Here is a 118,182-nt window from a genome sequence, read left to right as displayed (position 1 = left end):
GGGGACAGTCACATCTTCTAGACGAAGTGGATGGATGATTATATAAACCCACAAATGTTCGCAACTGTTGCGGTTAGCTTCGCGCAACAGTTAACAAGAGCTTTTTAGTGGTCTATACGTACACGCGCAAAAAAACAAGAAGTTCTTGATTCTTTCAACGTTTTGAAACTTGAAGGGGGGGCCCATAAGCAATTGTCCTAATTGATCGATGACAGTTCAGCTAGACCTTCCACGAACGGAAATGCAAGAATCTTCACGAGCTCCATTGCCTCGTGTCTTCCAACCTTGAATTATTCACCTTCTCTCTCCCTTTCCTTTCCTTTCACCCTCTCCTCGAGCTTCTCTTCTTTTCTCTCTCTCTCTCTCCTCCCACGCCTTTTTTTTTACTTCTATCGAAAACGTGAGATACGATGGAACAGCGACAATCTAGCTCTCGCCGCTCCAGTGACGCGGGTCACTACGTCCATTTCACGCATCATGGCCTCGCCGCAGGCCACGGTACCAATACTGCGCCTAGTAGCGGACGCAACAGTATGTACGATTACCCTGCCACGAGCACCAACATGTCCGGTTTTGCAACCGCGGCAGGGACAACAGCTACACCTGGTGGAGGTTCGCCATGGTCTGGTTTTCCTCCCCAAATCAAACGATACGCATTGATGCCCACCAAGGGGAAAGATTGGGCAAAAACCAAGAAGGACATGCGATGGGATGAGAAATTTTGTGGGCCGAATAAGAGGGTTAGGAGGTTGTTGATGGTTGAGTATTGTAAAACCGAGGAGGTGGAGCCGGATGGGAAGCGGTTTATTAAGATGGAGGCGAAGGCTCTGGAGTGTAGTGATATGGAATCTCTTGAGACTTTGTGTAAAATGGAAAGAGGCGATGATGTTATCCTACGAGTATTGTAAGAGACTTCATACCTTATCCCCCCTGTGAAATCCTTTGATATCGTTACTGACGGCATGATATATATGATTACCTTAAAGCCACGTCCAAAACTTCCCACAGGCAACCGAGTTCTTCGTCGCAAAGTATCGAATGCACGACAGGAAGAATATCGAAGGATGGGATAACCTGAAAGAATGGGTGTACCATTTCCGTCCTACCCGTCGAGCAGGGAAGGCAGTGCCTATGGCGAAGACATTCAAGAAACGACAAATGCCTGGTTTGGCTAAAGTTGCTTGGGGAATGGATTGCCTCAAGGTCATGAGGGTGGGCTATAGACCCGATGATAATAAAGAAAGACACCCTGATACGAAAGTTGCAGAGTTGAAGGGGTTTTTGGATGACGATGAAGCGACGGATGAAGACTCTGGAAAGCCGGGGCTGTTGAGGCCAGAAGATCCCTGGGAGTCGGAGGATGACGAGAGGTCGCCGTCACCGCATTGGATTGATACAGACCCAAATAATCCTAGGCGTAAGTTGTACTTAGAAATATCTTATTGGTGAATTCAACGCTAACTTTACTTTTGATGTAGTCGCTCACCATACGCATGACATTTACTCCCAACGTTTATCGGTCTACCTTCAGTGGGTTACAAGCGAGGCTCACAAACCCCGCCCCCATCACTCAGACGACCCAGAGCGCAAAGCAGTGGACGTCTACGATGGTGGCTCCACCGTCATTGTCTTTGATAACTCTGAATCTCTATCGATTGATGACACTATTGTCCCTGCTCACGGCGAGATCGAAAGAATCTGGCGTGGTCCCGGCACTAGTTACTACGAAATAGTCACCGACGAAGATGGACAAGATATCAATGGCTCGGGGAACGAAAAATTCTCCCGCGATTTCGTCCAGCGTGTCGTCGAAACGATCTACAACAGCGTGGCGGACTGCTGGGAAGCCGTGCTTGATGTCGCCTGGGATCATGAATCCATTCTTCAGGATAGTATCTACGAACATCCTGCAGATGAATCGCGAGCACCTGAGTTGTTTAAAAACTCGGAGACGTGGTTGAAGTTTTCGAAGTTGATGTCGTATCATTTGGAATGTATTGGGGATGTGCAGGAGTATATTGGTGATTTTAGGGATGAAGATGAATCTAACGACTCAGATACGGCGGTGTTTACTTGGTTGAGAAGTGTGGAGCAGACATTCCTGAGGTGTAAGTTTCAACCAACATTCCCTTTTTATACATACCTATAAGTATCTAGAGCTTTGCTGACCTTTGGTAATAGTGAATGGATACATTGAAGAAGATCTGATTAAACAGACAGACAAATTAACTGATTTGATGTATAAGACGGTGGGCATTCGAGATTCTCAAGATTCGCTGAGATTGGGAACGAGTATGTGGCGGTTGTCTTGGGTGACATTCGTATTCTTGCCACTTTCATTCATTACCAGTTTCTTCGGAATGAACGTGGATGCATTTGAAGATAACCCTCCAATCAAGTGGTACTTCATTGCATCTGTGCCATTTGTGAGTTCCCTTTTAATAATATTCATTCGAAATGATCTTAGTTCGGGTTCGCTAACGCTGGGTAGATGACTCTCGTCTTAATTTCTGTTTTCGTGCTGAAATGGTTTATTGACCGACACCGACGTCCAATATATGAGCGTGGAGTATACGAACGTCTATTCAATGACCTACAGCAACAAAATGCAGATCTTTGGTCTTCACACGGTCCTCGTGAGATCAAACCCATCGGCGTCATTTCTCACATCAAATGGTGGGTACTCTACCATTTCACAAAGGGACGATCGAGCTTCAAAGGTACCAATATCGAATACGATTCTTTTTGGTCACGATTCAAGCAATATTTGGTCTGGAGATGGAGCCCCGATATCGTTTTCCAACCCCAGGACACCTGGACGGATAAGGAAAGTGGAGAGGGTATTTCTAGAGGCAGGCAGAATAGTTTACAAAGACCACCACCAAGTCCTAGAGTGCTGCCTTCAGGAACGATCGGACCGGGACCGGGACCGAAGAGAGTTTTGTCAGGACCAGGCCGCCCAGCACTCCGCCGTGGACAGAGCGTCAGCTTTTCGCAGAGGAGCGCGAGGAGCGAAAAGAGTGCTGTGAGGGTGGAGAAGTCACAGCCATTCGAGTATAAAGGTACTCTAACGCCGCCACCAGCGACACATACGCCTCCACCTCCGCCACGAGGGGCGCTTGCTCCGACGGTCTCGATAGAAAGAGCATCATCTTCACCGCCGCGTCAAGGTTAATGATATGTCTAAATGATGGGAACGACCATCATGAAATTCTTATGATTCTTACGACAGCGAAACTATTGTTTTGTCGCATCTTTTTGTTGCATTTTGAGCGACTTGTGTGTTGTTTGCCACTGTTATGATCGACAGGGTCGACGACATTGCGTTGTTACTCAACACTTCATGTGCACCCGCCGGCCTGAGGCTTGTTAGCCCAGAAAATTGTGCCTCAAGGCCTCCTCCCTTGTTTTCAGATATTTCCAAATTCCGACGTTGAAACTTCCTAAACAATAATTTACGAAAAGGAATCCTTTCCGTCGTTGCTCTTGTTATCCTTATTTTTTTATTTTTCCTAGCTCTCCCGTCGAAAATCGCGCAATGACAGATTTTGCGAACGCTGCCAATTCTGCACCCAGGTTTCGGAAAGACCAATCTAAAAGCGTATTCAAGAGACCCCGCCGGGCAGCGACAAAAAAGGGCGCAATATATTTTAACGGGCAGCCCTGACAGGTAAAAAACGTGGACCTGGTTGCGTGGGATGATTCGACCAAACCGTTTTTGTAGATCCTCCACCTGTTTTTGTAATTGTTTTTGTAAACTAAGCAGGTATTTTGTTGAGAGAGTAACTTATAAGGCAGAGAGACAGAGTCCTTTTTTTTTTTTTTCCCGGACGGGGGTTTGAGGCATATTATAATGGGTTTTTATAACAGCCTTCGGAACGACATTGCATTCAGCGATGGGGTCGACGGATTGGATTTTTCTCTTGATGGTTGATTTGGATCTGACTAGCGGTTTCAGACTTCCCACAATCTTGGCGATTGGGTGATTGAAGTGGATATAGCCAGCAATCATATCAGTGTATTAACTAGTGTAATATGATAATTTAAAGAGTTCAGAGTTAAGTAATCACGAATCGTGGAAACAATGGATACTACAGATGTGATATCGGGAGACGGATATAAATGAACTGTGATTCGACGGCTGCAGGTGCCAACGGAGAGGCGGCCGCAGCTATATGTGAAAATGCAATGCAGGTCAGGCCTGCATTCCGCATGGCCTGATTCGAACTATTCGATAGTTCTTTTTTTTTTTTTTTTTTTTTCCTTTGACAGATTGAAGGGAATTAATTGGTCTCGAACAGCACAGCAAAGTACAGCACAGCACAGCATGGCATAGCACAATTCGACATGTGAAGAGTGTGAAGTTGAAATGATTAGCTAGAGAGACTTGATTTGATCAATTGGGGTTTGTATTAGATAACGATGTAATTGGAACATCAGCGTATACCTGGAGGCCGGTATATACAAACTCTCAGAGCTCTTCATTGGATTCATACGCATAGTTGGCGCTGGCGGGTAGGTACTTATAATCTATCTTACTTTAGGTACCCACATAGATGCTGCAGAGGAATTAATACTGGGGAATGTGAGCCCGATCAATTTGCATTCTCCGACAAGTCGTTCTAGTCCGAACTTGAACTATCACAGGTTCGGATGATAAGATAGAAGAGACTGCGGGGCCATGCCATGTCAATTCCGGCCGGGTCTAACCAGTGTAGACCACTCGAGTATGTACTTTTCTCTTTTCTTCTTCTTTGTCTCCTTCGAAATGGGCAAGCCCATACGGCGGGACAAAAAAAAGGACTCCAAAAAAGCCCTCAGATTTCTCATGTTGGACTGGGGTGAGGGGTCTATCTGCTTGCAAGTCGACCCCTCCACTGCATGGGTCTATCCGTCCCTCACTTCGATAATGAAAAAAATAAATAAAAATAAAAATAAAAAAATGAGAATAATCCGAATTAGAGTCCGACGATTGAAAGTAGATGCCCCATAGGCCGGGAGGGGTTCGGAGGAAGTAGACAGGCACAGCAAAAGAAGAAAAGTACGAGGGACTAAAATTTTCAAGGGTTCTCGTTCTGTTCAATTGAATCTGTATAAATGTTCGTAGTTTTCTCCCACGCGGCGGCCGTGGAAAATGCTGCTTTCCAATTGGGCTCAAATACAGTCGTCGACTCAGGATTAATAAGTAATTAGCACAGACTGGACTCCGGCGTCGCTCCATTCGCTAGCTATCGAGGCTAGTTAGTACCGGAGCTATCGATATAAGCTTATAGCTTAATCTTTTCTTCTTCGGCCGTTTCCCTTTTTTTTTTCCTGCCCCGGTTTGGCTTAGTTTTGGGGCTTTCGTCATAGCTCCGCGCCGACGAACTGTACAGTACAGCAAAATAACCACCACCGCCAGCTGCCAGTCCAAAGCACCTAACCTCCACCACCAAAACAACACTCCGCCAAAAACCCTCTCTCTCTCGCTCTCTCTTTCTTTCTCTTCTCACAAGGCTGGATTGATATTACACTTTTTAAACTTCTAACTTTCGGATATCAAAATAGAGTTGGAATAGAGCAAAGAAGGAAGAGGAAGAAGAAAACAAAAGAAAGCTTAAGCTTACCCGAAGAAAAAAAAAGAAAGAAAAAAAGATTAATTAAGCTTCTCGTTTCTTTTCAGACATCATGACCTCAGACGGAACTCAGCAGGTTCAGGTGTCGGGGTCTGGTCCTCATCCTATAGACATCATGGCTGGCGTCGACGGAACCGATCCATCTAAGGCGCCCGAGAAGCTGGGCTTATCTGGCACCGTTATCATTGCTACGGCGATTATGCCGTACAAGTTCTCGTTCGGAAACGGTGAATGGGTGGGTTTTATCCTGTTCTACTCAATCGATTCAATGTTCCCAAGTTGGTGCCAATGGAGATAGGAGGGACATCGAAGGCTAACCGGGTTCATCAATGGAATAGGAAATCAGCCAACGAAGGGGCAACTCCGCGTTAAATTCGTCGTTCAGCCACCTCGCCTCCGGTACCTCCTGGAATACCGTCATAGTAGGCTGGCCTGGGGAAGTGAGTCAGTCAATCGGGAAACGGGACGTGCAGAAGGAACATCAGCAAGCTGAGGGTGGAGCTTCCACAGCGCCTGTTCAAGCTGTGACTGCTTCGAGCTATCAGCAGCATTCGGCAGAATTGGAGCAAGATGTCGTGCTGTCGAAGCAAGACCGGGTGAATTTGGAGGAGCAACTCTCGCATGAAGGAAATGAACTGGGAAAGAAAATTGTTCCTGTCTGGGTGGTCGGCGAGAAGGATGGAGATATTAAGAATGGGGATGTCGTTTTGAAGGACCAGAATCGATGGGTCGACTTTGCTCAGAGAGGTACTGGAGCTCCATTTCCCTTCACGAGTATTGAAACAAAAAGCTGACTAGGGAGGATAGAAATCTGGCCGACTTTCCACTACCTACTACGAGAACCCACAGATGGGCGAAAAGAAAGAACATGGTGGGCTGACTATATCAAGTTTAACCAGGCTTTCTCAGACAAGATTTTCGAAGTCTACAAGCCGGGTGATATCGTCTGGATTCATGATTATCAGTTACTGTTGGTGCCTAGCATGCTCCGTCAGAAACTATCTAGCGCATATATTGCCTTCTTCCTGCACAGCCCATTCCCAAGCTCTGAGTTCTTCAGGTGCATGACAAGTAAGATGACCCAAATAGCTGCAATATCATCATAACGGCGCTAATACGTACATGAATTACAGAGAGAAAGGAGCTTCTAGCAGGAGTTCTCGGCGCTAATCAATTGGGCTTCCAATCTTATGCTTATGCGAAGCACTTCATCTCCTCGTGCACTCGTGTCCTTGGTTTCGAATCATCCGGCAATGGTGTGGATGCTTATGGTGCCCACGTCGCTGTCGATGTTTTCCCCATCGGAATCGACGCCGCCAAGGTCGACAAGGACTCCCATAACGCCAATATTGACGAGAAAATGCAGGCAATCCGCGAACTTGCCGGCGGCAAGAAAATAATTGTTGGACGTGACCGCCTCGACTCTGTCCGCGGAGTTGTTCAGAAGCTCCGAGCCTTCGAAATGTTCTTAGAACTCTATCCAGAATGGAGAGATAAAGTAATCTTGATCCAGGTTACATCTCCCAGCGTATCTGAAGGTCCTAAAGTTGAGCACCAAGTTTCTGAGTTGGTTGCGCATATCAATGGAACTTACGGCTCGATTCACTTCTCCCCTGTTCAACATTTCCCTCAATACCTCAGCCAGGATGAATACTATGCTCTTCTCAGAGTTGCAGATCTTGGTCTTATTACCTCTGTCAGAGACGGTATGAATACTACATCCCTCGAATACGTCGTCTGTCAAAAGGAAACCCACGGCCCTGTTATTCTCTCCGAATTCACTGGTACAGCTGGCAGTCTCTGCGACGCTTTCCAGGTAAACCCATGGGATTACCGTGGTGTCGCAGAGGCCATTAACACATGCCTCAGCCTTCCAGCCGAAACAAAGGAAGAGCTTCACTCGAAGCTCTACGAACATGTCAGCACCCACAACGTCCAAAACTGGACAAATACTTTCCTTAAGGGTCTTCTCACAAACCTTGCTAGCCATGATCAAAGCCAGGCCACACCACCACTCGATCGTCAAGCTCTTCTTGATCAATACAACAAATCCACCCGTCGCCTCTTCATGTTCGACTACGATGGAACCCTTACACCGATCGTTAAGGACCCTCAGGCTGCCATCCCCACGGACAAGATCATCCGCACCATTAAGACGCTCGCTTCAGATCCTCAGAATAACGTCTGGATTGTATCTGGGCGTGACCAAGCGTTCTTGGAGCAGTGGATGGGCGACATTGCAGAATTAGGATTCAGTGCCGAACACGGAAGCTTCGTAAGACGGCCGCGTGATTCAGAATGGGTCAATCTTACGGAGAAATTTGATATGAGCTGGCAAAAAGATGTTTTGGATATCTTCCAGTACTATACTGAGAGAACACAAGGTATGACTTCCCGGTTTTATCCACTTATTGTGACAGTACGTCCGAGAGACTAATATTGTGAGGGCAGGATCTTTCATCGAACGCAAACGTTGCGCCCTAACCTGGCATTACCGTAGAGCCGATCCAGACTATGGTGCCTTCCAAGCTCGCGAGTGCCAATCCCATCTCGAAAACACAGTTATGCAAAAATATGACGTTGAAGTCATGACGGGCAAGGCCAATCTTGAGGTCCGCCCTACATTTGTGAATAAGGGTGAAATTGCAAAGAAGTTGGTGGCAGAGTATCCTGATGATGCTAAGCCAGACTTTGTACTTTGCTTGGGTGATGATACTACCGATGAGGGTGAGTGCGAGAATACCACCGTATAGTTTTGGGTCTATGGAAGAGACTAATGAGTTTTATTAGACATGTTCCGTGCTCTCCGACGATCTACGCTCCCAACGGAGCATGTTTTCGCTGTTACTATCGGCGCGAGCACCAAGATGACGTTGGCAAGCTGGCATTTGCAGGAACCGGCTGACGTGATTGATTCCGTCAGGTTGTTGATCGGAGATGTTGATGAGGTTCCTGCTGCGCCTTCGGGCGAAGCTGAGGGCAAGGAAGTCACTGAGGAAAGTAAATTATAAGTACCAAGCTTTTGAAGGGAAAAGAATAAAATAAAATAAAATAAGGAAAGGCCAATTCGGTCGTTGGGCGTAGCTAGAGGTAGGATTTTAGGGTGCAGCAGGCCTTTTTGTCCTTTTTCTTCTTCTTCTTTTTCTTCTTTTTGGTTGTATGTTGAGTTTGCTTCTTTTAGTATACTCTCGTTCGATCGTTCTGTCTTTCCCTTCCCTTTTTGTAACACCTTTGTAGTCAGCGAGTAGTAGCGAATAGCTTGGGAATAAAAGCGTTCGTTTTGGAATTTGGTTTTAATGAATCGGCGATAGAGATCCAAATGCAAGAATATATCGAGATCATGCGCGCGGCTGTGATGTTGTATTTTGAACGGTACCGTGTTGTTTCGTAGGTTCTCATTTTTAGAACTTACTTATCTTGTAACGGTAAATAGGTAGTATAAATTTAAATAGATTTGTATATTCGTGGCAGTCGCATTAGTCATTAAAGTATACATGTACAGTACAAAAGGTATTCCCTATATATATATAAATGGGATTTCTTCACATCATTCGTTTATACATTCCCTCCCCGGAACTCCTTCGTCGCATCGATCCAAAATGCAATCCTAATTATGTAGCAACTTTAACATCTTAATTCTCCTCACCTTCTCTCTTTCCGCCCTTGCCCCACTTCTTCTGTTTCAAGATCTTAGGTCCAGACAGCTTGAAGCAGTTTGCATAGTAGGTGATCGTAGAGCTCCAATCGCTGAAGATACCAGCGATTTTAATCTTCTTGACTAACACGTCAAGAACTTCGTACATTTGTCCGTCGGTTTTCATGACATCTGCGATACTGCCGTAGTAGTATTCGCCTCTAGCTTTGACTGTACCCAAGGGACCGGAACGTTCGAATGTCCAGGGGATGATGACGAATCCTTCTTTCTTTGCGACTTTGGCGTATTCAGATGGAACTACCTTTTGTGTCTTTGGGTCAATTGTGAGGAGGTAGTTTAATGGTGGAGAAAGGACGTTTACGCCTTTCTTTCTGATAGCTGGGAGTTGTGCGGCTGCGGCGGTGGGGTTACTTGGTGGATCACCTGATTCGTCGAGGAAGACGGCTTGTTGACCGAATGTTGTTGGGTATTCTTTGATCCATTGGTAGACGTCGGCGGGGAGGAAAGATTGTGGCCATACGCGAGATGGGTCGATGTCCTTTTTGATGAAAGTCTCGATCATATCGCGGGCGTATTGTTCTTGGGTGTAAGGACCCTTTGTGGTTTGAAAGGGCATGGGGACTTGTGAAGGGGGGGTTTTGAGTTCTGGAGTGAATTTCCTGTTTCCGGGGATGGAGTCGACGAGGTCGATGTAGGATTCTAGAGACATGACTTTTCCGCATGTTTCGTAGAGTTGGGTGCGCCAGGTTGGTGGGGAGCCTTGGTATTCTAGTGGGGTGGTGGCTTTGGAGTTTGATGCGTCCATTTTGGAGCATAGGGACATATACTCTTCGAGAGTGATATCGCTTGTACAGCACAATGCTGTGGCGGATGAACCCCCACTGGCGGGTTTGAAAGGTACGGTGCATTTTTTGGCAAGTTCGGGACGAAGTAGGATGTCAGTGGTAGTATGTAAATCGCACTGAGAATGACGACAGACGAGTTCACGATCCTTTGTGAAAGCTACGTCGCATTCTAGAACACCGGCGCCCATTCGGGCTCCTGCGATTGTGTTTTCGACGGTTTCTTCTGGGATTTGAAGGGTTGCACCGCCGCGGTGGCCGATTGAGAAGTCGGTTATACTGAAGGGACCATTTTGACAGCGGTTTAGGGCGGATTTTAGGTGGGAGTCTGTCATGTTGTTGACGAGGTAGAAGGGACGCGGGTCGAGGGAGACTTTGTAGTCTCGGTTGAGGGTTCGTGGTGATAGAGTGGCTGGGGCGCTGAGGGCGCTGTCGGCCATTATGGCGGCGGTGAGCGCCACTGTGGTGAAGGAGTACTTCATTGTGGATGAGAGGGTGGGATATATGTCCTGTGGATATGTAGAATGAAGGTAGGGGCTAGCTATAGATAAGTTGTTGTTTTAAAGAATGTAGGGTACCTCTACTTAAAGGGTAGCCTAAGTAGCTGGTAAGTATATACTTGTAGGGATATAGTTACTTGTATATAGAGCTAACCATGAAGTCGAAGAACCAGGCCTTTCGAAAGGTGGTATGCTATAGGTTTTATACTTCTACTGAAAGGAGGAGGTTCAACTGCTGTTGGGACCCCCAATATGCAAGTCCGAATGCAATGCATGGCATGGTCTGCGATAACGCTTTCCACCCTTTTGCTTTTTTTAAAATCCGGTTATCCATTAATATTTTCATATGAGATCGAAAGGCAGGAACCCGATTGATCCGTGGGAGCCGTCGTCCAATCCAGGGTTCGGAAAGCTACCAGGTGCGCAGACGGTGCCCCGATATCGTCGTGGCTGTCCGTCGTAGTTACATGGTGCACCGCATGGCTAGCTATCGCATCAAGAGTATACGTACCGTCCGGTTCCAGTGTGACAAGAATTCCTGGGCATTGTGGGAAAAAAGCTTGGGATCAAAGGAACCGTCGCCGCTTGGAGAATATACTCAAGGTTTGCGGTTGTAGTAGACCGCACCTTCCCGATATCAGGACCTTTTGGCTGTTTTTCGCTCGTCCGCCCATCTAACGCCCCCTGTTGAGTTTATCGGTTGGTTGTCGAACAAGGGTATCTCGGACTTCCTGCCTGACGAGTGAAAGCCAGGGGGCGGTCTTAAGTTCTACTTGCTCACCCCACGTGTTGCGAAAGAGCATGATTCTTGGAGAAATGATCGGAGTGCATGTGCATTGGAATTTCTCTTTCCGTTGCATTCTTTGCATCTATTGATCTTCGCATTCATTCCAAGGATATTTAGGGTCGCAAGTCGTTAAAGCTAGCTAGGTAGCTGAGCTTTCCCACAATTTAATATAATATACGTTGTGGAGCATTGTCGTGCATCAATGCATATGCCGACATGACATGTTTTATGCGGGGGATGAGCGGCGCCCCCGTCCCACAAGGCCAAAGCAGCAAACGAGATTCGATAAAAATGGGTCTTTCCCGAGTTCGTAGATAGAGATGTATTCAGGTTCGCGCAGGTTTGAGAACCGTACTATCTGGTTGAGCAAAAATAGGCGGCCATCCGATCGAAGGTCTTACTTCGTCATCTCTGAAAAGCCAAAAAGGCTCCACCATCGGCGACGCAATTGGGCGAATAAGACATCGTTCCCGTCGAACGTGTCGCTTGTGGTTCGGACGTTCCTTGCATTAAGGGAACGAAAAGGTGATCCATCTGGAGCGTACAAGATGGAAAAGGCGATGCATCTTTTGTTTTCTACACAGGGTGGAACCGGGGTCAGGGATCAGAGCCAGCCGGCCCATGACGTCTATTCGAAAAGAAGAAGGTGGGGAAGCCGGTGGTTACCTAGAACGTTAACTATAACGATATGGGTATATTATTGGATTCATATGCTTCAATGTCAGCTCTTGCCGTTGGAGCTGTATAAATGAAACGAGTCGAATCCTTTGTAATAAAAAAGCATTTTGGCATTCTGTAATGATTAGTATTCCATAAATTGCTAAAAAACTTGAGGTCTTGGGCATAAACTGATGAAACGAAGTTACGAAACATCTAGCTGTATACATGTAGTTAAAAGATAGCGTAGGACTCTCGAACGGTCGCTATCCTATGGGGATTTGGTCTGTAGTATCACACAGCGTATCAAGAACCTCGAAGAGGCTGCCAAGACGTCGAGGTCTTCGAAAGCGCAACACGTTTTTTCCAACAACTCTCCGAAGATTTATCTCCAACTTCGCCGCCACGATATAATTCTTGAAGACCTTATTGGAGTTAAGATATTCCAATTATTTTTACAAACCATGATTCCAATATCATACCATTCAAGCTTTTATCAAGAAATTACCCCACGTCTACCTAATCACATTAACTTGCATCCTGCATCCGTATCTGCACCCGGGCTGCATACCCCGGTCCGCAGAAGCGAAAATGTGTAAGACAAAAGGTTTGGAAGTTTAACCAGCTTGCTAGCTAACTAGTAATCTTTAATCCGTGTATTATGCGTACCGGGAGGACAAAAAGAGTATTAAACCGCCGTCGCCAATAATCTCTCCCTCGTGGCTGTGCCTGATTGATGTAAATGGGTCGGTTACTCCGGGCTCTCAAGAAATTTACCCCAAAAGGAAATTTAAACCCGAATACTAGCTGTCTAAAATCAAAAACGATCCTTGTAGGAAAACCAATCTTTGGAGAAATAGCCCTTTTATTCTAGAATTTCCGGAGTCCCAGGCACCCGGATGTAACCATGTCATGTATCGATAGCGATATCGCAGAGACATGGATTCCGACCCGGTAGACGGTTCATCGGAGCTGCCCGATTTCTGCAGTCCGAATAATATTTTTTTTGCATGTGAGACTAATATTAATGTGGTGCAGCTTGTAATAGTGATCGAGATCATATTTTACTATGAAGATTCAAAAACGAAGGTGCATTCATTACAAGTATAATCGATGTTCCCCGGAATTCTAAAAAAAACTGAATGCTCGCAATGCAGGCCAATCTGTGTGTATAACCCAAAAAGTATAATATAACGAACCCTTCCATTAAACAGCCAAATGAACCCAAACCCACAGATCCCATCTATCATCCAACCTTAGGTAATCCCACGCACCTTGCACATCAACCGTAATCTCGCCGTATTGTTTCCCTCGTCCAATAGTCCAAAACCTTTCGGGTACGTCTTGTCCACCAATTGTAACTTGTCTGATCTTACCGTACCTACTCGGGTCCGAGTAATTTGCGTAGATGCCTATAATATAACATCGTCAGCATACACGTTTCCCATAATTAACCCCTATATATTCTCACGACTTACCAAAGATTCCTAGCGCCTTCAACTCAGCTCCAACCCTAACGGTAGAGTTTCCGCCCGCAATCTTAACCTCGCTCATACCCGCAGCTCCAGAGATTTGTTCCAGCAGCCCGAATACACCAACACTTACTTCTCCTCTCCCACCGTCGATTCTAACTGGCACAATAGGACAAACAGCGACGACATCCCATCCACCTTTTACTACATTCATTTTGACAAAGCCCGAGCTCTTTACTATTTGTACTTTCTTCGTATGGTGCGAGAATACACCAAACTCTTTAACAACTTGCGTCTCGCCGCCAAGCGTGGTAATAACTTCGTCCCCAACAATCTCCCTTACTGGGATCATATCCGTCCTCTCCCTCCCACCGTCGAGGTCAAAGGTTCCCAGGAGCCCGATATCGTACCCTGAAATACTAGCAGTATTAGTAACCCTTAATGGCCTCTTTTCCCCAAATCCTATAAAGAACTCAGCGCTTCTCGCTTTCCCATTGGGCCTAAGTGTCACCATAGCCCCGGTCTTAGATCTTGCCGTAACCTTCTTAACGATGCTGATATCATGGCTTCCGACATCATCGGTGATGTAAACCGGTCCGCCAGAGATACACCGTGCTGCGGCATGATACCCTGCCCACTCATGACGTGTTTGGAACATATCCCAATCAGGAGTGACGTTTAATCTTGCAGTCAAGACCGCATTATGCGCGTTTGCGAAAATATGCCATGGATGACTGTTTGGTGTATGTGGGAAGAAATCGTCTGAGTTCCTCAAAGTGAATTTTGGAAGTGAAGGGGAAAGGTGGTTTGTGAATAAGATCTGTGGGACAAGTGACATGCAAGAGATCGCACGAGTTCCGAAGTACTTTGATGCGGCGTTACGCCAAGCTGAGAGATATGCGGGGAATAATTCTCCCTTATCGGCGGATGGAAGTCTTTCGTCGAGAAGACATTGAGTGTCGGCTTTGACGGCGGTGATACCCTGGTTTGAAAGGAATTTGTAAAAGTCATCGTAGAATCGGCCGATGTCCGATTTATCAACGACATAGATACTCTCGTTTCCTACGTTCCTTAGTTTGTAATTTCTTGAGATCCAACCGTTAGGACTGACACCGTTCCAATAGCCTAGTATTCCATGCCAAACTGCAACGTGCTTTACCCCTCTATTGCTTCGCTTGATATCTTCCACTAAACCCTTAAGTCCTTTTGGAAAGGCGATTTTGTCAGCCTCGAAATCTGTCCACCGATGACCGAAGGAGTCTCTGCCGTTATTATCGAGTGATTGCCAATTATCATCAATAATAACTGTTTGAACCTCAATCTTAGAGTCATACAGATCGTTAACAGCGTTAACGATACGTTTGTCCGTAAGTTCTCTTCCCAAGGAATTCCAAGTACAATACTTCAACGAGTCGCTCCATGGATCATCCCCGCCGCCTAGCTCTGCTTCTTCCTCGATATCCATGATCCTTCCATCTTCTCCTATTCTTTTCGCCCAATAAAATGCCTCTTCGACAGCTTCTTCTACGTCTCTAGCAACAACAACCACAACCTTCCCGTCTACTTTTGAAAACCCATCATTCCGGCCAACACCGATAATCACATCCTCCTTAGCATTCTGCGACCCCTTCAAATATACTGTTTTTTCACCATTACTCAACGGTAAGAAGAGTACGACATCACCTTGGTAAGTCATAAACGCCGTCATAATAGCTTCACGGGGCGGATGAAAACCCTCGTAGTCCCTAAGACCGCGAAAAGACGAGTGGTGAGGTTGTACCCATGCTGTACCGTGTTTTATAGTTGCGAAATATGAGATTGTAGTGCCTTGCACGGGAATTGCAAGGGCAGCTTCAGCGTACCCTGGATCTCGAGAGGTGCGAGAAGTGGGGATTGAAAATGTGTATACCCATGTTCGGGGATCTGTGGCTACTGTATTCCCCATGGATTTGTGGAGTTGTTCGATTGTGACGGGGTTTACTGAGCCGTCTTGTGGGGGCGGTATGGTAAAGTATTTTTCGATAGCGCGGTGGTCTGGCATACCAATTAAGAAGTTGTTGTTCATATCTGGGATAGGTATTTCGGGACGGAATATTATGATTCCGTCTCTAGTTTGGTATTCGAAGTTTACCCATTTTTTGGTTGGATCGCCGGGGTAGAGATAGTTTATGGTGAAGGATATTGGTTGGCCGGATGTAGGGCGGTATAGAGTGTGCTTGAAGTATAGAGAGGAGGAACTGACGGTTGAGAACTATTTGGATATTTTACACATTTTAGCTGAAATGATAGATGGTAAAATAGAAAATAAGGAACATAGGAAATAAAACAGTGCATGATGTATAAGTCACCACGACGCTACAAAGTCGGTGGGTTATTCATGCGTGCTGCTAAGTACCACATGGAGAACCAGACTCGCGCAAATGGTATCGACGTAGATACTTTCGTAACTAAATCGTCGTGAATACTAGAAAGGAATAACACCTCTACAACCTACTATGTAGAAGTAATCAAAGAAATATACTTACGACGCTGAGTTCTTCATCTTCCAAGCATGGCACCATTACATCCTCCCTCCATCCATCCGACGTTCCATTATCATGCCAGACGGCACAAACTATGCCTGACCTACTAGAAGATAGGCCTTTGGCTTCCAGGTCTTCGAGGTCAATACAAACTATAACATCAACCTAGTCCGTAGAATGAAACTTGTGAGCCAGCTATTTCGTATACTTAGGATTTGTCTTGGCTACATCATATGTGTTGTAAATGTGGTATTTTATCCTACCTCATCTCCGTCCATGACGGTTGTTCCCGAAAGTGGTGGATATGATGATAGTTTCATGGTGATTAATATCTGTATTTAATAAGTATTCGTCTAGAAGAGAATGTATGCTTGAGTAATAGCTTGAAGAATAATAATACAGTTCCGTACTTCCAGTTCGGGTCGAGTCGACTTGTGGATGGATTCGGATTATGTGTTGTTGATTGTCGATGGATTAACCAATCTGATCGTCAGCTGCACCTGCATGAACGAACCGGATATGGATATCTAAGTAGTACTTATTACTGCGGGCTTTGTGAATGAAAACTTCTTAGTTTCAAGGAATTTAAAATATTTATCCGGGAGTTTCGCCAGGAGAAATGGGTCCGCTTTTAAATAGCAAGGCCCTTCAGCTCCGTTACAACGCGTAGCATATATTGCTTTCCCCGCGTTCAAGGTGGTGGGTGGATATGTGTCAGTCCGATTATCGAATCGGATCACAAGGTCTCCGCCACGAGATCCCAACCCGCTGCCCATCCCAAAGAGCTACACCCCTGTCGATGGCTACTGGAACGATTTAGAAGAAAATTTATTAGGTAGAGGACTATATTAGTCCGGATAACCTGGTATTAGATGCCTTGGGGTAAGTTCCAAGACAGGTCTGAGCTAGCTGTAAAGTACGTAAAGCCGCCCAATTCTATAAACTAGAACAAACCAATGCAAAACCCAAACCTAAATCTTGGAGTGATAGACCTTGTGTCAGGTATATGTCTATGATCTAACACAAATCCGTTAAGGGAACGCCACAAAGTTCAGCCAAAATATTCACGAGGTTCTACCTCTTCTTCTCCTTACTCGCATTTCCAAACGCCACACTTTCCCCCATTTCATCGTCCGCCTCCGCGCCGTTCTCCGGCTCTTCCGCTTCAGCACTACCAGAAACGCCATTTGCACCATCAACTTCCATCACTTCCCCTTCCTGAGCGCCCTCGTCTACCGCTTCGTTACCATTGTTTTTGTCGTTATCAGAGTCACTAATATATTCTGCCGATTTGTATTGCTTCTTTGGTGATTTCTTTGGAGCCCTTGCTGATGCAGCTTTCCCCCTCGTTCGGGGCCCAGAGGGTGGGGCTGCTTCTTTATCGTTGCTCGGTTGTTTGGCGAATGGATTCCCGGGCGAGTGACTCGGCTTCTCTGCTCTGTTCAACCTCCGAGGCGGGGAGCCGTGGTGCGAAGAATTGCCGGATCTAGCCTCCGCCTCGGCGGGTGATCCGGGTTGCTGGACTTGCGCTGCGTCTTGCTTCTTCCGTCGTCTATTCTTCTTTGCCGTAGGCGGAGCGGCCGCAACCGCTGGGCTGGTAGCCCCGGCTGGTGGTCTATATCTCTTATTTCTTATCATTCCTGGCAGCTCCGACAAATCACCTAATTGTTCAGCTACAAAGCTTCTCAAATCCTTTTTTCGAGGATTGTGATCCTTCATATAGCTGTGAAACCCAGCCTTGAACTGTTCTGGGGTGAAATGTTTCACAGTGTCAATTTCGGTGAGCTTGTTCCAGTCGATAGAGGCGAGGCAGTCGTAACCCTGGACTGAGATTCTAAAGTAATTGTAAATTCGGGTTAGTATAGCTTAGTAGGCTGGACGTGGTTATTGTTAACCGTACCTCTGTAGAACGTAGAGATAATCCCCTGGTAACATATTCTTTGCCTCTTTGAGGGCGGGCAAGGGGATCTCTTCGGCATCCCCCCCGTCCTCGACTGCCCGCTTTCCCTTTCTTCCTTTCTTCGCTCTCGATTTCTTTGTCCTCCTACTCCCGACGTCTAGACCATCGTCGATTTTTGCCCACAAGTCTTTGCCCTTGGCCAAACACTGCATCCGGCTTCTCGTATGTCCCATCCGCTCGCTCACAATCATCCAATCAACTTCCTCACGGTGACAGAATTTTTCGTTTTCTAGCCGTGCGGCCCTCCCCTCCTCACTCTCTCCTTTAGGGACCGGCAACGCAAGAGTGCCATTTTCCTCATGGCGTGCGACTAAGATATCCAGCATATCGTCGATAATCTCTAGCATTTTTTCTATTTCTTGTTCATCCCAAAAGTTTGTACGTCGGTTCTCGCCGCAGACCACATAGTTCTTCCAGCGGTCGCGGCAGTCCTCAGGCATACGATCGAGGAGGCCACCAATAAAAATCCACTTAGTACCTTTCTGAGCAACGAGATCACGCAGTTCATCGTCCTGCTCCTTTGTCCACTTTCCACGGTCTTCAAAGTCGTTGTACATTCGCCTAACATGGGCGTGTAGACTCTGCCTCGTTCGAAGAGGGAGGTTTGTCATGAGGACGTTCCAAAAATCGGTTTTGTGGCGATCGTTATTCCAAACGATGTTCAAAAAGCCGGCACGGTTGAGGCGGGGTACTTGTAGTTGGCAGTAACGGTTGATAACATTTTGAATTAAGGCATCTTCTGTAGGTGTGAACGGTCCCCTGTCATATGCTGCGGGGGGAGGTGGTGGACCGACTCCTTTAGAGTTGCCGAAGGAATGATCGGTAGCAGATGGAATGATAACTTGGGGTGGGTTTACACCTTCTGCATCTCGTGGGTAAGTGCGGCGACGGCTGGGCTCTTCGGAGGTATCTTTGGTATTTTTGCTACTTCTACGTTCTTTGGTAGCTGGTTCAGGTTCAGAGTCAGCTCCGGTCTCAGGTTCAGGTTGCTTGCGACTTTTTCTTCGTTTGCTCTTTTGTCTTTTTGAAGTATCCTTTCCTGGTGCTTCTTTGACTTCAGCTGGCTCTGGCTCTGGCTCTGGCTCTGGCTCTGGTTGGGGTTCTGGTCCCGCCTCTGGCCCTGGTTCTGCTTCTGGTTCATGAGACTCCACTTCTAACTCAGGTGCTGGTTCGTGGTTCTTGGACTTTTTGCTGTGCTCCCTTTGATTTTTTCGGCTCCCTTCGTTGTCCTTGTCATCTCGGTCCGTTTCTTCAATAGTCTCAGGTTCTTGCCCCTCTAATTCGGGTTCCGGCTCATTCTCCATCTGGCTTGCTTTCTCCATACGGCGTGCTTTCTGCGCTTTCATCCGCTTTTTAATGGCTGCAACCTGGGAGATATCAGCCTCCACCCACTTTCCTTCAAAGAAGACCCCAGCAACATCCCCGAACCATCGAACTCCAGGAATACGCGGGTGGTCGTCATCATCGTCATCGCCCTCAACCCCGGCTTCTTCACCTTCAATATCGGCTGCTTCATCATCATCATCATCCCCAGCTTCTTCAGCAGGCAGGGATCCGTTAATGGCAGTCCAAGTTCCCTCTCCTGCACTTTTCTTATGCTTCCTTGACCTCTTCGCTTTCTTCTCGCTTAACTCAAGATCACTCTTTCTCCGCTTCCTCTTTGCACTGGCTTCAGCGTTTGAAACATCAGCCATAGCTCCATCTTCTTCTCCTTCGTCTTCTTCGAGCCTCTCTTCTTCAAGTTGCTCAGCAGTCGCCGGAACTTCGACGATTGATACCGGACTTGATTTAACCTTCTTCTTATGTCTCTTCCGCTTAGAGTTCGGGCTGTGAGCTATCTTGTCGTCATTCCCATCGTGCCCAGCAGGGCTACTTTGGTGAACAGGAGTGCCAGGCATTTCTAATTGTTGTTCGGATTGTCTGGTACTAGGTGTAGGGGAACCTTCTAAGTCTGCTTCAAAGTTTTGTTGGGACTGTGATGATTTCTGAGGTGTAGAGGCAACAAAACTCCAAAAGCTTCGTAGCATGACAGAATGGACAAGGAAATAGAATGGATATGTGGTAGGGGGGGGAAACGTCGAAAAGGAATAAGATATATATGCCTGATCGACTAAATTCCAAAAGTAGACATATGAAAAACAGGAAAAATGTTGTATTTTTCGTGTTGTCGGTTAGGAAGGAGCGGAATTGTTGAAATGGTTGCTTGCAATATTATCGAATCGCTTGCGACGCGTGTTTGTTGCCTGTTTGCAGTCGCGAAATCACGGTGGATACAAAAAGGAAAGAAAGAATATAGATAGATGGAACGGTGTTCGGAGAACTAAAAACCCTGATGGGTATTTTTCGGGGTCTTTAATTCATGAAGATGAGGTCGATGAGATTGTGGGGAGGGGTTTTCGAAGTGGAGATGGAGCAGGAAGAGGGTAAGTCAGAGTTTTCTCGCTGAGATAGGTTTTTTTTTTTTTTTCACCCGACAACACAGGCTAATCTAAATTAACACAAATGGTAAACAGCCTCTCCCTGCACTTCGAGGCTTGCCCTCTCATTCTAGATTTCCGAAAAGGCACAAAATGTATTTAAATTTGCCTGCTGATAGTTCGAGGCTTTAATGGGGTGTGATAAGGCAAGTGAAGTTGAGTGGTAGGCATGGCTTGGTACCGAGAGAAAGCCGACGGCAGTCAGTATTCGAACATCCCGGTTTTAGTATATAAAGCCTCCAACACAGAACGATTTACGAGATAAAGAACGATGGTGTAAAGTAGCCTGGAGCCCTAAATAGAACATTATTGAATATCTTCAGCTCAAGCAGCGATCTCCACTTTCTGTGCTATCAATCAAAGGTTACGAAACCGAGCTGACTAGTTATAACTATTTAAAAGGTCTTAGAGAAAGTGCGGAAGTGTCATCGATTACACATTCGGAAAACTTTTCGAAGCTTCGATGCTTACATTCCTTGAAGCTCGTATCAACGTTGAGGAAACGTATTCTGCGTACTTTAATGTATTCCATGAATCTTATAATGCTATTGCTAATCTTCTAACTGCTTCCAACGTCGGCATGTTGTAGCTACCAAAGGAGGAAATAAACATTAGTGTTTAGGAGTCTTATCAATACATTGATATGATCGACAGATTGTGACTAGTTTAGAAACTAGTCTTATGTTTAGATTTCTCCCAAACTTCCAATTTTAATCCTACAGTCTTACATATCGTTTATAGACCTGGCCTTAGCCATGATAGGAAATGTCTCGACCGCTCTTAGCCACCTAAATCGATCACTAACCCTTTCCAATGATAAAACTTTGTCGTTTCAATCCAAACCTTTCAATGGATTCACAAATTTGAATCCATGGAGAGGGATTTATATCAGGTATGAGAGTTTGAGCAGCGAAGTAATGTTACACGGTATGCTAAATAACATTTATAAAACCTTTTTATTAGTATTATGCAAAAAGTGTTATGCAATTATGCACTATGACATATGACAGCCGGGTTCTAGACTAATAAGTTAGAAGGCACAGCCGTGCATACCGGCCACTTCTTCCTCGGTATAACTGTACCCTCTGAAATCAAATATACCCCAAAAGTATACAAACCCCCAAATAATACTTTAGAATCCCCCTTTGACGCAAAAGCATACGATGCGGATATCATTCTCCTCGTATACTACATCTCTACATACATAGTACAATGGTATCATAGCTATAGGATTCCAACCTCCAAACCCAAAACCATCCGTCGAAACTCGGAGACTCTCCCAAACGGATCGCCCGAAACAAGTATACCAACCCAAAAGAAGTCAAGCGTCAGGAACAGGTCTTGCTTAAAGTGTCCATAATAGGAAATCTAAGCCTTTCCAAGCGAAATACAGCCTCAGGATTAACCAATCATCGATGCATTTCCTACTCCAGAGGACCCTGCATGGACGTTTCGTCTCTGAAATCGAAACAACACTTCATATTTCAGATTTTTATTTTTTTTATCGATCTCTGTTGCTGTGATTGTATGCGAATGTTCTGTTTCGAAACTTCAGGTTGGCGGTGGTGAAAAGTCTGGGCCGGAGGTTTAGCTAGGGGTTAATTAAAATAGAAACTGTATGGGTTCAAGAGGTTGTGATTCCTTATAGCGGTTTTGGGCGGAGCCGCCACAGTTTATGGCTGGTATGGGCTGTCTTTGGCGGATATGGCAAGTGCTTCCTGAACTATTACAATTCCTACGAGCGTTCAATATTATATTTGTGAGGAAAGACTTGTATTGCTGAACTGTATATAAACCGATGTATCCCATAGTCTCCACTTCTTCTTTTTCTTTCCTCTCCAGCGATCAGGTCATCGACTCTTAGCCTTCCCAGTTCTTTCACTTCTCAAAACCTCTGTGAGGTCTTCTATATCTCTCTTTACCACTTATATTTTTCAATCTTTTTTCACGATATTGCTTCTTACGGACTGGTTCCCATAGTTTTTCTTTGCTTACGATATTACCTCCAATTCTTCAAAGCTCTTCCTTTTACCGTTATTTCTATAATACCATATTAGTCTTTATATTCCTCCTCAAAAATGCATTATTCAACCCTCAGATCTCTCTTCCTAATCTCCACAGCCGTCTCCCTCACATCCGCCGCAACAATCCCAATCGGCAGTGACATCTCAGCACTAGCCGTCGACAAGCTCAATGACGCTCAATTCCGCGAATCCCACCAAAGGGATGCAGCCGCTACTCGAGCCTTCGATTCCATCTCCATTAAATCCTCAGCCGGGAAATGTCTTTCAATCGACCCACTTGCCGGTGACGCCCGCGGTAATAACTTACCAGTCCAACTAAAGGATTGTGATAACAGTTCGAACCAGAAGTTCGATATTATCACTGCGGGGAAACATAATGATAAGCCGGGGAATATGTTGATTGTTAGCGCTTTGGTAAGTCACCCCTCCCTTCCAACATTCTAAGATAGGTTACTTAATACTAATCCTTTGGTGTGCATAATAGACACAAGGCTGCCTCACCATCAACGGCCGTCAAACCGTTCTATTCTCTTGCGGCGGTGCAGCAAACGGTTCCGGAAAAGTAGCCAATAACCAATTATTCACCTACACCGATCCAACTGCCACCGGCCCATTGGAACTTGAAACCCGCGGTGAAGTTGGTTTCTGCGTTACTGCCGAAGATGCCGGCGAGAGACTCGATAAGTCCCTTTGCATCCAGAACAACCAGATCCAAACATTTACCTTCGTGACCGGCGATGCTCGAGTCGTTGCTGGAGGAAATGCTGGAGGAAATGGAGGCAGTCTTGGAGGTGACAATGGGAATAACAATGGAGGCGGAAATGGAGGTAATTTTGGAGGTGATAATGGGAATAATAACGGGGGTAACTTTGGAGGAAATAATGGAAATAATAATGGAGGAAATGGAGGAAATGTAGGAAATAATAACGGCAACAACGGTGGAAATAACGGACTCAACGGTGGTAATAACGGCGGCAATAATGGAGGAAACAATGGAGGAAACGTCGGCAATAACGGTGGCAACAACGGTGGAAACAACGGTGGAAACAACGGTGGAAACAACGGTATCAATAATGGGAACAACGGTGGGAACAATGGAATAAACAACGGCAACAATGGCAATAAAAACGGCAATAACGGCAACATCAACAATGGAAACAACAATAATCGAAATGGAAATATTGGAAATGGAAATAACGGGAACAATGGAAACAACAATGGAAACAATGGGATTGGGAACAATAGGAACGGTAACGTTGGGAATGGGAATAACGGAGTCAATAACGGGAACAACAGGAATGGGAATAACCAGAATGGTGGAAACAATCAAAACGGAGGAAACCGCAATGGTAACAACCAAAATGGTGGTAATAACCAGAACGGTGGAAACAACAGAAATGGAGGAAACAACCAGAACGGAGGAAACAATCAGAACGGAGGAAACAATCAGAACGGGGGGAACAACCAGAATGGGGGAAACAACCAGAACGGAGGCAATAACAATAACAGGAATGGAAATATTAACAATGGAAATATTAACAATGGAAACAACGGCAATGGAAACAACGGCAACGGGAACAACGGCAACGGGAACAGGAACGGAAACAACGGTAACAACAATGGGACCCCCACTTTCAATTTCGGAGAAGGGTTCCGAACAATCGTAGTACGAGCAGCTGCTCCAACAGCTTAAGCAGATTCATTTTCGCAACTTTTATAAGATAGTTTTTTTTGTAGTAGCCGAATAAAGGCTTTTAGCGTAGCATAGCTAGTTTTATTTCTTGAATTCAAACTTTTATAACCAACATGACTTCACTGAGGAAAACATACAGTTACCCCGAGATCCTAGCCTTATTATCCTTAAAATACTCATGCACCTACAAATAGTTCTCGTATTTCAGGCTGCGTATTAAGTTAATCCGCTGAATTTGGTATCCAAAAACTCTGCAAAGATCCTAACCCCGGAAAATGTCAAGCCCCGGGTATTTCACCAAATCAAGCTTCAACCCAATATGATTCGCAAGTATTTGCAAACACCGGTATCTACCCACATTCGTCTCCTTATTCGGAGCCGCCTCGAATAGGAATGATCCCGAAGAACCGGTATCCGGCGGTATCGAGACAGAATCTCCAAGGTCATTCAATCCGTAGAACTCAAGAAGATATTTGACGTCGCTTCCTAGAGAAAGAAGAAGATTGACGATAAGATATTGCATCACTCATTCTTAGGGGGAAAAAAGAAGCCTGACGTGTATTATAGACAAGGGAGTTTTTCTTACCCGTCATTTCGACAAATTTCGCGACCGATTTGGGGAATATGTCAGGATGTAATATTCCGACCGCCTCGCTATAACTGGAAGGGTAGCAAGGGTGATGAGGTTTTAGAAGCGGGTATAATATGTGATAGGCTTCTCTCGCTTCCTTGTTTCTCTTGTAGTTTAATTGACTCAGTGCGGCGGCGTTGAGCGCCATTTGGACGTCTACGTTGGACCGGATAGTTGACTCCATGTGGAACTGAGACTCATAATAGCTATGAAGTTTTGGCGTTGGCATCATCTTGAGTTTTATTGTACGTAAGAACGAAAGTTTTGTAGGTTATATGGGTCGAGGGCAAATTTGAGTTAAGTATTTTATTCTGAGAGGACGGTCGATGGTTGATGATCGAAAGGCGGTTGATAACTAGAAGCTAAACGAGGGCCAGGCGGTGGTTTGCAACGAAAGATGCGGGGAATGTATATGCACGAAATAGGCGATGCCATATGGCTGAGAGAATACAAATGCAAGTACAATCTAAGAAGTACGGCCTAAGTCAGTACTATTAGTAAGTAAATACGTACCACGAACGAGGTGGTCTCGTATCGAGTCGAGAGACTCAACACAGTTCTAAATGGGAATCAAGAGACCTCGAGAAGGCATACAATAGATACGGTAGGGAATTACTCGTAGCCGATTGCTACGATATAGTCTTGTATATAAAAAGGTAAATTTCCCACCACTTGATCTTGAATTAATAAGAATTAAATTAACAAAAGAATCCTAATTTTCTTGTTTTAACAGAACCACAGATTGATTTATGGATCCAGAGCAGAGTGTCTAGTCTTTAAATTTAATCCAAATTGATTAGGCAACTTTTCTTCATTGTTTGCTATTTACGGGTGCTTTATTCTACGGTGTATAGGTATCTACTTTCTGCTAAACTAAATACCTAAGTACCTATCTCCACTTAATCCTCCACAATTCTTAAGTATTTTAGGTACTTGAATGGTACTCCGGAAATGTATACATATTAAATATGATATTTTGAGAGCCTAAAATATCACTCGAAAAATTCCATAAACCTCTACTATAGACCACCCCCGCTATATCTCGTCACTGGTAGACCTCGGCTTCTTAACAAAAAAAATCCTTCCCAATAACAAGTTCGCCATCTGGGTTTCTCTCAATATAACAACGACGCATATTCTCAGTACCAGCCCTAAAATCTCTTAACCTTGGGAAGAATATTAAGCTCTCGTCGAGGAGATCACGAAACCACTTATTATCCCCACTTTTGTTCCAGTATTCTATCGTTGGGTTTGCTTTAACTGCTCCTCTAGTATTTAATTTGAAGATTTCGACGTTCGGGAAAGGTGCTGGCGAAGTTGGGGATTCTGAGAAAAACCTTTTTAACTATATTGAAGGTCAGAGGAAGAACGAAATAATTATTAGAAAGAGGTCTAAATAGCAGTATGTAAAAGGAAAAGAGATGGTTAAAACGAACCTCATCCCTCCAGATAAACCAGTTCGAAAGCGAAACCTCCAACCACCTCAACTTTTCAAAACAACCACCATCCACAAATATCAGATCCGGTACCAAATATAACCCTTCACAGTCCGTATACTTAAGTCTTCGTAGATTATTAACCCTCCAGTCTTCCTCAAAGTTGTGGCCATTCTCTTCATTTAGTTTCAAATATTTCAAATTCCCAGTCTGACGACGATGACGACGCACTGCACCAGTATCTTCAAGATATAAATCTACCTCAGATACCAACCCCGCAGCCTCCATCCCAAAAGTTTCGACGATATTCCCAAATATTTCGTGAATGTGATGTCCATCAGACTGAAACACATCTAATGAAATTTTAATCTCTTTGAGACTCCCGGTTCTCTTTCCCGCAGTGAAACTATTCGTTGGGTTCGACCTTACCGGGGGTGCCCCAGGACCGGAATTCCCCCTTACAACTCTGGAAATAGTTAAACACTGAAGTTGTGGGAATAATGATTCGGTGAGCCCGAGGAACGTCCAAAATCTCTTGAGGGATACGTTCGAGCCACTGCCTTTGCAAGTAAGTGATGTGATGTTCTTGAAAGGTGACGTTCGTTTTATTAACTGCGTTAAGTTGGGGGTATCAATCGTTCCGGATCCATGCACATCATCGAACTCTATAGCGAGATCCCTATCCGTATTTATTTTCAATCAATCGGCCCACTCTAATCATCCATCTAATAATATGTATATGATGTCAAATATACATTTAAAGGATAAGAGTCACACACCTCACAAACCCCGCACATCTCAAAAACAACCCCTCATGGAAAAGATGAGGACGAAGGTCATCATGGTTTTTAGAAACACTGGTTTTCCAAGGATCATCAACGTCGTCATCCTCGCCGTCATTCTCGTCTTCTAAATCCAATAGGCAGAAGTTGAGGTATAATCGTGCGTATAACAGTGGCTCAACAGCATCCTTCCACCGTTTGCAGACTCTCATTGTTTTGGAAAGTGTATTCAAGCGGCAGCGATCTGTATCCAAGTGGCCGAACACCTTGAGAATGACCTCGGTGGGGAGGTTTTCGATAGTTGTAGCGGTGGCCATTTTTGAGTTAATAACGTTCGGGGAGGTTTTGATAGATCTATCGGATAGATACTTAGTACTTGAGTATTCATGGTTGGAAATTCTTCCAGCGCACCAGCTTCGCTTATCAGTCCCCAGTTTTTCCGATTGATGTGTTGGAAATATCCGGGAATGCCTACATTGTCAGATTGCCCAAATGGTCAAAAATGATACATCATGAGAACAGTGTCTTCCCTTTCCAGCTTGCATATCCTTTACTTTCTGTCCGAGCTACTTGTACACTGTGTTTTTGAGAGCAGTACACGGTTAATCGATGAATCGAAAATCGCCTTAAACTTCAAGCAACAATCTTTACGCCAAGAATTTGCCAACTGCGGAAAGATCTTCTAGGATATAATATATAAAATACAACAAATAAGACAACCTTACTAAATTAAAAGATCCTAAATATTTTACAAATTAACTGTAAGAAATAGTATAGAACTAGTCGATGCATCGGGGTCACACGCAAATATTACAAAGTAGAACTAAGGTTCTGGTCTCTGCGTGGATTAATACTTAAATTGCTAATTGGTTTCTAAATACATGATAGCGAATACATATAGTTAAATGGGAAATTACAAAGGAAACGGCATAGATGAAACCGACAGGGGATAAGTCTGTGAACCGGATGTTCAGACATAGACAGCCGAACTAGACGATATGTGCTAATGTGCAGCTATCCCGCCTATACAACTGGCTAATCTACACAGGATGCGTGCTCAAATAGACCTTATAACTCTTAAAGCAAAATAATAAAGGCTACAGAACTGGGTGCAGTTTTATTCTAGGCAGGTTTCTTTGCATTTGTTTTGTTCTTGTGACTTTCATCCAAGAGTATAACACGGACTGCCATTCCCTAGCCCTACTATTGCGTAAATCATATGTCAACAGCACGAAACTTTTAACAAATTTATTCGTCCAGTAACGTATAACGCATATTCGCATAGTTGAGGCCTTGATAATGGCCCAATCTGTGTACTTTTGCTAGTTTAACTTTTATCGAAGATTATTTAATACAAATCCTGCTCGTAACTTTGAATTTTTGAACTAATAACTTGCCTAATATATTAAGCCAGTTTTAAGCAGTGCCCCACGAGCTTGTTTGTGAGCATATATATATTGGATACTAAGCCATCGAAAACTTTCTCTATTGTACATATGACTCAGAGGTAGCACATCCAGGCTTCCAGTTGCGAATAAAATCCGAAATGTGTACATGCCCAAGCATTTTGGAACTTCGCCTTTTCACCGCCCCCAAGGCAGCTTCATAGCAATCTGGATGAACTTCTAACAATAGGGATACCATATCTATACGGTTACTAATGAATGCATATTCAACTGCACTCCCCGTACCGCCACAAGAGACGTAGATGTTTCCACCTTGATGAAGGATGTATGTGGCGAGATCTAGATCTCCGTTCTCGATTGCAATAAACAAGGGAGTAATATCTGGAATGCATGATTTCTTACTACTTAGAAAGACGCCACTATCGACATCGAAACCATTTTCAATCAGAAGCTTGAAGGCGTTTAAGTTGCTATTATATGCCGCATGAACAAGCAAACTAGCACATCTTTCCTTTATCATATGAGATATGTATCCCGTTTCGTTAAGAATACCAAATTTTAGTAGAAGTTCCAGGAGCAAGAGAGCAGTATGATCAATTGCCCCCCGTAGACACTTTAAGTATATACCTCGATGGCGGTTGTGTGTACTATCCCAAAATCCTGGTTCAGAGCTAAAGCTAATACCTTTTTCAAAGAGCAATTGCAGTAGTGTCTGACAATTGTTAGTTAGTGGAATGCCCGGGCTGGCTTCGCTTGCGATTTCTCCTAATCGTAGGACGATATCGAGAAGTTTTGAATGATCTTTGCATTGAACTATTAGTTCCTCAAAGGTTCCTAGATCACCTGAATGAAGGGCATGAATAGCTTTGTCGATGGGTGTTAAAATCTGGATTCGTGTATTCCAATACGCCTCAAGAAGTTTAGCATCTTGATTATGTAAGGCTTCAATGAACCCGGGAAGTACACTGGGATATCTTGATGCTATCCAATTATGGATTTTATCTGTATTCTCTGACTTCGTTATTAAGAGGCAGAATATCCAACACGTTTCCAATGAAAAAGCAATCTCGAGGGGCGTTTCTGCATGGTCCATGGCGGCAAAGAACTCTCTTTTTTCGCTCGTTTTCCACTCTGGAAAGTTGATTCTCGATAGCCTACGAGCGCCCCGGGCCCAGATATCTAGATCTACCTCTCTGTCGACTCTAGCTCCTGCATTTAAAAAAAGTTGTAGGATATGGAGGATATGCGTCATCTTCTGAGAACGCGTCGAACTAGAAATATTATCGCTTTCAATTCCGTCGAGTTCAAAAATATTTTTCCACAGTGTAGTTTGCCAGTACTTGGTTTGGTTTGGATCAGGTCCGTATTGCAGCAATATTTCCAGTACCGATTCTTCTGGAATTAAAGGACCCGTTTCAATGCCCATAAAATCGGAATATTCTAACCGCCAGCCTGTTTTCAGTAAATCGATAGCCATCTGGGCAACCTTTTCTGCCGGTAGATTATGTTTCCATTGAAGGACTTCAATGATATACTTCGTTATACCAGGCTCCATAAAAGTTAAACAAACGAGGAATCCATCTTCGGGGCTCTGCGCATGCTTGCCGAGTGCATAGTCGCATACTATGGGATTGCAACAGTCGAGGGTCTGGAACTCAGACACCACTTTTTTAACAATTCCGTAAAACGTTGCGTAGTCTAGCAGCCGCCAAGTAAATTGGGGCCTAGAACCTGCCGAAATGGGCGCAATCTCACCAAACCCTAGACCCATCTGTTTGCATAGATATTGTGTGGCATCGGTTTGGTTGAGTAGAATTGCTCGTAGGAGTATCGAAAACACTCGGTAGGTGAACCCGGACTCCCATAGCAACTGCAGATGGCTTGCATGGTCCGTAAATAATGGCACGTAATTACTAAAATCAATATTTAATTCAGCCTCGGACTCGAGACGCCAAACTGGTAGGATATCCTTATTCCATAGCTTAAAGAATACTGAAAGGTCTCCTCTAATTTTGCATGCCCGTAGCAGAGAATTAGCTTCTCGGGCATTTCTTGGCTGAAGATTCCCGGCAGAGATATTAGCTAAAATGTCTTGGAGACTTCTCCCTATTCCTGTCTTTACAACAGGATCGTGAGTTACTTCATCCAATAGTTGGTAAAGCTGAAATTTAAGTTGGTGAAAGGTGCAGACCGCCTCAAATAACTCATCGTCCTTCCGTAAGTAGAAGTATGGGACGAGGACCTCACATGTAGCCACTATAGAAGGAGTATGATTAAGAAGTACCTTCAGAAGAAGTTTTCTAAGTCTGAACTTGTCCACTTCGCCTAAAAGTGAATGAATCCCTTCTCGTTCTCTTGCTAGATTGAAGGGGTCGAAATATAGGTGGTTTGATATCCGATAAACTATGTTCCGTAGAAGGGAGAGATGAGGGTGCGCTGAGTAAGCGACTGCAGAGTTGGCATTGACTTGGAGGAGGACATATCGTCTAACAAACTCATCAAGATATTTGGTGGCTTGCCATATCGGGAGCGCGTGTAGTACGGAAATTGGAATATGTCTCTTTGAAGTTATTACTAGGGTAGTATCGGAGTTTGCCGGCGGGGTGCAAACTTGTACGCAAAAAGGGGATTGACTGGAGGGCAAAGAATCAAGATCCATATCATCAATAGCATTTTCTGCTTAAATTTGTCAGCTTCAGAGCATTCACCGAAGGATAAATTTGCATAGACGGAGGCATATATCTACCATTCGAATTTAATAGCATCCGATCAGTAAATGAGATATTGCGTGATGCCCATTTCTGGAGACTATTATCGGGAATTCCCACAATACCGCTTAGCAGTATATCTGACTCTTTACCTGCCCTTTTCCGAACATTCACCCTCTTGTGAACAAATTGGTATTCCCGATGGGTCAGCCGTTTTCTACAACCCCATTTCCGCAGTCGATCTCGGTATTGTGATTTTCTATGCCCATAGTTCGTCAGTAAGCTTTGGATAGTTTTATAATCCAGCCTCTTAACTTAGTTCTACGAGGCTCAAGACTTACGTTGCATTTAAACCATGTCCCTTATTAACCTCCTTCACAATATCTTCCAAATTCAAGCCACGAACGATATATAGAACCTCAATCTCCATCCGGATTTGAGGGTTATCGAGCTCGTTACACCGTGGCGCACGCAATCGTGTTTTGCGGGGCGGTATTGATACCTCCATTGCTGCAGTAGACTACTGAACCTCGAGGGGTTCGTCAAATATTTCCAATTAACCGAAGAAGTGTAGATATAAGTTATTAGAGCAGATAATTATTAATTAATAGATTAAGTCGGGTTGGACGCTTGCGAGTGGACTTGTTCTAGTAGATTAATGTAGTTGAAGAGTCGAAGTCTAGCTCTGCCGACCGCTCATCTTATATAGACAAATTTCTACCCACGTATGTGTTCGGGAAATCATTCATGCCCGACGTAACAGCCTCGAGTTAACCCATATAATGCAGGATTATTTCTGATTGGTCAATTTCACTTGTCGTTAAACTCTCAAGGTATGCAGCTACGCCAAGGTACCCATGTATATCCAGGTGGCACGGAGAGTCAAGAGTGAGGCTATCGGATTTAGAGGACGAACCAGCTCGAATTCGTGACCTCGCATGATATTACCACGGCCACTTTATGCATTTTTGGAATTCTTGCTTACCCTCTGCAATATCCCTGCAAGCACAGCGTTGTATTCGAAATTCCGTCGGCCGCCTCAGCTGTCCATCAAACGTATTCTCTAGCTCTCAACAACGAATCGACCGCTATCAGCACCATATCTTCGAGACTGCAAATAAACTTCGTGTAGTTGCAACTTTAATAATGCAACACCATTAGTCTGGGGGACGCTCACCTCTGCCTTGGCAACACCATCATATTCACCACATCCTACCTCGGCCTAGCCTTGGTCGGCCGTACCTGTTAACTACCGGGTTTATATATCGATATACCCTTGGCGTTGGTTACAACACAAACGCTGAAGCTGACTCATATTCAGAGAGCTCGAGCTCAAGTTCTTGACAATCACTTAAGTAACAGGTAACTGCGTATGCGTATGAATTTGCATACCCGACTTAAGTTTATAGGCGCCGGGTAGCTAGCGGGATGGATGTAAGCTATACCTAGCCCGCGAAATAAACCTTTTTGTATTAAATTCAGGGATCTCAGTTAAATTCATTGCCTACTTTTCTACTTTTGTCTCTGGTACCTGCTCTATAGAGATCTCGAGAAGGTAATTTCACAGCTATTTAGTTCGCTTAATACCGAGCCAACGGTTTAAGGACGATTGCAAAACTTCACTCGTAGTTTATAAATTTATAAAATGCTAGTACCCTGGACTTGTTTGTATACAACTACTTCTTACGTACTATATATTGGGAATCTTATTTAGGAATTGGATTTCCGTAAGTACACCTTGTGGATGTGGTTGAATCGCAAGATTTATATATTATACAATACCCAGCCTATTTAATAGCGTATGCTGGCTTTCCTGCAGATCTTCTTGACTTTTCTGTGCATATTATGCTATCCTGCTTGTATAGTTAAGCTGCACTTAGGTATGGGGGAACTTCTAGTCTAAAGGTATACCTATTTACGGCTTCAATTCCCATTTAATATTACCCGTATTCACCGTAAAATTGATAAGACGAGATCGGGGTCCATAGTCTGGATCAGCACCTCTAAAATCCCATAGCCAACAACCGCTACTAGTTAACTGCCGAATCAATTGCAACCCAGCAAATCGGCATCTAACCGAACCGCATCGTTACACAACCCACCACAACCACAACCACAAAAAAACGTCATCCGTCCCCTCCATCCCATCCTCCGCCGATCAATCGACCCATATAAACCCCTCCCCGCAGCCCACCCCTCCAACCCACCCGCACACTCCGTCGCTATTCAAACATAGTAAACAAAAATGGTCCCCCCAGTCCTCCTCCTAAAAACCAAATCCACGCCAACGGACCCCTACGCCACGCTCCTCTCCTCGAACGGTTACAACCCAATCTTCGTCCCCGTGTTACACCACACCGCCATCAACGCCGATATAGTCAGACAATACATCCTCAATGGCGCCATAACACCTAATACCGCCGCAGACGATAATAATAATAATACTACTACTAATAGTAATACCCAACCCGCCAAGAAATTCGCAGCAATAATAATAACCTCCCAACGAGCCGTCGAATCCCTCTCCACAATCCTCGACGATCTAAACTGTACCAACCCCCCTCCCCCAGTTACCCCCCCATAAAAAAACACCCCCAATACTAACTAACTTCATATAGCAACCAACCCCTCAACAATCTCCAACTTCCTCCTCCAAACCATAATCTACGTCGTCGGCCCCGCAACCGCAAACTCCCTAATAACCCTCGGTTTCCCCCCAAAAAACATCCTAGGCCAATCCTCAGGCAACGGCGCCGTCCTATCAGATTTCATAGTAGACCACTATACAACACACAACCTCTCCGGTGATTTACTATTCTTAACCGGGGAGACGCATAGTACCATTTTACCTACTAGGGTGCCGGAAAGACTTAAGGAGCTATTGGAGATAGATGTAAATGTTGAAGAAGTAGTTGTTTATAAAACTGGGGTGGTGAGTGGGTTTGAAAGTGATCTTAGGCAGTGTTTGGATCGATTGGAAGGAGAAGAAGATGGAAATATAGAAGAGGAGGAACCGGTATGGTTGATTTTCTTCTCACCAACGGGGACGGACGCTGCACTTCGAGTTCTTGAAGCTAGAGAATCTAGTTCTACAACAACAACGACAACAACGGCGACGAAGAAGAAGAGGAGATATAAATGCTGCTCGATAGGTCCTACAACCAAGGACTTTATGTTCCAGGGATTCGGAAGGAAAGCAGATGCTATGGCAAAGGTTCCAAGTCCTGAGGGCGTTTTGGAGGCTATAATTAGTCCAAGCAGGGTGGTTGAGGAGTTGGTTATTTAAACCATTCACGATGCATGCTTAACAATATTAAGTATATCACTGATATTAAAGGAAGGGGGGTGTAGGATTATGAATTGTCATCAAGTGTAAATGTACCTATATTATCATATATCATAGCGACTAGCAAGCTACTTGAAGAATAAATACTTATGTAAATGAAGATAATTCTTATTAAGGTTCTATCTACTATTCCCACCCATCTTCCAACCTATGATAATACCCCAAAAAAGAAAAAAGTTTTATATTACCCCATCTCGCACCAATGCGATACAAATGATGATGCCTTTAAGAAAAAAGAAAAAAATTAAACAGGTCCAAGCGAAGTTTTAAGGAAGCAAGTATGGTAATAATTTTAACCAGAGCACATCACACAAGCATCCTTATTCTCAATGCTGCACTGCAACACCTTTTGTGCATAAATATCCCCTTCTCGGTCTTCACTCTCCTCATCTACATCCTCCAACTGCAAAGCCGCAAGCTTCTTTGCCCCCAACTCTTCATCACCATGGGGTCCAACCGGAGGGCTAGTAGTCAACAGCTTCGGCGACTCCCCTTCATCTTGATCTGCCTTGAACGGTTCCTTCATCTTGGTTTGTGTGGGGTTGATTAGTCCTGTTCCGGAAGAAGAAGAAGTAGCGGCTTCGATGGTTCCGGGTGCTGGTGCGATTCCTGCGCCGTTAACGGAAGTTTTACTTTCCATCATCGGTCTGGGAACACCTGCTCTTGCTGAACTGCTGCCACCGCTGTTGCTTCCATTAATTGGGCCTTGGTACAATCCCAAATTCCTCTTAGTGGTTCTCTGTGTTGCCACAGTTGTATCCTCAATCTTCAATGCCTCCTGATCGACTGTAAACTGGATAGCTGCCGACGCAGCCATGGTTCTCAGATAATACATGCCGGTCTTCAACCCCTTCTTCCATCCGTAAAAATGCATGCTGGTGAGTTTGCCCATCGTCGGGTCTTTGATATGGATATTCAAACTCTGGCTCTGGTCGATAAATGCGGAACGATCGGCGGCAAGGTCGATAACAACCTTTTGGGAAATCTCCCAAACAGTCTTGTACAGGGATTTGATGTCGGCGGGGATGTTTGGGACATTCTGAATACTGCCACCATCAGCGATGATACGGTTCTTCATGTTGTCACTCCACAAGCCCATGTCGACTAGATCACGAAGGAGCCATGGGTTGACGACTTGAAATTCGCCAGCCAAAACACGGCGGGAATAGATATTCCTATTACCTATTAGTATATCGTCTCCAAGCTAAAGAGGGGTGTTTGGGGGGGACATACGATGTATATGGTTCGAAGCACTCATTGAAACCAAGAATCTGACTTGTGGAGGCAGTGGGCATAGGGGCGACGAGCAAACTGTTCCTCATCCCGTGCTTTGCAATCTTGGCCTTGAGTTCGTCCCAATCCCAGAGATCGGTTGGAGTGACATTCCACATGTCATACTGGAGTTGCCCTTGGCTAGCCGGAGATCCCTCATAAGATTCATAAGGTCCTTGTTCGGCGGCCAACTCTGCGGAAGCCTCTGCGGCACCGTGGTAAATGGTTTCGAAGATTTGCTTATTGAGGTGGCGAGCCTCGGGGGACTCGAATGGCATGCGGAGGGCGAGGAAGGCATCCGCGAGACCTTGGACGCCCACGGCAATGGGTCGATGGCGGAAATTGGAGCGTTTAGCTTCCTCGACAGGGTAGTAATTGACGTCAATGATCTTGTTGAGATTCCTAGTGATAACCTTGGTGACCTCGTGCAATTTCTGGAAGTCGTATTCGTTGCGAACAACATCGACGAAAGTTGGCAGCGCAATAGATGCCAAATTACAGACGGCAACTTCATCGGGAGAGCTGTACTCCACAATTTCAGTGCACAAGTTGGAGCTCTTGATGATACCTAGATTCTTCTGGTTGCTCTTCTTGTTGCAGGCATCCTTGTACAGCATGAAAGGATTGCCTGTTTCGGTCTGAGCTTCGAGAATGGCATACCACAGCTTCTGAGCCTTGATGGTCTTGCGGGCAAGATTCTCAGTCTTTTCATATTTCTCGTAGAGAGCCTCGAATTCCTCGCCGTAGCAGTCTGCTAGACCGGTAGCCTCGTTGGGGCAGAAGAGGGACCAGTCAAGGTTGGCTTCAACACGCTTCATGAACAAATCCGGAATCCATAGGGCATAGAAGAGATCTCGGGCACGGACCTCTTCCTTGCCGTGGTTTTTCCTCAAATCCAAGAAGTCAAAGACATCGGCGTGCCAAGGTTCCAGGTAGATGGCAAAAGCACCGGGACGCTTGTTACCACCTTGGTCGACATATCTGGCGGTGTTGTTGAAAACACGGAGCATGGGGATCAAGCCATTGGAAGTACCATTGGTGCCGGCAATGTATGAGCCAGTAGCTCTGATATTGTGTACGTGTAAACCAATACCGCCAGCGGTCTTGGAAATCAAGGCGCACGTTTTCAATGTGTCATAAATACCCTCGATACTGTCGTCTTTCATCGCCACAAGAAAGCAGGAACTAAGCTGCGCTTGTGGGGTACCGGCGTTAAAGAGGGTAGGCGAGGCGTGAGTGAAGTACTTGCTGCTCATGAGATTGTAGGTTTCAATGGCTTTTTCGATGTTTTCGCCGTGAATTCCGACGGAGACACGCATGATCATGTGCTGGGGGCGTTCAGCGACCTTGCCATCGAGACGGAGAAGGTAGGAACGCTCGAGTGTTTTAAATCCAAAATAGTTGTAGTTGAAGTCTTTATCATAGACAATCGCGGAGTTGAGCTCGTCAGCGTGGCGCATGACGGTTTCATAAGTGCTCTTGGAAATCATGGGAGACGGGCGTTTATTCCTCTACGCCATTGTTAGTTTTCTGTCGATTTACACGGTCATGAAGGAGGACATACAGGATTGACATAGTGGTAGAGGTCAGAGACCACTTGGGAGAATTGTTTCTTAGTCTGCTTGTGGAGATTGGAGACGGCGATACGGGCAGCGAGAATAGCGTAGTCCGGGTGGGTAACGGTCATGTAGGCAGCGGTTTCGGCAGCCTTTTTTCTCAATTAGCTTTTGTCCGTCTTTTATATCCTAAGAATCGAGTTTACATACCAAATTGTCGAGTTCGACGGTAGTGACACCCTGGTAGACACCAGCAATGACCTGAACTAATATTAGCGGGCAATCTATAAATATATATATCGAAGGATGGTAGTACCTTCTGGGTGATGGTGGCGGCGTCGACATGTTCAGCATCCAGGCCGTAGCACAGTCTCGAAACTCTGGCAGTGATCTATCCGGGTCAGTCAGCACCGTTTACCGTATTATTGAATGGAAAGTATTGGGGGTATTGTACTTTATCGAACTGGACACGCTCTTTGCGTCCGTCTATATTTGCAGAGATTAGTAGGGAGATAAGATAAGATAGGGTCCAAGCAAGATTGACATACCTCTCTTATAGACATACATGATTTGTGAGTCAGTATGTTATATGTGAGCTGTGGGGAAGAAGGTATCGAAGTCAGAGAGTGCTTTTGGTGAAGTGCTGAGCTGAGGTGGGTGTTGAAGGTGAAGGCAAAGCTGAAGAAGGAAGAGGATAAAAGTTTAACCAACAAACGGACAACAACCGACGAACCTTGACTGGCCGATAACGCAAATATGAACTAATTGAATGAACTACAAGCCGATCCTTAAGTAGGTAGGTATTATTATGGTGAAGATGAAAGAATGGATGGAGATGGAGGAAGGAGTGGTGAGGAGAGTGTAGAGAGGAGGAAGAGGAGGAAGAGGAGAACAGAAGAAGAGAATTCAGGGTGCTTATGAATCTACGATGGAGACAGAGACACAGTCAGGAAGCTAGCCAGCGAACTCTGCACTCTGTAGCTAAGCAAGCTAACTAACATTCTTTCAATTGAAAAAAGAGACAGGGATCACGCGTCTGCACCATATTTACCAACATCTGGCCTGTCTACACAGCTACAGGCATCTCAGCCAATCAGAGGGGCAAAACAACCACTGTACGCGTGGGAACGGAACTTCCACCTGTTTGTTGTCGACCCCACGTTTCCACGACAAGAATCAAATTAAGATTAGATTTTGATCAGATTAGATAAAATAGAGTCTTGCTTGGTAAGCATTCCGCTATCTCGGCCTGCCCAGCCCCGATAATATACTCCAACACTCCATACTACTATCAATCGGTCAATCTACCCAGCATTGAGGCTGTCGAGGGGAAGGAGAGAAAAGGTGGGATGCCGCATTGACGACTGCCTCTGCCTCAAATGTGTTGCCGATGCCGCATTCAACACAAAATCCACCACATTCCATTCTACTGGCAACACTTTCTATTCACTTCCTTCCTTCCTTCCTTCCTTTCCATATCTTCCTTTTCTTCCTTTCCTTTCTTTTACTTCTTTCCTTCTTTCTCTCTACCTACTTTCTCTCCCTTCCATTTCAATTTCACCTCCCTTCTCTTCCATCCCTACCTCCCCTCGCCCCCTAACAGCTAGATACCTCCCCATCATCATCTCTCCTTAATAGCTTCAACTTCTCCTTTTACAATAGACGTCTAGCGTCTCTATCCTGTCCTATCTGCCCACCTGCTCGTCTACCACTTATTTTTATCTATGTACCTGTACAACACCAATAGATAAAATATGCTGAGGGCGTGCAAGATCCACTCTACAACCTACGCACCTACCTACATACCTGCCTGATTGATAACTATTACGTGGCCTGTGCTGTCGAAACCACCACCCAGAAATCATTCGGCAACTGCAGGACCACCAACGTCCAACATATATCTAGTATTCTGTCCTATATCATACTTCAGCATTGATCCGTCCCTAAGGACGATGTGCATTCGAATAGGTAATCCCTTACATAACTCCATTTTGACCTTTAAAATCCTCACCTTCTTACGTTCATATCAATTTCACTTTTACTAGATGACATCACCTAGCGAGTATGGCGCGACACCTTTACAAGTACCCCAAAATGTATTTGTAAAGAGTAGTACATTAGCACTAAGGGCGTGACACTTTGAGGGTCCCATCGTCGTTAACTTAGGATACATCAAATCAATCAAACCGCCGCTAAGGGTTCAATAGTCCTCAAGACTTTAACGTTTTGTGGTTGGATGAAATAGGCCGAACCAAACATCGGCACCAAATAGAGGAAAGAGCTAGGCTATCGATAAGCATTTACTTAGGTACCTATCGGGTTTGAGATTACCCACCTGAAACTATTCTAGGACCAGAAATGGGGCCCCCCACAAATCATCAAACCCAGCTGCAGCCTCAATATATATCTCTAGGGAGCTACTGTGCTTCGCAACCAACATTCCGTCTAGCCTCACCCAGTTACCTATTAACACTCGTACAACAAGAACTTCACTAAATATAAACCACTATAAAGGCTTGGGGCATCAAAGAAGAAGAGGAAAGACAGGGAAATAAACGCACGCAGAATTGGTTCACTAGAAACCCGTTCAGCATAAAGGGTTTAAAATTATACCTCGATTGTCTCCAACATATATCTTTTAGAAACATTTCGAAAAAGACTAAATTCAGAAAGAACCTTGGAGAACCGATTATTTTCAGGGTCACCTGAATTCACCTTTTATTCCTCCATGGATGGGCTCTACAAGAGAACTACCTACAGCGCCACTAAAAGCTTCCCAAGGGGCTCCAGTCATGCCTCGAAAGAGCCCGACTTTTTTATGTGTCCGTCACAGATGACCACAGGACGAAATCATAATCTATCAAATATGAATACTAAATACTGCTAAAATACAAATTAGCTGTCTCGAAAACGAGCCGATATCCAACTATCACGGAGGAATAATCCAACAACCCTCTGCGATAAATGAATATTCTAATTGGCTGTCATCGCCTAACAACCCTCTTCTGTCGACCTTTATAATCTGTCAACTTTAACCTCATTCTACAGTATATAGTACCTTTATCATCACCTAACTTGGATTTCTAGCTAATATAAGGGCATGTAGTAAACCAACTCATCCCTTCTATAAAATTAAAGGGAGGCGAAGAGTTGGAAAAATTACATGACAGAGTTCAAAAAAAGACTAGTGGTCCGAGAGTCCAACGGAAAGGGTGAGATGGAGCAAAATCACGCCTAAAATTCATGAAAATATGGAATCTGGTCTAAGGTTCGGAAACCATATCGCGGACCATTCGCACGCCTAATAAGTGGCACCAAGGTGCCTTCCATATGGTTCGGCGAGATAGCAGAATAGACCGATGGTACTGCAGAGGGCATGGGCCAAAAATGCCAAATGGTTGATATACAATCGTTTACGGGATAAGCCCGAAACCTATAAAATCCGGGCAACGAAGACGAGGGAGAGCAAATGTGGAATTGCTACGGGTAGTATATCTATCAATTCCGACGACACACTCGCACTGTTATGGAAAGAAAATACTCCTGCCTATACCCTATCTTCAAAAGATATTTTCCAATTTACGAAAGGCCCTCCGTGTATACCATTTCGGTGACCCGGATACCCCTAATGAGTGCAGAGACTGCAAAAGGCGTTTCTCCCCAAGAAACAAACTAAAGAGGCATGTCACCCTGGGGCACATAGGCGCGTACACTATTTTTGTGGAAGACAAGACAAGACAGCGACCGGTTACTAGGACTATCACAGTCCGGCAACCAGATAAGACCAAGGGTCTCGCCTATATTCCCTACCACTTTGCGAAAGCGAAGGGGCGCCTACACGGGTCTGCAAAACAAAATTGATATGGTGCCCCTTGAGTATGCATGTGGGTTAATTTTTCGGGGATCTCGATGGTCATTACTCCCAGATCTTCGAACACAGGGAGGGACCAATAGTCTAGGTCAAATTGATAGCTTCTGGGAGTGTCAACTATAAATATTATATCAACTTGGCGCCAGCTCAACACCGTCTCGATGTACATCGTAGATACATATATACTGGATTGATACATGTTGAGCACATATACCCACAAAAATGAGCCGGAGCTGGCACAGATGAGAAAGGACAAAAGGACGGTATGTCGTCATAAGTGTTCGCACAGCCTTCCCATCCCACCTCTTCCATCAAATCCTTGAATCGGCGACAAAAAGGTTGGAATAGATATTGCCGAATCTGTCTAAAATCTATGGGGAGATAGCGGTAGGTCGAGCTTAAGGGATGCCATACCCCCCAGATGTTTCTGTTGAGGTCAGAGTCAAGAAATATAGATGAATTTTTGAGTGCGCAACGAAAGAAGCGCTAAGATACAAATCGCACATGAATCACCCGGCTAGATTCTAGTCGGAGATGGATTATGTATCTCTTACGAATACAGTATACCATCGAGCTCTACCCTATATATCATCTCGGGATTTAAAGAAGGGTCATGTCACCCGAACCTTTCTTTATTTTCTTCTTTTCTCTTATACCTCAACCACCAGCACTATAATACCAGGGCAGATATCCTCAGGCTCAAAAATGGTATTAGTGGATCAATGGACCTGGCGCCCATTGCTAGTCCGAATGTTCGGGCCCATGAGAATACACCTCACAAAGTCCCGCGGAATTATCGTTTTATATATTAATTAAATGATCGAAGCGGTAGCAAATTGCCCGACGAACTCTAAACAGAATGAGACAGAAAAGAAAGAGAAAGAGAAAGAAAAAGAGTTGAAAACAGCAACAAAAAGAAAAGAGAGAAACCCATCAAAAATATAAGGCTTGATTAAGGCTCTAAATATTGAGATCTTCGACAAGTTTCTGATACAAGTCTGGAAGTGCTCGGATATAAATGCAGCCCGGACATAACTACTGATTATGGCCGGTCCAAATAAGAGGACTTATAAAAGCTTTGGATCTAAAAATTACAGGCCGATTTGAGGTAGAGCTCAGGTGGCTGGTTTTATTAAAGAAATGGCGTCCGTCCTAGGGCCGCATGCGAAGACCCCACTTAGACTTCTTACGGAGGATGAATTCGAAAGGATTTCTCGGGAACGACAGGTTCTTCCAGCTGTGGATGAATACAAGGTGAAATATCTTCGTTGGGCCCTCTTTATACCCAAGATCGAAGAACAAATTATATGCGATCGCTAAGATTAGAACTGAAGAACGAACCGGCACTTCGAGGAGACACATAGTATGTGCAAAGTACTACTCCGGAGCGACTAAACTCTTAAGATACAAACTTGGGTGGTCGGAGAGGCAGAATGGTTATCGCTCCTATGTCTCGCTCGCCCACATACTCATGATATTAATGAGATAACAGGCTCAAAATCAGAGTATCGAACAACCGGCAAGACTCCTCAGTATGGAACAACAATATTTCCAACAGCTTGTCTATTTCGCAGTAGAGAAAAGATAGCTTCAGAGCTTAATGAGTTAGACTAATAGACGGGGGTCATCATAATATCTCGATCAAAACTCGAGAGGATTGAGATCCGCACCGTTGCGTTTCTCGAGTTGATGGACCAAATCAGTTTCCCCTGATCCCCCCATGCAGCTTGTGGATCGTATTTAATATGAGAAGGCGTCCAGTTCTTCCTTTCACACTTAGAGGATGCATCAAAGTACCGACGCCCCAAAAATCCTCAAATATGAGTCATTGGACTAGCTTGAAGAGAAAGGTGAAGTTTTACGTAGGGTACTATTATATATACAAATTATAAAGACATTTCGGAGTCGGGGGATAGAGGGTGATATTTATAGTAGAGATGGAATAGTTCCACCACAAAGTTACGAACTAGTCAAGCCGACTATCGACGCCTTCCCCCTACTCCTAAGCTTTCGCTTGTCCATACTCGAAAGCATATTGGATTGGCAATCCCAATGGGTTTCAAGCCCCAAGTTCCATTGAACGTCATGACCGTCAATGTGCTTATGCCCACCGAATTGAGCAAACTCCGTACCTTAGGCCGGAACTCATTGGATTCCTATGGGCCGACCTATCTGCTGGAGACAAGTACCCCAACAGCGAGTTTTTCCAGTCAGGAAAAGAACCTATCGATAGGAATCCATACCGCAGCTGTGCAGGTACATTTTTCTCTATCCTCCACATATATACAGTCCTCTTGAGGAGCAGTAGGGGATGAAAAATGTCCAACAAAGGAATCGCAGGAACATATGGATTTAGCGCTGGGAATACCGAGAACCCTTCTGAAACGCAGTAGTATCGCTTGCGGTGCTTGGTTTCTGGAGAGGAGACAAGCTGAGCGCTGTCTCTGTACTGCTTCCCAATTTGCGTGCGGCGAAGCCTGTCAACTACTCAACGCCTCCCACATTAAACCCACATCGAACACACTAACTACATCCAGCCTTCACCAACATCGTCACATCTCTCCCACCGCCCCTTCATCATTCAATCAAAACCTTTATCCAATTACACCTACATCATACCCACGACAATAGCCATAACCTTAAATGGTGCGGTTTACGTGCGTCTAGCCACATCTGTTAACATGGTTAATTACTAGAAGAGCAATGGCCTGATAAACCTACCAAGTAGTAAAGCCAAGGCGAACTGCATAATTTAACTACACCAGCTCCAAACCATCAAGCTATAATACGTAACCTCATTACATTTTCACGATACCTATATGCATCCACCATTATGAATGTTTCATGCATCACGACGACCATATGATCATAAAATATTTACAGTACTAGTCTCAGGCTATAATACGTAAGAAAAACCTTAAGCCTCCAAATTATGTGGGAGGAACAAAAAATGGGATGTTGAATCTGACGGTGTGCCAATGGTTAGAAGAGTTTAATCTTTCCAAAGATTCCACAACAGATTTCACGACACATCTGCATGAATCGCCTTGAACAAGGGGCTACTCCTAGACCCCAAAGTATTCAGCAGAAATTTAGAAAAATTATTCTTGGTCCATGAAAATAGATTTCCTTACGACACGAAGGCATCATGTTGATGCAACATGTGTCGATATATATATTATATTTTAAACATAATTTTCGGAGAAAGCACAATGTAGTGCATCCAGTTTCAGTGGCTATAGAACTGGTGTAATTCAGGGAATTCGCAACAATGGTCTATATTCATATCGTTGCTCCGATACACATATCTTTACGACCCAGCAACGAAAAATCCTTCGATCGTTGGAGGGTGTTCCAACGTTCCTGGCAGTTCTACCGTCCGAGGGGGCGATTCAAAGATCACTAGTCGGACATATAAAATGGACCTCTCTTACTTCAATCTCGGCTGTTAGGATTCTTCTAGCTCGGTGGTCGTCAATTTGACGCAGATGCTGAAATGATTTTTCACCATACGGATGCACAGCTCCCATATGCGGACGAAAAATAAGGGGCGACTTAGATGGAGAAAGGGCCCTACAAATGACCAGATTAGCCTGTTCTCGTTCCCTGAATCAGTCTCATATGCTATATTCACGCTGGATGTATATATGCTCAACTACATCCATCGATAACCGAAATATTCTGTAGAGCCCCCATTATATAGTTCAAGCATGGAATACTGATTTTGAAAGAACTTTTCACGAAAATTTGGATATTCTAATTTCCTATATCTACCATCCCGGCTTTTGGCCTCGGGACAACCAATACCTGATGAAAGATAATAACAAACCATGGAAGTCCCTAGTATATATACAGCACCCACTTTGAATGGGAAAGACAAGCCGGGACCGACATACGCAGAACCCAGTACTTCTCACTATTTTCTCAATTCCCAAATTTAAGGAAACACGTCCTCAACTGGAATAAATTCGATCATGAATGAATGGTTCAAATGAATAGAATCATTCGAGCTATTGACATGTTCTTTATCTAACTTCCAATTGGGAAATCCATCCCATGACATCCGTCTCGTCGGGAGATACAACGGTAATCCTAAGGATCTACGATTCTAGATTTCAAGATTTTTCACCATAAACCTTTGGTAGCAATATGCTTATTTCGTTTTACTTATTTTATCATGGTTAAGACGGGGAATAGGCCTTACGAGGTTGTGTTCAAACTATCAGATATTTTCCTATTTCTAGATTAGACCTCTGGCACAATATCATCCGATTATGAATCATTACCGGAAATATATATTTGACGGACGACGATCGCTTCACTCAAAACCTTCCATTGCCAGATCCTGCGGGAATTACACAGATACACAGTCACAGCGTCTGGATATGTTATTGGTCGGAATAGAGCACATCAGCCTTGTCGCATTTGTTTGCGATAGCACATGTATCTCTAGGCAGGGGTGTACGAATATTGATTAAAGCTTCACGGTACAGGGCTCCAGATCGCATCAGAGATGGCCACCACGGCATGATAAATAATTGCAAACTAGAACTTGAGATTGTTGTTTGAATCCAAGACCCTGGGAAGAAACCCGAAATTGGAGTTACCTGGCGCGCGTATTATATCGAACCAATCTTAAAGTTCCCGAGCGCAGATTCGGAGACTAGCCAACTTTTTTCGACTTTACTAGATGAGACTTCGGTTGAAGTGAGTTCAAAATATATAATTGGATTGTAAATTTAGTCCGAGTACGCAGATCTTGTAATGGTTTCCTCAGGGCTTCTCTATTATTCGGGGCGGCTGCACATGGAGAATGGCCGCCTGCGCAATAATATATCCCGACAGAAACGCAATAACTATTTTGCATTGCATGACTGGTAGTATTTAAAACCTCTGAGTTCGTCGTATCATGAAGATAGTACGAGTAGATCAAGTTTAGGATGCACGAGTACAGCCCTGCCGAGATAATGATGTGGCTGCAGCCAAGAAACGAACCAACAGACATGTAATCCGAGGGATATAATAACTAGGGCTTTGCGTTTTACGGACCGGACGGTCAATACAAAGTTTCGAAACAATTGTTCTAGTCGGATCTAGCCGTTGAAGCGGGTATGGGATGAGCAGCCTACGTTCTTAGTGACTCGCGCGCGCGTATGGGATGTAATTGAATAGACATCAATAAATATAGTGAAGTACTCAAGTACTAAGGCTCTTCCTATGAAACTTAAATTTCTTCCAGCCGGACAATACTCCACCCTCCGCACCCGAACATCGGACCCAGCATCATAGGAAAACTCAACGAGCACCAATGCTAAGATCAGTTGCTGGAGATTTCGTATCAATTGCAATGGCGCCCATGCCAATATTTAAGTTAATTTGACCGATAATACATGCACGATTCGCGACTTGATGTTATAATGTTATAGTCTTGAGATTCGCACAAAAATAATCTCAAGACCCCCGCATCTACACAAAAAGCCCTCGAACAAGGCTTTCCGCCGTTTTCATGGGAAGTATACATATAAATATTATAAAATACAGGTTTGATAGGGCCAAAAATGAGTACACCGGGAACTAGAAGATTCACCCATTGCTCGAACTTTCAGCTTCAAATAAAGTTGAGATCCAGAAAGATCATATTCAATGACCCATACCAAAGCAACCAAGACAACTATGATCATATGACGCCTCCTTCTCTCTGGCTTATAATAGCATAAAAATCTCTAGGCTCCGGGATGAAACCTGTCAAAAAACAGAACAAGGATTTCTCAGACTCACGGCGGTTGACCACCGGCCGTTCTCATTCGATACGCCTGAACGTCGCCGTGCCACATATAGTGAGGTCTCTCTTCCAAGAATAGATGGGAGAGAAGAAGAAAACGAAAGGATCTGGAATTTTTTCGATTACTTGAAGGAAGTCACGTTTAATTTTCAGCGATCAAATGGTAACACATAGCACAATAATTTACAAAGCTCAAGCGTCCTTAAGCTCTTTCATTCACCCGTCACATTATTGCAAACCTTCATACACAAGGAGAGTACAATGCGATGAATTCAACCCAGGCCCAGCTTCGCGATATTCCTGAATCTGTAGCATTATTCTGGGCCCAAGCCAAATATCGTCGCTCCTATCATGGAGAATTCTAAAAATGGTGGCTATACAGCGGACGAATAACTTGCAGTCTCGGCGTAAAACAACGAGTTCCTATCTTTTCCTGAATCTTATACGAATTTTGTGGAGGGATCAGCGATAGGTATATATAATAGTAAAATCTAAGTATGGTCGTTAGTATTGATTAATAGGTCTGATAATAGGAGAAGTGACATGGTTCAAGATACTTTCAAATCTAAATCACAATGATATCATGATCCGCCGCGCCGACTAACTACGTATATGTAGGGAAACTTTATATAGTCTTAAGACCCTGTGCCTAATTACAATTCAATGGTTATTACCGTAGCTGTCAGTTTCATGGCTACTAGAACTTAACAACCAAGCTAGAAATTGACTGCTGGGTATATAAAAGGCTTTAGCAAATATAATAATTATATAATCGTTTGCCTGTTATCAAAAGATATATTTGTGATCTCTCTCTATTCAGTAACCTATATCAATTAAATTACTTGGCTCGAGCATCCCTTTCAACGTTGAGCTATGGTTACTTAGGTACCTAGGTACTATGATAATACAATAAAAGGAGCTAGAACATTCGCGGCGATTTTGCTGGGATATCAGGGATTAGGAACACCTAAAAGTCGCATCTAGTGTTATTTCATATTATGGTTTACCTTTGTAGAGTGATAAAATATGCTGAGAAGATAAAGCAAAGCTTCATATAGCCTTTTATAGTCTAGTAACAGGTTTTAAAGAAACACAGAAACGTTAAACGATATACATATTTGAAGTTAACCTAGTAGTGCTGAGTTTTCAAAATTCCATCGCCTTCACCTCTTATCCTAGCGGGCACACTTGCATAGAGCCCTCGAGATATACAGGTGACATTTTAGCTTTCGGTGTATGTATATTTATTGCGGACCTGCATGCGGCAGTACATCGTGCTATCAAAAAAATGCGAAGCCGGGATGAACAAGTCATATTCTACAAATCAGGTGTAAAATCTCATTTATAGGGAATGGAGTACCGAATTCAACGGTTGTCTATAAATTCTTAAATTTAAAATGAGGTATGGGTATTCATGGCCGGCGCTAGATAGGCCACACTAAGTCTAAAAATGCCGTGGTTGATCATTTAGCTGGGTCGATTTACGAAAACGGAAATACCCCAAGTAACCGATTCAATAGGAAAGGCTCCTCAAGGGCATGAGATAGGCCCATGGTTTGTCTCGTACTCAGACCTGGCTAGCTGAAAGCCCATGAGCCAAATAAAAATTTTTACTCAGACTACCTTCGAAGCTTCCAAGACAATATTATAGTATTATACAGCCCGACGTTCATACCTAACCGCAACTTCGATATCAGCATTGGTGATAGATCGATATCCCGAGGAATAATCTTCATTTCTGCCCCAAGGAGGAGCTACAAAGTTAAATGTATCAGAAGGGGTAAATTATATATGTAGACTAGCTCTATTCTCAAAAAAAATATACGCAACATATTTTACTTAGTCTATCTGCAAAGCAGAACTTCAAGACAAAGCTCACTATACGAGTGTCGTTGTATCGTCCCATTCTTAACCAGCTATGATGTATATATGCTCAAAGCCAATGTAAAATTATGATAACTTGGAAAAATATCCGTAGGAAAAACTGAAGGTTTTCCAGGACAAAATTTAAAACTTCCGCCTTAAGTCCACTCCTGGAACGATTAAGACTACTTAATTACTGGATAAAGCAACTTAAAATTTTACAAAAAATCCCAAAACCCCACCAAAACTCCCTACAGTATTCATTTATCCTGTAAAAGCTTTCGAGACCACTACAGCACACTCCAACAAGTAGCTGTAGTGTTCCTGTACATTCCCACGCTAAACAAAAATGCCAACAGTAGTTGATCAAAAGCGTATTATGCTTGGTAACTTTTCATACATTAAGTAGTAGCTCATCCCTTGTTCTATTTACATTCGTCTGTCAACTGACTCTCAAGTGAACCTGCGTAATTAATGCATATGGCAGAGACCTAATATCCGCCATCATCGACATTCATGAATTCTCTCCAATTAATCAGCACAAACAGAGTAACATATAAACAAGTCAGTCCGACCTATCAAACCTTGTCAGATCTGACATCCAATGGGCTAAGGAGACGAGTACTCCTAACAGTCATGCTGTAACGCTCCGCAGTAGAATGATTAATGAACCAAAAAAGCAAATATTTGATGTCATTGAGGCATGATTATAAAATTTAATCATGAAGTGCGTGGAGCTCCAGAGCCCAGCTAGCACCCGCAATTTTATGTAGAGGTTTAGTGACATTCTAACAAAGTTCCACCCACGGTTTAGGATATCGGATCGTCTCATTTCAGATAACGGGTGTAGTCACCCATTCCCGATGTACAAAAATGAACGGCGTCATAATAGAGGAGTAGGGTTGTATTTATAGCCATGTTTTCGTGCATCTAGCCAAATGCTTGTTTACGGCGTCTACCGTACAGAGCCAAAATTCCCGCTGCTCTAAGTTCAACGTCTTCTCGGGGCCTCACTTTTTGTACGTTGAAAACTAAAGGATATAAAATGGCGGTTTCATTTGAGGTATTGACATCTTTCGAATTCGGGAAGCTGGAAAATAACTTTATTCTTCGATCGGATTCTCCGTAGCCAATTTCTTTTGATCATGAAGAGTTGGAGAATGCTCGAAGCTATCGAGAGGTATACCTAAGGATGTTTTGTTGCTGTCGGAGTAGATTTGCAAGTTAGTATACCATCCTTTGAAGGCCTCCGTTCAATACGTTGATCATTATTTCCCTTGCCATCTCAATGCAATAGCCCCACAAAGATCGTCAATTTTTGTAATTGTTCTGGACTATTTTGGGGATATGGAATCCACGTGGACTTTCGTATTGGCTGCGTATTAGGTCAAATAATTAGGACGTATGCCATGTCAAAAGACAGATGAGTTAATAATAGTCCCATTCGAGGAAACTTACGTAGTGGGTATGATCCCGAACGTGGTTAGTTGCGATAACTAGCTCATGCAATATTATATATAATACCGTCGCCAATTTCCTAAGTATAATTAGTAACTTTAAGCTCAAAGATAACATTTTAATAGCACAACACAAGAAGTTTAGTTCTAAGTTCAGATCTAACTCCAAAAACCTCAACAAGCGATCATTGCATCGATCAAGCAATCCATCATCACCAACCATCTACCCTGCATAAACTGGGCTACGACATCGGCTTCAATACTCCCGACATATCCAGCTCGCTCTCTTAATCCCTTTACCTCTCTATTGCCTTTTTAATCGTACTATTGCCTCGCCGTTGATTCCTAAATATGAGTTCGATTACCTCAATCAATAGAGTTTCATTATGGAGCATCCAAATTCACAGCAACGCTTCAACTAAACTGGAACCGTCGCGAAACGACGTCAAAGCCGGTTTTGTATGCTGCGACGGACTTGGTATCTCTACAAACACTATCTTTGAAGACTTGAAAATCATATATCCAAGTTTGCATTATTGTCCCGATGAGTTCAAGTTAGCTTTGTGGCAAGAACGCGATGACGGATCTGCGGAATTTACGAGCGCCGCCGATGGTAACAAAGAATTCAGGATGGCGACAGATAGCCCGAAGCTTATTCTGGGCCTTATTTTTCACAATAAAAGCCATCCCCTATGCACCGTGCTGACTGATAGTGCCACCATCACTCATCATATTAATGGTAACCCGCATAACATTTTCTACACAATCTAGATGAATCTGCTGACGTGAGATTTACAATTAGCGGGGTGCGCTGTGGTACCAAATCTCAACTTTGATCCCCAGGAGAATGGGCACCTACCAGATACCCAAAATTATTTCATCCCAAGTGCTCGTTCATCGAGGCCCTCTACACCGTCGCAGAAACGTAAATTCGCAGAAGACTCTACCTCCGGCCAATCAACGCCAGCCTCTCTAGAATCGCCACGGAAACAAGACCAAGACTCCCGAATGTTTATCGAGAGTCTTGGTGTCGACACGAGATCTTTCGAGAAAAGTGTCAAAGGAAGCTATAGCAAATGTGTGATTACTAACACAGATAGCAAATGGGGTACACTCATATGCGGTCCTGGGTATGTCGCTGTCCATATCGTACCGCAAAAATTTTGGTTTTCCTACCCGGATTGGCGCCCTAGCCCCGATTACGAGAACTATCCTTTCAAAGTGACCCCTTCATACAACACCCATGAAAATGGTTTGCGGCAAAGAATGCAGTCGACTTGGGAACCAGCCAACGGTTTACTCCTAAGAGCCGACATTCATGATATGTTCGACCGGCGAATGATTGCAATCCACCCTGTAAACCTAGCAACAGCCTCAAAAAATAAAAAAGCCGCTACTGACCGTTTCTTCTAGATCACCTTCCAAATCCGATTATTCGCACCGATGTCTGTTGCTATGGAGTATCATGGGAAAGTAATTGAATGGGAGACAATTCCAGACAGAGCAGCGTTGGCCTATCATTACAGTCAATGCGTGATCGAGAATGTGGCTGCAGGGTTGGTTTCTGCCTCGAAATTTGTGGTTCCAGAAAATTGGAAGCAGGCAATCAATATGATCTCGCAGTTAGGTATGCTAGATGTCTCTAATCCAAAACTTCTGTTTGAGGCTATACCACTAATATTCAAGCCTTTCAGCTTTAAATCGAAGGTTGCAAGAGTTGAGAGACCAAGTTGGGGACGGTTCTGCGGATGATGCCACTTACTATCTAGAGGATGGGCTGACCAAGGGGCGGGAGGAAGAAATTGAGTCATGGCTCGAACGGTATAATAATACTTGAGAACGGAACTTTCATTACTGTTGTCCAAGCTCGGAGAAAGTATGTTAGCGATTATCAATAGCTCAACAAGTCAAACAGAACCCATCAAGTATCGCTTTACTAGAACGGTATTTGATCTCAAACGAAGTTGTCGAACTGGTATTCAACACTCCCAATGAGAATCTATTATTAGGAGCATAGAAATCAAAATCTACCCTCCCAGACGATAGTGTCAATTCACTTGATAGCTAAGGCAATTAGTCCCGTTCCAAGGTCTCGGATGAGCCCAGGACCCTTTCTTCTGCATTCAAATAGAATATTTCGAGCGGCTCCGAGACTAATGTAGAGCTATAGAGTGAATAGTATCTCTTGACTTTGGGGAAAAAATCGAATGCTGAATGTTGCGTTGTGTAGTGTTGTGGTCTTGGCAATTGACTGTCCCAAGAAAAGCTATCAGATTGACTGTTACACTGTGTATTGGAGTCTCGGCGCGCCCCTGCACCTAACCAAGATAATTATAAAACCATTGCCGAATTCACGTGAATTCAAGGTATTATTTCAAAAAGAGGGATAGGCCTAAAAAGGATGGTTTTGGCCCAGGTCAAGTATCAAGTTAACTAACTACAGGTTGCACATGGAGCTCCACACCATCAGACTAAAGTTAGAATATAGGGACATATATACATGAGGGACAATTCCTTTATAATTTATCGTCAGTCTCATCGAAACCCGCCTCGATTAGCGAACGCCGGATTAGGATTCGGGTTCTGCGACCAGGGGTTCGCCGGCTGAAGCCTGAAACATTTGCGTTTTTGGTTCCGTCGCGCTGGTTAGCCCTGAAGAGGAATAGCCATAACGTTCTGAACGAAATTTCGGGATAGTTGCTTTGCATTTTGGCACTTATCTAGCCCTTTCATTGGCCACAGACAAGCAGAACTCCTTTCCCGTTGGTTCTCTTTGTCAATTTGTCAGGGGCAGTTCTTCCAGCGGTGCTATTGTGTGTAACTAACAATTTAATCTCCTTAAAATTATCAAAATGATAAATTTCCTCTCTCGCAGTGGACTTGATCTTGCACCACTCTCGCTTCTTCTCTTGGAATTTCGATCATACTTATATCGATAAACCGCCAGATTTATATATATCTAACTTAATAGCTTCAATGAAGAGAGTATCGCGAGATATTGCCGTTCCGGCGCTATGGTTTTGGCTATGGAACGGCTACGCTATGGCACAAACCTCGTCGAGGGTTATGTCTCTCTCGTTACAAGGCCAACTTCCACCGCTCACATTACCGGCCGACTGCTTAACCACAAGTGTCTACAGAGCAGAAACTGAAATTAACGGTATTAACGACGAGATTTACTATACGAGTTCTACACTTGTTCAAGGTTGTATGACGGATGATCCGCGTTCGACGTGCTGTCCGAATTACGAGTCTGCTGGAAGTTATGGTGTATACTACTCACCTGGTGTCTGCCCAGACGGGTATACGACTCTGGACTTGAATATTATTGTTCAGGCCTATTCATATTCCAGCTTTGATGAGATAAAACTGGGGTTAAAGACTGGAAAGGCTTGCTGCCCAAGGTTTGTTTAATATCTTTTGAATTGTCTAAATCAATCTAAATGTCAAAATTTACTGACAAACTGTTCCCCGTTGATAGCGTTGGAACACCTGTTACATATGATCTTTACTCATACGGTCCTTCATGTCTTTATTCAGAGACAACCTCCTATTCGACTAGCGACGCAGTTGGTCCCAAAGTAATATCCACGTCGAGGTACTGGTCCGCCTCCGCCTACATAATTATTCCAGGCACCGATTTCACAACCACCTTCGCATCACCCACTGCGGCTCCAGAATCAGATGAACCAGAATCAACCTCAGCAGAACCCGGTCAAACCGTTCCCACCCAAAGGGCTACAACATCGGCTGCTGGGACCGGAGGAGGCGCGACCTCAACAGGGCCGAGGAACACATCAAGTCCCACCAACACATCTGAACCAGCGCCCCAAACTTCTACTGGGATGCCGATAGGCGCTATTGCAGGAATTTCGGTTGGCGCAGTAGCAGCTTTAGTCGGGCTTGTTTTTGCAGCTTATCGACTTGGAAGGCGGAAGGGAGGTGCTAACTCTCAAGTCCCTGGTGACTTTCCCTCTACAAGACCGCCGCAAAATCCACATGGTATGGGATTCTCAGAAATTGGTGGAGAAAGTATCCCTCTTGGAAAAGTGGGAGGTGCGGGGCCGGCCCCTGCTTACAGTGGCGTACCAGAAATCGATGGAAGCCAATACAAAGGATACGCCCAGCCCGCATATCCAGAGATGCCGGCAAACCCCTATCAAGGATATGTTCCAAACAAGTACCCAGAACTTGATGGAAACGTATACCAAGCTCAGGGACCGGATAGGAATAGATATCAAGAACTTGATGGGGCTGGCAGATAGTTCGTCTTTTTCTCAGGGGTTACAAAAGTCACAATCTAGAAGTTCTACGCTGTCACCCGCATCATATACATTGCATCGAGTTTATTTTCAAGCACATCTTGGTTTCCAGGTTCCATATTAGCAGCGCTATAAGGAGTTTAGCAAACTGGTCTATTTTCTAGATCCTAAATTATTTTTTCTGTACATAATAAAAGCCCATGCCTCCCGTCGCGTCGGGGTTTCAACGAGTCTAATGTCATTTAATTAATTCAGCCGCACGAATATTCACGCGCTAACGTTATCTCGCGACGTTGGTGTTGCACACAAATGTATTGCGGCCGGCCGACTGCATTCATGAAACAATTGTAACTTCCCGAATCGGCATATATTTTTGGAAGATACCCGTCGATTTATATATCAAGTTATAATCTGTCGAATCTAGATTTAAGCCTACTAGAATCACAGTATTGTGCAGGTCGACAAATAATACACCTCGCTACCAAACCCCAAAGAACATTTATACAAGCCAAGGCTACGAGCTGATACCAAGACCAAAAGCTTAGGAAGCTTAAACACCAACACGCGATATATAGCCTCCCAGTCAAACTATCAACGACGCCCGAAAATTTGAATGAATTAATTACGTAAAATACGTTTAATTAGAAATAGTATAAAAATGTAATCCAATCTAGCGATTGACTTAAAATCCGGGTCAATTTTCGCTTGGAGTGCCCTCAAAATCTAGCCCGTGTACACAGGTTATGCGCACCCTTAGTTCTAAACCGAGACCATCCAGATCAAAATCAAGAAGATGGCCTTGCAGCTTTATTCATACATCGTAATTATATCCATCGCTACCATAACATGGATGTCCTTTACCCTTAACCTCCATAAATGCTAACCCGCCGCCCCGGGGCGTCTCAACAACAGTCATTCCCATCAACTTCTCATAAAATGGAACCGATCGCTCCCAATCCGCCGTGAAAAGCATGGTCCGTCGTAGATACGGCATCTGGTTGGTAGCTTCCTGCACACACTGGATCAACCAGGTCCCCAGTCCTTTCCCTTGGTAAGCGGAATCAATCCATACATCAGTGAGGTATGAGAAGGTGACATAGTCGGTGATAAGACGTGCAATGCCGATAAATTTAGATTCTGGTGTCGAATCTGTTGAGTTTTCTGGGATAGTTTGTTCGTATACTCCGAATGAGAGAGAACTTTTGAGCATCTCTTCCATTGCCTCTACCGGCACCGGTTTCGCCCAGTAAAAGTCTCTTGAATCGAAAACTTCAATGACTCGTTTTAGAGGAAATAGACTGGGGTCTGTTGAGATCAAAAACTGGTCCTTCCGCCAGGAACGATTCTTTAGATTTTCTTGAATGGACGCCATTGATACGATGAAATAACTTCAATTCCAAATGCTGAAAGGCTTAGAAGTTTTGAAATTGGACCTGAAGATAACTAGAATTGTATTCTTGATAACGTTCGAATTCGCAGAAGCCTTGCTTATAAATACCACACATGACTCAAGGCGGCCACAATATATACCCAACAATCCCGGTACACTTTTGTGTTGTATCTCCCTAGTCTCTTTTTTTTCCAAGCTAGCTTGGACTTCTTATCTTCGAATAATATTGCATAACGGTCGGTGAGCTCCGCTCTGGGCCCTTCAGTTGCGCAATGGAGCTCAAAACTAGCTATTACGAACTAGTAACGTTGGCCCGCGCTGGCCAGCCGAATTTCGGAGCCACCACCGTGTGGTATTTCCACAACCGAGGCGCCAATGCAGCGCGCGGTGTATGCGATATATGCTCAGACTCATCGGAGCTATCCCGTGGGGTGCATATATTGGTCAATTAAAGTCTAGCATTTATTTTAGGCTATCGATGGATCTTACTGCTAGGTCCGGAGTAATTTTCGGGACAATGGCTTAGGTATAACGTTACTCACCCATATACCACCCCATCACTCCAAATGTGTGCATTTAAATATTTATGCGTGTTAGTGAATTAGGAGCCACGAGATAAAGGAGCGACCGAAAGGTTTCCAGTCCAGGCTTTATAGATAATTTTCTGAGCAATCCGTATACCTATAGCTACCTAGGAAATTTTGTGAGGTAGCCAAGGTCCAGCTAAGACCCCACGGCGGAAGTAGCCCCCGAGCACAAACTAAAACTTCCGTACTTTTGGTCAGCTACTCAATTTCACGTCATGAAATCTACCCCGAAAATGTATGTTAAAGATACATTTCGTTCCTCTTTTGAGCTCCCAGAGATCCAGCTGCTTTACAATTTGAGTAAATTTTATAACATAGTGTATTAATGTCTAAATTATAAAGGGTAGAATATCTAACCTGTAGAAAGCGATGGCCTCTTGCTCTCCTTAGTGATATATTACCTGTTTTCTGGAATATATGTGTAAAATATCTTCAATTGTATAATTGCACCATGACCCCCATAAATCTTCTTGCGGCGTCTGATTCGAGACAAGAAACAGCTATCCTACAGCTTCAAATCCCCGGGCCCCCCCTGACAATTTTCTTAATTTTCTGTCCAGTTAACAGTAATATTTTGAAAGAACTGGTTGGCTTTCCTCGCATTTTTGAGGGGAAAGTAGCCGCGGGTTGTGGGGCACCGAGTCCGAGGCTTGGTGATTTACCAGAAGGGCGGAAAATAGTTCGCTTTACGTTCAGGTGGGAAGCTAGATAACTATTCCATAACTTTGATACCATTTGATATTGCTTGGCTTAGGTTCCATGTTCATACTTCGAAGTCATGCATTTCAGCCAGTGGTCACTACCACCCGAGTTAATTTTTCAAGGGCCCAATATTCATATATTCAAGCATCTTTCCCAAAGTCAAAGTTGTGACGAAACGTAGGAGGTGAATGTAAAAGTGCGTAGGTTAACCCAACTCAAAACTCGTGATCAGGACTTCGAAATTGTAGCTAGGCGGCCATTTTTTAAAACAACAAGGCACTTTCCCTTCATCCGAAATAGCAGATCGATATCGAAGAAATATATATTTCTAAACAGGGCCCGGATTATGCGGAGAGAGCCGTGACTGGGATCTAACAGGTCTTTAAATCATTAAATTAACCTGAGACATATAGATTACCACGTCCACGGCCCCAATGATCCGAGAAGGTATGAACATTATATGTAGTAACGCAGAAGTTTGGTATAGTAGTACGTAGTATGGTAGTGCTATATCATCCTTCTAACCGCACAAATACATTGAAGATTTGCTGGCAAATTGCAAAGGGGCCCAGAGATGCGAGAATTGCAGATGTTCAGCACATGCAACCACTAGACCTGCATTCAAAATCTTGCCTGCCGTTCCCTGCGTCTGATCTCGGGGCTAGTCGACCCCTTGGGCCTTACAAGCTCGGATATGCATGATCCAGCACTATATCTTTCATGTTCAATATGCCAGGCACAGAAAAATACCCAATATTGATTCAAGGGAATTAATTCAACATGGATCCTATTGACAAAGCCAATCAACAGAAGGATCGTTCCTAGGGCTCTACCTACAGGCTCTGCCTAGATGCATGGCGCAGCAAGAAAGCTTGGTGGGGGGGGGTCCTTAGTCATGCCACTGCAACGTTGGTTATTGCCTATATTTTAGCTGACAGCATACGTACACTTATTAATTTCTTTCTTTCTGTAGCCCTGAGACATGCTGGTCTTACACTTGAGCATGAGCCATCTGATATTTACCGAACTCGAAATCCACATGCGCAGTTGCATTAGCCCCAGTCATTTTATACGTAAATGGAGGTTACTATTGCCACTGGGCTCATGAGTTTTCAATTCTAAGAAGTTTCACCAGCTCAAAATCTGACTTGTAGGATATCTTGCATTATTTGGGCTATGCTACGATCCCGGACCTATTCGAATATCCAGCAGCAAAGAATTTCACTTTTCTGAGGCTGCACTGTGGGAACCATTGAATTGAAAAACACACCAGATCTAGAGGCTATCTAAATTCTTGAAATATATAGACCATATCTACAAAATTATAGGTTCAGGGGGGATATCAGTAGCTAGTAGACAAACGTCTCGAGGCTAGCTGAGTTTACCCACTGATGTATTTCAGGATGCATGCATGCTATTGCATTTTCAAGCTATCTCTCTAGAATTCTCATAAATTGCTGAGATTATACACGAGTGATGACATAGGAGTGCCACGGAGAATACCAATTGCAAACCGAATTAAGGAATATTACAACGATGCGCGTAGGTTTCCCACTAGGCAAGAAACAGTGGGCTAGGGAGCAATTTTTGAAATTTTTAAACTGGTCGTTTTAGCACTAATTCACCCTAGTCACTAAATCAAGATCTATAAATGCTCCTCGCAGAGACCGGGCAGGCTGGTTTACAAGAAAATACCCCTCGAGAAATCCTAAAAGCCTAGCTATAGATATGAAAGCCTCTTTTACATTCGATGCATGCGCAGGCATGCTAGGCATGCTAGGCAGATTATTCAATTATCTATATAGTTAGATCTAATGTATTTATCAAGGACCATGGCTTAGCCTCACACTAACCCCAAATATCCTCTTGAAACATCCCTGAAATATGTGCCTACAGGAAATTTTGTAGACATCGATGCATTTGCCCATGTGAAAATGGTGACAGACATCGCATGCACATCTTGATCTCTTGTGTTGCAGTCGTTTACTTCAAAGTAACCTATTCCGTCCCGAGTTTGAAGAAGCTACAGGTTGCCGAGCCGTATTATCTCAGATGGCGGCAGGAATACCCGGCAATTGTGAGGCTTTTGCTTGGCTAATATATCTCATATTAATACGCGGAAGCTAGTGCAATTAGTACACCACCAGCCAGTAAAATATATAATCCGAGCCAACAATGTCCGTGCGATGGCCCCGCGAGTGGTATTCGTTTGTATACGACTATTCTATAAACGGATGATTTCCCCTTGCATATACGATCTTGATCTGAAATTTCCATGTGAGACTATCCGAAGCCACTGATACAATTTAGGTGGTCGGTAGTGTCTCCCGGGAATCAATTAGGCCTCCCAGTACCGGTACCTGATTCATGATAATAGGTTGAAACCAGACTGGAGCCTCATAAGAATCACGGATTTATATTGATTTGAACATTATTGTATATTGCGGCACGAATAATTTCTGACTAGAATGGTGAAACATACTTTTAATATAATTACTCTAAAAAACAAATTTCGCTTCTAGTTAGGCTTCAAAGGGTGTTCGTCTTATCGAGCCCGCTTTGTCTGCGACTAGAACAACAAGCTTAAGGCTCACAATCCCCACATTTCGCCACGAGTTCTGCTCCTTGTGTGTGATATTTTGTACTCCATGGATCTAGGATCATTGGTTTCATGGGTTCAAAGAAGCATCTACCCAAAAATGGCCAAGATGCAACACTACCATTGTATTAACGAATCGAATCGTGCTGAAATGTATTACCGAAATCTTTGCCGCTCCCAAACTTAAAAAAAAATAAGAATTATTAATTGCTTTACGGAAGATGCCGGTACACTGATCTATGCGAAAGCGGGGCTATCAATATCTTGGCATATGAAAGAAAAGATTCTTGTCAAGATAATGGGACGAAGACCCTAGATCCATAACGCCATTACCATCCGATGCTATCTCGGGCGAACGGTAGAGCTACAAAAGACTCTGCATACTTCAGGAAAAGGAAAGAAGTAAAGAAAAATAGGTAGCAGAGTTTAACTAAATGTCACAGATTGACCAATAGTTTAGCAGCTTTAGTCTGGTTTTTTTCTGTTCCTGCATCAATGTTCCCCTCTTGAAGAGGCTTTCGACTGATAGCAGAAACGTCATAAATGACCTTTCAAATATCGTCCTTTCCGCTTTCAATACAGTCGATACTAGTGGTAGACGGTGGATAGTCAAACTCCCTGGTTCGGAGGGCTTGTGACCAAAGACGGCACAAAATACCACGACGATCGCCTGAGCTCTGAACTTTTCCTTAACCCGCATAGCTATGCATGGTTCTTTATCACATGTATCTTACAATGCGACGATATCTCCGTACGTACGAATTATTGCGGTTAAGATTGCAGTGACTGTAGTTGCAGAATTCACATGCTACCGTATTCCAGCGGTGGTGTGGAGCGTCGACTGCGGAAGCGCAATCGACTCGAAAGGTGTGATTGACTCTATAGATCTTTTCTGGATACAGGTTCTCAAAAATCTGCTTGGAAGAGTGTTTCAACTCAGTGGGGAAACAAAGATCGAGGGCGGGGTAGGAGGAATCCCGGGCCGGATAAATCTAGACTCCTAAGGAATACACTACCATGGAGGGAAATCAGGGAAGCGCGCTAGCTCCAAACAAAAATTAGTCGTTCGGTTTTCCAACGAACCGGTTGGCCCCAACCTTCACAATTTTTGCCGTTTCCATGGCCATATGATATACGCAATTACTAAGTTCGGTTGGTCCTGATCCTGAAATACCACGGCTCAAATGATTATTGCGCAAGGACCCCTGGCGGCACTCGCGTAGTCTGGTAAGCGACCGACTTTCCCCACGATGCCAAGGTTGGGGGAACGGGGGGCGGCATGGCCTAACTAAATAAGGAAAAAGGCCCGGACAGGACCTCACTAAAAGAACTGCACGAGACTTGCAGATAGCATGCATTACATGCATTTGCTGCCCATGCTTCAATAGACGCTCCCCGCAAACGACAGCGCAATTTGTGGGGTCGCTATAATTTTGCGGAGCTCGAGAAGAAGATCGAATTGACAATGCAATCCTAAACCGAGGCCAGAATGGAGACAATAGATGTTCATTTCTTTCCATGTGAAGCTTCAGGCTTCAAGACTTCAACCACTAATTTAATGTCAAACAAACTAGATGGAATCTATGGCTAGGTATCGCGCATTTAAGAAGGGCTGTCGTCGCCGTCGAAGGGATGTTATTTTTCAGTATCAATCAGGCAGTGCGGACTCGTCGATCACTTTGAAGTCTTACAATATCAGATAGATCGCCAAGATGAAGGTTCTTTTTACTCTTTCCAGTCTCTTGGGACTTGGTCTCGCTATGCCAGCTCCGGTTATAGAGGAACGTGCAGCAGCAGCACCCACGGTCACAATTAGCTACCCAAAAGCTACGATCATTGGTAAAGGCGGCGACGTGGAAATTTTCCCCGGGATCCCTTTTGCGAAACCTCCAGTGGGTGAGCTTAGACTAAGACCACCCCAGCCATTGACGGATCCCCTCGGCACTATTTACGCCACAGAAAACGGGAAGGCATGCCCACAATTCACTTTCAGCACCGCTATAAACGATGATATCCCAACTTCCGCTCTCGGTCTCCTTATCAATACACCATTCTTCCAGAAAACCCTCAATGCTGGTGAAGATTGCCTTTTCATTAATGTCCACCGACCTAAAGGAACGAAAGCAGATGCAAAGCTACCGGTCCTCTTTTGGATCTTCGGTGGTGGCTTTCAGATTGGTTGGAATTTTATGTATGATGGTGGTCCATGGGTTTCATCAGGTGTTGCACGAGGACAACCAATTATCATGGTTACTGTCAACTACCGAGTTGGAGGATTCGGATTTCTACCTGGAAAGGAAGTTCTAGCTGATGGGGCCTCAAATCTTGGTCTTCTCGATCAGCGCTTGGGTTTGCAATGGGTTGCCGACAATATCGCTGCTTTCGGTGGAGACCCGAGCAAGGTTACTATTTGGGGTGAATCCGCAGGCGCCATCTCAGTTTTCGACCAAATGGCTTTGTACAACGGTGACCATACTTACAAAGGGAAACCTTTGTTCCGTGGCGCCATCATGAACTCTGGTAGCATCGTTCCATCCGACCCAGTGGATTGCCCCAAAGGTCAAAAGGTCTACGACACTGTTGTTTCTGTTGCCGGGTGCTCCAAGGCCTATGATACCCTTGCCTGCCTTCGAGCAGCTCCATATGAAATCTTACTTAATGCCACAACTTCAGTTCCCAGTCTTCTCAGCTATTCATCGATTTCTCTCTCCTACTTGCCTCGCCCAGACGGCGTAGTTCTCACCCAATCCCCAGATCTGTCTGTATTGAGTGGAAAGTTTGCCAAGGTTCCATTCATCATTGGTAGCCAGGAAGACGAAGGTACTCTCTTTGCACTCTTCCAATCCACCATTAAGACAATTCCCCAATTGGTCACCTATTTGAAAACCTACTTCTTCCACGGCGCAACTACAGCCCAAATCCAGGGGTTGGTCGATACTTATCCCGACACCACTACCGACGGATCTCCTTTCCGTACCGGAATTTTCAACAACTGGTATCCTCAGTTCAAGCGATTGGCAGCCATCCTTGGTGACCTTACTTTCACAATTACCCGCCGAGCATTCCTCGATATCGCCAACGCCGTCCATCCCGATGTTCCTTCTTGGTCATACATATCTTCATATGATTACTTGACCCCTGTCCTAGGCACATTCCACGGTAGCGATCTCCTACAAGTTTTCTTTGGTGTTCTTCCAAACTACGCCTCTGTCTCTTTCCGCTCCTATTATCTCAATTTTATTTACAATCTCGACCCAAATAATGGCAACCTTGTTGTCAATTGGCCCCGCTGGAGCGTTAAGAAGAAGTTGATGAACATGTATGCGTGGTATCAGACACAAATCGATGATAACTTCAGAGATGATACTTACCAGTATCTTCTTAAGAACATCGGCAACATGCATATCTAAGACATTGACAGTCTGTAGATAAGGATAAGTTTACTTCAGAGGATCGTATTCGGGTACCTGAGCTCGGGAATCCGGTTTGTTGGATTTCCTGTGTTGGCCGGCCATAGGACCTTCGATGTGATTGCATCGAAGGTCTCATCCTGATGGCATTTCTTTAATAAAAATAGCATTGCATTGGTCGATGGCTAATATTTTGTCTGGCGGGGCTTTTGCGGGGTGTCCGCAATGAGGCCTATATATATACCCTGTAGTATTAATTTTTACCATTACTTTTCATTCTTGTATGTTTGCATTTCTTCAAAAACAGGAGCATTGGCGCTGTCTTCAAGAATTGAACTAGTTCAGATACATTTTCAAAAATACGGTATGAGTGCACATAATCTTTAAATTTTCATATTAGTTCCACATGAGATCATTTACCGGTACCCTAAAGGGTTCCACACAAAGTGTGGACCGCGTCTGCAATACGATATTACCCTAAAGGTGGCCCAAACCCGAGGCTACGGCTATAAAACAGTGGAGAGTCACCGGTAACACTTGCAGAAAGCTTGGTTTCCTACTAAGGGTAAGTGATATCGTGCTTTCAACCATACTTCAAAACTATAAATACATTTATCAAATAGGACTAAATTATAATAAGATCATACACCCTGCCCCTGTGTGACTATTCAAGTCTAATATGCTTCTCGGTCTATTAGAAACAAGCATAACAGCCTTTTTATCAAAACCATAGTACCAATCACTAGCACTGGGCATAGGCTATTGATCCTACAATATTAGCGCCGCAGGTGTTGTCATAATAGCTTAGAGCATGACTATAACTTCTTGATTTTTAGCTAATCTGATCAGAGTAGCACTGATGTAGTCAGGGTACGTAAAAGCCCTGTTAGCTTCATAAATTTAGCTGCTCTGCTAGGATCATCCCAGGCACTCAATGCAGGATAATAGCCCAAAAAATATTAATATACTACATTATAAACATTCGAAACAAAGCACTAGACTCCAGGATAGTGTTTGGTTCACGAGAAAAGCTGGCATAGTACGACGCAATAGTCGCTATAATCGAGCCGATAACACTAACACCAGTACGCGCAAAGTTTACATCGAACAAAGCAGTATATAATAGCCCATTCCCGTAGACATGTTCCGCTGAGGGCTTACAGGACACGCGGCACGTAGGGCCGGAATACGGATACCTACTGATTATCTTCGATTGACATATTCTAGAGTTGAGGTCTTAGTTATTTCGTATTACACTTTTTATACATGATTAAATTCGGTTGCTCATTTCCCATGGTATTTTTAATATAGCAGATAGTTTTCATTCCACATGTTGGCCAAAACTGTAAACGGGATGCTCCCGAAAGCTTGGTTTGTGAGGGTTTAGTGTTGACGCTGTTGCGATTTCGAAAGTGGAAGGATCAAGCGGCATCCGATGCGGCAATGACGTCGCCCGATCCCCTTGCTTCAGCAACTAAGAACCCTTGGACTCTCCCAACGTTTCACCCATTTCAGCCAATTCTTCCCCTCACTATCCGTTAACTTCTCTTAAACAACCTCTCTTCCATCAATTATTCTTCCAAACCTATCAATTGACCTTCTAAAATAACCAAAATGAGTTTCCTCCGCACTACCCTCCGCCAATCCAGCCGTGGAATCCGCCAATTCCACTCTACGCCAGCTAGGTTCATTGCTGTCGGTGATGCTATCCCAGCCGTTGAATTGAAGGAGGATTCACCAGGCAATGTGGTTGATATCGCTTCTGAGGTTGCGGGGTTGAAGAAGGCGGTTATTGTTGGAGTGCCAGCTGCTTTTAGTACGTTTCTCTTAGCTCCAACTTTATCTACTGTTTTCAAGTGAAGAGAGTCTACGAAAGGGTAGATATCTAGATCTGAGACAATATGGAATGAGGATTAATCGCGATTTTTTTTTGTTTGTGGGGACAGGCCCTGCTTGTTCGGCGACACATGTACCCGGATATATCGCACACAAGGACATCAAGAGCACACCGACATACGTTATCGCCGTGAATGATCCGTTTGTTATGAAGGTACAAATAAAACACCACCACCCCATCAATTCATTTTTTGATATCATAAAGGCTAATCGAAACATTTATCACAACAGGCATGGAAGGAATCTATTCCCGGAGCTAAAGAATCTGGTGTACGTCACCACCTATGCACTATTACTTAATTCTCACATTATCACCGAGTCACTAACGCAGATTACATCAGATCCGCTTCTTGGCCGACGGTACCGGTGACTTTGCAAAGAAAATGGGTATGACTTTTGAAAAGTCTGTTGGAATTTTTGGGAATTTGAGGAATAAGAGATATGCGGTTGTGGTTGAGAATGGGAAGGTGAGCAAGGTGTTTGAGGAGGGTGATAATACTGGGGTTAATGGTGAGTTATATATTTCCTGCCTTCTGACTTTTTTTTTTCCCTTCCAGAGATAAATCAAATTGAACTAAGTGCTAATCTTAATAATGTCTTTAGATACTGTCGCAGAGAAGGTATTGTAAATATATCCTGCCGCAAGGCGGTGAAGCATGTGTGGAAATGTTGTAGATATGGGTCGAAAAAAAAAAAGTCGGGCAAACACCGTCGCCCAGACTTCAGTTGACTAAGCACGACAGTTCCAGGCCTTGATCCGTTTGGTCCCAGCTTGTGATCACCATGATGAGACTGATACCACCTAACTCTGCCCTAAATTGAAGGACAAGAAGAACAAGGACAAGACAAAAATGCGAGTCATGGGTCGGATATTTAGCAAAGAGCTCTATTTTGTTTGCAACGTTTGTCGTCCCAGTTTGCATCTGATAAACGCTATTATACCACGGCTCCGGTCGGCGAGAAGGAGGGCACCGGCTGTTTGCCCGCCAGTCGGTTTTAAGGATGGAAGTTTGTTCACAAGACTGAGCTAATCCTGGAAAAAGGAGGTTCCAACCGGGCCGATGGGATGAGAAGTCTGCTGCAGGCTGATGACAAGGAAATGATCAAGCCGAGTGGCTCCGAGGATAAAAGATTGATTATCTAGATAATCTCTTCACCCTCGCCGCCGCGCTATTGCTGTGAAATAGCGTTCGATTCCCCACGACATTATATCATAGGATCGTGACGTCGCCAGATAACTTTTTCTCCGTCTCTCATCAAAGAACTACAAATAGTATTTGGCTCAGGGATCTTATCGCCACGTGCGGATTTCCCTTATCTCATCCAAAAATAAAATAATAAAATTCCAAAGAAAAATTACGGCCACTGTGAAAACTAGGCAGTAGAGAAGGGTGGCCAGGTTGTATTTTCCGTGGAGATACCCTTAGCATACTCCCATCTACCGGTCTCAGCAAAACAGCTGCATGAAATTGAGCGCTTGGAAAGACACCGTCCTTCTCTTGTGCCTCCCGCGCTATTCCACAGTTAGCTAGAACCCTGGTCTTCAATTAAATTCTTCCTGGTCTGCAATTAATTATTTTTTTGCCATATCCACCTGCTCAACTACTGTCCAGCAGCATCTCTTCATCATCCTCTTCATCGTCATCTCCATCTCCATCTTGGTGCGGTTGACATTTTGTTTGCACACAAACCCGTTCATTATTGCATACTCCAGGTAGTGTAGCTAGTGCGGTGGTAGCCTGGTTCCGTTACCGATCTCGCCTTTCTCTTCTCTTTCATCCTCCCATCCCACAACAACCGCCACCACCCCATCTTTCCCCCTTCAAACCGTCAAACTGGCTGCCTTGGACGCAAAGCTGGATCGGATGGCCAACATTGAGCCTCCGGAGGAGTACGAATATGAGGTATGTTGCCTATCCTTCATTATCACGACTTATACGTCTACACGAGCCGGCATCATATTATAGTGTCTGGAGTGTAGAGCAAATTATAAGCTTCTAAGACAGAAAGCTCCATCGGGCGATGGCGATGATAGAACGTGTTTCGCTAACTGCTATACCAATCTTGTTCTCTCTTTCTCTTCCTCGCCTCGGTCGCCGACGATACCCCATCAATTGGACGTACTCCCGGCTGACGTGAGAGGCTGAGGGCCGGAGAGAGAGAGAAAACATTGGTAAAAATGATATATTACAGGCTCTACCCCCGAACACATCGTTGCTCTCCAACCTCCTGGCCGGCGCTTTCGCCGGTATCATGGAGCATACCGTCATGTACCCGGTAGATGCGATTAAGGTAACTACTCATATACCTTGAATTCCCCTCGATACGTGTCGCAGGAGGATTACTGCGATATCGGAACCCTTATGTGGGGGTGTGTCCCACGAATCGGGTGTAGACACCTCAAACGGCGATAGTGTTCAAACGGAGTGCTGACGATATCTATCACACACAAAATGTAGACAAGAATGCAAATCGTGCATCCGGTTGGGTCAGCTACAGCATACACCGGCATTGCGAATGCTGTATCTCAGATCTCTGCGACAGAAGGCGCGCGGACGCTATGGCGGGGGATTAGTAGTGTGGTTGTCGGGGCTGGTACGTTTCCCCCTCCATATCACTATCTATCACTTCCTGCTTCTACCCCCCAAAATACGCATTTTAAACGATGTTTTTGCGAACATGAGACTAATCGGAATGACGAATAGGCCCCGCGCACGCCGTATATTTTGCCACGTACGAGTTTGTGAAGCACAACCTAGGCGGGAACGTGGGGAACGACCATCATCCAATTGCCGTCGGTACGTTCGTTCCGCGTGGAGGATAAAAACAGGGTGTGCAAGATTTATGAGACCGAAATGCTGACAGAGGATAATTAGCTACTGCCGGTGCATGTGCTACAATCGCCAGTGATGCTCTAATGAACCCCTTCGACGGTAAACATCTCCTTCTCCCGCTCATTGTTCCCCCACGTTTCGCAGAATTTCAAAAAAACAACAGGAGAAAAAAAAAACCGAATGCGCGGCTGATTTTGGATATGACGTTGGATAATAGTGATCAAACAACGCATGCAAATGCACAACTCAACATATGGCTCGGTCTTCGACTGTGCTCGCACAGTTTACCGTCATGAAGGCCTTAGGGCTTTCTACGTCTCATATCCGACAACTCTGGCTATGACTATACCATTTACTGCAATTCAATTTACTGCTTACGAATCCCTTTCCAAAGTCCTCAACCCACAGAAGAAGTACGATCCATTAACACATTGTGTTAGCGGTGGTCTGGCTGGTGCCGTTGCAGCGGGTCTAACGACACCGTTGGATGTTATCAAGACTCTTCTACAAACAAGAGGAAATAGCCAGGACCCGAGAATAAGGACTTGCAGCAGCCTGTTTGATGCCGCAAAGATCATCAATGAAAGGGAGGGCATGCGCGGGTTTATGAGGGGATGGAAACCTAGAATCGTTAACGCGATGCCTAGCACAGCCATCTGCTGGACCAGCTACGAAATGGCGAAGTATGTTCAATTGTTGAATTCGGTTTGAGTTTAATTTGTGCTAACCCTTGATAGATACTACTTCTACACTCGTGAAAAGGAGAGGGCTATCTAAGGTTCCAGGGGCGGAGATAACCAATATCGCATCTTTTAAGATGAAGAATGAAGAAAGGCTCCTTCGTCTCCATATAGAGTCGAAAAGCAAACTGAAGCCAGGGCCCCGTCGATTGTTCTTGAGCCCTATACAACAGCCAAATATGATACTATCTACGTCTACCCCACCCCCGCCGCCACAAGCATGCTACTAGCAGGGATGAAAAGGCGCCGTTAGTTCCCCATACATCGGAAACCGCATTTTCTACCTCTTTTATCATTACCTCCGCATAATACCCCGGAGGGGCGTTCGTCTCTACCTTTTTATCTATTCATCAACATCATCCTTTCCGCAGCATTTGTCCTTTCGTTTTTCTATGTTGTTTTTCTTTCTTCTATGGGCATGATGAAACGAGATGAATTAAATCTGTTTTCTCCCTTTCCTCGGAACAATGGTCTTTCTCCTTCCTCTTTGTTTTTTTCCCCCTTTATTTACGGAGGTACCCTTAATTCTTCCCTTCCTCCCCATCTCGAGTATATACTACTTCTTTTCCCTCTAACTCTTCTTCTTCCTCACTTACTTTTTTGTTTTTTTTATGAGAGTCATATATATAAAAGCTAGCAAGGTTGATACACTAGGGGTAACGGGTTGAATGATACTGCATTAAACTATCACTACTAACCGTCCACCCACCCATTCATCCGTAGCTTCTTTACTTCACTTCATTAAAACCACCCCCCACAAACCGTAACCACCCACCCAACAAAATCCACGACAAATAAAGTAGTAAGCTACATATGTCCACACCTTACTGGCCACCCAAAAATAAGCTTAAATTCCTCCTCCTCCCACACCCCCCAAGTCATTTTTCAGCCGTACGTAACACTTATTGTGTACGTACATACATATGTACATACATATGCCGAACGGGATTAATTTAATTATAAGCTTAAAAACCAAAAAAGTTTAACACGTTACGCATGATGTAAGCTGTACATGTAGGTAGGTAGGGGTGTGTTTAAGCTGTAGTGTGATGAGAAGTAGTGATCGTGCATTACATATACGTACATTACATATGCATCGCATAAGAAAAAAATTAAAAAAATATGAAATCAGATTTAATTAAGACACTACACCCCTTTTTTTTTTTTAAGGGCGACACCATCGCATCGGGTTATCGGCAGGTTGCAGGTGGGACGTGGCTTGCAGATACTTTAGTGTAATATGTACCTATTTATTTATTTCCCCCCGGTGGGTTAGTAAGTTAAGGGTCCGTTTTATGCATACTAAGTAGATATAACTGGACGGAATTGAAGTACTGATAGTGATATTGATATTTAGAGTGAGACATCGGCAGATAAGTAACTATTAGTTAGGTAAAATCCATGATATTAGCTAGATGCATCTACTGCAATGATGCATCGAATGTTTCTGAATTGTACCCGAAAAGGCAGTCTCTGTTTTCTGCACACCAGAAAAAATACCACATAGAGGAACTCTTTTTTTTCTTACGGGTCGTGAGAGAGAAACGTGTTTGGTCGTCAGTCAGTTTTGATATACAAATTTCTATATATACGTAGTCGATTGATGCCGGCCGGCCGGCCGGATGTCTGGTTAGTTTGATATGTATAAGTTTATAAATGGTAATTCAAGGAACTTGCCGGGCTTTTAGGATACAGTGTACTATCAATCTCAAGACTTCGTGGGGGGGGGGGGTTCATGACAAGTGGCTATAACGTTAAAGTTGGGGTTTGAGCCTCGCTATGGGTAGTTATGTTTAACTTAATCTATGTGCAGCCAGCTAGTTGCGTATGAAGGTGGTCTAGAATGGGCCTAAATATGCTAGTTAATTAATTTCCGTAGCCAATGATGGCAATTGAACCTCCATCCTAAATCTTGATAGAATCTTAGAAAGTTGGGAAAACTAAAAATCTTTTTTTTTCCAAACGAAGTATAGTATATACATGTATGCAAAAGGTAAATGAAGTATAAGCGACTAGGTTATATGCAAAATATCGAAGGAATTTTTAAATTGATTACATTCAAAGTTTAAAATATGAAAGAAAAAGAATTAGAAGACTTTGAGATGTATAGCTGGGTTCCGTTTCATATAAAAATTGTATGCCAAGGGACCGATATCGAAGGTGCGAGTGAAATCTGCGGGCAGGAATGCAAAAATTGGTGTTAGAAAGTACCCTTATGTCTGCGGGCCTCAGTCTAACCACCCTTTATGGTGAAATTTCGAAAACTAGAAAACGAATGAAGGGCACCATAATGAATGTTTTTTTTTTTTTGAGAAAAAAAAAAAAAAATGAGGGGAAGATGCCCTAGGTAAACGGATGTAAGAAAAGCCCCTTGAGAACAAATACTACCTATATGGTGAATGATTCTTTCATAAGTCAAATTCTTTCATTTTCTCCTAGAAAAAACGCGGTAACGCCTTAACACTTTGGATGCTGGTTTATGAGACCAGTAACGCCGGTAAAATGTAGTTTTTTTTGGTGAGAGAACTGCGGTGGAAAAGACGAAGGGAGGGTATATGCGACGATGGTGATGATGGCGTAAATTCTGTGATGCTGAGAAATTAGGTATTTTGGGTATCGAATGATATATTCAATCTGCAAAGTTATAAGCGTCTGGGTAGGGCGTTAAGCTGTCGCCTCTGTTCTAGTAAATGGGGCTTTCATGTTGACTAAATCCCACTGCTGTCGTTGACTTTCTTCGGGCTGAAGATTCCACCAAACCACCCTTGAACAACTGCTATAAACCACCCTACCCAGGCCACGATTCAATTCGAATTGCCCACTACACCTGCCCCAGGAGCAGATGTTGGGCCTGATGAGTTCGGAGTTGGTACCCTCCCCGACCTTAAACAGTCTGAGAGTACTTCATATAATTCCTCTTTCTTTGCGGGTTTCGATAAGAAGCGAGACATCCCCACTTTTATACAATGCGCCCTCTCTTCATCAGTAGTGGCAGCGGACATAGCGACCACCGGTAAATTCCGTATATCGGCTGATGGATGAGTTCGCACTTTTGTTGTGAATTTGTAGCCATCCTAACAAAAAGTTAGCATTTCAACGTTGTCCAGTGTCGTATGAACATTGCCTTACCATAACCGGCATTCGGCAATCAGTCAGTACTAAATGGGGGAGACAATCACTCTTCGCCATTTCTTCAAGAACCTCGAGTCCCTTTTGGCCGTTATTTGCTGTCTTAACTTTACACCCGGCTCCTTCTAGGTGCCGTACGAACACTAGGCGAACAACTTCGTCGTCATCGATGACCAGCACTCTAGGAGGATCGCCTCGACGGCCAACTGTGGTCGAGTTCACAGCCCGGGATGTCGAAGCTGGGTGCTCAGGTGGTGGCATTAATGTTGCCGAGACTCGCGGGACACCCGAGTTCGAGGGTATCGCAGGTACGAGGGGGGAGTTATGTAGCTGTGCAGCCCTAGCGCGAGGGGAAGGAGCGGGGCTGATAGATCCTACGGATGAAACCTCTTCATCTCGTTTCATCGCACGCTCCATCTCGAAGCGAAAACGGTTCATTGCACCGTTGCTCTCGCTATCTCGAACCGGGTCGATGGTTTTGCGGCCGTCATACCGTTGAAACGGAATCGTAAACCAGGCTACACAGCCGGGGCTGCCTTTACTTCTCTCCAGGGCGATCTCGCCTTGCATTAGCTCGACTAACTAAATTGTCAGTTAGAATATGATGTTCAATATATTCCCTTTGATGATAAGAGGATCTAACCTCTTTAGATATTGAAAGTCCCAAGCCCGTACCCCCAAATCTCGCGCTTGTAGTATGATCAGCTTGACTGAAGGGTACAAATATCTTCTTCAAAGCTTCATCCGATATTCCCACACCGCTATCTTCGACGGTAAATCGTATTCGTACCCTCTCCGGGTCCGGTTGCTCTCTATCTCTCATTGTGATCATTCGAATGAACCCATCCGATGTGAATTTAAAAGCCTTCAAACATATAATATATCAGTTATGTCGCATTCTGAAATAATTCGCCAGAGATATAACTAACATTCCCCATGAGATTTGTTAAAATCTGTCGGACTCTCCCTTGGTCTCCAACTACCAAGTAGTCTGATTCATCCAGTATACTGATATGGTCGAAAGTAAGCCCCTTTTGACTCGTTGTGACTTTGAACATGTCGATAATCTCGATGAGAAGTAGATTTAAATCAAAGGCGCTATTTGTGATGGTCATCTTCTTGGCTTCGATTTTAGACAAGTCGAGAATATCGGAGATGATCGCTTTCAGAGCATTTGCACTTCGATTGATATTGGTCGTATACTCCCTTTGTTGGTCCTCTACAGATAGTCAGAATTAATCGTCGCCAGGAATAAATAAGCTTCTACGAACCAAGGTGCGTATCCAGTAAAACCTCAGACATTCCAATGATTTGGGATATGGGCCTATATATCACTTGTCAGAACGATACTCCAATTCAGCAAAACCTAGGAAACGTACGTTCGAATCTCATGCGACGCATTTGCTAAGAATGTGCTCTTTAGTTGGGACTCTTTAACAGCTGCTGACTCCCTCTCTTCAAGTTGCATCTTCTCTTTGTCGGCTATATATCTTGCTGTAACGTCCGCTGCAACAAGCGTGACTGCATCAACCGGCCCCCCCTTCGTCGGTGAGGTACTTTCCGGCTTTCCAGCCGCGGGTACACTCCTCGGTCCGGTAGGAGTAAAGCGACACCGAAACCATTTCCCTTTCATTTCGATTTCCGCTGTGATATCAGGCCCGATAAGTTCACCCTGCTTGGTCAAAAGTCGCTCAAGGGGCTCAGTAAAGGCATCGTATCCTTTGAATGCTTCCAGAAAATTAGCGCCGAGAGCAAGTTTGTCGCCTACGGGAAATATCATCCTTCCGTGTAGAGCGGATATTCGTCTATCCGGAGTATTTTCGATTGTCATAACGCATAGCTGGCTGCTATGGATTATCTGAGAAAGTTGATTTTGAAGCCTGCATTGTTCTTCCACGGCTTCTATTTCTATGTTCGGAGGGGGTAAGTATGTCTCCGACACGCCATACTGAGGCTCACAAGCACGGTGCGACTTACGCTCGTTGACGTCTGTTAAGGTTCCGTACCTAGAGTCCGTTAGAGAGCCATTCAGAACCTGGAAGCTTGTAAAACCTACCATTTTGTTACATTCCCCTGTTCATCGGTGTGGCAGTTCGCCTTGTATGCTCGTCCGTCAGACTACTACTCTCTAAGTTCGAGAAGCATATAAACTTACCCGACAAAGCATCCAACGGTAAAGCTGAGCTGAGCTTTTACATCTAAACTGGACCTGAACCGTGCTTCGTGATGTGACGCCATTCTTCCATGCATTTTCCACAGCGAGTTGGTCCTCCTATAATTTATCCCACCACCCAGATGTAAGACAGTTGAAGGTTAAATTAAACGACGAAGGGTAGTCTCACAGGATGGCAAATACTCCAAAAGGGATTATTATATCTACTCCGTATTTCGTCCACGGATTTTAATCCAGTGTATTCGTACCAGCGTTGATTAAAGTATTCGGGTTGAATATCCGGCGTAAGGGCAAACATCTGCAAGAAATTAGCGAAAGGGAAACCAGAGGATGATTCAGATCGCCATACCATTTGTGGAATAGAATTACAAATCCTCCTAAATTCCTCTTCGCCCTTTTTATGCCAGCTAGTTTCATCCTTTAACCAGACAACTATCTCTCTGTTAGCCCCTGTTGGAGACAACGCAAAACGGGGAGACCAAAAATTTCGCAATTTGAAGGAGCCAGAATCTGAAAAGAACGCACTTCCGGCTACTAGATTCCCATCATCATCTTTGATAGGCTCCCCTCCCAGCTCTATGACCTTGCGTGCGCCAGTCGGATCGAAATACCCAATGGTTTGCCTTACAATCCTTCCTTCGGTGAGCAAAGGATAAATACCCCATTTCTCAAACGGAATTTCTGCAGAAAAGTCGGGTTCGTACACCTTCCACCTTTCCTTCAACCAGTCGATACCCTTTCCAACCTCAGGCGTGCTATCACCAAGGAGTGCCTCCGCTGCTTTGTTGGTTACAAGAAGATTTCCGTCGATGGAAAGACAGAATATCACAAGCTCATGCAAATGGTCGAGAATCTTGTCTTTCATATGCATCAGCTTGGGGACCACCGCTGTGGTGGATTTCTCGGCCTCTATGTCTGTTTCCGAAGGTATTAGACATAGACTGCTATAAATTCTCCCCGAAGAAGTCTGTATTAAAGATGACTCTATCCGGACAGGCGTTTTTGGTTTGGCATGGATGCCACTCGTAGCTGCCTCCACACAATTATGGGAGTCATCACCACGCTTGAGTTCCTCTCGAACATTTGCGAGAACTTGGTCTAGTTTGATCCATCTGTTAAGGTTTAAAGGCATTAGAACAAATTGATGGTTGACTCGAGGTGTAAATTTGGAAGGAAGTCTGCGAAAGCTGAAAGGCCATTGTCGTGATACACCGCGCGTTAGGACAGGCAGTGGCTTGATACTTACCTTCGAGCATTTTCGTCCAGAATGACTAATGGTAAATCCTTCAACTTCGAAGGCAACTCATTGATTGTTGCAGGTGTCGATGGCGATGGCGAAGGGAATAGAAACTTTCTGGCAGCGTTGTTAATCCCTAAGATATTGTCGTTGGGGTCTACAATGAGTAACCGTGCAGGACTTTGTGTGAAAGATAATGATTGAAGTCCTAGTTCCAAAAGGTCGTTCATATATTCCCCTGATGTAGCCATGGCGGTTGAATTCCCCTGTAGGTGGGCAGAGAATTTGCCACCGGACGAAAGAGAGGCCGTAATGGAAGCTTTATTCAAGATGGGTGCTCAAATTCAGGGTCGCGATCCGAAAAGTCAAACGGACATGACCGCTACTGTATTGTGGGGAACGACGTGGAAAGGGGAGTACACTTGCGAGCGGATCGAAATCGGGCAATCGAATGAACTGGCGACAAGTCAACTGCTTTCGTATCTTTCTGCATGTAAGCAGAGTAGTCTGCAGTAGTTTGACAGGCTGTTCTGCTTCGTCGTCGTCAGAGGGCCGTTTCGAAAATGTGATATAACTAACAAGAAGGTCGAGTATGTTGTCTTTTCAGGTGTCCGTGTTCGTCTCTTGTCGGTCTACGACGATGGATCAAAAAGAAAGAAAGTTCCTATGAGGGGTAGTTCGACGCAATTAACGAGAGAACGGAGGACCAGAACGAAAACGAGTGTCAACTGATATCGCCACCGACAAGCTCAGCTCGCGGAGGACAAAAATGGATATATAGTGATAGACGGAGAAATTTGCGGAAGTGCCAAGTTGGAAGGTAAAAACAGCAGAGCCAAAGAGTGCCTTTGTCCAGCACAGAGGTCGAGAGTGAAGGTATGGAAAAGCGAGGCTCGCCACAGCCCTATCAGAATAAACCTAGACCAAAGGGAATACCGCAAATGACGACTTCCAGAAAGACGGTATTTCGTTCTTTGTTGGTTAGAAGTTGTTAGGTACCTCGACTAAGCTTAGTTATAAACTTTTACTATAATTTTTTCCCTTGCACACGGAATACTCGGGATGAGCCTGGCGGGTTGGTTAACTGGATGAATCTTGGTCCTCAGTCTTAGCTTTTTTGGCAGCCAGGACAATTATGGACCTCCAAGTAACCGAGCAGCATACCCCAGTAATGGGTACAGACTAGGGTCGAGGGAGCAGGCAGTGGGCTTGAGCAAGTAGGTAAGTAGTTGCTCTTATCTAACGACTTGTACAACGACCGCCCTGAATTGTAAAACTTCTCTTACAAAGTTCTAAAATAGATATTGGGATGAAGTAGACCGAAAAACCTTCCCCCCAATTGACACAAATGAAGATGGTCAAGACAGGAAACGATCTTCCTCGCCGAAAGATTCCAAGGGGCGTGGGCAGAGGGGAGAGGGGTGCAGGGTTGCCTTCGGCTTCGTTGGTTTTTCCTCTCTCTTTTCCTCTCACTCTCTCTTTTTTTTTTTTTTTTTTTTGCCTTGTTGGCGTGGTGCCCGCTATAGCCACGAGAAAGGGCGGGTTAGAACCTACAGGAAGATGTATATATATGCAGACCCCCTAGCTGGGAAGAACAATGTATGATGATGATGCAAAACAGCCGTCTTGCGTCAACGGCGTCCAACAGCTGAGGTTAGGTGGTGTGTGACAGTCGACAGTGGTTTTGTGGCTTTCGGATACTATTATCAAAAGCCTATTAGACGAGAGGGGTTGGGGACGAAGAACGACAACAGAAAAGAATCGAGGGTATATTGAACAGTAGCTAAGCTAAGCTTAACCAGGCCCAGGAGGACACTATACCATGTAGGTAAAATCTCTGCTCGGAGTGGAGAACCTCTGGTCAGGTCTTTCCGGGGAGCGGCCTGTCCTGGCCTGTCCTGACGTTGTCGGTCAGAACTTGTGCTTGGGGAGCGTCACCGAGGGTTCTGGACAGCTCAATGGAAAGCGTCGGTTGATAGTTCCTGTCAAAGAATCCGCACGTAGGCACTTATGTATATATGTATGTGAATTATAACAGAGAACAGGGGGGCTATCGAGCAGAAGTGAAAAGGTTAGTGCATGGAGCGCTTGTCTGGGACCAGGAATGCATCTTGCAGCAAGCAGGCGGGCGTATCAAACCTGTTATCAAGGGTTAATGAGAGCTACCAACAGACGGTGAAGTGTCTTCTTTTTTTCTTTGCTTTTTGAAGGTAATATCGACTGACAAGTCACTGCAGCCAGAGCCACTAAAGCTTAGAGTTCCTTTGCTGGACTCCGATGAGGGTATTTCGATGGGGGGGAGGAATTCGAAGGGCGGATATGCCCTTGTGCACAATGTCCACCAGACCAGAACTGTGGGATCTCGTTAGTGGGGAAAAAACGTGGAGAAATCGGGTGAAGCGAGTCAAATTGAATTTGACCACAGCCAAGTCTGCTAGCAGGCATGCACATGTATGTATCAACCAACTTCCGCTTACCTACCTACTAGTAAGTACCTCACCGACGCTGCACCGCATTACACTAATTAATATAAATTAAACAGCTAACACTGACGGAGGATATGTAGGTATGGATGTATAAGATGCGCTGCTGCACAGACAATCAGGTTGGAGGTAGATTCATGGATTTAAAAGCAGGCTATATTTCCCCGAACCGGGTAATCCGTTTTCTACGTAACCTGAATCTGTTCACCCACCCACCTTTAGGCCGGCTCCTGTGATGACAAGGAACACCAAGACCTCCGTTTGGATCGAGAAAGTGAAAAAAAAAGATCTGGTAGGATTGGATGATAAGTGGGGAGCTAACAAATAGGTTCTCAAATCATCGAACAAAAAAAAAAAAAAGTTACAACAGCCCATACCAGGTTAAGTCGCATGCAGTTACTGGGACCTCACAAACAATTTACAATTTAAAATTGTGAACAAGACCATTCATTATCCCAGATGCGATATACTCGACTAACAATAGGACGGGTTGATCGAAAGCTAAGAATATCCAACCTCGAAAATAAGATTACTTCGAGAGATGTTCTGCTGATGATGTCGTTGGCGACTCAAACATCGGCAGCTCAGGGTCCGCACATCATGCTGCTGCCCAGGGGGCGGAAATCATTTTAATTTCGGGGACAGTCAAGACATTTAACGTCAACGGGAAGCTCTCCAAAGAATGACAACCCTGCAATGCAAGGCCCCGACGGGGACCACGGCACAAAAATACGGCTTCCACTCTGGTCATCACACCAGAGAATCTTTTGGCTATTTTTATTTTATTTTTTTGAGGGTAATCTTCTTCTTGGAATTACGAAATTTCGGCATCGACATTGACAATGCGTGGCGGGTGGATCACGAATATCTTTCCCGGAAATTATGGAATGCCCTGCGCCTAAGAGTAGAGTCCTCTCCGGCCGCGGTTCCACAGAATTGGAAATGAACATTCAAATCTCCGGGGCTGCAAGACCTGCGGTTAACTGCACATTCCACCAAGGTATATATGTAAGCATGTCTACCCCCAAAAAAACGTTTTTACTGACCTCAGTTCCAGGGTTTGCGCGGACACCCAGTGACCAAATTTAAAATTGCAAAGCTCTTGCCCCAGTTATGGGCTATGGTGGTGGGGATTGCCAACTAACCGGCCGTGCTCTCTCGAGAGTTAACTCGCCGGGCCTTCTGCTCCGCACGTGTGCATGTTTAACCTCACGGAAGAACAAGAACACGAAGAAGGAGCTGCACCTTAAGATTTGGATGCGTCTAATTGCCCGCAATTAGGTTTTCAGCCAGCCACCAGCGTAACCGGACAGCACATGTCTTCCCCACCCCGTCTCTCTGATAGGTATCGATTAAGTTGACCCCTGCACGCCCATGACGTCCAGGTCCACTTTCGGGCGGCAGCGTTGCTTGGATGAAAAAAAAGCAACCGGCACAATACCTGTCATTTTGGTGGAATCGAGATTCCTAATAAAACCCCAATTTAAGAGCGGCATTCAGACCTGTGAAGACAACATGTTCTTCCTCGTGTGCTCGTACCAAACGGGCAAGTTCATCAACTTTAATTGATGCGATATGGAGTCGATGGATCCAAGCCATGGAGCTAATCGCACTGGCATCAGCGAACCAGAAACCGCCGGATGTTGACAATTTTCGAGGCTTGCATTGGAGGATATCAAAAAAGAAACCGGCTTTGGTTACCGGGTCCACCGTGCCGGGAGGAATAAGACTTGGAATAAGATGTCTATTATCAGGCAATCTGAGCCTGCTACTATGTCTCTTTTTTCGCGAGCTCCACCACAACCACCCTCATCTATGAGCTGTTCAGAGACACCCATATATTAACCATGATGAAGAATTAATTCTCTCTCGTCTTTGCCTTCCTAACTAATGCTGAGATCCCGCAAAAGCGACCAGATCGAGAGACCAGATTTTAATTCAAATAACGATCTCAGTGGCGCTCGGAACTAGCCTCTATTCAGCTAAACAGTGCAAGAAACTCCAATGAGAAATTCTCCTCGCTTTGACCCTTCCCTACAGCGACAACGAAAGCGCCACATATATCATCGTGTTGACCTCCACGCAACACAAACCTAATCTCCACCTCGCTTTGGTCGCCTCTACGATACGATACGATAACCGGAGCTGCCAATTTGCTTCTAGAATGGAGATTCAGTGCTATAAGATCGCTATTAATCCTACCCGATGGATCCATATTCGCCTTCCCTTATTTTTTGCTTCTGCTCTACATCGTTATTGTAAATGCCAAAATTGGTTCTACCTCCTGACGCCGAATAAACATATATTTGACATGCAGAACGGCCTTAACTATGGGCCTTTCACGAAAGAGCCTCTTCCACGGTTCGAAGTCCAGCGGCCCCGCTGATAGCGCTGACGATCGATATAGCCAAGCTGAAAAGCAACGAACGGTTTGCTAATCTAATTTAGCACCCTTGCACAGAAGTCGATGGAAGAATTTTGAGGACGTTGGATGGAAGAGTTTCCATCCATGACGCAGGGACCTAATAACCTGCTAGTCACACAAACCACCAGGACCTAGGAATTAATACATCAAAGAGCGTCCCCCAGACTATTTTACAGCATCGTTTGCACTTGTCCTTTGCAGAAAGGTAAGTTAGGCAAGGCTGATTGATCAACGGAAGCTACATTTTGCGACCAACCCCATCTCCCCTTCTTTCCACACTGACTCCTTATTATGATTCGCCAGCATACTACGTAGAATTTCATTTTCCCGTCCCCGGCGCAGAAGTATTCCAACTGCCCCCGTTACTGTCACCGGGAAGCTAGTCCAAGGCTGTTGCATTCTCGCTAACCACTTTAAGCAATAGATCCTGTCGATCACCGCTTGAATCTTGATATTGGACAAGCTGTTTATAATGATTAATAGTTGGCCATGTACCGGCGCTCACCTGGCCCTGTGCAAAGCTCGAGCCGCCTCCAATGCGCTCATTAATCTACTATTCCTGTGTGCGCAACAATGGGAAAATTTCTTGATATTTCATCAAGCCACCCCGTCCATATCGGTGTCTTATGGCGAGAAAGTTAACAAACGGCGTCTGCAAGGCCCTACATTACATATATTTCGTTTGCGCCTTTTCAGCTATCTGTCTTAGATTATTCTCAGACTTTCGAATTCACCTTTTGTCGTTTGTCTCACCTTTCTATAATTCTGAAAGAGGTCAGGAGGGCAGGTTTACTCCCGAGTCCCTCGCACCGCAATATCCCCGAATCAACGTAGCCGCCAACTTTCCAGTTTTCCAGCTTTTCAGCTTTTGGGTACAAAATCGCAGATCGCTCCTGTGAATCTTGGAACGTTCGGAGGAACCCACTTCTGTAAAAAGGAGGCCATTGTTTAAATTTTGAAATGTCCATTCGGCTGTCAATCCCCGGCGAAAATCCCGTTCCTTTCCCGCCTGCCATATTTTATAAGTTATGGATGTCAATAGCATCTAATATGTGAAAACTGATTCTGTAATGATCAATGCTACATGAAATTCGGATAAGGGAATGACCATGTTCATAAACTGCTGCCGCAGACTATCAATTATGCACTTCTACACCAGATATCTAAATTAGGCAAATCCGAAATTCTATTCCAGAAGCTCTGCAGATCGTGGAGTTCTGGATTCGACTGTGGCCCCCATACTCGCAATCATTGTTCCTGACCTGCAGCAGATTGTTACGTTTTACATATGCACGCCTTGTATTCCAAGTGCTGATAGAAACAAAGAGAGAGTGTGAGGAAGACAGACATGATTTTTTACGTCCAAGGGGATTTCCCTCGCCTCGACTTCAATACTAGGCTCACTTATAGTTCCCCTGACGAGGCGAGCGAACGCCTTCTTAATATTTCCAAGACATATCATATAACGAACGGCGCAAATCCGACAACCCGAGCCCCCCCGGTCGATGACGTCGTAAGTCAATTCCAATGACACAAAGAGCTAGCCATGGGATCCCTTTTATTGTCTTATCTCGTCCTTCTCATGCTACCTCCTGACATCGAGAAAGGGTTGCCCCCAGATATCTGGACTATCTAAGTAATCTTGTGTAGCATCGTGTACGTACGACTGTCTTACCATCCTTTTTTCCACTCCCCGGGCCAAAAAGATTTGGTAGCTGCAGTGAGACCAGGAGTTCAAATTGGACTATTCTCCCCCCGTGGAGTCCTATTTGTCCGATAAAGTCCGGAGTCCTTTCTTTTAAGTTTTTCTGGCGCTTACTGAACAGGGCAAAGATGTGCTCCGTCAAGATCTTTTATGTTTCCACGGCCCACGTGATATCCCGCGATTCCCAGCCAATCGTTCGGAGTTCGGACATTCTCTTAAACTTCCTGATTCGGAAGCCTAATTAGACGTGTCCTTGTGTTTCCGTGGACAACGCGTTTTCTAATCACAACGCGTTTGTTTGGACGGGAAGTTGTAGAGCCTCAGCTATCTGCAGTCCAACCTCGAGCTTGAACTCTATCATTTATCACCTTATCAACGGATAGCCGGCGAGACACCCCCTCTGTTACTTGAAGATACAGATGTCCTCCTCTATATCTCGGATACGGAAACGACCGGTTGTCACTTATTCTAAGAAATCACGAACGTACCTCGGTTCTAGCAACTCTATAGACGATATAAACGACTATCCCGAGCACGACTTTAAACGAGTGCGAATATCTGAACCCGAATATGAAGATGAGGATACAACTTCTATCAAAAGTGATAACAGCGGATCATTAGAGATTACAGAACCTGGATCAGGAGCAGAAGCTACAGAGGACGAGCAGGGAGACAGTGACCTAGACGTTGACAAGAAGTCAATGCCTTCGGTATCTTCGTCGCAGGCGGACTCTGAAGCTCAGGTATCGAAAGGGGATACTACATCTTCCTCGACTACGAGAATAACAGGCTTCACTATATCTACCCGTCGAAAACCCCTTTTTAAACGACACATTACAAAGAAGACGTCGGATACACAATCGTCTTGTTCATCGCTCTCATCGACACCGTCTTCCACGCAATCATCTATTTCTATAATATCATCAACAACAGCCAAACCTCAAAAGCAAAAGCTAGTACAGATGCAAATCGACTTGGATGGTATAGGAGCCCCGAAGATATCATGCAAGGAGTGTGGAATGCAGTACGTACCATCTGCGGATGAAGATGCGAAGCTGCATAAGCGGTATCATGCACAAGTTGTCGAAGGGTTAGAATTTGGAAACACCAGGGGCAAAGTCGTTTGGGAGGGTAAAATGGAGAATAGGGGCACCAAGAAGAGACGTGATTCTTCTAGCGGAAAGAAGGACGCAGGAAAGGTCGGATCAACTACCACTGGAACCACAACAGGGGAGAAGGAGAATCTGATACCGATCACACGGTTCTTCGCTTCGGGGAGAGGGGATAAAACGGCTACTGGGAAGAAGGTGGTACCGTTGGTGGAAAGAGGACCTGTACCTTCAACCACTTCAGCTACTTGTCATGTAGTCGAAATTTCACGGCGGAGTACACCGACCGAAAAGAAGAAGGCCATGGAATTCCTTCGATTCGCAAATAGGGAGCTATCCGCGCAAGAGGTGGCGGACAGTGTACTGTGGGGTTCTTCGGCTCCCGGAGATGGGGAAATAGAAAAGGGAGAACAATATAAGATATATTTGTATCTGGAAGGTACAAAGTGTGTGGGGTTATGTCTTGCAGAGAAGATTAAAGAGGCACAGTGGGCTACGACTAAGGAGGGAGGTGCGTCGATAAGCTGTTCGCTAGATATCAGGTGTGTATACCGGTTCTTTGACCCCCAATGAAGGTATTACTAATAGCGTCAATAATTAGTGAGACAAAACGCCCAGCACTACTAGGTATCTCCCGGATATGGACTTGCCCAAAGCATAGAAGGAATGGGGTTGCTTCCAGGCTTGTTAGCTCTGCAGTTGAGAGCTTTGTGTACGGAATGAAGGTCGAAGCTGGAATGGTTGCGTTTAGCCAGCCGACGGATTCCGGGGCATGGTTTGCGCTCGGGTGGGTAGCCGGACAGATGCCTGTGGAAAATGCTTCCGGGGAAGATGCTACAGAAAAGGGTTTTCTGGTTTACTTGGACGGTGTTTGAGGATCAAGATGATTATAACGGTAACGGTTTGGCCTTGAGATACCCCTAGATTTCAAATTATATACCAGCTGGTGTAGCGATAACACCAAAGAATTTCATATAGCATAGCCTTGAACTAAAGGCCACTGATTTATATAGACCTATTTTCTTATATAGACGATTAATTAGACATAATATACCGCTGGTCTCGTATTGCAGACGCGGTCCACACTTTACTATACCACTTTACCTAAAAACATGTGTTCAAAATACAGTATAAGGTCCAGAAACCTATATCGCCACATCTGCAAGGAATACCCGCGTTCGGCACCCCGACATGTCTACTAACCCTAGCTACTAGCCATAGCTAGAACACCTATATTCTACAAAAAAACAGAAGGAGTGTCCGAACTTAAGACCCATCTGTAATTGATACTAGTTGTTGCACTTTATATCGAGGACAAGCGCCTCGAAGCTAGCTAACAGGGCTAAGTATCTGCTTCATGCATGCATAATCAATAAGATTTAAATTCGCCACTCTGATTTAGTTTAGGGTCACGTCACTTAAGCTGGTTTAAACTTTTGATACCACCCGAGAAGTTGACCAATTATGAAAACCTGTCTGATCGTAAGAATATTCAATGCTCTTTTACAATAGTCATGTTCGGTGAACCCCATGCTTAAGTTTTGAGTATATATATACAATCGGTCGTATGCATTGGGGTATTTATATTTAACATTCAAGTAGTGAATTAGCCTATATAAGTACCTAGTATTTTCTAAATCCATCGTCTATGGCTAGTCTAGTTGTTAGGTCTATAGCTATCTTTACAGATTGATCTAAACATATATCTATACCAGCAAGTTCGATATGAGGCCCTTAAGTTATGGGGAGGACATTAAGTCCAGATCTCGTACCCATCGCCACCTAGAGCCCTTAGATATATATCCGGCGAATTATCGATCGTCTTAGATTCAAACGTTAAACCAGCCCAAAAGTAAGAGTTCAGTTTGATATTGATAGTTGATTATAGACCGCGCTATGTAGCTAGCTACGCATGTTCTTGCCGAGTCGATGGTGTCAGCCCTTTATCAGTTAGCCAATTCTAGTTAACTAATATATATATTCTATAGGCCAGATTATCAAAAAAAATGAGGCCACGGAAGAGAGGTGATTATCAACCGAATATCAAGAAGCGCTAGATCGAGGTTTCACTCAGTCAATTTATGAAAAATATATATATTGAAATGTCGAGCTAAACAGGAATTCGAAATGCGATAGTGGTGACAATTAACCAATCCTATAACGACTACAACCTTTTAGTCGAGTACTCAAGTCTCGAGTCTTTTAGCTTTGAATACTGACGAGTTACCTTGCTGCTATATAATATATATGAAGCTATAATTCTGTCCAGATCCCCGAAGCCACCTCCGTCCTGTACCGTACGAGGGTTTTCCAGATCGGAACTGAAGCGTATAAGTTTGTTGGATTTTATTAGCCTTGGCAGCTAGCTCTCGCACATATGCGTCGGAATAGCTGAAGTTACGTTGCATCGTAACCCTACAGTCAATCCATAGTAAATGTTATACTAAATTAGCTGCGTGTTATCTGCTCGAAATAGGTATTAAATATTGTAGCTATCCCATATATACCGGGGTTGATTTTCTTAGCCAAAGGCGTCTTGCTGAGATATCTATACTAGGTACCCGAATTCGAAGGCTGGTCCTATAGCTAGATAATATAAGCATTCCAATAACTACAAAATCTACCCAATCACTTGATACTACACGGTAATACTAGACTGGTATATTAACGACTTAAGTAGCTTTTCTATTTGTATATATACACATAGGGTTATTAGAGTGAATAGCGCAAGTGACAGTGACTAATAATCAAGTGCTTGTGATATTACGCTCTGAACTGATATTTCCTGCGTCTATATAGTTGTTTCGCAGGCTTTGCAGTCATATATTTATGTTCTCGACGATATGTATACATTGGCGCGGGCATATCATCGAACCTCGAGATTAAAAAGAATAAAGAACAAAATAAAGACTAGCAGCGCTACTTCCAAAAACTCTTGATAGCCCCATTTCGATCGTTATTCACTAAAGTAAGAGGGTTAGTTCTATTCCATAGTATATATATACCCCAAGAAGCATAGAAATTTCACCCCATACTAAACACAGAAATTGTGCCGTTGAGATATTGGTAAATATATTAGTGATCGTGAGGAAATGAAAGTTTCTCTTGACTTGATGGAAGGAAATAATGCATCATTATGTGGATTCGGAGAAGATTGCATGAGGAGTCAGATTTTGTGTAGGCACCGTTGGGTTTATATAAAACCGTTAACGCATGGAGAGTTAGCTGGTAGAAAAGTTGGTTTCGTATTGCGGATGGTGTCCACACCGGTTAGCGGAACAGTAGACAATGGAAACTTGGTAGGTATGTACTCTAGAAGCTGGGATTTAAGACTACGGCTTAACTCAGCCACATGGCTTTGTCGGTATCAAACACCTGCTATGTAAGTACCTATTTGCTTAGGTGCATGATGTAGTACGGACCCACGAGCTATTTCAGAAGGTGGGCCACGTGCACCACGGGTTCTAGTGCACCCGCCGTACATACGAACGTGAATCTATCCCTAAAAACTACTCCACAAGGCGATAGATGTCTATACTTCTTTGGGCTACTACGTTTAAACTCGTTCTAGCTCGTGGATTTTGGGATTCTCAAGTTTAAGTATAATTTTTGGGTGAGTGTGTTTTTGTATATGTATAAATATTATTATTCGTATCATTAAAATACACCAGAATATAGAAAATAGCAATAGCATCCAGGACGCCAGTATGAACCCCTAGAACGTAACTTCATAAATACAAAAAGGATTGTCTTATTACATGATATCTTATACCGGTACTATATCAAACGTAAGTGGTCCAACCTCATCGGAAAGCATAGTTGAGTCAAGATGCATCCTAAAGAAGGGTGTACCAGTAGGATTCGAACCATCCACACGGACAGCACCCAGCCACATATAAGTGGGAGGGAACCACAAAAGGATATTCGTTGAAGGTAAATCGGCCCTGAGATGATGAATCCGACGTGTCGAATCATACCCCCCTATTAAAAATGGTGTTGGATTGCCCGAGTTCGGGGGAGTTGCTGCGGAGAAAGGAGCATTGTTCGGTCCGAATATATTGCCGTTTACCGGATCGACTGTGAAGATGGTAGCATCACCGATTGATTGGAAGAAACGGATACGCGGGAAAGGTTGACTTTGTTGGTCTTCCTGTCCCATGTACCAGCCTGAATATATACCGTTGTTTCCATTACGAGACCGGATAACAGCGCTTATGGCGGCTGGCGGCGCAAGGCCTTGGAAGTGGGGAGGTACAGCTGCAAGAATTAGAGGCCCGACGCAACCCTGTGGGATGAGGTTGTTAAGATATGAATAGGCGCGGAGTTTGTGACCGTCGTTAGGGTCTGATGCCAGGAAGGTGGGTGGGCTGTTGCACGAAACCAGCCTATTCTCGTCGATTTTGCAGGTATAGTCTATCCAGCCCGCTAAAGAGGCGGATTCTTGCCAAATGCCAGGCCCGGTCGCGGTGTCGTCGCGGGCAAAACCAAAATTGCCCGTTTCTGTAGATATAACGCCAGAGCCGTCAGTTTTATATAGTGTGGCTTCTTCGACGTTCTGAGTAAACATTAAGCGTTTTCGGTTGCCCTTAGTTGGGTCAGCTTCTGATTTTAGGAAATATCCTTTAGAGCCACCGTTGACAGTGTCTTGTGTAAGTTGAATGACGAATGATGTGTAAAGCGGCTGGATAACTTCTTCAGTCGCTGTTTTCTCGAGAGTTGAAGTTTCCGTCGCGTCGGCAAAGTCTCCGACTTCGGTGGTAACGATGGTTTCAGTTACAGCGGCGGTTTCAGTAGAAGCAATGGTCTCTGTGATCGTAGTCGTGACTGTAGGGACCTGCGTCCATCGTGTCCCCTCGGCTGAGACACCGATGCATGTGCAGGCCGAAGAGTAGCCAGCGGAGCCTCCGCAGAGAGCAGCAGAGGCAGGAATAGATTTTGCCTGACGCTTCCTTCGACGGCGGCGGAGAGGAGCCTTTACGGTTGTAGTGAGATCTCCAGTGAAAGATCCAGCTCCAGTTGTAGTAGTTAGGGTCTCCGTGACTGTGGCTGTGATTACTTCTAGGGTTGTCGTTCCTTCCGTAACGGTATTGATTTCAGTCTCAGATACGGTCTCTGTAACGACACCATTCGTAACAATATTTGTGACGGTTAATGTTCTACGCAGAATGGTCAGTTCATGGTTTTCGTATACTGGTATGTTGCTGGTGTAGAACATACGATGAGCCCCAGGTACTATGTTCCCAAAGGAAATCTCTGCAGTCTTCGATACTAGGCTGCTTCATAAATGGAAGGTTGCCAGCCAAAACTATTACAATTAAACCGCATAAGCTACTTTTTTTTCTTTATTTCGTGATATCACACTTAAAGACTTGATTCAACCTTACCTTCAAAGCAAGAGTCAATTTCACATTGACATGTGCCATCGCATTGTGCCAATACGCCGCCAGATAGCGCCAAAAGCGCGAAGACTCCAATCGCAAAACGCATAATTGATGAGCTTGTGAAAGGTGGGAACGTAAGACTTTTGGTCGGAATTCCCGTGATGTTGAAAAGGAACGTTGAAATCCACGTTGACGTTCAAAGGGTCCGACTGAAAGCGACATCTTCGGGGCCCGGCTGGCTTTATAATGGGCCGTCCGATTTCCTTCTTCTTACCAGCCATTTACAGAAATTATTACGGGAATCCGCGCTTTGTGCGAGCCTGCGCTATCAATGCGGGCACCCACATCGTGTACGGTGGGTCGTCGTGGGTTCTGGCATGCATAGCTGTTGGAATTTTTGGACGCCTGCGTGTTGACATCTCCACATCTGTGAAACTCTAATACAGTCGCTTTTTATATACCAAATACGGCATAGTGTTAAGCTATTGCTCCGTGTAATGGAGGAGAGTTTAAAGGCTGAGATGCATGGCATGGTCGGTAAACAGGCTAGATGTTCACTAGACCGGGTTTGTCAATGCTGTCCAGCCCTGGTTCTCTCCGTCTTGGCAAGGAAGTCAGGTACGAAATCATCGGTCGACATGGTCTGTTGACATTGAGGGAAGGCTGATAGTTAGGCTATAGAACGAGAAGTATAGAAAACGTGTGAGTATCACAAATTTTGACTTATCATATCGTGATATCATAGAATTGTACCCCCGCCCTCGTGTATCAGCTCACATGGCGATCCCAATCTGGTGGGCTGGAGGGTGGTACTGATGCACAGACTTTTGGGATGTGGCTTGATGCCATGTCCAATGAACATCGGTGAAGGCTGGTTAGCGTGAACAGGGAAGGGTAAAAGGAAGTAAAAGATTGACATTTGAAAACTTGAAGCTCGATCGTGAACGAAGCTGCCTGGCCTGAAATCTAAATCAGGAACATCTTGCTCGAAGCTACATGTATGAAAGTACTGGCTTACAGATGTAGCCGTATGCATGTACCAAGTCGGTAAAACCGGAAGATGAAACATTCGCCTTCGTTTAGAAAGAAACCCTCGACTTGATTCGCTAAATCGGATGACTTTTTCCCTTACCGGGGATGTCTGATGTTGTGACTTGACTTAAAAATATCAAAAACTCGGAGGGGATCGATGCCTAGCAGATTAACGAAGGTGGGCGCACATCATGTTAGGTAATATAATACTCCGTACATGATCACCGAAGCTAGGGCCTCAAACTTAAACAAGAAGGGAACGTTCGAACCAGTTCACGCGTGCACACCGAAGAACGCAGTTAGGTACATGTACGTACTTCTCGGAGAAATTCTTGAAAATGCGGCGGGAGATGTGTCGATTCGGGCCAGAACAGCAATCTGCCTGCATAGATATGCATATAAATATAAATATATCCGATGGGTTAAGAGGTCGTGGTCATAAAGTGATCCTAGAATTCGGAATCCAAGGCTCTGGTTTAGAGGAGTTCTTCGACAAGCCCAAGCCACCCGTGCGGTCCCTGTTTTTTGGGCAAATGCAGGCGATGCAGCACACAGTATATTGCAACATTCATGCTTTAGTTTGAAGATCGAGAGGGCCAGAAGGGAGATTGTGGCTTCAAGGAGGGGGGCTTGCATAAGATCCCAAACAGAAGCGGTCGCCCAGATCCGACTATTAATAATATAAGTACGATAGACACCAAAATGATCAATTTACCCAGGATTGCAACTAGCTTGAGATTACTTAGTAGTTATAGTGTGCGGGATAGAATCCTAACTACCATGCACTTATCCTGTCAAGCTAGATTCTGTTCTAGACTCAAATTTGTCCACCGTAATTACTAAGTACTTACTTACCTGCCTGCTCTGGCGGGACTATGTAAATTGCTACCCGAAAATGAAGGTGAATTCAAAGTGAAAATGTGTTGATTGTGTTGAGGTTGTGGTTTCAAACCGATGATGCTCAACACATTGCTCAACACATTTCTTTCTGAGGCTCAACAGCTGCAGCTTCTTTTCTCTTGAACCAGGTCCATTCATTCCAATTCCAATCCATCTCAACTACCACCGCCTCTTTTTATCAACGACTTCAAGTCCTAGATACCAGAGACTAGCTTGAAAACTAGAACCCAAAGTACCTATCGGTTTTCCCTACCTATACCCAAGTACTTATATCGTAGCGATATCGATAAGGTCCGATACTGGCCCTGTGGCGATTTTGAGGCTCTTTGGCGACTCTGGATCCGGTTAGCCGGCCCTCTGCGTGACAGCGCATCGATGCCCTCTGCTGAATTCCGCCCAACCAAATTTTCAGACGAAAGCTCGCGTTCAACATCATTGACATAAACCCTTCTGACATACATATCAGGTTTTACCCAGCTTCATCCGGCTCCACCTTGTCGTCAAATATCGAATTCGAATGGCTGTTGTAATCTAGGCCTTGTTTGGTTTTCGTCATTCGCAACGGCTTCCTCCCGCACTGCGCTGCAATTTCTTGTGCTGTGCGAAAGAATCCTTCGAGTTCCCACACGGCAACCTGCAGCAGCATTCGCTCTTCCTGCCAGATCCTTCCCATCCCGAAATCTTGGTTCGTTTAGCTGGCCCGGCCAGTATAGTTCCGACCGACTCAGAGGGAGCCTTAGTTTCATCTCGGTTTGTCGGTCCTAATCCTTTCCGCTTGGTCTATGTAGTCATTCTGCCTGGTCTCGTTGATTCTGCCTATGTCTTGTGATTATTTCCATCCGCTCATGTTTTGTGATATCAATCTCAGTGTCAGAACTCAATCTTATTCCGTGCCCCTCCTTTTTAGTTCTGCTTTTGAAGAGTGGGACACCAGACCATTCCTTCTATTCCTTCGCTGTTAATTCATGCTGTGTGCTGACTCACAAGGCTCAGTGTTCTTGAAACGCCCAGTCACGTTAGAACGCTTAACGCCAAACCACGCCTTCAACTGATCCACCTTCACGTAACTCTCCCATCCCACCCAACAACGAACGTAGACGCTATTTATATCCTAGAAAACAACATAAAGCGTTAATTCATCCCGGTTGCCACTTACCCTCCTTCGAACTTCGTCAACTTACGTGATAACCCCCCTCGATACACGCTATCTACGAGAATGGACGGCACCGGTGGCACCGGCCCTCACGGTCTTTCCAATGGAGCCGGGACCAACGGTGACACGCCCCACCAATCTACTCCATCCGTTCAACAGATCATTGCAGCTCTTGAGGTCATCCATTCACCCCAATCCTCCAATGCCCATCGAAAATCTGCCGGCGAGTTCCTCGAAACCGCGAAGGCCGATTCAAAGGCGCCGCTACACGGTTATACCCTTGCTAGCGATGCGTCGCAGGTCCCTGCGGTCCGACATTTTGGGCTAGGTTTGCTGGGACACGGCATTCGATACAATTGGTTGGATTATGGTAGTGAGGAAAGCGTAGCTATTCGCGAATGGGTCGTGCTGCTTGCCAAGCATGTTGCACCGACAGACCCGAGCTACCTACGTAACAAAGTTGCCCAGTTATGGGTCGAAGTTGCGAAGAAGAGCTGGCCTGGCGACTGGAGGAACATGGACTATAATCTTGTTGAGTTATGGAATATGGACCTCCTAAGACGGGAGCTCGCTATGTATATTCTGGAGTCCTTGATAGATGAGATTTTCAACAGGGAGGAGTATACAACGGCGGCTGTAGGTGGCATAGCCGGAGAGCCAAAGACTTCAAACTTACATAAAGCCTGCGTGGATGTGGTTACACCTTACCGAGTTCTAGCTGAGAGCTACCCACAAAGGGAGAATAAAGTAGAAATACGCTGCGGGGAAGAGGGTTGGTTGGGAAGGCTGGTTGGACAGTTAGTAGAATGCTTAAACGGAGGAATAGTAGACGCCAAAGTCGAAGGATTTGCAGTGCAAGTTCTCTCGACTTTGAGAAGTTGCATGGCATGGGCAATTCCAAAGTGGGTGGACATCAAGTCGGATCTGTGGATTGGGGACTGACATGGGAATTAGGGCTATTATACAAGCCGGAGTTGTGGATTCTCTTGGAAGAGCTATGATGTGTGGGAATGCACAATTGCGAGTTGTGAGTACATCCGCGAAAGCTATGGGGGAGGGTACTGAGTGTTTAGATTGCGATAGAAGCTCTGAATATGTTGTTCCAAAGAGAGTTCCTGGATGACGACGACTTTAGAGCAATCGTCGGGCCTCTCTACCGAACAGCCACAATTCGAGAGTTGAGAAATATTCTGGCAGGGATAAAGGTTGATGCTGATGGCCCCGATGAGGACGTCTATCTTTTCCTTAAGCGATTTGCAGAGGTAAGTCAACTTCCCCCCATGACTTGGCAGACTGTTCGATCCTAATCATTACTTAGATGGTATCTCATCTTGGGACCACGGTCGAGGAAAGGTATAGCAGCATGCCACCAGATGCTGACCTTTCTGAGTTTCTTCTACTGCTTTTCGAATTTGCGAAGCAGGAGAGCTTGACGGTATCTCAGCATAATGTCAACGCATTTGCGAGGATACTAAGGAAAGAAGGAATTCGAGACCATCAGACGATCCACGCCTTGGCTCCTCAGTTAGTCCAGTTTTGTGACGAACGCCTGATACGAGTAAGAGGTTTCATAAAGATCCGACGGGGTTCTTTGCTAACGAGTAGCTAGTACGAATCGCTTCCAACTGACTCTCAAAATCCATCTTACCTTTTCCTTTTTGAAGACTTTGAAACGATGCCTGAGCGCCACGCCTTTCTTGGAAATTATAGACGATATATTTCGAGTATTATTGACTCCTTGGTTCGCCGTCGACCATTTGAAGTTTTCCCATTTATTCTTCAGAATCTAGACGCAGCTATCAGCCAGATGCTTAAGGATATGCCGTCTATAACACCTGAAAACTACATCAAGAATTCGGATTTTTTCCTAAAAACAGATGCCAAGTTTACTGTTGTTGACGCAGCATTGAAAGGATACATCAGGTGGTTCACGACATTACCTCAAGAAAGCATTCGCGAGACCCAAGAGCCACAGGCGGCTTTTGAAAGTAACCTCGGTCAGTGGTGTGAACGATTACTTACGATCGACTTCCAGGATCCCCTCATCAAGAAGAAGGTTGTCCAATTGGTTGTAGCGCTGTCGACTACTGCGTTGGAAACCCAATCTGGGCTGATGCTTAAGGCGTTGGAATATGTGCTACTCACGCGATTACCCGAGAACACGCAAAACGGATCATACAATGAGGCAGTGAAAGATTTACAAGGCACTTGCATTAGCGAGCTGCAGAGGTTGGCACTGAAGATGCCAGATAACTTGATTCAAGTCTACGGACAGCTTCAGATGAAGATAGATGAGATTATGACAACACAGCAACTGGATGATAGACACCGATTGGCGTACCGAACGTTCCTTTATAGTATTATTCTACGAACCAAGCATATTGAAGATGCGCCGAGGATCCAGACCCTGGAGGGCCATTTGGCACCGGTGGTACAGGTATGGTGCCAACAGGAGTTGACAGAAATGCTGTCGTCGTTCGAAGGATTCTGCAAGATGATGATGTTGGATCAAGTCGAACAATACCTCCACAGCCGGAAGGCACATCTCATCAGAGACTGGAGTTCACACGAGTTGGATCAGGAAGGGCAAGCATTACAGGCGCAACTGACGGAGAAGTACAACGTACTCCCTCTGAGGGCTACAAAGGGTTATCTGGCGATTACGGCGGATAAGATCAGGAAGCCCAGCGCGACGTATGAGATTGCCTGCCATGTTTGGCGGGATAAAATTAACTTGATATTACCGAATTTGCTTAAATTCCTGGGTCACGCGCACGCCTTCCACAACCCCAAGAACTGGGGGAATTTACCGGTTGAGCTGCATCCCGTGATGCAAAGGGTGTTGACGGATAGGTTCTGGCAAAGTGGGATTTCTTCGGGAAGTCGAGATGAGTTTTATGAAAATGTTTCGAAGACAAGGTTGACGATGGAAGGGTTTGCAAGTAGTATTCGAGGGACGGTTAGGACGGTTCGAGAGACTTGCTATTCGATCCTTTGGGCGCTGGGGAAGTTGGATATCGGGTTTTATGATTATGCGGAACTTCCGGGACCTCTTACCATTGCTATGTTTGGAGATGCGGATTCGCTGAGCAGTCATCAGATGACGACGTTGATTAACATTAGTAGGGTGATATTGGACGAGTGTCCGGGACAATATCGACAACACTTCTTGACACCTTTCTTGTCTAGTTTGTTTTTACAAGTCGATAAGAAGGTTATCGGGGAATGGACGAGGTTGGTGAATGCCGGGTTGATTGCGACTACGGAGGAGGATAAATTGGCGGTTGAGATGAAGGAGGAGAGTGTGTTGAGGCAGTTGACTTATACTGCGGTTTTGGTCGTTGCGCAGCTTTTGGATCCGGGGAGGTTGGGTATGTATTGTCAGGGCGACTTTAATAAACTTTCTACATGAAAGGGGGGTTGTATATGCTAACAGATGGGGGTTTGACAGAACCCGGAGCGAATGAATCACAGGATGCCTCGCAGGCGTCGGTGAATGCGAAAAAGGAAGGACAGATGCGAGAATTTATACTGTCGAGCAATGTGATTCTGGAGCCATTGATACTGTTTTGCACGCACGTTCTCGGGACGAGGGATTCTCGATGCTGCGGAATAATCATCCGAGTTTTCAGATCTATTATCGATGAATTCGTGCAGAGGCCGGAACTTAGGGAGTTCATATGTCGGGAGGTGTTTATGGCGGCTATTAACGTTGGTGTTCCCCCCCCCCTCTACTCTACTCTACACTTACAATATAATAACTTTTGAATTGGGTGTTTATAGTCTTTCAATGACGACTATTTTGTGGAAGTACAGAAGGATCTAGCGGGGTTGATCGTTCAGATTTATACGCTATACTCGCCGTATACGGATCATCCACGACATTTACTATTGAAGATCCCGGGGGTTACGGAAAGGAAGGTTGAGACGTTCCATAGGAGGTTGATGTCATCATCGAACATTCGGGTTCAGAGAACGCTCATGTTGGATCTTTTGAGTGATGTCAGAGGGGTGGCGATCAGCGAGAAGGGGAAAGTGGTTATTCCCAAGGCGAAGGAGAAGGCGGAGAGGGAGAGGGAACGGGAGAAGGAGAAGGAGAGGGAGAGACGACTTGTTGCGGAGAGGGAGGCGATGCAAGGTGGGAGGACGCCGGAGTATGGAGGGTTGGCGGATATGTTTTCGTGAAGCCCTTTTGTCTCTTTTCTTGATCAATTAATTATTCTCCCCCTTCCCAATTGGCTATTCCTTGGACTTTGGCTATTGTGATTTACAATATTCACGAGCGAGCCTTTTTCTTGCGTTCTCTTTTATATTATATTATTTACTAAGTATTTATTTATTGGAGGCGGAACGGCTTGGGGGGATAGCATATAGAATTGGCATTGGTCTTTCTCTCTCTCGATATACTTATTGGATGTGAGATGTGTTGGTGTGTGTGGTAAAATGGAGGGGGACTCGTATGGGAAGAAAGAAGGCAGCCTTTCTGTCACCCACATGACTGGCTGACTGGAAAAAAAGAGAGGGAGATTGAGCCGACCAATTAACTCATATCATATGGATGACCACATCCCCTCCCGGATTTCACGCCGTATTAAAATAAAATCATCCCTACTGCAGTAGCTACTACTTAAGTAAGTACTTAGTTATACCAAATGGTAGTTTTAGAGAATGGAGAAGAGGATGTTTGACAGCCGGGACGAGAGGAACAAACAAGCAAGCAAGTGTGATTTTTTCTTTGCCTGTCATGTTTTTCCTTCTGCCCCCGCGACCGAAAGGTAAATTCAACGACATGCGGTCAAACATCTTTAAATTTGTAAGATTTGCCAATGAATGACCCAAACTAGAATTTCTTAGTACTGACAGGACGACCCCGTACAAATGTTTTTTGTGTTTCTTTTTTTGTTGGAAAGATTGGAAGAAAAGAAGATGTGAGAGAATCGGGGGAACCTTTTTCTGGCGTGATTTAGCGACAAGGCGGGGCAGCTTTTTGTTATTATTAATATTTTTTTTTTTTTGTTCTCTTAGGCGAAAAAGCAAAAGTCATCTTCTTTTTTTATTTTTTTATTTTTTTTTGGACTGTGTATGGATGGATGTGTATGGATGGGATGGTTTTGATTTCTTCCGCCAGCCTTCCCATTATGTTGTATTGTAGTATTCTATAAAGGTACTGTTTGGTCGGGTATAATATTGTGGTTGGTTGTAGTAATGGTGGTGGTGGTGGTGATGATGGTGATGATGATGATAGAGAATGGCAACGAGATGATATACTGTGTATCCATATGCTGCTTATCTAATCTAATCTATCCATCTATCTGCTATCAGAGAGAGTATCTACTGTAAGAGAGTATATACATTATTAGAAGACAGAGATAGTCTCGAGGGCCATTTTATGTGAATTTATTGTGTTGCCGGGTTAGTTAACGTTCCCCTCTTTTTTTTCCTTTCTTTCTTTCTTTTCTTTCTTTCTTTCTTCTTTCTCGCTACTCTTTTTCTTTTTTCTTTTCTTTTTCCTTTTTCTTTCTCCTCTTTTCTCTCTTTTCTCTTTCTTCTCGCTTTCATCTCTTTCATCATCATCATCTTCTTCCTCTTCATCATCACCGTCTTCTTCTTCTTCCTCTTGGGTGAATCAAGTAATTTGTTTTTTTTCTCCCAATCGCCAATCTATCAAATATTCAAACTATTGGCGGTTTTTTTGGCCTGCTGCAGTCTAAAAGTCCATCCCCCCTCCCCCTTCTCATCTCGCAGTCAAACCTACCCCTTCTTCTTCTTCCTCTTCTTCCTCTTCTTCTTCTTCTTCCTCTTGTCCTTCCCTCTTCCTCTTCTCTCTAACCGTTTTCTTTTTGTGTTTTTTACCGGGTTTGAACGGGCGCCTGTTCAAATCGCTTTCGAATCAAACGGCCTGTTTGCTGCCGCCGCTGCTGCCTTGTTAACTAATACTACGGCTACTGTTGCTGCTGTTTGCTGTTTGACAGCTGCACACCCGCTATCCTTCCCATCACACACACACACAGATACTCCATTGAATGTTCATTCACCCGCCACTATTATACCACCAACCACTGTCCGTGTGAGTACTTACTTCCCCCCTCCTCTCTCTCTCTCGACCAATCTATCGCTGTCGCTGTCGCTTTCATGTCGGTCGCTATTGGTCTCTCATATTCCCTCTGTGTCTAACTCCGACTCTTTTCTGTATTTCATCGTACTAATTTAAATTAAACTGGTTTCTGAACCACCTAGTAAACTGGCGAAAGGACAATCAATAATCTACCTACGATAGTGGTACCGCTGCTTGCTTGCTTGCTTGCTTGCTTGCTTCTCATCCCATCCGGTACGCGAAATAGGTCAAACGTTCTACCTATCTACCTACTATCTATCTATCCATACCTACTATACATTCGACTACTACTCGTCATTAGTAGTAGTATTATTATCCTTTCGTCGACTTGTTCGTGTGTCTGTGTGTCTGTCTGTCGGCTTTTCGTTTTCTGTTTGGCTGCTGTGGCTGGCTGGCTTGTCTTGTCTTGTCTTGTCCTGTCTAGTCTGGTCTGGTCTTGTCCCTGTTCGTCGCTGTTTTGGCCGACTAACCGGCCAACCTGCCCACCCGCCCGCTCTGCTCTCTGCTCTGCTCTGTTCTGCCCGCCCTTCTCATCGGCGACAAACATCTTCAAAAAGCAACCCTGACTTAAATTACCCTTCATTACTCTACTCGACAATCCTACGGAAGATACACACGACAAGAACCTCTCTTACTCCTCCTCCTCCTCCTCCTCCTCCTCCTCCTCCTTCTCCATCTTTTTTTCTTCCCTCTCTCTTTTCCTTTGTTCTTTTCCTTTTTTGTTTTTGCTTTTCTTTTTCTTTTCGTTTAAAAAACAAAAAAAAGCAGTTTGCATTAATCGCCCATCATCACACAAAGGATTATCGCATACCCCACCAACCAAAGATGGCCTTCTTGGGTTCCCCTCCGCAGACCTACTGGCCATCCCAGTTTGTCACCGATCCTGCTTTCGATCCGGAACTAGTAACTGACCCTTCCGCCATACACGACTCCCAGCAAACTTCCTTAGCTCACGCCATCCAACCTACCGACAATGCTCACCATATCCTCGATCCTGCTCTCTCCGACGAGATGCCCCCCCAGGGTCATACTCCGATCATCTTCCACCAAACATCCCCCCATTCCTACGCTCCTCCTCCTCCGTTTGAGACCGGTCTACCTCCTCCACCTCCCGATCAACTATACTCGCCCGGTCGCATGAGACCTCCATCCGCCAAGGAGATGCAAAGCCAACATAGCGGCGAAGTAGTCATGGATGACGGTCACGGAGCTGCCTACATCGCGCCGGCTCAACATCCATTCCTAGGAAACGGCATGCACCATCCCGATATGCACCAACCTTTAGGACAACCCCCACAGATCAAATTCAGAGCTACTCCCAATAACCCTTCGGGCGGTGGAGGCCACGGTCGGCGTCCCAAGATGACAAAGGAAGAACAGATGGCCAGACGGAGGCTGAGAACCGACACTGACGAGTATCGTACCCAAGAACGCGAACGAATGAGACGGCGACGTGCACGAGAGAAAGAAGAACGGGAGAGACAGAAGAGGGAACAGGAGGAACAATTACGGGCTGAGGGTAAGGAAAGCTGGATCGCTCCCGCTACCACCACTACACCGAAGCGAAAGACCGTCAAGATGGTGAAGAAGAAGGCACCTGTTGCGGCGAATAGCGGACTGGGTACGGCAGGATAGTTTCCTTTTTTTGGTTTCTTTTTTTTTTTTTTTTTTTTTTTGGTTTGAAGAAGAAAAAGAAAGAAAGAAGAAACGAAAAGATAAAAGAAGAAGTTTATTTTGACTAACTGATGATATGAATGGTGGTTTTTTTTGGGCCATTAGATGCCACGATTGAAGAAGACGATTCACGAGAAGCGAAACGACAGGCCAAGGTTGATAATAGGGCAATTTCTCACGAAGACGAAGATGAAGACGAAGACGCTCTGGAAGCTATGGAGGATGAAGGAGATGAAGATGATGAAGATGATGATGAAGAAGGGGCCTTCCAGGAGCCGAAAGGGGATGGTGATGATACTCTTGGGGAACAAACACTGACGGAAGAGCAAATCGAAGAAGCTGCTGCCGCCGCTGCCGCCGATCATCAAGACGAAGAGGCCGGAGATGATGCCGCCGCCGCCGCCGTTGAGGGAGCTGTAGGGGACGAAGATCCTGCCGATAAGAATGAGACGGGGATCCGAACTTCAGCTCGACGAGCTGCTCTATCCAAGACAACCGGAACACCAACTTCGAACCGAGCTGCCCGAGCTGGTTCTACCAAGGCCACATCCGCTAAAGCTACAGCTCGTCCAGCGCGAGGTCGTGCGGCGGAACCGGAGAAGGTTATTCAAGAGGTCACCACTACTAGGTCCGGAAGAACTACACGTAGCGCTCTAAGTACTCCGAAGACTGTGGAGAAGAAAGATTCTCCGACCCCTCAGGCGGCACCGGCGGCACCCGTCCCGCTCAAGATCACCACGCGAAAGCAAACAGTAACTACTCCGGCGAGTCCGTCGTCGCCAGCGATCAGCAAAACTCGTGTTTCGCTGAAATCTCTCTCGACTACTACTTCGGCACCCGTCCCGCCCCCTACCGACGCCAAGTCGCCGAGTTCGATTCGCCCACCGAGTGACTCTAAATCCGCGGTTGCTCCGGTCGTGATGTTATTTGGTTACCCCGCCGGTGTTAACCCGCCTTGTGAGGTATCCTCGGTCTCTGTCACTGTGGAAAGCACTAAGACCGGTAAAATATGTATGATGACTGCCGGTGATATGCGACGACCTGCAACGCCGCCTGTGGAGGGTGAAGAAGGTGGTGATGTTGCAGTTGTTGCAGTTGTCGGTGGGAGTGGTGATGATGATGATGACGACGGTGGTGAAAAGATGGAAATAGATGAGATCAAAGAAGTGGAGAGTACTAGTAAGGAGGAGACTGAAGAAAAGCCTGCAATGGAATTGGATGCTAACGGCGAATCACGAAAGTCGAGTTCTCCGGATAATGCTACGAACGGGAGGTTTAGCTGGGACTTGGTGGTTCAAATGTTGAAGGCCGATATTGCGTTCGATCCGTCGAAGGACGAGCTTGTTGGATTTCATCATAAGGACCCGTTGTTGCTAAGCTGTGACCGACATCTTAATACGGCAATGGTCATGGCAGCTAAGGAAGGGGTTAGGATGCCGAAGTGGTACGTTTATGAGAAGCAACAGTGATTCTTGTCAACATTTTTTTCTTCTCTCCCTTGGCTATCTAAGGAGCAGTTCGTGCTGTTGTTATAAAATGGGAGGGCATAGTGTACATGGAAGACGACGAATGTTTCAAAAAAGAATGTTTCCTTTCTGTCTTTTTCGTTGACACGCCATCATGGATTCTGACTGCCCTTTCTTTTTTTTTTCTTTTTTTTTTTTTTTTTAATTCTTAATGTTTTGGACTTGCAAGTTTAAATACCCATTGCTTTTCTACTATCATGCTTCTTTTGCGGTTCTTTTTTGTTTCTTTTCTACTCTCATGAACATCGCATCTAGTTACTTCCTTTTCTGGTGTCTACGGACTTCAGAGGCGGGCTGAGGTGCTATGGATTGTACAGACCCCTTTTCTTCGGATCGTTTTTATTCAAATTCAGTGGTTTTTTTTACTTCATATATACTCAAGGTGCTGGTTTTATTCAAGTGCACAAAATATTTACATCCCTTTTTCTGATTATCTGAACGCTTTTTGCGCTGATTTTCTTCTTCTTCTTTTTTTATTATTTATTATTGGTTATGGAATGACTTCGGTTTTTTTTTATACTTCTTTTCTTAGGTATGGGAAATTTTCTTTTAAAATTTAATGATGGATTGATTGAAAGGGTGGACGGGGTGGAACGAACGGGATGGATTGATTGATTGATTGATTGATTGATTGATTGATTGATTGATTGATTGATTGATTGATTGATTGATTGATTGATTGATTGATGGGTGGATATTTTAGTTTAGTTTTTAATGGGATAATTTTTATTTTTTTATTTTTTCACATATTGCCTCTTCTTTCTCTCTCTTTCTTTCTTTCTTTCTTTTTTTTTAAAAAAATACTTTTTTTCTCTTGTGATTTACTTTTGACGACGTGGGATGGGATGCCCGGGGAGGGGGAAGTAATGGTGATTGATTGATTGATATCGGTTAGATGTGATATTGTATCAAGGAACAAACTTCAGGCAACTTTTCTCATACCGGCTTTTGAGAGACGGGAAACCGAACTGAACGAACGGGTTGAAGGTGTTTTTTTGATCATGTCATATCAGCGGTTGCATTGCATTACATGATAGCTGAAGAAGAAGAAGAAGATGTCAGCCCTGTGGTATTATCATGTTTGAGACGAGGGGGAAGGATGAGTTTTTCTTTTATAGGCGGGTGAGTTATATGCAAGCCACAGCTGAAGGGATACGTGAAGTGAAGTGAATGTGGGATGATATACGGCTGAAGTTAGGAAAGAAAGAAAGAAGAGAGGTATATCGCAGTCGCAACTTCTTTTTTATTATCGATTCTACTATCTATATTATATTATATTAGTGCGGTATGTATATTTTAGGAGTTCAGGTATTCCGCAGTGCGGTCGGTTCTAGTTCGGTAAAAAGAAAGCGGCGAGCAAAGGGGGGAAACGAATCAGATGTTTGAATGGTTGGACGTGGACAGGGGGGGGTTGCATTAGCTTGGTTGGGTGTCTGCACCTTGCGCATCAACAGCTCAGCTGATGGTCGTGATGGCTCGGATTATAACCGCGTCAGATGGGCAGCTTAGTTTAGCTTACTTACAAGCTTAGGAGGTTGGGAAGATCTTTAAAAAAGGATAGGGAATAAATACTTAAAAGCTTCCCCCCATCCCCCCAGTTTTAATTCTTCGAGCTTCTATTCTTCTCCTTTTTAACCATATCCTCACCAGTACTCAAGAAGTCTAACCACCACCACCAAAAATGCATCTCCAAACCCTCCTCCTCCCCGCCGCCACAACCCTCCTCCTAACCCTCCCCCCAACAACCCAAGCCTGGGGTTTCTACGGCCACAAAACAGTCGCCTTACTCGCCTCCCGCTACTTCCTACCCGAAACCGCTCAATTCGTTCAAACCTATTTATATCGCGGACAATCCATCATGGATGCCGCCGTCTGGGCGGATAGATATGCACATATACCTCTAGGACGGTATTCAAAAACGTGGCATTACATAGACGCGCAAGACGATCCGCCTAGGGTTTGTGAAGTTAATTATAATCGAGATTGTGCGGTTAGTAAGGGGGGGTGTATTGTTAGTGCGCTTGTTAATATGGTTTGTCTCCCTTTTCTCCCTCTCTCTCTTCACCATCTTTCTTAGTTTATTTATTTATTTATTTATTTATTAAAATTGTAATATTGGAAATAGACCTCAAGAATCCAAGACGACACCCTCCCCTGGGCCCAACGAGCCCAAGCACTAAGATTCATCCTCCACTTCATCGGCGACATCCACCAACCTTTACACACCGAACACGCCCAACTCGGCGGTAACCGTATAAAAGTCCTTTTCCACGGCCACGAAGCAAACCTGCATTCAATCTGGGACTCCAAAATCCTCGAATCCCACCGCGGCAGACCCACAGAACGTGGTATAATCTCCTTCACTAATGATCTACAATCACGTATCGAATCCGGGGAATATAAATCTGAGGCTTCTTTAAACAATTGGGGGAAATGTTTGAATACTACTAGAGCTGAGGAGTGTGCGCTTGTTTGGGCGAGTGGAGCTAATAGATGGGTTTGTGAGTATGTTTTGAAGGATGGGGAGGAAGGGGTTGAAGGACAGGAGTTGGGGGGGGAGTATGCTGATGGGGCGGTGGGGATTATTGAGAAGAGTATTGCGCAGGCGGGGTATAGACTTGCTGGGTGGATGAATATGTTGGTTACGGGGAGGGATGGGTTGGATGAGGGGATTGGGAGGGATGTGAATGTGAATGGGTGGGAGGTTTTGGAGGGGGTGAAGGAGGGGTTGGAGGAGGGGGATAGGGAGGTTGAGGAACAGGTTAGGGAGATGGAGATGCAGAGGGGGTTTGAGGGGTTGAGGGTGCAGCATTAGATTGTTTTATTGATATGGAAGGGAGTATGGAGTTAAGTTTTCTTTTATGAGCGTCCGAGTAAAGGAAGAGGTGGCGGTTGTGTACGTTATGATACTAATGCTCATTGTTATCAATTGTGTAACTTATGTACTTTGGTATATATATAAACGGGTATCTGATAGAGAAATATATATACGTCTTTCCAATATTCAACTATGATAAATATCGTGGTGATGGTCGTGATGCTAATATTCAACTATGATAAATATCGTAGTGATGGTCGTGATGCTAATATCCAAATGCTTCAAAACTAGTACCTATTCCATACATATTACAATCTAATACCAACTACCTCAACCCCAACCTCTCCTCAACCCGTCTCTTCACCTCCGCCATCTCCGCTCCTTGTCCCTCAAACATCCTATCAACCCTCATCCTCAAACTCGCCCTATCTCCTGTTCCCAATATCTGTACCAACCGATCAATAGCTCTACTATCCCTCTCCTGTACTTCTTCTTCCTCCTCCTGCTGTTCCTCTCCAACTTCCACCACACCACCACCTTCTTCAACCTCATCCTGTCCGTTATCATTATCATTATCATCATCACCAATCACAACTCCAAACCTCTCTCCAAACCACCCCCTCAACTCCCGTGGGACAAGTCCAACATTTATTGCCAATTCAACACGATCCGAAAGTCCCATCTCGGCTGGAAACCCGATTCCATCTTCTACCATCGTCACAAGCGTAGCTCTCAAATCATCTTCTCCGACTTCAAATGTTCCCGTTTCCTGCTGTTGTTGCTGTCGTGGTAGTTGTTGTCCTTGATTACCCTCCACCACCGTAGCAGCAGCATTAGCAGCAGGTGCTTGTACCGTCGGCTGTGGCATATCAGGTGGTCGAAAATCCGGTAACAGACTTCTAAAGAATGCTTCAAACAACCCCCTCGCTCCCACAGCTTCAATCGGAATACCTCCCGTATTTATCCCACCACCAGTCTCCGCCTGCATTTCCTTCTGGTATTCACTTTCCTTCCCCACAGGTGGTAAAATATCCCACGCATAACCCTGATCGTTCCGTAGCTCTGCAGGTAAGAAACCGATCAACCCCCTACTCTCGTTCAAATCCATCAAGAAAATATGTCTAGCCAGATCTCTCAATTTGACATCCACGTATACAGAATCCATACTCCCCAGTGTTTTTCTATCTATTTTATTAAATTTCTTGGGGTTTTCGAAGAGTACTGAGAGGAGGAATTGTGCGTGTTCGGGTATATTCCACAGATCTCCCATTCTTAGGGTATACATCTCTGCCAATAGACCGTCGATTTTAGTTCGGGGTAGGATACCCCATAATTCTTCCGGTAAGGTGGTAGATGTGGAAGAAGTGCTTTCGAATGATAATGCGCCGTGGAGTTTTGTGATTATCCAGGGGTATGTAATTATCGCTTCCGTCAGTCTTGATTTTGCGGCTTCCAGGTTCCCGGCCATGAATTCGGCGAGGGAGAGGGAGTAGGCTATATTTGGACTTTGTGACCATGTTTGGGTTAATAATGGGGTTGAAGATAATGAGAGTAATAGATCGAAGCAGCGGGATTTTAAGGCGTATTGGTCGATTATTAGTAGGAGACATAGTGGATCGTTTATGGGATCGAGTTGGAGGAGGAGTTTTAGGAATTCTAGACCTGTGCGCCAGAGCCCTCTGCGGGAGAGGGAGAGGATGTATTTCCAGGCTGAGAAGTAGAGTTCGCGGTTTTCGAAGTGGTCGAAGGAGAGGCGGGCTAGGCCTGATGTTAGGGATGTGGGGAAGACGGAGTGGCTGCTTCTGCCCATTGAGAAAAGGGCGCGGGAGAGGAGGGTTTGGGAGGTTGTGTGGTCGTTTGATTGGGTTAGTGCTATGTGACTTGTTTGGAGTAAGGTGGAGATGTGGTATGGATGGGAGGAGAGGTGGGAGATCATTCGGTCTGGATCCATGGAGCGGACGCAGAGGAGGAATTGACGTTGGGTTTCTTGGTAGGCGCGGGAATGGGAGTATTTGAAGGAGATTGTGGAGTCGATGGGGGATTTGGAGAGGAGGTCCATTGATAGACCGCCTGAGGAGTCGCGAGGCCAGTTGTCGGAGGGTTGGACGAAGGGGTTGCGACGGGATGAGAGGGTGCGGGGGGTGGAGGAGCCTGGGAGGTTGCGGGTGCGAAGGGGACGGGTATCTTGTGGGTTTTCGCGGGTGGCAGAGCGGCCGAAGAGTTTGCGCATTTCGTTTTCGAGGTCGAGGTGGCGGGGGTCGATGTGGAGGAGGGTGTTTAGGAGGGATGAAGGGGATGAAGAAGAGGAGGATGTGGGGGTGGAGGAGGATATGGTTGTTGATTTGAGGGCTTGTAATGCCTCGTCAAAGTCTTTATCGTCATTGTCGTCCTCTTCTTTGTCTTCTGAGATAGCTTTAGATTTGCCTTTATTCTTCTTCTTTTTCTTTTTATTCTTCTTTGATTTTGACGGGGCTGTTGAGGTTGATGTTGATGTCGTCGAAGGGGGCTCTAGGACGTCATTTTCGTCGTCGTCTTGGTCTTCACCCTCTGCTTCCTCGAGCTCTTCTTCTAGCATAGCAAAGAGGTTTGGCTTCTTTGAGACGATAGGTATCTCTTCTTCCTCCTCCTCTTCTTCATCTTCTTCTTCGTCGTTTTGGGGACCCTTCGAGAGAGGGGAGGCGGCGAGAGCGGCCAGACGCTCCTCTTCTGCCCGCTGTTGGGCCTTTCTTAGTGCGCGAGTGGACATGATGTAATCGTCGTTCTATATACTAGCATTAGCAGCGCTCTTTGTTTTGGTATGAATAAAGTACTTACCTATTACGATACTAATCCATGAAGTTGAAAAGTAGGTAGAGCGATGGTAGCGATATCAATATCGAGGAGGTTGATATTGGAGGGATGTTGGAGGGGATGTTGGAGAAGAAGAAGAGCGGGACGTCGTCGTTATGAGTCGCCAAAAGGTGCGGCTTAAATGCGGCAAACCACAAACACCATTCGCTTGGTCCGTCGCCACTTCACCCGGACCACTTTCATTCCGGCTTCACCACTTCGAGCTTCAACCATCAAAAACTAAAATAACCATCGCCAAAACCACCCGTGCGATGGACGCCTCTCAGCCTCCTCCTCCTTCCCCTCCTCCTCTCGATAGTGAGGAGGTGTGTACTCACTGCGCTTGGGCTCCTTATGCAATCGTCGCTCTTCCCGTCGTCCTCCCGTTGCTACTCCTAATACTACACAGACCGTTATTACGACTTTTTGGGTTCTATATCCGCAGCTTGAACGGCGATAAGAGGGAGATATTGTTCAAAGTATCATCGGAGGAAGCTCTTAGGGCCAATCAATCGAAGACACCTACTCAACAGCCGACTACAATCGTTGGGTTCTTTCATCCTTACTGGTACGAACAAGTAGCTCGTCTATAGCTTCCTCAATCCTCGAGTTTTACTTAATACACGAAGCTATTCTACAAGTTCTAATAAAAGACTAATGGATTGAACGACAATAGTAACGCCGGTGGTGGTGGTGAACGCGTCCTCTGGGCCGCAATCCACGCCAATCAACTGCACTCCCCCCACATCCTCAACGTCGTCTACACCGGCGACCAAGCCACCAAATCCACCATCCTTTCAAACGTCCAAACCCGTTTCGACATCCACCTAAACCCCTCCCTCGTCCAATTCATCCATCTCCAAAAGCGTCATCTCGTCTCCTCATCAGCATGGCCACGCTTCACACTCCTCGGACAGTCGCTAGGATCAATCTTCCTAGCCATCGAAGCATTCGGAATGTTAGTACCGGATATTTACATCGATAGCATGGGATACGCGTTTACCGTCCTCCTTGCTAAAAAGGTGTTTGGAATACCGACTGCAGCGTATGTTCACTATCCGACGATAAGTACCGATATGTTGGGGTCTTTGTCGCCGGAGAAGAGTGTGAAGAAACGGTATTGGCAGCTTTTTGCGATGTTGTATAGTTATGCGGGGTCTGGTATCGATGTTGTGGTTGCGAATAGTAGCTGGACGGCCGGGCATTTGAATTCTTTGTGGAGGGGCAGACAGGAAGGGGGTTCTGCTGCACCGAAGTTCGATGGGGGGCTTGCTGCAGCTATTAAGTGGATTTCGGGGAGACAGAAAAAGGGTGATATCGAAGTTCTTTTCCCGCCGTGTGCGGTTAAAAAGTTGGCGGAGAAGGTTTCTATTGGGAAAAAACGAGAGGATGCGATTCTATACATTGCACAATTCCGGCCTGAAAAGAATCACATCTTAGTCCTGCAAGCGTTCGAGAAGTTTTTGAAATCTGCGCCTGAGGAGTTGAAGAATACAAAACTGGTGTTGGTGGGAACTGTTAGAGAAGATCAAGATGAGAGGAAGGTTTATGAATTAAGGCTGCTGGCGCATGAGTTACAGGTTGATAATAATGTAGTTTTTGTCACGAATGCGCCGTGGGGGGATGTTATAGGCTGGTTGGGGAAGGCAAGTCTCGGTGTTAATGCCATGTGGAACGAGCATTTTGGTATCGGAGTTGTGGAGTATCAAGCTGCTGGGTTGATTGGGGTTGTGCACGATAGCGGCGGGCCGAAGTTGGATATTGTGGTTGAGGTTGATGGGTTGAGGACCGGTATGTTTCCCGTCCGCGAGTTTAGATGAAGATAGAAATACTGATTTTATGTTTAGGATATCATGCTACAACCGCAGAGGAATTCGCGCAGGGGTTTAAAGAAGCTCTATCATTGAGCGACGAGGATACAGTCGCGATGAGGGAGAGGGCGAGGAAGTCATCACTAAGGTTCTCGGAGGAGATCTTTGAAGAACAGTGGAATAGTGTTATGGACACCCTTTTGGGACTGCTCGAAGGTAAAAAGAGGAAGTAATTATCTAGACTTCTTTTTTTGATTTGGTGTTTTTTTTTGGACATTTTCTCGTTTTTGATTTGTCGAAAGAATCTTTTTGGATACCCGGATATTTCACCATATACTATACTATATATACTTTACATTTGGTATTACATATTTACACCGCATTTAACCCTTTATCCACTCTATTATAATATTACTTATATTCTTCTGTTTTGTCCTTCTTTAACCAACTAGGTACCTTCTCCCCGACTGGAGCTACACTCTTGGGTGGCGGTAGTACCGTATGTAATACCGTATTCTGTATTAATGAGTAGGTACCCGATGTGATCCAATACAACAGCAGCACGGCCGGTGATCCAATCGTCAATGGGAAAGCAGCAAGACTTATCCCCATCAAGGCATTTCTCAAACCTTTTCTCCAACCTGTAGGTTCCTTAGTAGCTCTTGCTGTTGCGGACTAAAAATATATTCTAAGTTAGTATAAACCAAACTAATAAAAAAAACAAATCCTCGAGAAAACTCACCATAACGTTTGTAAACAGGGTTAGGGAGAATATAATGGGAAGGATCATATACGGATCCGGCTGTAATAAATCCACAAACCATCCGTCTATTCCTCCTGTTTGCATTTCCTCCCTGACTTTTGCTGTTATTTCATCGAGTCCTGGTGTTCCATTCTCTGGTATCGATACCAGTGGTGATGATGACGATGTAGTAGATACACCCTCCTCCATCACTACCTCAGATTCTAAACCAGAAGAAGAATTCATCTCCCTCGCTCTTTTCGAAATATCAATCGGAGCATCCCACCCATTCACCCCCGTAACCCTCCTAACGCTTACAGAAGCCAAAACCCACACCGGAATCTGTATCAACCCCACAAACCCCTTCCAATACTGACATCCAAACTGTTTGTATAACTCCACCCTTTTATTTTTCGTTCTCTTTAATACTTCTTTCGTCCATTTCTCTGGTGTGTTGAATATTTTCTTTCCTATTAATTCTTTTGGTATTGTACTATTACTACTGGTAGTAGGTGGGTAGACTTCCTTCGCGACTTGTCGACGGTAGATGAATGACCAGGCGTGGATTATGGGGGATAAGGAGAGTTGTTTTATGGTGCGTTTGTGGGAGTAGAGTGTGAAGGGGAGGGTTATGCAGGTTCGGACGGTTAAGGCTACTAAGGGGATCGTGAGGAGCCAGGGGAGGGAGGTTGTGGATTGTAAGGTGAGGATTAGAGAGGTGGTGGTGGAGAGGAGGGGTTCTATGGTGGGGGTTGTGGTGAAGGAGCGACGAGGGGGAGGGGTGGTGGTGGGGTTGCCATTGTGGGTTGTGAGGTTGGTGGGTGAGAGGAGGGATGGGGTGAGGGGGCGGAGATGGTGATGACGGAGGTGTCGTGTGAAGGTGGCGGTGGTGGTGGTGGTGATAGTGGTTGAGCGGAGCATGGTTGGGCTGGGTTTTGGCTGGGGTTTGGGAGGAGGGAGACGGGGATTGTTGGATATTTGGGTGGTCAACGCGGTTTTGGGGGTGTTGTAAATTCTATTTGACTTTGCTTGTGTGGATGGTTCGAATTTGTGCATGTATATGGGATTTTTTTTTGTTTATGATGTTTTTGTCTTTTCGGTTTCTAATCCGATTATTTTGTTAACCCAGGAGAAGAACTGTTTGGTCCATTCTTCTATTGTTCTTTCTTCGGGTTCTGGTGATGTATTTGGGGTTTGTTCGGTGGGAAGGCCTGGCGGTTGTGGTTTGGTGAAGGTTGGTGGTGGTTCGGGAATCCAGCCGGCTTCAACGGTTTGAACGAATACTGTGTCTTCGATAATCATCGTGATGGTTTTTGTTTATCGTTGGCTTACTGTATTGTATTGTATTGTGATATCATATCTACTAGTAGTATGGAATTACAATGCTTGATTGAAGAGAAAGAGTAGGTAGAAAGGCAAGTTCGCATATTTTACATACAAAAAACCTACAACCTCAATTCTGCTCAAACCTATCGGGCTATCATCAACTTTCAAAAATAGCTTCACACACATCCACTTTTTTTTCTATCGACAAACAATTTCCCCCAAAAAAAGGCTCACTGGCTGGTTTGAGACTCGAACCCATGGTTCACCACCACCTCCTGCCCTCACAAATTTGGGGTGTCAAATAGCCACTCAAATTGGGGCTGCCGAATCGTCCGAGCGAAAATCTAGAGCCTTACTCCGTATACCTACTAATTCAGTAGTCTCGGAGCCAGAACTGATATATCTCCTGTGCCATATTAATGAGAGGGCATTTCTATAACTTTGTCTTCCCAAGCAACCTTAATATCTATAACGTCGCAATGTTAGGTTATTTGCCCCGCGAGAATGTTCATGATTTTGCTACAATGATTCTTCTCTATATCTAACATGCTATCGTGCCAATATTGAACTTGAATATCACGACATCATGTGACTTTGGTATTATACCAGCCTCAGCTTCTTAGATCAAAAGACCTATTTAATGGATAAGGAGCAGTGTTCTAGCTAGATCCAATTTCCGACGTCGTTCAGATCCAAGCCTAATCGTAACTACTATAGGTATCGCCGATTTAATGAAATACTCAATGGTAAAAGAAGAAAATGTTAGTTCCTTTTTCCTCCGTGACGTAGATCGATCTGGAGAAAGCCGCTATACATGCATAAGGCATCAATTCTAGCTAGCATATAAGGCTTGGCTAGTTGGATCGGTCGATATTTTGGGTCATTTGATCCCTTCATATGCTCAGGAATTATCCTAACTGTCGACCGGTCTCGGCTTACACCCCCTAGCTTTTGCTTTTCTTTATCAATTGCGTTTTAGATCCCGCGTTCTAACGCAGTATCCAACATTAACATTTCAGATATCGGCTCAGCTCGCGCCGAGCTGAAAAGAAATATCCAACAATTGATATGATATGTGAGACAGCGCTTGAGTGAAGAGGTCACCAGATGGTTTGAATACTTGTTGCATTGTAAAGATAAGTTGCAATTGGACGATAAAGCGGATGTTGGGATCGGAAGGTCTTAGAAGATCCGTGTTGGATATATGTTTCACTTTTTATCTGTCTTACGATTGGAGCGATATGAACTATACATGCATGGGAATCACATTCGGATTATCTAGCTTACTAAAGTTACGAATATGTTAATACTAAAACTGCAAGGCAATCACCAGAACTCGCTCTGTTTGATTAGGCAAAAAATACTATGAAGGTAATTAGATAAGTATTCAAAAAACTTGGATATTCTGAAACAGATTGTATGCGCGTGTATGTATGGTGTCCCGCTGACAGGTTTCCGATGCAACTAGAATATGCGGTTTGCCGTGTCTTATATTTCATAATTACTAGTGGTACCTATGTACCCACCTACCTATGCTTTTTTACATAACAAATATTGCAGACGCGTTCTCCCCGGCGATATACATAAATGTATTCTAATGTGTCGATTGCGAAATCTCGTCGAAAAGATTATCCGGATCAAAACTTGGATATTTCCTTCTGCGCGTCGACGAAGATCAAGGGGAGGTGGTATTCTATACGGATACTCTTTCCCCCTTGCTGCTATAGCTACAGACCACATGTTCTATTCAAAGAATTGATTAATTAATCTCCTGACTAGTAAAAATCCGGAATGAAATTCTAAATACCTTGAAACGTCCCGATTCCCCTATTTTATCGATAAAAGCAAGTTTTAATCAGTACAAGTCTCTTGCTATATTAGAATAACCCGCTTTTCGAAACACCCATCCTCGAATACTTGAGAATTTTCAAGTAAGGGAGGGGGGTCATCTGTGGCACACAAATCAACTTATGCATGTATGCATTGCATTGCATTCGAAAAGACGCGTCAGAAAGATATGGAATACCTTGGAAGAAGTGTATGGTGGAAGTCAAGATTTCGATGATCATTACATGGAACATCTATATTTGTAGATCTTATGGTGTTCTTCTTTTTATTGATATCACAGGGTCCCGTTGACAGGGTTCCATCCTAGATATTTTTTTTTTGTATTACGGCGGGTTGGGGGGAAAAAACATCTATAATTTTCAAGTTTCAACTTCTTCTTTTTGTTCCTTGTTTGGATTTTCGGATATCGGATGTTTGAGGCAAGGGCTTTTTACGTTTACCCGCTTATCATCTTTGGGTATGTTAAATGGTCAATCGATATCTGTTGGGAGGTATTCACGAGGTGAGGGGATGAATAGAAATGAAAAGAAAAAAAGCAGGTTTTTTGCTACGGTTTTCTGCCTTATCAAGAGATGTTTTTATCGGAATTTATCCGGATTTTTTATTTTTTTGTTTTTATTGAAACCCCATGGGATTATAGGTTATATACTCAGGATGACCGGGGAGGGGATGGTACTTCTAGACATGTAGGTTGTGTACATCTAGTACATCATCTTTGGTACTCCCGGGCACCCCTGGGACATCCTCATAGCAAACGATTACCTACGTTGAGACCTTTACCAATTCTTCAAGGAAAGGCTTCCCCAGGAACACGAGGTTATATCCCACCTTCTTAAAAATTTTAAAGGAAGGGGTAATGCTAGAAAGTTAATTAACTAGTATCGCAGTGGTCGGAAAGTAGAACTGATTTGGTTACACCTGATAGTTTGATTAATTCCATTCTTTTTGTGTAGTTAATCAATGACGTTGATATATAATTATCATGGTATATAGTATAGTTAATTTAATTTACGGGCGGGTAACTACATCGCTATAATTCCTAACATGCATATTGAAAAATGCAAAAGGATAAAAGAAAAAGAAAAGAGAGAGAGCTTAGGAAGCAACAAAGCATACGTACGCCACCAAGGCGCAAGAAAGGATCGTCTATTCGTAGTAACCCTTCTAAACGGTTGAAACTCTCCTTTGGAAGACGGGATTGTCCATAACAGGTGGAGACTCGATCGAGCTGCGCATGAAAAGAAAGTGGGATCGTGACCGCTATTTGCCCTAAGGTATCTTTAACTAGTTCCAAAAAGTCAGAGCCATGGGAATATATTGAATAGAGGAGAGGAGACGAAGCGGCGACATGATAGTCAGTTACTAGATTATGAGTCAAACATCGAGGGGTACGTTGGTTTGTAAACTGAGACTATGTCGGTGAAGACGAGATCTTGAACTTAGTATAGCTAGGAAAAAGCAATCATGGAGGAGAGAGAGGAAGAGGAGAAGGTAATACCAAGGCAAAGCAAGGCCAGTCGCAGTAGCTAGCTAGGTAGCTAGCTAGTAGACAAAAAGGTCAAGCCTCGAATCAAAAACCGGTCTATGAAAGTCATGGGGCCCGAATTTCTGTATGTACAGCCCAAAGGAGAGGTCCCGGGAACAACGATATGACAGGTCTTTACTGGATTTGTCTAGACCTGAGTCGATATCCAAGGAAGCGAGTATGCGCTGCGATTGGTCGAGGAGTAAGAAAAGCGTATTTGGTACTATAACTTTTTTTGAGAGAGAAGCGGGTTATTTGCGCTCGTTGGATAAGTGGGGTTTAGATGTCGACAATATGTCGCAGTTATAGCTAATGCGGAGGGGGAAAATGTGATGGCATGTGTCAAAAGAAAGAAAAAACAAAAAAAAAAACAGTGAAGAACGAAGCGAAGGAGGGTTATGTGGATTTTGGGCTGAGATGTGAATATCTGGTGGTTTTGAGGTTTCTAGTTGGCTATTGGAGTTAAAACAGGCGCCTTTGGTAATACCTTGGTGGCTGTCTTGAGAAATCCGGTTATCTGGAATGAACAGACAGTCGCTAGGTCCAGAACGTAGATGATATGTCCATATGGGATCGATGGTCCGAAAATCAGACCACTTAAGAAGTTGGGCTTCCGTTAACCCTGTTTAATGATGAAAGGCCGAGGAGATATGGCGGGAACCCCTTTGATGGAAACTAGCAGGATGCTAAGAAGGAGACTATCAGAGTCGCCCAAGATGCAATCCAACAGAATGTTTTCTATGCATATGCTGGATGGGATAATTAATTATAGAACCTGTCACTGTAGCTTCATATGCATGCGCCCCCTAGGCAAACTAAGCAAAAGATAACTTCTCTGGTTGTGCCGTTATCTCGAGCTTCTCTCCTGTCTAGTGGCGCTCCCAACTTGCCTCGAGTAAAACACTTTAGCTTCTCTCCTCTTCATAATCCTAGACATTAACTAGTATTATTAGTACTTAGTTAATGGCAAGAGCCAAGGCCCGCAACGGCTTTCATGCACCTGGGAAATCGGGGCTAGGAGGGAACTAGATCGCTTACGTCTTCCATGCAACCACATTGCGACAGGAGCTACATTCCAACGGAACACTCTGCCTCGTTTCTTGCCGTCGCACGTGAAAAATCGAACACAAGGTTCCAGATAACGAGTAACACCGGGCGGGCGCACTTACTCACTTTGTCTTACCCACTCGCATTTCATCTTCTAATCCTTTTTAGCCATGGGAGAATTATTTCAAGATCTTGTTCTTGTTCAATCAGTTCTCCAAAAAGGATTCCTGTGAGGAGGTGTTGTCGTTTGTGGTAAGTTTGTGAGAAAGACCGGGGAGGCGGCTAGCTATCGATATTGGAGCAGGGAGGCGCAATTAATCCTTTTGACTCCACTTTTTTCTTTTTCTTTCCCTCTTTTCTTTTCATAGCGTTTGCCCACCGATTTTTTGGAGCCCATGGAGAGCAGTATCTTCAGCCAGCTTACTACATGAATAAAAATTTAAAAAAATCTAGAAAATCCACTTTGGCTAGTGCGGAAGGTGGCGGATAGCGGAGCTGGGAATATTGGCCTAAAATGTAATATCAAAAAAGCATAATTCCATAGCATCCAAGGGTGATAGCATGTTATGCTTGAAAAATTAGTATTAAAATGGAGTCTAGTCGGAAGGATGTATCGGTACTTGAGAGCTTGGTCCTAGTTCCCCACTAGCCACAGTTTCCAGATGTACATAAGTATATTTCTTATGCTTTAAAAATTCTAAATCATGGAGTTAAGAACTAGAGCACAGGCACCACGGGTTCACTCACTAGCTGCATCCTGGGTGTGCCCGAATGACCTGAGCAGCAGGGATATAACCCAATGCATCTGTGGAGACCGTAGATGGGAACCTTGAGTGTAGACGATCCAATAGGTATATCAGATGAACTGCACAGGCGGGATGGTACACTGCAGTTATGTACCTCCCGTGCGAATAAGTCCTGGGACTGGTTGGAAATTTTGCTTTGTTGCATGGGGTTTGCGCGCCCAGATGCGCTAGCTTCGAATTGAAGGGAAAAGAGAGACTCGATATGTCGACTCTCTTTTGTGTTGGGATTCTTTTTGTGATAGAATGATTGATATATGCAGAACATCGTCACTTGCAGGTAACATATGCAAGCGGTCCATGCAAGCCAAGACACACTAGGAGCCGCGTGTGGAGAGTGTAGAAACAGAAGCCAGCGGGGTCGGTTATCTTCCGGCGATTGATTCGTTGAGACAGTGTTCATGTTCATGATTCGACTATTTTTTCTCAGCCCAGAACCAAAATTAAAGGCTGAAAAACAGAGGAGTTTCCCGCATTTTTTACGTTTTGCGATTTAAAAGAGAAAAAATAGTGTTATGCGGGGTGGTGTCTACCGCTGTCAGCTCGTACGTAAAGGTTTGAAAAGAAAAGCTAGCAAGAGCTAGAACTTACGAACGCCACCTCGCAGTCGCAGTCCCGATTTGGATTTTGCGACAAGCCGCGCCCAGACCGGTATACGAGTTCGAAATATTTGAGTCGGTATCTGGAAGGCCAGAGTGTCGACAGGATGGATCAAGGATCTCTTGACGACGGGCAAGCCTGGCCTCGTCGCCCTTGGGAGATAATAATCCTGTTTGACTGTTTCTATTCTTGATCGAAAAGCCCGCATGCCTGTATCCCTGTAGGTGGCTTACTGGGGTCCTTGTTCAAAAAAACTCCGTTGATTCGCTACGATACCTCCCAGAGTTCGGACGAAATGTTAGCGATAATTTCGTGGGGGTCAATGCGGGGAAGAGGTCGAGACGATATGAAGGTTGAAGGCCGCAAAGAGGTCAGTGCGACTTGTCTTCTCACATGGATTTATTCTGAGGGCAAGGAAGGCCCTTGCCACACTCGTCTACAAGAATAATCGACATCTAATGGAAGTAGATTAGAAGTGAAAAGAGGAGGGAAATTGCTTTTGAATCTGCTTCGCAAACAGCGGAGGCCTTATGCAAGCCCAAATTTTTTATGATCTTATCCTTCGGTGTAGCTTTCCTGCTCCATAAAATGGCTACCTAAATATCGTAAGATTTCCCACATGGCATTCAAGATGGTGTACGCTCTACTACCTTAGTTGAATTATGTTATCAGAGGCAGCTTACACTAATCATAAGTATACTAGTAGTACTTGGCTGCATCATAAGCACGGTTCTCATAGTTATAGGAGTCTCGATGCCCAGATTTGTAATAACTAGCGTTACTTTAGTCTGTGTGTTTGTGTAAATTTTAGGCCCTTTACGGACGGCTTAGAAATCTGTAGCATTAATCGAACTGGAGGCTGATTTACAAGTGATTACATCCATAACCACCGGTCCGCATTTAGATCTACCAGCACAATGAATGAGACCACAACTTCACATTGAGACTAACATGGGTAGCATTCTTTTGAGCCTGTGCGACTTTGAATTTTCAGTTGATCATATAGATGCGGTAAGTAATTAACGGAAGAACGTGAGTGTGGACGTATCGAAGTAGATCCTTAGGCTCCCAATGATACAATTGGCCAGATCTGCAGAATGCAATGCATGTGCATAGAACAGACGGAATAACATGAGCAGCCAGTGGAACCATTGTTTGAGTCTGATATCTACTCTGGCGGTAAATTAAATTAAACCATAGATACTTACTTCTATATGATTTCGAAACAGGAACAGAGTAGAATATATACAAAGGTATATAGATGTATAATATCAATTCAAACTCGACAGGGTACGTAGCCTGTAGGTCTCTATTGTTATGCATCAGCTAATTAAGCCACAAGTCCCAATACGCCGAAACTTTTGCATTTAAAGTTCTCCACACCATACAGTTAACACCTTATCGCAGCGTATTCTGGTATTAGCGCATTCCAGCCACAAGTAAATTTGCTTAGCAATACCGAATTCCTATGAGTCCATTGCGCTTCGATGCAATGCTGTGATTGGGCCGCTGCTTTCGTATGTTGCAAATTGAAGATCAAATGTGTTGCGGGTTGGCAGGAATAGTCTGAGCGGCCAGGGTGACCCCATGACCTTCGTGCATGAACTTCGGCAAAATACGACTTTACAATGAGCAAGAGAAGTTGATTACTTGATTTCAAGTACTAGGGAGTAGAGTAAAACTGAAGATACTGACTTAGGGGATTTTAATCGGACGAAAAATAAGAATGCCGGCGGTTTCTTCCGACATGCCCTCGTCCTGGCCTCGAAGCTAGATATTCGCCTGCAGCGTCCACGGCCACCAAACCATGGATGTCGACTAGATTTACCAGCGCTCGCAAAAATGACAGCCGGCTTTTACTTTTTTCACAAAAAAGAAACCATGGAAAGGAAGGAAAAAGAAAGGACCGGTTCACACAAAATGTGGGTCTGATGAGAAAAAGGTGGTGTGGTAAGTGCATATGCATGCTGCACGCAGCTGTTCTGTAGTTAGTGATCTTTCGAATGCGACTCTCAGAACCTGCCTTTTCATGAACAACCTCGTGGTCTCTGCTGTTA

At 44.6% G+C, this 118,182-nt stretch overlaps 25 protein-coding genes across 25 annotated transcripts; 14 read left to right on the top strand and 11 right to left on the bottom strand.

Annotated features, from left to right (window-relative positions):
• Positions 1-410: 410 nt before the first annotated feature.
• On the top strand, positions 411-3,175 carry AOL_s00110g145 (uncharacterized protein; the record flags this gene model as incomplete). The annotated part of the gene is made up of 5 exons (XM_011126835.1): positions 411-904; positions 987-1,417; positions 1,479-2,108; positions 2,182-2,426; positions 2,492-3,175. The coding sequence occupies 5 exons, from the start codon at positions 411-413 to the stop codon at positions 3,173-3,175; spliced, it is 2,484 nt and encodes an 827-aa protein (XP_011125137.1).
• Positions 3,176-5,667: 2,492 nt separating this feature from the next.
• Positions 5,668-8,626, top strand: AOL_s00110g144 (uncharacterized protein; the record flags this gene model as incomplete). Its single annotated transcript, XM_011126834.1, has 6 exons — positions 5,668-5,850; positions 5,954-6,362; positions 6,423-6,686; positions 6,749-7,999; positions 8,067-8,342; positions 8,406-8,626. 6 exons carry the CDS (start codon positions 5,668-5,670, stop codon positions 8,624-8,626), a joined length of 2,604 nt encoding a protein of 867 aa, XP_011125136.1.
• A 621-nt stretch (positions 8,627-9,247) lies between these two features.
• AOL_s00110g143 (uncharacterized protein) lies at positions 9,248-10,594 on the bottom strand (the record flags this gene model as incomplete). The annotated part of the gene is made up of 1 exon (XM_011126833.1): positions 9,248-10,594. One exon carries the CDS (start codon positions 10,592-10,594, stop codon positions 9,248-9,250), a length of 1,347 nt encoding a protein of 448 aa, XP_011125135.1.
• A 2,668-nt stretch (positions 10,595-13,262) lies between these two features.
• On the bottom strand, positions 13,263-16,370 carry AOL_s00110g142 (uncharacterized protein; the record flags this gene model as incomplete). Its single annotated transcript, XM_011126832.1, has 4 exons — positions 13,263-13,468; positions 13,535-15,779; positions 16,054-16,215; positions 16,314-16,370. 4 exons carry the CDS (start codon positions 16,368-16,370, stop codon positions 13,263-13,265), a joined length of 2,670 nt encoding a protein of 889 aa, XP_011125134.1.
• Positions 16,371-17,124: 754 nt separating this feature from the next.
• AOL_s00110g141 (uncharacterized protein) lies at positions 17,125-20,037 on the bottom strand (the record flags this gene model as incomplete). Its single annotated transcript, XM_011126831.1, has 2 exons — positions 17,125-17,884; positions 17,951-20,037. 2 exons carry the CDS (start codon positions 20,035-20,037, stop codon positions 17,125-17,127), a joined length of 2,847 nt encoding a protein of 948 aa, XP_011125133.1.
• Positions 20,038-22,565: 2,528 nt separating this feature from the next.
• AOL_s00110g140 (uncharacterized protein) lies at positions 22,566-24,204 on the top strand (the record flags this gene model as incomplete). Its single annotated transcript, XM_011126830.1, has 2 exons — positions 22,566-22,925; positions 22,996-24,204. 2 exons carry the CDS (start codon positions 22,566-22,568, stop codon positions 24,202-24,204), a joined length of 1,569 nt encoding a protein of 522 aa, XP_011125132.1.
• A 1,697-nt stretch (positions 24,205-25,901) lies between these two features.
• AOL_s00110g139 (uncharacterized protein) lies at positions 25,902-27,370 on the bottom strand (the record flags this gene model as incomplete). Its single annotated transcript, XM_011126829.1, has 3 exons — positions 25,902-26,180; positions 26,272-26,950; positions 27,051-27,370. 3 exons carry the CDS (start codon positions 27,368-27,370, stop codon positions 25,902-25,904), a joined length of 1,278 nt encoding a protein of 425 aa, XP_011125131.1.
• A 6,042-nt stretch (positions 27,371-33,412) lies between these two features.
• On the top strand, positions 33,413-34,453 carry AOL_s00110g138 (uncharacterized protein; the record flags this gene model as incomplete). The annotated part of the gene is made up of 2 exons (XM_011126828.1): positions 33,413-33,716; positions 33,786-34,453. 2 exons carry the CDS (start codon positions 33,413-33,415, stop codon positions 34,451-34,453), a joined length of 972 nt encoding a protein of 323 aa, XP_011125130.1.
• A 352-nt stretch (positions 34,454-34,805) lies between these two features.
• Positions 34,806-37,908, bottom strand: AOL_s00110g137 (uncharacterized protein; the record flags this gene model as incomplete). The annotated part of the gene is made up of 7 exons (XM_011126827.1): positions 34,806-35,688; positions 35,747-37,296; positions 37,350-37,493; positions 37,552-37,602; positions 37,658-37,732; positions 37,796-37,827; positions 37,890-37,908. 7 exons carry the CDS (start codon positions 37,906-37,908, stop codon positions 34,806-34,808), a joined length of 2,754 nt encoding a protein of 917 aa, XP_011125129.1.
• A 12,757-nt stretch (positions 37,909-50,665) lies between these two features.
• Positions 50,666-52,151, top strand: AOL_s00110g136 (uncharacterized protein; the record flags this gene model as incomplete). The annotated part of the gene is made up of 4 exons (XM_011126826.1): positions 50,666-51,053; positions 51,117-51,670; positions 51,728-51,941; positions 52,009-52,151. 4 exons carry the CDS (start codon positions 50,666-50,668, stop codon positions 52,149-52,151), a joined length of 1,299 nt encoding a protein of 432 aa, XP_011125128.1.
• A 1,139-nt stretch (positions 52,152-53,290) lies between these two features.
• AOL_s00110g135 (uncharacterized protein) lies at positions 53,291-54,579 on the top strand (the record flags this gene model as incomplete). Its single annotated transcript, XM_011126825.1, has 2 exons — positions 53,291-53,718; positions 53,796-54,579. The coding sequence occupies 2 exons, from the start codon at positions 53,291-53,293 to the stop codon at positions 54,577-54,579; spliced, it is 1,212 nt and encodes a 403-aa protein (XP_011125127.1).
• Positions 54,580-55,387: 808 nt separating this feature from the next.
• Positions 55,388-55,948, bottom strand: AOL_s00110g134 (uncharacterized protein; the record flags this gene model as incomplete). The annotated part of the gene is made up of 1 exon (XM_011126824.1): positions 55,388-55,948. One exon carries the CDS (start codon positions 55,946-55,948, stop codon positions 55,388-55,390), a length of 561 nt encoding a protein of 186 aa, XP_011125126.1.
• Positions 55,949-61,566: 5,618 nt separating this feature from the next.
• Positions 61,567-63,264, top strand: AOL_s00110g133 (uncharacterized protein; the record flags this gene model as incomplete). Its single annotated transcript, XM_011126823.1, has 1 exon — positions 61,567-63,264. The coding sequence occupies one exon, from the start codon at positions 61,567-61,569 to the stop codon at positions 63,262-63,264; it is 1,698 nt and encodes a 565-aa protein (XP_011125125.1).
• A 1,614-nt stretch (positions 63,265-64,878) lies between these two features.
• Positions 64,879-65,789, top strand: AOL_s00110g132 (uncharacterized protein; the record flags this gene model as incomplete). Its single annotated transcript, XM_011126822.1, has 5 exons — positions 64,879-65,080; positions 65,211-65,314; positions 65,392-65,430; positions 65,502-65,670; positions 65,764-65,789. The coding sequence occupies 5 exons, from the start codon at positions 64,879-64,881 to the stop codon at positions 65,787-65,789; spliced, it is 540 nt and encodes a 179-aa protein (XP_011125124.1).
• Positions 65,790-67,025: 1,236 nt separating this feature from the next.
• Positions 67,026-68,771, top strand: AOL_s00110g131 (uncharacterized protein; the record flags this gene model as incomplete). The annotated part of the gene is made up of 7 exons (XM_011126821.1): positions 67,026-67,064; positions 67,354-67,452; positions 67,620-67,755; positions 67,866-67,958; positions 68,037-68,093; positions 68,212-68,677; positions 68,732-68,771. The coding sequence occupies 7 exons, from the start codon at positions 67,026-67,028 to the stop codon at positions 68,769-68,771; spliced, it is 930 nt and encodes a 309-aa protein (XP_011125123.1).
• A 2,767-nt stretch (positions 68,772-71,538) lies between these two features.
• AOL_s00110g130 (uncharacterized protein) lies at positions 71,539-74,101 on the bottom strand (the record flags this gene model as incomplete). Its single annotated transcript, XM_011126820.1, has 8 exons — positions 71,539-71,808; positions 71,864-72,445; positions 72,507-72,728; positions 72,793-73,082; positions 73,135-73,187; positions 73,243-73,771; positions 73,841-73,869; positions 74,019-74,101. 8 exons carry the CDS (start codon positions 74,099-74,101, stop codon positions 71,539-71,541), a joined length of 2,058 nt encoding a protein of 685 aa, XP_011125122.1.
• An 80-nt stretch (positions 74,102-74,181) lies between these two features.
• Positions 74,182-75,524, bottom strand: AOL_s00110g129 (uncharacterized protein; the record flags this gene model as incomplete). Its single annotated transcript, XM_011126819.1, has 2 exons — positions 74,182-75,148; positions 75,283-75,524. The coding sequence occupies 2 exons, from the start codon at positions 75,522-75,524 to the stop codon at positions 74,182-74,184; spliced, it is 1,209 nt and encodes a 402-aa protein (XP_011125121.1).
• A 6,781-nt stretch (positions 75,525-82,305) lies between these two features.
• On the top strand, positions 82,306-83,870 carry AOL_s00110g128 (uncharacterized protein; the record flags this gene model as incomplete). Its single annotated transcript, XM_011126818.1, has 2 exons — positions 82,306-83,537; positions 83,597-83,870. The coding sequence occupies 2 exons, from the start codon at positions 82,306-82,308 to the stop codon at positions 83,868-83,870; spliced, it is 1,506 nt and encodes a 501-aa protein (XP_011125120.1).
• Positions 83,871-86,761: 2,891 nt separating this feature from the next.
• Positions 86,762-88,482, bottom strand: AOL_s00110g127 (uncharacterized protein; the record flags this gene model as incomplete). The annotated part of the gene is made up of 3 exons (XM_011126817.1): positions 86,762-88,151; positions 88,213-88,300; positions 88,380-88,482. 3 exons carry the CDS (start codon positions 88,480-88,482, stop codon positions 86,762-86,764), a joined length of 1,581 nt encoding a protein of 526 aa, XP_011125119.1.
• Positions 88,483-91,524: 3,042 nt separating this feature from the next.
• AOL_s00110g126 (uncharacterized protein) lies at positions 91,525-95,646 on the top strand (the record flags this gene model as incomplete). The annotated part of the gene is made up of 7 exons (XM_011126816.1): positions 91,525-92,363; positions 92,416-92,488; positions 92,535-92,723; positions 92,780-93,019; positions 93,071-94,832; positions 94,913-95,172; positions 95,245-95,646. 7 exons carry the CDS (start codon positions 91,525-91,527, stop codon positions 95,644-95,646), a joined length of 3,765 nt encoding a protein of 1,254 aa, XP_011125118.1.
• A 2,755-nt stretch (positions 95,647-98,401) lies between these two features.
• AOL_s00110g125 (uncharacterized protein) lies at positions 98,402-100,719 on the top strand (the record flags this gene model as incomplete). Its single annotated transcript, XM_011126815.1, has 2 exons — positions 98,402-99,197; positions 99,356-100,719. The coding sequence occupies 2 exons, from the start codon at positions 98,402-98,404 to the stop codon at positions 100,717-100,719; spliced, it is 2,160 nt and encodes a 719-aa protein (XP_011125117.1).
• Positions 100,720-102,457: 1,738 nt separating this feature from the next.
• Positions 102,458-103,591, top strand: AOL_s00110g124 (uncharacterized protein; the record flags this gene model as incomplete). The annotated part of the gene is made up of 2 exons (XM_011126814.1): positions 102,458-102,808; positions 102,902-103,591. The coding sequence occupies 2 exons, from the start codon at positions 102,458-102,460 to the stop codon at positions 103,589-103,591; spliced, it is 1,041 nt and encodes a 346-aa protein (XP_011125116.1).
• Positions 103,592-103,919: 328 nt separating this feature from the next.
• AOL_s00110g123 (uncharacterized protein) lies at positions 103,920-106,340 on the bottom strand (the record flags this gene model as incomplete). The annotated part of the gene is made up of 1 exon (XM_011126813.1): positions 103,920-106,340. The coding sequence occupies one exon, from the start codon at positions 106,338-106,340 to the stop codon at positions 103,920-103,922; it is 2,421 nt and encodes an 806-aa protein (XP_011125115.1).
• Positions 106,341-106,695: 355 nt separating this feature from the next.
• AOL_s00110g122 (uncharacterized protein) lies at positions 106,696-108,467 on the top strand (the record flags this gene model as incomplete). Its single annotated transcript, XM_011126812.1, has 3 exons — positions 106,696-106,991; positions 107,100-108,214; positions 108,271-108,467. 3 exons carry the CDS (start codon positions 106,696-106,698, stop codon positions 108,465-108,467), a joined length of 1,608 nt encoding a protein of 535 aa, XP_011125114.1.
• A 178-nt stretch (positions 108,468-108,645) lies between these two features.
• Positions 108,646-109,897, bottom strand: AOL_s00110g121 (uncharacterized protein; the record flags this gene model as incomplete). Its single annotated transcript, XM_011126811.1, has 2 exons — positions 108,646-108,909; positions 108,977-109,897. The coding sequence occupies 2 exons, from the start codon at positions 109,895-109,897 to the stop codon at positions 108,646-108,648; spliced, it is 1,185 nt and encodes a 394-aa protein (XP_011125113.1).
• Between the last annotated feature and the right edge of the window lie 8,285 nt (positions 109,898-118,182).

The sequence above is a fragment of the Orbilia oligospora genome (assembly GCF_000225545.1).
Source record: "Orbilia oligospora ATCC 24927 unplaced genomic scaffold scaffold00110, whole genome shotgun sequence".
In the NCBI taxonomy this organism is placed as follows: domain Eukaryota; kingdom Fungi; phylum Ascomycota; class Orbiliomycetes; order Orbiliales; family Orbiliaceae; genus Orbilia; species Orbilia oligospora.
This window is presented reverse-complemented; position numbering and strand designations above follow the sequence as displayed.